This window comes from Vulpes lagopus, chromosome 5 (assembly GCF_018345385.1).
Source record: "Vulpes lagopus strain Blue_001 chromosome 5, ASM1834538v1, whole genome shotgun sequence".
Classification (NCBI taxonomy): Eukaryota; Metazoa; Chordata; class Mammalia; order Carnivora; family Canidae; genus Vulpes; species Vulpes lagopus.
The window spans coordinates 34,431,421-34,575,599 of NC_054828.1; the positions used below are offsets into that span (position 1 = coordinate 34,431,421).

At 40.9% G+C, this 144,179-nt stretch overlaps 1 protein-coding gene and 1 pseudogene across 1 annotated transcript; one reads left to right on the forward strand and one right to left on the reverse strand.

Moving 5' to 3' along the window:
• Nucleotides 1–7,045: 7,045 nt before the first annotated feature.
• LHCGR (luteinizing hormone/choriogonadotropin receptor) lies at nucleotides 7,046–64,272 on the reverse strand. Its single transcript, XM_041757185.1, has 11 exons — nucleotides 64,106–64,272; nucleotides 44,608–44,679; nucleotides 42,130–42,204; nucleotides 39,092–39,166; nucleotides 36,783–36,857; nucleotides 36,617–36,694; nucleotides 26,735–26,803; nucleotides 21,717–21,791; nucleotides 17,129–17,314; nucleotides 13,856–13,936; nucleotides 7,046–8,198 (listed from the first exon to the last, which is right to left on the reverse strand). The coding sequence occupies exons 1-11, from the start codon at nucleotides 64,270–64,272 to the stop codon at nucleotides 7,046–7,048; spliced, it is 2,106 nt and encodes a 701-aa protein (XP_041613119.1).
• A 15,597-nt stretch (nucleotides 64,273–79,869) lies between these two features.
• On the forward strand, nucleotides 79,870–80,659 carry LOC121491630 (annotated as a pseudogene).
• The last annotated feature ends 63,520 nt before the right edge of the window (nucleotides 80,660–144,179 follow it).

Genomic DNA, 144,179 nt, shown 5'->3' on the forward strand with positions numbered 1-144,179 from the left:
AGTTTTGTTTGTTTGTTTGTTTGTTTGTTTATTAAAGTAGGTTCCATGCCTGATGTGGGGCTTGAACTGATGATCCTGAGATCAGGAGTCACATGCTCTACTGACTCATCTAGCCAGGTGCCCTGAATTATTTCTTTTTCAGAGGCAACCCCATTTGGGGAATTTATTTTTTTCCATTACTGTTCTGTCCTACCCAAGGGACTCAGCACCTGGTAGATCTTTTCAAAATCTGGATTAATGTCTTCTGGGCATTGAACAGCATTTCTGGGATACTGTCTTTGGCCTAAAGTTGTCAGTTGCAAGAGGATACAATTAGTACTAGTGAATGTGCTATTCTCCTAACCAGATTCTCCAGCTATTCCCTCTTCATCCTCAGAGTAATTATTTTTTCTCTATGACCACTGCTGTCCCAGATCCTTGTCTGGTTTTTGAGAACTTCTGGGAGCTATGGGTTCTCTTCATGAATGTTGTCCTTCACGAAATGTCCATCTTTCCTATATGGAAGGCAAAAAGAGGGCACTTATTTGTGTTTATTCCTGAAATGTATCCCATCAAGGACTAAAGAGTATACTTTCTAGTGTTATCCTTGCTTTCTTCCTCTCAGCGTTGTCCAATCATTCTGTATTTATCCCAAGCAAATCTTATTGCAAATTAAGTGCTGAATTTATTGGCAAGGTGCATTCACTTGGGAATTGGGGTTTAATGTATTGATTCAAGTGTTTGAGAGAGACAAAAACAGTTGTTTCTAAAATTCCTTTCCTTTTTTCCACTGTGGATTTTAAAATCTCACTTTGCTTCAATGATTTATTTTTTATTTTTATTTTAATTTTTGCTTCAGTGATTTTTTTTTAAATGGCATATCACAAATACTATTATGTTGGTCCTCTTTGTTTTTTTATCATTAGAGGAAAAAGTCACACTTGTCCCATTTGTTTCTCTGCATACCCTCATGCCCCTGATCCTTTTAAATTGATTTTTTGCAATTTTAAACTAAGCTTACCTCAACCTAAAACAAAGCCAACAATAATCTTGGCATGCTAATACAAATGGTAGTATTGGCGGTGGCTGCAGAGAGAATTAAGAAATTCTCCAAATTATTTTGGATTGGGTGCTCTTTTATTATTAGAATAATGCTAGAAAAAAAAATCCTATTTCATGAAAAGTTGTCAAAACCAGTGGTTTTCGGGTGCCTGAGTGGCTCAGTCGGTTAAGCATCTGACTTCGGCTCAGGTCATGATTCCACTAGAATTGTACCCCACATTCCCCCACATCCCTCACATTGCATCAGCCTTCCTGCTCAGCAAAGAGTCTGCCTCTCCCTCTGCCCCTACCCCCGGCTCATGCTCTCTCTCTCTCAAATAAATAAATATTTTTAAAAATTTTGAAAAAAATAGTGCTTTTCAAAAGTTTTTGGCTACGATCTACACTAAGAAATTAACAACTGGTATATGTTTGTATGTACACACACATAATGCAAGTTAAATAGAAGATTCAGAAAATCATGCTTACATTTAGCACATGATGGCCTCCTATATTTTCTATTTGATTCTATTCGGTTGCCTTTAAATTGATGGTCTTGACCCACTAAATTGATATCACTACCTACTGATGGGTCATGACTCGGTAAAGTATTTTAAATTCATGCTAAAGAAAGCAAGACAAATCTTAGTGCATTTTAAAAGAAAAAGATTATAATCCCTATAACGTGGTGTTTGAGACTTGGCTTTGATATGGTATTACTTTTACTTTCAGAAACCCTTCATCATGTCCAAGCTGAGAATTTCTTGTATATTAGAACAAAATTCCATAGGTAGGTTGAGTTCTTGTAAATATGGTACCTTGGCAAATGTCATCTTGCACCCTTTTATAGGTAGAGAAAGTATCTGTATTATAAAGGTTACAATTTGCTGTGCTAAATGAAATTTGTAAAAGTATCATGTATCCTAATTCCTATTTCAAATTTTTTTTTTCACACTGGCATCCTACAGTGCTTTCTTATATACTTTCCACCTCTCCCTACAGTCTAAGATGATCTTGCAGAATTTGCACATTTAGTCTCTTAGGAACTGACTGAACTTGCCTGAAATACCTTCTTTACTTATTTTATTCCACGTGCTATAATATGTGTAAATAATCATCTGTACAGCTCAGACTCCACAGGGCAATGAGGTTCCAATTCTGGTTGAGGCACTCAGTTTCAGTAATTTTAGTTGTGTAGGAAAATGAATATTTTTAGAATGAATAGCAACAGTTAATAGGGGTGGTAAGCAAGGGAATTTAGTGGGGATTTTCTTTTGACTCCTGTTATTAGGTTAATATTATGTTGTTTTCATGTAAATATACTCTAATATGCCATGTGGGAACTTGGTGATTTATAACTAGAAAGCTAAATTATAAATAGGAAGGCTATGGTAATAACTCTTAAGAAGAAATTCAATATTAATAAAGAATATTGCACATTTCAAAGAAGAGATCATTTCTAATTAGGAACACATTTATTGAAATCTTTGTGACATAAAGATTCTTAATTTACATGTGGACTTAATACATTTTTGAGGAAATTAAAACCAGGCCCTTTATAGCACATGTTAGGAATGGAGGACAAAGTAACTTTTAAAAATATTTTGTATGTTCAGAGGAGTTATTCTGGACTAATTAACCCTTCTTTGTCATTTGGCAAACTGCCAGTGATAATACCAAACATGATAAAAACCCACAAAAAACTTACACAAACCCACAAGGTAGAATTAAAATATCCTGAGCATTTGATGTTTTTATCATTTATGTATAAAGGATTACACAGATTAAGAATACACATGAGACCATCTCACAAGGGGAAATACTTCATAAGGATTTGTCTTATATTTTAGATATAAAAGTGAATCAACTGAAAAAATTATTAATCATCTACCATATATAAGAGTCTAGGATAGATAGAGTAGGAGGAACAAGCAAAAGAGATGAGTTTATCACTAAAAAATTTATAAAATAAATGAAATAAGAGGTATATGTGTAAGGATAATAACACTCAGCATGTAGAATAAAAGATGAATGATAGGGATGACAGGTCCAAAAGAAATCCAAAGAGAAATTGTTGTAGTCACATATTTATTATTTATGCCTTACTTTATTTCAGGTAAAGGAAGTATCTTAAATTGGATTAGGGAGGAGGTGGATTAGGAGAGCTTGGTAACAAAGATAAACCTGTGGCTGGGGTCATAAGGGGTGCAGAAGGAGGATAGGTAAGAAGAATGTATTCTGATGGTAACAATGGTGGACATGTTGTGGGACATGCTAGGGAAAAGCAAGTGGAACAGTTTATTTCATGCAGAAGAACAGCAGGAGACCAAGTGAACAAATTTGAGAATGGAATATTAGTTTTTGAATATTAGTCTAGGAGCTAAAACTTTATAGGTACTGATGAGCTACTCGGGATTTTGGCAAATATGTAATAGAACGAAATAGGATTTTAGGAAGATTAATCAGAGGTGGGTATGAGAATGTGGACAAGGCATATATTGGATATGATAAAAATGAGGAAGATACGATAGCACTTCTGAGGTAAATGGGAATGGCCTGAAGTGTGGGTGGGGCAGCAAGAATGCAAAATACAGACTTGATGTAGAAGATATTCAATGACATTCAACAACTGGTAGGTCTTAGTGAATGATAGGATATGAGCATGAGGGAGAGAGTAAACTAACTCTATGTTGAAACTTAAATTATCATATAGAGAATAAAAATCAGTATTTGTGGAAAAGGCAACAAAAGTTATTTTCAGAGGATATATACAAGTACTTAGGCTCAAACAATATTTAAGAAGACATAATTTAAACAGTTTCTCCACAAGGATGTATTTTATTTTATATTTATTTGACTTTCTGCTTTTTTGCTTACTTAGTTGTTTTGCTTCTCCCTCTGCCTATGTCTCTGCCTCTCTCTCTCATGAAATAAATGAAATCTTAAAAAAAAATGTGAAAAACATAGAAGAGATACTTTGTAAAGCTTATGATCTTCTATAGGCTATTTTGAATCACTTTACACAGTGGCATAAAGGTTGAACGCAGATGAAATACATAGTCTAGTTGTGACGATACATTTATTTAATAAAATGTGAAAGGAGAGCTTAAAAACCGGAAATAGCCCAGATATCCATCATCAGTAGAATGGAAAACAGTGTTAGAGTCTTAAAACTCAGCAATGAAATGGAATGAACTACTAATTCAAGTGACAGCTTGGATGAATAGCAAAAACATTGAGTTGAATCACAGCAGGCTTACAGAACAGTGTATACTGTATGATTCCATTTATATGAAGTTCTAGAATAGGCAAAACTAATCTATGGGGAAAAAATCAGAACCATTGTTACCTTTGTGGAATGGGAGTGAGGGATTAACTAGGAAGGATGATGAGGGAACTTCCTGAGGGTGCTAGTGTTCTGTTTTCACAGAGGTTTGGGGTTACAGGGACTTAGGCATTTCTCAAACCTCATTAAATGGTATGCTTAGCATTTTTCCATTTTACCATATGTAAGTCTTGCCTAAAACGTAAAATACTGAGCCTTGGTTAGTGATAAGCACACTGAAGTGTCTAGGGCTGATGAATACTAATGTCTGCAACTTGCCTTATTTTTTTATTTCTAATTTTTTGCTTTCAAATTTTTAATTTTAACAGACTTTGACAGAGTATTTTACAGTAAGATTGAGTGGAATGTAGAGAGATTTCCCATATACCCACTCCCCCACCACACAACACACAGCCTTCCTCATTATCAATATCCCGTACGAGGGTGAAACATATGCTATGATGGATGAACCTATATTGACTCATCAGAATCCATAGTTTATGTTAGAGCTCACTCTTTGTGTATATTCTATGGATAGGATAAATATATAATGGCCTGTATCGACCATTATAGTGTCACATAGATTATTTTTAAATTTTTAAAAATTTTTAATTGAAGTATAGTTGACCCTATAACATTATATTAGTTTCAAGTGTAAAACAGTGATTTGACAGTTATATATATTGCAAAATGCTTACCACAATGAATGTAGTTACCGTCTGTCACCATACAGAGTTATTATTACAATGTTATTGACTATATTCTCTATGCTACACTTTTCATCCCTGTGACATATTTATTTTATAACTGGAAATTTATACCTTTTAATCCTCTTTACCTATATTGCCTATCTTCCCACCTTTCTCCCCTCTGTCAACAACCAATTTGTTCTTTGTACTTATGAAGACATTTCTTTTTTAAGTTATTTCACTAATACCCTCTAGGTCCATCCATTCGTGAGTGGCAAGATACCACTCTTTTTTTTTTTTTTTATGGCTGAGTAGTATTGCATTGTGTGTGTATGTGTATCTGTGTATGTATGTCTATATTTTCCAAACCTCCTTCATTTTAATCTGTCTATGAACCCTTGGGATGCTTCCATATATTGGTTCTTGTTAAATAATGCTGCAATAAACATAGGGTTCATATATCTTTTCAAATTAGTATTTCTTTTTTTTTTTTTTTAATTTTTTATTTATTTATGATAGTCACAGAGAGAGAGAGAGAGGCAGAGACATAGGCAGAGGGAGAAGCAGGCTCCATGCACCGGGAGCCTGATGTGGGATTCGATCCCCGGTCTCCAGGATCGCGCCCTGGGCCAAAGGCAAGCGCCAAACCACTGCGCCACCCAGGGATCCCTCTTTTGTTTTTGATAAATGCCCAGAAGTGGAATTACTGGGTTGTATATTTCTATTTTGATTTTTTTTTTTTTGAGGAACCTCCATACTGTTTTCCCCAGTGGCTGCACTAATTTACATTGTCACCAACTGTGCATAAGTGTTCCTTTTCTCCACATCCTTACCACCACTTGTTATTTCTTGTCTTTTTGAGTCTAGCCATTTTCACAGGTGTAAAGTGGTATCCCATTGGGGTTTTCATTAGCATTTTCCTGATGATTAGTAATGTTGAACATCTTTTCATGTGTCTGTTGGTTCTGTAGGTCGTCTTTGAAAAAATGTCTATTCAGGTCTTCTCCCCATTTTAAAATCAGATTATTTGATTATTTTTTTTTTTTTTGGTGTTGAGTTATATGAGTTCTTTATATTTGGATATTAACACCTTATCAGATATGTCATTTGCATATACTCCTATTCACCAGGTTGGTTGCATTTTTGTTTTGTTGTTAGTTTCCTTAGCTGTGCAAAAGCTTTTTATTTTGATATAGTCCCAATATTTATTTTTGCTTTTGCATTCCTTGCCTGAGGAGACTATCTAGAAAAATGTTGCTAAGGCTGATGTCAAATTACAGCCTCTATTTTCTTCTTGTAGTTTTATGGGAGAAACTACGTTTTAATTTTAATTTTCATTTAGCTGCCTATGGCTAGTGGCTACCACACTGTATAGTGCATCCCTGGAGAGTGTTTTTCCAAACTATCTGAGGAAAAGGACCAGTTATTTTAAATTTCAAATCTGTTATATACTAATATTTTAATAAAATGCAATATAAAAACACTACAAAGATGAAATGTGAAAAAAAAGCAAACCCAAAGATAGGTAAAATACCATCTCATTTAAAAATTTTTAGATTCAACATAAATTACTGTCAAAATTGCTAGAAATGTTTTTTTTTTTTTTTAAGATTATTTATTTCTTCATGAGAGACACAGAGAGAGAGGCATGAGACATAGGCAGAAGGAGAAGCAGCAGGGAGCCTGACGTGGGACTCGATCCTGGGTCTCCAGGATCAGGCCCTGGGCTTAAGGTAGCGCCAAACTGCTGAGCCACCTGGACTCCCCATTAGAAATGTTTTTAACACTCTCAGCTTCTGTGTTTTATGTCATCCTGTACCAATGGCAATTTTTAGACTGGCAATGGTCATGGATGACACTTTGAGTTAGGTAGATGGCTCTTTTTTGCCTAGTGTGTGCCTAAGAATAAATAATTTCCTAAAACCAACTCCTTATGTTAAAATTACTAGTACAGATCATTTTTTTTTACATTTTTAAGCACAATTCAGTAATGTGGTTACTGATAAAATAGTTAACACTCTGTACAGCAAGTCTTGTCTGGGACAGTCGTATATTGACACTGCAATGGAGACAACTTCAGGGTGGACTGAGAAGGCTTATTTGATCCGGTGAAGCCATTTTTGCAGTTGGAGGTATATGCCACAAAATCCTTCCTTCTATAAAGTTCAGCCCGACGTTTACAGCAGCCAAATTTGCTCAGCAACAGAAAGAAATCCCTTTGGAATGCCTTTGTGAAAATTGCATACAGAAATGGATTGGCACAAGAATTGACAGGATAAAAAAGAACCAGTAAAACTTTAGAGTTGGTTACTGTGATAAGGGGCATTTTGAAGGCAGCTGAGATGGCAAAAAAAGAGATCGGTGCCATGCAGGTGAAATCAGTGAAGATAAGGACTGCCATTTTCTTAGCAATCTTTGTATCTTTGTTGGTAGCCATCAGCTCTGGATTTTGAACTGCAAAATAAATTTTAATGTAACAAGCACAAATGATGATGAAGGCCACCACATTGAGTATCAGGATGGTTAATATGTATACTTGTGAGAGAGTGGTTTCTACATCCATGGGGAGGCAAATGCTGACTTTCATGTAATTGCTGACACCCACAAGGGGCAACATGGCGATAAGAGTGGAAAAGAGCCATCCTCCAAGCATAATTGGAATGGCATGTCTTAAACGCAGCTTTTGGTCCAGCTGAAGAGCATAGGTGATGGTGTGCCATCTTTCTAGTGTGATGACTGTGAGGGTGTAGACAGAAAGCTCACTTGAAAATACAGTGAAAAAGCCAGCTGCACTACACCCACTCCCTGTCTGCCAGTCTATGGCATGGTTATAATACTGGCCTTTGGTTTGGGAATCAACTGAGGCAATGAGCAGCAGATAGAGCCCCATGCAAAAGTCTGCAAAAGAGAGATTGCACATGAGAAAACGGGGCACTGTCAGTTTACAACGACTAGTCAGGAGAACAAAGAGAACAGTCACATTTCCCACGATGGCTAGGATATTAATCAGCCAAATCAGTACCCTAAGGAAGTTATAGCCCATGATATCTTCACAGGGATTAAAAGCATCTGGTTCAGGAGCACATCGTAGTATCTTGGGTGAGCAGAAACCATAGTCATAATCCCAGTCACTCAGTTCACTCTCAGCAAAGACGGCAGAATAACTGTAAGAAGAATGTTTTGTCTCAATGTAAACTCGAGAGATTTTCTATGATTCTATGTATCAAAAAATTGAAGAGTCATCCTTAGTATTTTTTCTTTTTAAATCCCAGGAAACAAAGCTACAACAGCCTTAGTCTTAGGTTTATTTGTTACATTATCTGAGAACTCTGAATTGATAAGGAATTCCTTAGGGGAATGAAGAACAATTTATATTGATCTTGTATTGATGCAAAGACTTAATGAAGCTGTTTACAGGGGATGATTTTCCTTTGAAAAAAAATTAGAGACACAGTATGTGCTTGCTATGTCTAAAAGAATCCTTTCTTGGCATTTTCTTAGGTATTTATCTCATTTAGTTGCCCGCCAAACTGCTCTCAAGCCGCGTGTCTGTAGCAAAACACAAATGGGTAGGGAAGGCTCACACTGCTACGGGGTGAGGGGTGTTAGCTACGGGTAGACTAGCTTGCACATTGGTCCCTGGCTAATCAAATAGTGCACTGAGAAGTGAAAAGCAAGGATAGACTACTAGAAACCTAGCGGGAGATGATAGACATGAACAATAGGAAGAAATGTTCCCCTTGGAGAAATAGGGACAATAGATACTCTTTAAGGGGTATGAATCAAATTCAGAGAGTGAATTGGAGAGGGACTCCATCTCTACTGATGGAACAGCCCCACCTCTCCACCCGCTTCCTCCCATGCCTACTGCAACTAACGGAGTTCAGGTTTTCATCCTTTCTTACAGGATAGTTACATTAGTTCCCCCCCGCCCCCCCCCCCCCCGCCCCCAGCATCCATCCCCAATTTTAGCCCTGTCCTAGTCCACTTGTACCTTCCTCCTGGAATAGTCTTTCTTAAGTACAAATGTGTTCAAATTTTTACTAGGTTCTGACTATGGGATAAAATCCAGACTCCTTGTGATGACCTTCAAGTCCTAAATGATCCGGGTTCTGCCTCCCCCTCCAGTCTCACTTCCAGGAAGCAGTAGTGCTGCACAATTCAGAACATGGGCTCTGGAGCAAGACTGATTGGGTCCTGGTCTTTACAGGCTATGTAAACCTGCGTGGGAGAGTTACCGTCTCTGTGCCTCAAGCTCTTCATTTGCCAAATAGGTATACAAATCATACTTCCCACATTAGGGTTGTGCTAAGGATTAACTGCATTAACACCTATAGAATGTTTAGAATAATGCATGACACATATTAAGTGCTCACTGAATGTTAGGGATTCTTATAATTATCTTTTGCAGATACCTCGAGCAGCCTTCCCTTCAGTTAGATGAAATGACTTGTGGCTCTCAGAATCTACTCTTTCATCCCTCTGTCTTTGTATGTGCTGTTTCTTCTTCCCTTCCTTTTTCCTCATCTCTGGCAAATTTCTCATCCTTAAAGGTAAGCTTCTCTATGAAGCCTTTCTTGATTCTACACCTCCAAGGAGTTTATCACCTCATCTCTCTGCCATGGCTGCATTTAAGGACTGTTGTAATTATCAAACTATACTGCCATTGTGTGATGATGTGTGTCTTCTTTAATAGTCTGTGAAGCTATTCTTTAATAGCTTTGAAGGCAGGGGACTAGGTCTTATTTATTTCTGAACTCCCAGTGCCTCACACAGTTTTGGCACAGACTATCCATTCAATAAATGCTTGTGGAATGAGTAAACCAGGGTGATCCTGGCTCTGAGAGGAATTGAAAGGATACAGGGACAACGAATGTGTACAGTATGATGCATGTAGGCTCAACAAATTTTCTCTTTGCTCATAGTCTGCTAATATAATCTTGGGAGCTAGAGAAATGGGCATAATTTTTCTGTCAAGGCTATTACAAATATGTATTTTACCTTAGGGTTTTTCACACGTTAAAAGAGTATTTTTCTCTACTCTAAAATTTTAGCTTCTCATGTTCTGAACAAGGAAGTGTGAACCTAATTCAGGGAGTGGATGAAATATTCGAGCAATACAATTACTGAAGGGAAATAACACAGATTAAAAAAATAATTAAAAAATCTATGATCTGCAACTCCAAAATGGTGCTAGAAATTCTTAGAAACCATTTTGGAACTAGTCAAGCATTGCTGCTATGCATAGGAGATTGCACAGGAACCTCACCTGCTTTATTACTAAATATAGGTACATTTGTCCTCATCTCATGCCTATTAAGAGAATTACCTATTTTTTTTAATTTTTAAAGGGATGTGGTGGTTAGAGAATGATGAAAGAAAGAATGATGAAAGAAAATAGGTTATTTATTTGCATTAGAAAGGTTCCTAAAGACCATCTCACTGAACCTCGCATTTTATTGTTGCGGAATCCAAGATTAAAGGCCACAGTAACTTCTTGCAAGATACATCCACAAAGGCAAAAGAAACAAAAGCAAAAATGAACTATTGGGACTTCATCAAGATAAGAAGCTTTTGCACAGCAAAGGATACAGTCAACAAAACTAAAAGACAACCTACAGAATGGGAGAAGATATTTGCAAATGACGTATCAGATAAAGGGCTAGTTTCCAAAATCTATAAAGAACTTATTAAACTCAACACCAAAGAAACAAACAATCCAATCATGAAATGGGCAAAAGACATGAAGAGAAATCTCACAGAGGAAGACATGGACATGGCCAACACGCACATGAGAAAATGCTCTGCATCACTTTCCATCAGGGAAATACAAATCAAAACCACAATGAGATACCACCTCACACCAGTGAGAATGGGGAAAATTAACAAGGCAGGAAACCACAAATGTTGGAGAGGATGCGGAGAAAAGGGAACCCTCTTACACTGTTGGTGGGAATGTGAACTGGTGCAGCCACTCTGGAAAACTGTGTGGAGGTTCCTCAAAGAGTTAAAAATAGACCTGCCCTACGACCCAGCAATTGCACTGTTGGGGATTTACCCCAAAGATTCAGATGCAATGAAACGTCGGGACACCTGCACCCCGATGTTTCTAGCAGCAATGTCCACAATAGCCAAACTGTGGAAGGAGCCTCGGTGTCCATCGAAAGATGAATGGATAAAGAAGATGTGGTTTATGTATACAATGGAATATTCCTCAGCCATTAGAAACGACAAATACCCACCATTTGCTTCAACGTGGATGGAACTGGAGGGTATTATGCTGAGTGAAATAAGTCAATCCGAGAAGGACAAACAGTGTATGTTCTCATTCATTTGGGGAATATAAATAATAGTGAAAGGGAATATAAAGGAAGGGAGAAGAAATGTTGGGAAATATCAGGAAGGGAGACAGAACATAAAGACTCCTAACTCTGGGAAACGAACTAGGGGTGGTGGAAGGGGAGGAGGGTGGGTGTTGGAGGGGAATGGGTGACGGGCACTGAGGCGGACACTTGATGGGATGAGCACTGGGTGTTTTTCTGTATGTTGGTAAATTGAACACCAATAAAAATTAATTAAAAAAAAAAAGGAGGTGAGTGATTAGCCTAAAATCCCTAAGGTGTAGTAGCAGCAGCGGTAGGTAGGTGTTCATATCCATAGAGTAAGGGCCTTTCCTCTACATCACTGTCTCTCAGTCAGTGCTTTTCAGTGTGGTCCTTGCACTATTTCCATCAGAATCACCAGAGTGTTTGTTAAAATGCAGATTCCTGGCTTTACCTCAAACCCAGAGTCAAATTCTCTAGGGACAGAGCCCAGGAATCTGTTTTTTAAGCAAGTTCCCTGGATAATTCCTACAAATAATAGCCTTTACTAAACCAGGTGAAACCTTTCCAACTATTGCTACCTTAATTTCCCTTGCTCCTTTCCCCTTATCAAAATGACTTGTAGCAGCTATTAATTAAATTGCATCAGAAGCACTAATTCAAAGCTTCTAAAAATTCTGCCATGATTTCTGAAAACATTTATATCAATAGGAGGTCAAACATGTTCCCTCTCTCGTTCCTCTGGTCCTTTGCTCTTTCTTTTTCTGCCCTACTGAGCATGTGTGTCTAGGAGTTTTTCTCCTTGGTGATTTGTCTTCAGACCAAATACCTACCTCCTGCCACTTACATTTGTGTCCTGGGACAGCTCCTAAGGGCAGCAGCACGCTTATTGACAAAACCCAGCAAGGAGCAGTCTTTAGTACAGAATGGTATGAATGGACCCCATAGGCCTACAACACTGAGTCAGAGGAAGGAGAGGCCACTCCCATCACAGTGAACAAAGACAGGAGGAAAGATGGAGACTGTAGGAGAACAATGGGGCCAGCCCTAACAGCAAGGACACTGAGATCCTGGGGAGAGTAGGTAAAACTTAGTGCCTGGCTCTAGAATTTCTGAACTCCAGGGACTTAGGAATAGCAAGGTAATGGGAAGGAGGGTGGGGGAGTATATTCTTTCTACCTAGATTATTACTAATTTCTCATAGTTTTGGGGATGCTGGAGCTTGGGGGATTTGTTTTAAAGCAGTGTTAGCGTAGCAAACTCAAGACTGTAGCCTTATTTGGGAAGGCTTGGGGTGGGACTGACAAAGGATTACTGAGAGTGGGCTAACGTCTCCTGTCCAGGAGTGTTTCCTATTGATGAGGAAAAAAGCCATAGGTTACAAAAGAGTTACAAGGAAGATGAGTGACAGACAAAATATCAAGACAAGAACAAAAATGATAAGGAAAAGGAACACTGGAATATACTTGGTGTCGGACCTAAATGAAAGAGAAAAGAAGGATTACAGAGTATGCTATTTCTAACGTACCCCAGACGCTGTCACATTCTTTAACGACTCCCTTCATTCTCATGGTCTGAAAGCCAAATGATATTCCTGCTGCCCCTCAAAGATGAGGAAAAATGTCTCCAAAAAAAGGTAAGTATTGCCCAGGGATTCCCAGTGTTACAGGAACATCACTGCCAAGAATTCATATCCAAAGCCGAGGGTCTTTCCATCATACCACCCTGCTGCCTCTATATAACTTGCAGATTGATGGGGGAAAAAGCAAGAGAAAAGAAAAGAAGATGAAGAGAGAATGGAGAATGACAAGGTGTCTTAGAAGGGCATCTGGTTTTGTAGCCTGAAAGACACATGGGGGGAATAATAAAACTTATAAATCATAGTAAATGTGGCACAGGGACACTGGGATTATCTTTTGAAGCATACTCTTTTACATTTGAAGATATGTGAAATGCCAAGGCAGCCAGGAAAAATGTTAAAAAAAATCAGTCAGTAGAATAGAAACAGAGCTCCCATCCAGTGTATGTTAGCGATAGCATTGAGGTTGAATAATTTTAAGCTCCAGAGCATAGTGGTCAAGGTGGCCTGAGTCTTTTTAAGGCAAGTGGCTACTTCTAGAAGCTATGTCTGCAATCAGTTACTTTATGGAATGCTGACCACTGACTAGTGAAAATTTCTACAAATTAAGCTATCATTTAAGCAAGTCTTAATGACCTCAGAATACCTACAAATAAAATTTTAATTTCTGAGAAGAATTTAATTGTAGAATGAACATGAAGATACATTTTTAGAAGAGTTTTTTTTTAACAGTTAAAAGAGATGTCTGATCAACTGCCGCTTACAAAGAAAAAAAATCCCATTTTTAATCTATTAAAAAGTGCTTTGCAAACATCCCCCCAGTGAAGACTTTTATCAGAAGAAAATCATTGGCACTGATAATAAGGTGCACAGAGAACGAGACATGGCTTCCTGAGTTTCTTTGCATGCAAATACTTACAGCATTTCATTATCTGGTCTCCTCGCTGTGCTTTCACATTGTTTGGAAAAGTTTTCAAAAATGGAAAATGAAAAATTCTGCCTGAAAGAAAAAAGGTTTAAAAAAAAAACAGTTGAGCTTTTGGTCTTTAAACATGATCATGTCTATTTATGCTTTGTTCATCCAAATTCTTTACCTATTGTACCAGTGATGTTCTGTACTATTGTCCTACCTGAAACATTTCCTGGGGAGAGAGTAAAGGCTTCAGAACTGTTATTAGAGTGCTTCCAGCTTAGATAAAATGCTCCGGAATGCTAAATGTTTTGTGTGGGCTCAAGAGATGAATAAACCTAAATCGGTCATGTTGAATCATGGGTTTTTCAATGCTTATTAAAAACTACCTTTATGGTATATCAGGGTTTGCTCCTTACCATTCTCTTTACCACATTGCTCTTGATGAAGAAATAGCCATTCAGAATTCATGGCTTTGAATCGTAACTGGGAAATCTGTTTTGTAAGGATTTGAAGATACTATACTTGATATTATGGTGTGAATTTTCTGCCTTTTTTCAGAAATCTATGTGGGTGCTCCCTACTCCTCCATCGTTCCAAGAAGTTTAACCTAATGAAAAGGGGAGGAGTATCAAGATATTAAAAGAGACCTGTACTTCTATTCCTAAGATGAAACCAAAAGGAGGTACCAAGGAAAACTGGATGGAGATACAGAGGGAAAGAGAGAAAGTGATGAGAAGCTCAACCTTTCTCGAGGAGGAAATAGAAATGAGGCAATTGAAACTAGAGATTTCTATATATTATTCTTCTCCAATATTAACCAGACAATTCCTTGTACAGATAACTTTGTATACAAGGCAGGAAAGTGGATAATATAGCAGAACTATTTGACCTACTGGACCTGCTTTCAAAAATTAATTTGGATCAAAGTGTGTGTGTGTGTGTGTGTGTGTGTGTGTGTGTGTGTGTTTGATTCTGGCTCTGTATCTGACACTTAGAGTGAACCAATCTTATGTGTGAACCAATCTATAGTTAACAGGAAATGTGGTTGTTCTTAGCCTTCAGTTGATAGCACTGGGTTCCATCTACTCTTTTTTGAAATTTTAATCATAGATACCAGGGAGGTCTTTGGGGCCATCTGCCTAGGCAGCTGTGTGTGTTATCCAGGCCCAGCAGCTGCAGGGCAGAGGGGTGGCTCAGAGTTTGCATAAACATTCCACTGTCTCAGCTTCAGGCTCTCTGGCCTCACTAGCATCCAAAGTTTCAAGCTTTAAGGATACAGAGGGAGTCCATTAAAGCTTGTAATCCCAATCAAGACAACTTCTATGTGACTATATTCCCATCTCACTTTGATACTGGCCTACAATTGCATACTCCTGTCCTCCCCTTTTTTACCCAGAGGTAGTCTCTTTCATCTACTGGAATAAATATCCCCTGAACTAATGTTTTCACATGCCAGTAATTTCAGAAGGGATGTGACCTCTTTGCCACAAAAGCTGAGGTGTCCAGAATCAGCTTTACCATAAACCAGTGTCTGTATTGTTCTTCAAATTGGTCTCTCACCAGTTTTGCTACCTCCAAGCCATCCTTCAGAGCTGCTGGAGTGTTATTTTACAGAAGCAAATCTGGGCAGTTTTGCTTTGAGTTCTTCAGTGGTTCCCCATCCTCTGAACAACCTGGCCCAGGCACTCAGAGCCCATCACAGCCCATTTCTCTCTGTTTTCTCTGTGTACCCATAAGTCACCTTGCTCCAGTTTTTCCAAAGGACTCGGTCTCTTGCCTTTGTGCCTTCACATGAACTACTTTGTCTTCTTGGTATGGTTTTGCCCACACCTGCCTAGCCAACTCCTACTCCTTTCTCCAAAGCTCAGCAGAAGTCACTTCTGCAGGAAGCCTTCCAGAAGTCCTGTTGCTGTTTAGAAACTCTTCCTCTGTGTTCCCAGAGTATTCTGTTCTGTTCTTAGCACTACTATTATATCTGCTGAATTGTACTTAAACATTGGTTTCTTGTGTGTTGCCCCCACACAGCTGTTTGTGACTCTGGGAGGGTGGGATGAGCTCTTAGTTATCTTTGTATCTTCAGATTTTTGCACAGTTTGGAACTAAGTGCTCAGTTAGTATTCTTTGAAGCTCAGTTAATGGTGCATGGCTCTCTGAGTGCTTTGTCTTCTTGGTTACCTCAAAACTTCAGATAGGGCTTCATGCACCTCTGCAAGGCACAAAGTAGATGCACAATAATACATGTTGGTTGATTTATTATAAATAGATTGATTCCAAACAAAGACAGCAGCATCTTCGTGTCACTCTTCTAGCATGTCATCTAATTAATTGAGAATATCTTCTTAGCCTGAATAATAGCCCTGTAGGGCAACTGTTTTCCCAACTATGAATTGTAACCCATTAGTGGGTCGTGGAAACAATAGAGTGCATCGGGACTAGTATTAAAAACACAAACACATGAAATAAAATGGAGTAAAATAGACAAGAAAAATACGTGTTTATCACACACGTAAAAAAGTACTGTTTTTTTTTTTTTTACCTATGTGACATGTATACTGGCTTGTGATGTGAAAAAAGGTATTAGTATGTATCTCAGTCGAAAAAAAGGTCTAGAAAACAATCTTTAAGGAAAGAATGAAATCCTGCACACTCTGTCATGCCGTTCTGGATTGTAGAGTATCAGTGAAATCAGTAAGATGTCCCCACTGGACACAAATCAGCCAGGAGCTCATGCCCTTTTTGTTCTGACACTAAGCTAATCCTTAGGGAGCTAGGATTCTGTTCTAAAATGAAAGATGGTCTTCTTGCTGGGAGAGAAATAGCTTAAAAAAAGAAAAAGCCTTCTGTAGAGTTTTGTGTCTTTTTTTTTTTTTTTAACTAAAGATTCAGATTTTACTAAGATTAGGTAAAATTTACTCTCTTGCGCCTATTTCCCTCCTTCTTTAAAAATGATGCTCTCTGATAAAGATTAGAGCTAATCTTTAAAAGGCCAGTTCTGTACTCCATTTTGCAACTGCAATTATGGCCTGATTTAAGGTTATAATTCAGTTAGCCCAGAATAGGCTACAAAGGTCTTGCGGCTGTAGGGTGAATCAACTGTTCAGAATCAGTTTTCAGAAGGAAACAGGATGGCTCATTTTCTTCTTGTCTCTCCGAAAGTGACCTCATGGCTATGGAGCTGATCTAGAGCAGGGAGTGAAGGGGCAGGAAGCTGCCAGAGTTGACTGTTTTGAAATGTTTTTACCACAGCTTGGTAGGCTCTACCTTTTGTTTTTTACTTACTCTCTTTTTGGCAAGTTTCTAAAAGCACAGCAGTGGCTGGGGTAAGTCAGTGTGGCATCCAGGAGGCTGGTAAATTTTTCCCTCGATGGCAGTTTTTTTAGAGCGTAGGATGATGTGGCAATGAGTGTCTGAATGGACCCCAATCCATAGGTAGGCAGGGCTTGCAATTTGGTGGAAGAAATATCCCTGAAAAATAGAAGGGAGCAAGCCTTTTTGCTTATTTTATACATTTGATTCACAGAATGAAACCTCCTCTCAATAATAGTATTGTTCTAGGTTCTGAGGAACCTAGAGATAGAGATAGAGGATAGAGAACTCTCTAGGTTCTAAGGAACCTAGAGATAGAGATAGAGGATAGGAAGATTTTCTCTATCTTGCCTTTCCCCTAAGGTTCTCCATTCAGTTACTCTCATTAAGATCTAAATTCAAAAAAAATTATGCTGTGCTTTTTTCCCTCATATGCACCCCATTATTCCTTTCAAGGTTGAGTGTAACTCCTTTTTTTTATTGTAACTCCTTATATCTGCCATATATTTATTAGCATTTCTCTCCCCTTCCCCCCATTCTTTTTTCCTCTCCTTCCCTCCCTCTCCCTCTTTCCACTTAGCAGACATGAAATAACTTTTGCTTTATGAGACAGCAGGCACATGCAGTGACATCAGCTTTTGTGCTGTCTCCCAGGGGGAGATATTCAGGGCTTCAGATGCCTCCATCTTTGACTGATCAAGCCCTGCAGGGTAGGTTTTCACTAAGCACAGGCCAGTTATACTAAAGAGCTGCTATATGGCCTTAGCTGTCATCTACCTGGGAAGCAGACTTTACATTCTCTAAAAGGCAAGCTGGATTCATCAGTCGAAAGCAAGCAAGTACTTGGCCATGCAAACAGAACTGTGTGGACAGCATAGGTTTTGTAAACAAGGTCCCAAACTCGTTGGTTTTTCTAGACAATGTCCAAGAAAAATCTAAGCAGGTTAAATGTGAGGAGGAAGATAAGTTAGTGGAAATTTTAAAATCCTGCCCACCTCCTCAGTGGTCACTGCTAATGTCCCATGAAACTTTTCCAGAAGCACAGTCACCTTCAGCAAGTTGTCCCAATGCTTAGTGGCCAGCACATGGAAAGGGATCAGTAGGTGACTGAGTGATGGTGACTCCTCAACATGGAGTGAGGACTAGTGTAGGTCACTGGTGAATAGTCAAGACAGCAGAATTTATCTCAGGGACTTCAGACTTCTGCTGCTTTTGTGTCCCTGTTGACTGAGGAAACCAGTGTTCTTATCCTGCTTTATAGTGTTATCTTGGATATGTTAGGGATAGAGCACATAGCTCTCTGCAGGCAGGTGTTTTGTGTGTGTGTGTGTGTTGCTCAGGAGATATATTTTAAATTAGGATCCTAGAAAAAGGCAAGGTCTCATTATAAAGGAGTAAATCTCTGATAATATATTTTCAGTCTCATGGAAGACCAGTGGGGAAAATATTTTTGGGTTGTGGGTGGAAGGAATGCTTCTAGCCACCACTTACACCCTAAGGGTATAATGAGAACAGCTGCTTGTGAAATAAGACTAGGTCTGTTCCGATTGTTCTGGACAACACAGTGTAGGTGTCTCTATTCTAAGTAAGTGGACCAAGCAGCTCTCCAGGCAGGATGTCTTGTGACCACATTAACTTCATCATATACTTTGATTCAGAGGCAACTCTCTTTGGCTGTCCAGTGGCTGGGTCATTAGCCAGCTTGCTGTAAGAGCTCTGCCTACAGGGTGTGCTAGACTGCGGAGTTGCAACCAACCTGCATGATTGTGAGTCTGGTGTACTTTGAATATGAGACATATAGACAAGGACCTATGGGATAGGGGGACAGAAGCTGAGACACAGCAGAGAAAGCAATGGGCATGAGTCATGAGGTAGTGGGAGCAAAGGTCATGAGGTTGAGTGGAGAGTAGAGAGAGAGTCAGAACTGAGAGTGACAGAAGTTAAGAAGTTGAGAAGATTAGGAGTTGTAGTGGTGGGAATTAGGAAGTAAACAGAGTCAAGGGTTGATGATTGCAGGAATTAAGAAGTGGAGTCAGAATGGATACTGGCAGGAGCTGGGGAGTAAAAGTCAGAAGTTGACAGTGTGGGGGCTAGGAAATGGACATAGTAGGGGTTGACAGTAATGGGGGCTAGGAACTGGACACAGTGGGGGTTGATAGAAGTAGGGGCTGGGAACTACATACAGTCAGAAGTTGACAGTGGCAGGGCTGGCAGTGGAGTAGAGTTGACAGCAGATGGAGTCAAGAAATAGATAGTCAGGAGTTGATATTGGCAAGAACTAAGACGTTGAGTTGGGATTTATAATGGTGGGAGATAGAAAGTAGACAGAATTATGAGTTGATACTGGTAGGAGCTGGAATGTAAAGAATTACTGGATTGGTTCATTCCTTCCCCTGACCCAAATCCTGAACCCTCATCTCATCTCATCTCATCTCATTTCATCTCATCTCATCTCATCTCATCTCATCTCATCTCATCTCATCTCATCTCATCTCATCTCATCGAACAGGTAAAATCCTTATAATGGCCACAAGGTCCTCTGACCTAGCTGTCTGCCACTTCTCTGTCCTTGTGTTCTAGAACTCTCCTCTTTGCTCAGTCTGCTACACTGGCCCCTTTTCTGTTCTTCTAATACACAAGGCAAGTTCCTGCCTCTCGGCCTTTGCTCTGGCCTTCCCTCTACTAGAATGCCCCTCCTGCTGATATCCACATCACTTGCTCCCTCACTTATTTCAGATGTTTGCCTAAATGATACTTCTCAGGATCATCTCCCTTGACCATCCTCTTTATTTTTTTTTTAAATTTTTATTTATTTATGATAGTCACACAGAGAGAGAGAGAGAGATGCAGAGACACAGGCAGAGGGAGAAGCAGGCTCCATGCACCGGGAGCCCGATGTGGGATTCGATCCCGGGTCTCCAGGATCGCGCCCTGGGCCAAAGGCAGGTGCCAAACCGCTGCGCCACCCAGGGATCCCGACCATCCTCTTTAAAAGTAACTTCCTCTCCCTAGAATTCCTTCTCACTGCCCTCCCAACTGAATTTTTCTGCCTCACAACCAACACCATCTGCATACTATATATTTTATTTCCTTATTTGATCCTTGTCTGTCTTTCCCCATTGTATGAAGGAAGGGAATAAGAAATATTTATCTTATTCTCTACGGTTTCTCTGATGCCTAATCTAGTGCCTCCATACAGTATGGACTTACAAAATAGGTACTGGATAAACGAATGGATGAATGAATAAACAAACAAATGAGTTAGATTACACTGCTCACTATCCTTTTAGCACTTTCCTTACTTGAAAATCACATGCTTGTCTGCTTTGCCTATTTATTGCTGTCTCCCCTAGGTGACTATAATCTCTTTAAATGCAGGAACCAGAGCTGTTTGGCTCACCAATCTCTCCAGCATGCTGCCTGATAAATGGGACATGTTCAATCACAGCTTGTTGAATGAATGAGTAACAGAATACTAGAGTAGGGAGTAATGGACTTGGCATCTCTGTGGAGGAAAGAGGTCACCCCACATTAGAGCTGCAGAGTGTCTGGAGCTCTGTTGCATTTCTCCTCAAAGTTGACTACAACTGCAGTTGTTTCCTGTGCAATATTCAGGCTTCCTAAGGCCTTGTCAGGAGATGAGTGATTCAATTTCCTGTTCCTTTATAATTTCCCCCATGTCCCCACACTAAACTCCCAATAGCCGAAAAACCTCAGTTCTGCTAGTTGTACCCTCAGGGAGCCTGACATAGCAGCTCAGCTCTGTCCAGACAAGGGCCAGGGACAAGTCAGATCTCTGGCCTTCGGATGTCTGTGAGTGGATGCCAGGTGGGCAACCACCCCTCCTCTGCCAGCATGTGACATGGCCCTCCATCCTTGGTATTATAGGCTAAATTGTGGCTCCTCCAAATTCATATGTGGAAGTCCTAACCCCCTAGTACCTCAGAATGTGACCTTATTTGGACACAAGGTCTTCACAGAGGCAATCATGTTAAAATGAGGTCACTTGGATGGACCCTGATCCAGTATGATTGGGGTTTTTATAAAAAGAGCGAGTGGCACCTAGGTGGCTCAGTTGGTTAAGCATCTGCCTTCAGCTCAGGTCTTGATCCCAGGATTTTGGGATTGATCCCCATGTCAGGCTCCCTGCTTAGTGGGGAGTCTGCTTCTCCTCTCCCTCTGCCCTTCCCCCTGCTTGCTGTGCGAGTGTGCTTTCTCTCTGTCAAATAAAGAAGTAAAATCTTTTAAAAAAAAAAAGAGGGAAATTCAGAGATAGGCAGTTACACACAGAGATTGCCATGTAAAGGCTAGAGTTATCCTCTCACAACCAGAAGGCACAAGCAGTAGCAAGGAGAGAGGCCTGGAACAGATCCCGTCTTCACAGCCCTCCTAGAATGGAAACGTTTTCCGTTATGTAAGCCCTCCAAGTTTGTGCTATTGGTTAATGGCAGTCCTTTCACAGTCCTTTCACATGATTCTCCATGGACCAGCCTGAGGACAGTGTGGCTGGACACCCTAAGAAGGCCTGGGTGGGGAAGGAAGGTAGCACCTCTGTACTCACAAGATGCTGGGTCCTGTGGCTCCCCAGAAGGCTCCATTGTGCATCTTCTCTAGGTGTGCATTTTCCTTGAGCTCCCTGTGGGGAAGGACAGGGTCCTTAGTGGAGTTTGCCCTTTATGTACTGCCAATCACCGCTGCACATACACATGTGTGGAGCAGCCTGCCTGCTTGGTGCTCAGCGTTAGAGGGAAAGGGAACTAGAGTGAAAGCAGAGAAGGACATGCCAGTGCTGGGCAAATGGTACAACTGCTGGAGTGTGTGTTTGGCACCCCACCCCCCGCAATGTCCCCCCTCACTTGGTAGGATGCTTTGTCCAACAACTTAAAGTGCTCACCCCGTCCTGTCCTGGAGTGAAGAAAACTTGCCACCACACATCTAGGCAAGGATGAAAATGCTGTTCCAGTGTTCAAGGCTGAAGGGTGGAGGTGCAGCCTCCTCTGTATCTGGCACTCAGCTGCTTTGACCTTGGAGGTCTCAGATTTGGCTAATATACTGAAGTTTGCAAAGACCTTACTTGAAAAAGTAGAGTCTGTTCAAAGTTATCCCTTTCATTATGTTAATTGTACTCTTTTCTTCTGGGTGTACATTCTCAGTGGGTAGGAAAGGGGAGGAAGAACAGCCGGTGTAGAAAATTGCCACACACCCTGCAGGCCCCACACGGGGTTCTGTGCTGAGTGTATGATTGTTGCCAGGTATGTGTGTTGTGGAAACAAAAGGGTTGAGGGCCACTGCTGTTAAAGCTATGGCAAAACCAAATACTGCTACACATTAGCTACCAGGGCCTTCTGTTCCCTTGAGTTCCAAACAGAGTGAACTATTCAGGAATAGCTCAGCCTGGCTCTGCTCCTGTCTGGGCCCTGAGGCTGGTGTCTCCCTCTCTGGGTGGATGAGGGAGCTGGGAGTGAGGTCCCTAGGCTCAGCTTTGCCAGTCTTCTTTTAAGTACTTTCTACAAAAGAAGAACGGTGACTCAAAGAACATTCTGGAACATGCATCCATTGTTGGTGTGATGATTTCAAGCACGGGAGCATGATTCTTCTGCATCACTGTTACAGTGTTACACGGCAAAACAAATAGACCAATACCCACTCTCCCTCCCCTCCCCTGCAGGATCCTTAGGCATCTTAGCTCATTTGATAGCAGTACATCCTTTTCATTGTCTTTCTGCATGTCTCCATGTCACGCCTGCCATTTAAAAACTGCAAAAGCCCCTGGATCTTGCTCCCTGGGTGGCTGTTTTCCACAAGCTTCTACTAAACGTTTTCCTTGGAAATCCTCAGCCCTTCCATCAGAATGCACCCGTCAGTCTCACACATTTCCATCCCCTGGGTGTATTTCCACTTTCAAAGAGATGAGGTTGTCAGAGTCAATTGCTGTTTAAAATCTAAATCAAAAGAAAATTTCCTTTCCAAACCTCCATGGCTCTTCTTCCTGATTTGGTTTGTTTTAATTATGTCCTGCTATGGTCATAAATCATTGAAATGGGGCTCTGTGAGCAAATAATCCTCATGTCAGCCAGGTCAAATTAATTGTTCAAATTTCATGACAGCATTTCACGTGTTTTATTAAAACTCTGGTCTTTCTGTGTACTGATAACTCTGCATTATGTAACTCAGTTAAAAATAAATTTGTCTACCACATTTTTCTGGGGGTCCCTCTCATGTTCCCAAGTGACACAGCCCTCCAGGTATGAGAAGTACAGGCAGGATAACCTCTTGAAGCACAGTGGGAGATCCCTCAAACTCCACCCAAAAATTTTTAAGTGGGGTGCTCTGGGAATGGTAGGGATTGCCCCTCAGAACCCTGGAGGTGTCTGAAGGCAACAACCTTCTGTTCTGCTTCTCTCCATCCTATCTTGCCTTGGTAAATAGGAAGTTTGAGAACTTTCTAGGGCTTTGGTGTCATCATTCTGAACAACTTTGGACAGGCCCATTTATGAGGAAGGTGCCAGAAATGGGTTGAATGGATAGTTTGAAAATTTTGCTTGATGGTTTTGAAACTTACTTCCACTTCTCTGCCTTGTCTTGCAGTGGGCCTCCTTGTTCTTAGAAAGACTCTTTTCCATTTTGCCTCTGAGTTCTGCATGATTTGTTCCTGCTCCATCTCCAGGTTTGTCTCATACTTATTTCTCCTTGTTGACTCTCCAGCCACACTGGCCTCCTCTCAGTTCCAGGAGCTTACAACTTCTTTTCTTTGCCACTGCAGGACCTTTGCCTATCTTGCTTCCTCTTTCTGTGATGTACTTCCCCTCCTTATTGCCACAGTGGGCTCTTTGTCATCTTCGAGGCTCAGCCTAAATTTCATGTCCATATAGGAGGCTATCCCTGGGCCCCTAAACCTAATCCCTTGTACTGTCGCAAATCTCAGCAATGGGTTATTTCCTTCACAGTGTATATCCCTATCTGCAATCACTTCACTTCTTTGTCCTTTTGTCTGTATCTTCTGTTAGAACAGAAGCTTCACGAGGGCAAGGATTCTTTCCACTCTGCTATTGCAGACCCAGCTCCTATCATGGTGCCTAATATATTGGTGATACTTAATAAATGTCTACTGAATGAATAAGAGAATGAAATTGATTTGTATTCTTGGCAAACTGATTTGCGTTCTTGGTTTCCTCTTTCTCGCAACAGTGAGATGTGGAGGATACAGAATCTTGACTAGTTGGACTTTAGGAAGTTCATACCCATTTTGGCATCACCAAGGCAACTGGAACACTGCTGACCAAGGCCCTCCCTCCTGAAGTCCTGTTGTCCCTGACCTCCCAAAGATGCACCCTGCTGGTGTCCCTCCCTCTCCATTTGCTTTTGCTCTGGCTTTTCTTCCTCCTTTCTTATTGTCCCCCCATTTTATATTCAGTTTTCTTATTTCCTTTCTCATCCAGGTGACCTGAGGCACAAAGGCCTTCAGTTGTCCCCTCTGTTCCGATAGCTGTTGTCTGTCCCTGGTCCTGTACCTCACACCCCAACCCCTGTCCTCCCTGCTAACAGATGAACCTTCATTACCCCTCTCACTTCACGTCCCAGAACTTTCAACAGCTTCTCATTTTCTACAGAAGAGAGTCCAAATTCTTTACTGTGGCATCTGAAGCCCTTCCTGCTTTGTCCCTAGAACTTTCTAAAAGGTATTGTTTGCTGTTCTGTGGACACATGCTTCCTCCTCTGGGCCATTCTCTTTGTTGTCCTCTGCTTGGAATGCATTTTCCTTCTCTCTTTGCCTGTCCAACTCAAAGTCTACATCTCTCGTGAGGCTTTCTGGAATTTTCTTCTCTTCTGCCTTTGAATCTTGGAGGACTTTACTTCTCTCAGGGGAAGCAGCATATTTTGCCTTCTGTTTTAGTTACTACTTAGTGTATGGTTTATATACTATTTGGCAATGCTTCTTCCTCGGCCGTAAACTCTGGTGGGGCAAATGCCAGGGCTTATTCATCTTCATTTCTACCCCAAATATAGCATTTTCCTTCAAACACAGCTGATGCTTGGCAAACACTTGTTGAGTGAATGAGGCATCTGAAAGTACTGTGCCAGGAGAGGATAGGATTTAAATTTGGCACAAACAGATTCAATTGGCTACAGCGAACTCTTCGTTGAATTCAAGTCAGCAAGAAAATGAAGGAAAATTTACTCCATGATAGGAAGCTACCATTTCTCGAGCACTTGGTATGTGTCAGACTCAGGCTAAGATCACAAAAATACAATCTGATTTATCATTCATTTGTTCATTTGTAGTTCATTAACTGTGCAAAGTAATAAATAATAAATGAGCACATATTCTGTGCTAGGCACTGTGTTAAGTACTGAGGATAGAAAACAGACCTTTCATTTTGGTGGGGTATCCTCAAAACAAGCTTATTAGTGGCTCTATTTTACGGATGAGAACGCTGTGTCTGGGATAGATTAAGTAACTTGCTTAAGGTCAAGATGATGAATGTTGGCATTGGAATTTGAAGCCCAGTCAGTGACTCAGATCTGTTCTTAGCCACCAAGCTCTGTAGCATGGCATCAATATAATAGAGTCTTTGGTTAATATGTATAATTAAAATAAATATTATATCGTATAGACTTATGCTACTCAGCTTGAGATTGGCATCATCAGCATCTCCTGGGAGCTCGTCATAATTACAAATTCTCAAGCCCTACCCTAGACCCACTGAAGCAAAGTCTCTGGGGGTGGGGCCTGGGAATCTGTGTTTTAACAGTCTCCATGTTATTCCATGTGTGTTAAAGTCTGAGAAGCACTGGTATAGACTGTGGTTTATATAACCTATTATAAAAGCCTTTTCATTTTTTCCCCCTTAATTTTGGCTTCAGTTGAACTTTTCACATGCTCTTAGTTTTTATTATACCTGACTGCTGGGTGAATGTCATCTCACTCTGTTATGGTTCAAATGGCCCCACCCCAGCAGGTTTTGTGAATGAGCCACTCTTTTTGAAAAGGAGCCACAGAAGGAAACAGAGGTGTGGAACAATGAAAGAAGCAGTTGATAGGGATGTACTCCTTGAGTTAAAGGCTGTTAGTGCTGGGGCCTAGGGTGGGATATGATGAAAGCACAAGGCCTCCTCCCCCCGTGAAAAATGTACTCGACAACCCCCCTGGCAGTAGGGGCAAGGGGCTGCAAGTGGGCCTGTTGTGGCTGATTAGCCTGGTAACTAGGGTCACCTGATTTCTCTGTAAGTGGGGCTGGGGGAAGAATTTCTTCCCTGAAATCAGGCTGCTTCTAAGGCACCATCAACCTGAGTGAGGGGGCTGGAGAGAGAGGCTGAGAGATGAGACTAAAGTAGGGTGTTGAATATTTTAGCAAACTGTCAACTTTAATGTCTCCAGGCTGCCTCTATCTTTGAAATCAGGGTGCTCTGGGGTTTCTAGCCAGCCAGTTGCCTAGTAACATGAGTGAAACACTGAGGACTAGCCACTTGAAAGTTTATTTTTGTCCTGAGTTAGTTGCTGAAGATTGAATGTGATCTGGTAGCTTGGAGTAATATTTCATTTTTATTCATGAGCTGGGGAAATAAGCACATACTTACAGGGAAATCAGTGTCGTCCCGTTGAAGGCATGACTTTGTATTTCTTCAAACCCATTTCTATATAGTTTGCTGAAGTGAGAGGAGAGAGAATTTAGCAGTGAAAGAAGCACATTTTGAAACCACACACTCTTCCTTCTGTGACACTCATTACTAAGATAATTACCGGCATTCACAATATCTAGCTCTGTTTCTCCAACATTTTGGATTCTAAGGAGCTGGTGAGATAGAACTGGTGTTTTTTTGTTTGTTTGTTTGTTTTTGTTTTTTAATTTTTTTTCTTCCTGCTCTAGTTTGGCTTAACTTCCATCAGCAGCAGCACCACCAATTTGTTTGTTTATTAAGTATTATTAGGTGCCAGATACTTGATCAGTCATTCTACATACATTTTATGACTTAATCCTCACTGTCATTTCCATGATACCAATGAGAAATCTAAGTTTCAGTGTTGTTGTGTAGTTGGCTCAAAGTTAAAGAAAGTAGGGGTAGAAGTAGAATTAGTGGCCAGAGCTATCTGCCTAGCATTCAAGTCTTGCCTCTGTTTCTACAGGCCTGTGTGGGTGTGTGGGCTTTCCAGCTGACTGAATGTAGGGAGCAGAGGAAGACTCCAGTACTGGGTTAGCTTTTCTTTTTCTTGCATGGGTATGTGTTTTTGCTGATGTCATATTTGGCTCCATAACCAAGAAGATTTCAATTCCTGTTAAAGGTTCTTTAACCAGTTATGGATAGTGAAATCAATTTAGTTGGGTGCAGTCAGCATTTAGCAAAATGAAATAGAACAGAATAGGACAAAATGGAAAATATTGGAGTGTGTTGCATGTAATTAGGGTAGTACTATTTATGGAATTTTGTTCCACCATTTTTCTATGTTATATATATATAAGTATACATATATGTATATAGATCTGTACATGTCTGCCTAGAATAAGATGAAAGAGGTTTCTCAAGACAGATGTTGGGTAATGTTGGATCCAGGAACAAGCTTAGAGAGGATCAAGTGGGTACACCTTCATTTGCAAAGAACAGAGGAGGCTCAGAAAGGAAAGTGACTTGTCTAAAGCCCACCACAGGCAGAAATGGGACTAGAATGCACTTGTCTGGGGCTAGCTACTTCCAGCCTATCAGTTTCACTGGGTGTTTTCACTTTTATTCCTGAGATACCCACTTGGCCCCTCTTCCTCCTCCTGCAGGGCTGTGCTTGATGTCATGTTTTTTTTTTTTTTTTTTAGATTTATTTATTTATTCATGAAAGACACAGGCTGAGAGAGAGGCAGACGCACAGGCAGAGGGTGAAGCAGGCCCCTCGCAGGGAGCCCAATGCGGGACTTGATCCCTGATCCTGGAATCATGACCTAAGCCGAAGGCAGATGCCCAAGCACTGAGCCACCCAGGCGTCCCTGTCATGTTCTTTTTGTGGCCTTCCCTGGCTGCCCATTTAAACTACACCCTCCCTTCCCCCTGCATTCCCACATTCCTATCCCCCCTCATGGATTTGCTTTTCCTCTGTGACTTTATCAGCATCTGACTTGTGATTATACCATACTCGTTTATCATCTGTCTTCCCCAGCAGAATGTAAGCTTCATGAGAGCAAGGATTTCAAACTGTTCTGTTTCTTGCAGGATCTCCTGCATCTAAAATAGTGCCAGGTACTTGGGACAATTACAATAAATATATGTTAAATGCATTGGATGAACAATGGGTATATGTAAGATTAATTTCTTACTGTAAATCATAGCCAACCAAGTAAGTTTGAAAGTCACATTCTTAGAAATATTTGTGCAAGTTCTTCATGAACAATGATGTAATGCTCCAGTGAGAGAGGGCTATGCTGTGGAATAGCATAAAATTAAGCTCCAGTATCTGGCAAGACCCTAGCTTCCCTTTCTAGGGTTGCTGGTAGTTGCATGGTCATGTCAGGGATGGCCTAGTGGGTTTGACTTAAGAAACAGTTTAGGGATGCCTGGGTGACTCAGCGCTTGAGTGTCTGCTTTTGGCTTAGGTAGTGATCCCCGGGTCCTGGGATCGGATCCCACATCAGGCTCCTTGCGAGGGACCTGCTTCTCCCTCTGCCTATGTCTCTACATCTCTTTCTCTGTGTCTCTCATGAATAAATAAATAAAATCTTTAAAAAAAAAATGAAACAGTTTAGACACAGTCCCCAGCTGTCCGTGTTCCAGGTGGCTGCTGTCTGCAAGGTTTCTCTGGCCTTTGTTAAATAAAACAAGCATGGAATTTCATCTTGTGGTGTATATGGATGTGTGTAGTGTGTATGTGTGTGGGGAGGGTCTCTTTCTACCAATACATAGTACACCTGAGATAAACCAGCATATAAATAAATCTAAGTAGGACTCTTGAAGCATGACATTTGCACTGGAATTCAGAAAATACAGAGATTACAAAATAATTCATAAAGCCTCCTTATTAATTTGAGTTCAGAGCAAAATCATTTTGTAAAACCCCCGGGTCTCTTGTCATGCTTGCTACATAGCAGGAGCTCAGTCACCAGGCTGCGTGGGGCAGTAGCTTTGCCCTTCCATCTGAGGAACAGGCTTCTCTGCTTCTTTTCTTGCTCTTCTGTGCTTTCTTCTGGAATTTTGAATTTACAACTTCACTTATGAGCTCTTAACTGTGTTCTGTAATGGATTATTGGTGCCATTTTTCAGTTGTTTTCTAGAATTTGAGGGGATAGGTACTTGGTTTATCTCCATTGTTTTGTGTAATTATATGCAACCTTGCCTCCTTAGCAGCTCAAAAAAAATAATTCTTTTTAAAAATTTATACTCAGAATATTATTTTTCGGCAGTCCCTTATCATTTGGGGGTTTGAATTCCTTTATAGCAACTTCTTGCAGATGAAGGAATCATGTTGGACTTTTCTCTGAACTTCTTTGAAATAGAATTTCTTAGCATCTCTGCCAGTGTTTGTCAAAGCATTCCCATTCATCTACTGACTCAGAATCAACTGGAGCTGCTTGCCAAAAATGCAGACTCAGACCTACTGACCAGGTGCACTGCAGAGATCTGGAATCAAAATCTTATAATGATATTCAGGAATATGTACTTTTATAACAAGCTCTCCCAGTGAGCCTTGAGCATGTCACATTGGGGCTCCTTGCTCTGGGGTACAGCATAGGATGATGATAAAAATCTCAGCATTTTCATATGCTAGAGAACTGAGTCCAGAGTCTGGTCCCCTTATTGCTCTTTCTACCTTCTAAGTGATGGAGCTACATGTAGAGTGAATTAAGAAAAAGTAGCTCCTACTCTATTTTGAGCAAAGCAAAGCTGCCAGCAGTTGTCTGGATGCCCCTTCCCCATATTGTTATATGCTAGTTTTGATACATATTAGGATTTTATAATTATTTTTTTTCGTGGTGTTTACAATGACATTGCTCTAAGTGCAGCTTTCTGGTTAAATTTGTAAATCTTCAACTCAACTGCCTGGGCTTGAATCCCAGCTTGCTACTCATTAGCTGAGTTCCTTTAAGCTGTTATTTAACCTCTTTGTGTCTTAATTTCCTAATCTGAAAATAGGGATGATAATCATGACTTCAAAAGGCTGTTGGGTGTATTAAAAGGCTAAACATGTGTTAAGCACTTAGAAATAAGTCCTGGAACACAGTAAAGGCTTAATGGGTTACTATTATTATTATTATTATTATTATTATCATTATATTGTGGTTGTTCCATCTCTCTGACCAAAATAGAGGGAAAGGGTCTTCCTTGCCATGCTCTGGAGAGGACTTCCATGAAATGCAGTAGTTGGTTTAATTGAACTTTCATCCAGTGGGGCAGGGGCCTTCCTATTCTCCATGGAGCAGGTCAGTTTAGTGGCCCAGACTGCCTCGCGTGGACTCACTCTCCAGAGGCCCTCAAACATCTTTGGTCTATGTTGGTATCATTGACATTTTTGTATTAGGACATTTTTCATGTCGTGTTTTTGTTTTTTGTTTTTTAATAGCCTGGGTCCTTATTGTCCCGACTTTCCAAAGAATGAGGCTGTTTCCTTTTCAGCTGCTGCTCCTCGGCTTTGTTCTTACCAGTTGTGCACAAGAGAAGGTGTTGCTTTGTTTTGATTACAACAGTGGCTTCCTTACTTTGGAGAAGTTATAAATATGAGTGGGAGGCCTCCTGCTGTCAGGCCTGCAGAATGCTTTAAAATGCCCCTTAAAACATCTGGAGAGTCACTTCAGATAACTTTTTCCCCCAAACATCATGGTGTCAGAATTAAATGAGAACGGCTCCCTTTGCCTTGAGGATGCTGTCACAAGTACAGAAGTGATTTCCCCCCCTCTCCTATATTACAATAGCTGCACCTTACTTTAAAGCATTGTCTATGTTCTCTATTCAAATGTCAGCAATTGTGATTCAAAAAGAGAGAATGTCACCTTTTTATTCAAAATAAGGTTCAGGCTTTAGAACTTAATCACAGATGATACTCTAATTCTGAATGCTGCCCTGAAACAAACTCCAAATATTCCTGGGGCTCTAAAAGCATTTCTGGGGTTATATTAACAGTATTAGATGGCATACTCTAGTTTGCTTTTGGATCATGTGACCACCTAGCTTTTGGATGATTTTAAAGCAGAAAGCTTAATTTGTGTTTGCAGATCTGCAGGGTCTCAAAAAGTGGCCTCAGGGTTTCTATTTTAGAAAATATGCCCATGGTGATATATCTATAAGCAAATTTTTATCAAATGACTATATAGATACCTACTAAAGAACAAGGATCCTAAATTCATCACTTTCTCCTCCCTGGGGTGTTTTGCTGGACTTCTTTTATACCTGAATAATTCCTCTGTGTAGAGTGTATGAAGACGCTTCTTTAGTGGATACCCTGGCAGTAGTTGTATGGATAACTTGTCACCAGTCACTGTCACCAAGCCGATCACTGTACACTGCCATGACCCTAGTTCTGAATGATCATCAGAATACCCCCATTTCTGTGGGGCTCACAGTCTCAATGGCAAGGGAACCCTCTCTCTGATGTGGGCATACCTCCTGCCTTTCAGCAGCACTGAATTGTTTTGTTTCCCTTCATTTCCCTCAACCAGGTTAATATCATCTTATAGGACTTTAACATATGTAATAACAAAAAGATAACAAGCATCCAAAAGAATGATGACAGCAATGGATTATAATATATTGAATAAAATTTTTGAAAAATCTACTTCCACAGTGATATTATAAAAAGAGATCGAAAGGAGAGGATTCTTCCTTTTTTTTTTTTTTTTACAGAAGTGTACTGATAACAAATGTAGAAGAATGATCAATGATCAAATTTCAAATTTCCATTTTGTAACTCGCTGCATAATAACCGAATAATCACTTGATGCTGAAACCATTAGATGAAGCAATGTTGGCCAATGGGCTAGTTGCACCCACTCAAAGTTCCCACTATGGTTTATTATTAATGACAAAGGGAAAAATGTGCCCTTACAATGAAGATGTCTGGCAGTCACATTTAACCAAATGGCCAAGGAATGTGGGATGATGTACCTTCTGGTTTGATGCACTGGGAGAGATACAGCATGTCTTTTGCAATGTTTTTGGAGAAATGTTGACCTGAATCTAATCCTGACAATACAGTCAGATGAATCCAGACAACTGACCTGGGCTCCTTCAAGGAATTCATGTCATTCAGAACAAAGGAAAGTGAGGGAGCACATCTTAGTGGGTGGATAGGAGGTGAGGTTGAGAGGACCAAGGGACATAATAGTGAAAATGCAATGTATAAAATTTTGATTGGATTCTGAGTTTTAAAAAAATCTATAAAAGACATTTTCATTGGAATGTGGACTGTAGGTTGGACAATGTCATTAAATTCATGGTTTTGTTTGTTTGTTTATTGTTTGTTCAGGTGTAATGGTGTAGATACATAAAATATCCCTGTTTAGGGGAGATACATGCTGAAGTATTTAAGGTATGAAGTGTCATAATATCTATAAACTTCTTTTGGATGGTTTGGTCCAAAGGAAATGCACTGTATGTAATTACATACATAGAGATGGGGTGGGTGTAGCAAGCTCCTAATAGTTGATAAATCTAGGTAAGATGTATAGGGGTGATGTTGGAAAGACAAATGGAAATTGACTCCACTTGTCCACTGAAAATTTTAAAATAAAAAATATTTAAAAAGAGACAATGAGACATGATGTTTTCAGGATTGTCTAAAACATCTGGCTTTCTGAATATTATTAGCTTTTAATTATGGTGGTGTTATGTAGTTGACACGATGTAATTGAATTTGCACGAGGAGGTATTAATAATCCCTTTGGATACACAGAGACAAGGCCATGCCTGGGTGGTGTAACTTGACTAAGATTCATTAAACACAGAGCCAGGACTAGAACCCAGGCTTTCTGTTTCAACCTTCAGCAGTCTCTTTAGTGTGGCTTATCAGAGGTGCAGCCTGGAATCCTGCCATCCTTTTTGCCAGGCATTCTTTCTTTGAGAATTAGTTGCCATGACCTTTCCTTCTCTTTGTAGAGTTCAGACATGAATCAAAGTTGCCTCTTTTTTGAGACTTGTATGACCAGTCATCTAGAATATTTTAAAGGTGGTGCAGCCAAATCCTGCTCGCTCAGGGGGTACATTTCAAGGTGGCCTCTTGAGGAGATTTAATGAAAAGCCAAAGTGGCTATAAAGGGACATAAGAGTATAATGCATAGTTTTAGCATTAGCCCCACTGAGCTTCTCCAGCATCAAGTGAAGTGTTTTGTTTTCATTAAATGAGCTCACAGTTGGTAAAAATTGAGGGGGGGGGGGAGGGCAGGAAAGTTTCCACAAAAAGCAAAATCTCAAATACTAATAATGAAGAGAGAAGGCCTACTTTCATTATTTTCTAATTAGGGAGTTGAACTTTATAGCCGAGAAAATAGGGCTTTCCTCTTTAAGTGTAATACCCTTTTTCCAGCAGGGTGCTCCACAGGATCCTTCACTGACAGAAGGGCCCATTCAGTTGAGAACAAGTGCCAAGCAAATGACTAATCACTCTGCTTCCAGATGAAGGGCTGAGAGTGAGAAGGGGGGGATAGAAGCACAATGCCCCCTGGGCCTGCTAGGAGAGATAGATCTGCAATCCTCATTAACTTCAGAGGTGGGGCAATTTTGCCCTGTTGGTAGGCACTGTTCTTTTTAAAATCATAACTAATATAAGTTAATGACTCCACAATAAAAATACTGTGCAGCTCTCATGTGCACATGCTGAAATGTAACATGTGAAAGGAACCTTTGGTTGTTCCTTGAGTTCGATGGGGTGGTCCAGTCTTGGGATCTCACAGAACCCTGTGGATCATCCCAACATTTGTGTTCTCGGCATCTTCTGTCCTTTCCTTCATTCCATTTCCACTTCATTTCTATGGCTGTACAGTTACCTGGGAGGAGTACCATTTGGGTCCTGGTTATTTTTAGATTTAGGTCAAAATCAAAGGATTTCTAGGATATTTGTGATCTTTCAATAAAGGCTTCTCTATTAGGTGGTTTCTTCTTATTACTTTTGTCAGAGTTACTTCTAAGGTTTTAATTCTTTATCCTAGCATTCAAGACTCAGCAATCCAGTTTCCCTTCCACCCCTGCCATTTATCTAAACCTATTTCCTGTTTCTTCAGCTGGGTATGTACTACCCAATAAGTAAGACATATCCTCTTGTCCTTGTTCTCATAGCCATGCCTTTGCTCACGATGTTCCTTCGCTTAGACTATTCGCTCCCCCTTTTTTGGTATGTAGTACCACATAATGGTTAAGACTGGAGCCACATGGGTTCTAAATCATGACCCTGGGAAAATTAGCCGTGTAGTGCCTTGGTTTCCTCATTTAAAAATGGGGTTGTTAGTTCCTACCTCATAGGGTTGCTGTGAGATGTAAATGAGTTTTTAAAAAAGTATTTAAAAACAGTGCAGCGTTTACTTAAGTGCTGTATAAATATTAGCTGCTATTATCACATTTATCCATACAAATGTTGCTGATACTACAAGGTCTAACTGAAGTCTCAGCTCCACTGTGCAGCCTCTTCTGACTTCTCTAGCCCAAGAGGACTTCTTCGAGACTTCTAATTTCTGCATAACACAAACTCTCACAGCGAATATCTACTGGTTTGTATTATTCTTTCATTATTTCATGTTTGGCCCCGTAATTTCTCCATTTTCCCGGTAAGTGAGATTCTGAGTTCCTCGGTGACATGGATTGTATGTCTTTTGTGTTCACAGTAGAGACATAGGAAGACCCCCCCATCCCAAGGTATGCAGTCACACCCCATGCAATCTTTGCTCTGTTCTGACAGGAGATGTGATAGATGAGTAGTTCTGGATACATGCAGCAGTGAGTTAGGAATACTTTATAAAGAGCTGGAAGGGCTATAGTGTGTGAGGGAAGTAGAAGAGCAGAAAGACTGTAGAGAAGATTTTCTAGGCTATCCTGTCTCCTTCCTGGTATTTAAGAGCTGCAAGTAGGGGCACCTGGGTGGCTCAGTGGTTGAGCGGCTGCCTTTGGCTCAGGTTGCGATCCTGGGTCCTAGAATCGAGTCCTGCAATGGTCTCCCTACAGGGAGCCTGCTTCTCCCTCTGCCTATGTCTCTGCCTCTCTTTCTGTGTCTCTCATGAATAAATAAGTAAAATCTTTAAAAAAAAGAAAAAGCTGCAGGTAAAAAATTTATCTTGAAATAAATTTTTTTTTGTTTTTTTTTGTTTTTTTTGTTTGCTACTCTGTATTCTTTTGATTGCAATACTCTTGTAACATGTAATTATATTGTGGAGTTACACCTACACAAAGTAAAAAAGTACTATACAATTGCAATGTATATTGATACCAATATTTAGAATCCATAATATAAAAGTGAATCCTCTGAGATGGTCTCTTCTCTTGCCTCACAACTACCTTCTCATTTTGGGGTCATCCAGTGCATGCTCTCCCTTTAAGGGCACGCTCATTTATTGACTCATTACAACCCTGTCAAGGGCTGTAACCAAAGCAGAAAGACAAAGAGGGATATAGATGTGGGGAAAAGAATTGAGTATGGGTACTGGACTTTGGATACAAGTGAGACATGGTGCCCAGAATGCTCTGTCTGAATGGTGGGGCAAAGGCAGGTACCCCATGTGCAGATGGCTGGGACCCCAGAGAGAAAGAAGTCAGGCAGATGAACAGTGAAGAGAATAGGTTGGGTTATCTGCGAACTTTATGTGCATGTGAATCACTCCGGTACTTGCAGATTCCAAGTCAGTAGTTCTGAGTCACAAGAGTCTGCATATCTAACCAGCTCTTAGAAGATGCAGTAGATGCTGGTCCGTGGACCATACTTTGAATAGCACACCTTAGTAAAGAACATAAAAGGGGTAGGAGCTATGAGCCTCATAACCTGATGAGTGATTGTCAAATAAAAAGACACTATTTTCAAGTTTTAAGTGATAGAAGGAATGAAAGCAAAGTAAAAAATCAGAGAGAGAGAGAGAGAGAGAGAGAGAGTAAACTAGTGAATGCAGGGTCTATTGATCAACTATCCTACCTACTTGGAGAATATTTTTCCAAACTTCTCATTTAAAACTTGAAATTTCTGTGCTCTTTGAACCAGGGCAGCCATTTCCCTCCAGGCTCCATCTTCCCAGCTTCAAAGCATTCCATTGATGCAGTGAACAATTTCATCAGTTGGAAATTTGGTCACTGTCAATCCTCAGGGCCCGTCTGATTAATTTTAAACTGAGTGGTTTGGTTGGTTGTGTGAACACATGGCCCAGCTGCAATCCACACAACTGCTCTCATCCTTAGCATTTTAGGTCATAAAGAACGTTACTGGTGAATGAGGAACGTGGCCAAAGATGAGAAAGAGCTCACCTCAAGCTAGAAGCGAGAATAGCAGGAGCCTGTATGTGAATCTGGGAGTTTACTCACAGTGTTATGGATTCGTTATTCATCCCTTGAAAAGCATTTCCTGGTATGGTGGTTATGTGTAAGTTATCACAAATTTCCCTGGAGGAATAAAATGGGAAATATTTACTTTCCAAATTTTAGCTGCAAATAGGAAACTGTTACGCATAGCAATCAGCCTGGTACTTACAGAATGAAATTAAATTCAGAGGAGAAGATCTTCGTAACATCTGGAAGCTTCCGGATGCCTGTGTTACAGATGCTCCTGTGATTTGGGGCAGGGTGGGGATGTGGGCAGAGAGTGAGTAAAAGTGATTGTTATTAAGGCATAAAGATAAAAGCAGCAGAAAGGCACTTTGCAAAGACTATTTTCACATTAAAAATATTGAGTTTGGCTTTCTTGGTAGCACTTTTGACTGTTGAAGATTGTCAGAATTTAAAAGCCCCTAACACAATGGAAAAAGTTGCTCTAAAGACTCCTGTTTAAAGATCTGGGAGCCGGGACTGAACTTCCAGGTCTTTTTCATCTATATTTATGTTTCCAGCCTGTCTTTTTCCTATTGCATCAATTGCATTTTTTCTGTTGTATTCTATCTTATTCTTTTATGGCAATTTGCTCTTGATAGTTCTAGAAAACATCCTCTACTTTGGAATAGTCTCTAACTCAAACACTTTAGGAATATTAATCTCTTATGAGAAATACATATCCCTTATTAAAAAAAATAGTTCTCTCTTTTGCTACCTTGTGGTTCAGGAAGTTCTTCTTCTTTATAACTTACTGGAATCACTGAACATTCTTTTGGCCATTGGAGCTGAGGCTCTTCTTCCTCTCACCTTTTATTTAAACTTCAAAACAGAGAGAAGCAGTGATAGGTTAAATTGAAGGGTATCTTATTTCACAAGAATGGGACTCTGTTAGAGGAGTCCAGGCATCTGGATTTTCCCTAACCAAGTTTTAAATTCACCTATGAGGGACTGCAGAAACTGATATGAACTTCCTTGCACTCTGGTGACAATGGAAGGAAGCCAGGTTCTCCTTTGGCTCTTTCTGATGCTCCTTCTTTCCTGTAACCCCAGATCGCACTGAATCCTTGCCCTCTCTGTGACTGATGATGGCATCGTAACTTAGCAATGTGTACTGGAGATGGAGGAATATCACTTTTTTGGGGGGTGAAAATGCTTTTTTTTTTTAATTTTTTAATTAATTAATTAATTAATTTATTTATTTATTAGTCACACACAGAGAGAGAGAGAGAGAGAGAGAGGCAGAGACACAGGCAGAGGGAGAAGCAGGCTCCATGCACCAGGAGCCCGATGTGGGATTCGATCCCGGGTATCCAGGATCGCGCCCTGGGCCAAAGGCAGGCGCTAAACCGCTGCGCCACCCAGGGATCCCTGAAAATGCTTTTTAATAAAGACCATGATTCTTAGATAACAAGGAATATAGAGGTCAAATTTGGTTCTGGGATTTTCTTGTATTTTTCTCTTTTTTTCCTTCTGTTTTTCTAAAGTGATTGATTTTGCAGATGCCTATGTGTCCTGCACAACCTCAGAGGCCTGGAAAAGTGGAACACCTGGTCTGGGAACCATCCAGTGTTAGAGCTGGCAAAAGAATTATGCTTGTGCCAGCAGCAGCTCCTCTAGGAGGCCCCAGGGCGAGGCTATACAGGTGACAAGAGAGATGTCCTCCCCTCCTTTCCAATTTTTTTTTTTTTTAAGGTGGTAGGTAGAGGTTGTGGGTTTCCACCCCTTGGAGATTTTATGAAATTTAATTTGTCAGGAAGAAGAGAGGACATCTGTGTTAGAAGGATTTAAATTTTTCTGTGTGAATATGTGACTGCTTGACATGTGAGAAGATCCATAGTGATCAGTTTAGAGACTGTATCAGGTTTCAGGAATTTTGGTTTTGCTGGCAAGGCAATGAATCTGCTGGGTTAGAGTGGTACTCAATGTATAATTCTAACTAGACTTAATAAGATTTAATGGGAAATAGAAAATAATGATTTAGTTTATAACAGTGCCTACCTCAAGGTAGTACTTAAAAGTTCTCACTTCAGAAATGAACAAATGAGATGAAGGAATCAGTAATTCTTAACCAGAGATGGACGTCAAATCAGAATTGCCTGTCCTCCTTTCATTTGTGGTCTGTCTGCATCACCACCTCACCGAAGAGATTCCAATTTACCCTTTTTAAAGTGTCATGACCTCTCCTCCCCATTCCCACAATCAGTTTAGAAAATCATTGCAAAGGAGATGATACTCTTCTCTTGTGTTTTTTGGAGAGTGAAAATGTTGGGAGCCACTTATATGGATTCTGAAAGCACCCAGCCTGGTGGCTGACAAGAAATGCTGATTAAATTTTAATCAGAAGGCTGAAGACAGACGTGCAAATAATGCTAAGTATATAGTTAAAAAATTCTTCCCAATCTTTTAATTATTTTGATTTTCATCAGATACCCAATGTCCCTCCTCAGTTACTCAAAAAGGAGAAATCCTTACAGGTATTTTAACCGGGGGAGATTTCTAAATGCTCCAGGCTCGATGTACACCAGGTTTTTGGTGTTCTGGATGAGTCTGTAAAGAGAGAAGGAGCAGTTTAAGAAATGTATATTGTTTGGAATGCACCAGACCATGGTCACCAGAGGATGCTGGCTGAAAATGGCATCAACAAAAATCAAGTGACTTTGATGTGCTTGAGAGGAGCTCCTGAGAGCCTGGAGATGAAAACTGCAAGGTGAGAGCCAGCTGGCTCTTGCCAGGAAGCTCTGTTCTCAACCTCTTGTTAAGGCAGGTGTAAACACAGCTGGGAGTCTGTTCCACCCCAACTTAGTGAGGTAGCACCAACTTCCAGAATTCCTGGCCAAGAAGATCCTGCCCCCCAATGGAGCCTACACACTGGGGGTGATGGAAGATTCCAGTCTCAAGTCAGATGAGCAAATTGGCTACTCTCCTTTATAGGCAAACTGGTCTTCTTCATACTGGCCTGGCAGCCCACTGATCAATTATCCAGATGGGCACTCATTCTTTGGATTAGTACAGGGGCTTGGATTTGGGGGAGATTTATGCCCATTGTATAGGTAATTTGTTATGTGATGATGCCCAGCCTCCTAGCTTCCATGGGCTAGTGTGCCCTTCTATAAAATTATAGTAATAATATGCACTCTTCCTACCTCATAGGTTGGTATGTAGTGAGTAATAGAATAGGTAGAGATAATGTCAGAGTCAGGGCTTTGTAAAGTATTAAAGTACAGCTATAACTAACTCCACAGTGGTATGATTGGCCTTCTCCTTATTTTTCCAGTGACTCTGACACTTTGAGAAATGGCCACAGTTGTGTGTCTACTTTGGATTCAATAAAAGGCCAGTAAATGCCTTTGACTTTCTTACCCCCTGCCACAACCACCTGAAGAAATGATAATTACTCTTGTTCTACAGAGAAAATATAGTGTATTGGCTAGTTAGAGGGGCTCTGGAGTCAGTTTGGTTTTACATCCTGGTGTTACTAATTATGTGACCTTGGATACATCACTTAAAGCTCAGTTTCCTCATAGGGTAGTTTTTGAGAAGTCAATCTGTGTTTCTGGTTCACCGTAAAGCTTAAACCAAAGTTAACAATTATAATAGTTAATGAAATCAGGATGTTGAATGATTTATCTCTAGTCACACAGTTGAGAAGTAGCACAACTTGGAAGTAAACTCCATTTTTCTGACCCTGAGTCTGGTGTTCATTCCCCCTTACTATGGTTACCTAATGTTTGTGCCTATTTCCATCTTTTATGTCCTTTTGATTCTTTAGAGGTGAGTGATTTGTTGTAATTATTTTTATAACAACTTAGTCAAGCAATCATGGACCATATAAGGCATTATATAGGTAGGATGGAAGGAAATTTTATCTCTTAAAGAGCTTTTGGGGTCTCACCTGAAACTACTCATCCATACATTCCCTCACTCAGCAAACATGTAGTAAGCACCTACACTTGTAAGTATTGGGGATACAGCTATTAACAAAGAAAGCCTCATGGGGCTAACATCCTAGTCTCAGGGCCTTCCTTTGGAAAAGTCCATAAACTTTCCCTTAGAGCATTTTGTTTTTCTTTCTGTTGCACCATGAGCAATTTATATATCTTAAGCTGTTCTGGTGGATCCCAGTATAAGCTGTGTTTCATTATCACTTGGGCAGATTTCTAGGTCTGGGACAGCACTGTCATCTGTAATAGTGATGACCTCCTCTCCCCACTCCTCTCCCTTCTACTTTCCTTCCCACCCTCCCACCCCCAAAATTCTACTTCACAGCCAAGTCCAGAGTATAAATCTGCATTTGAATACCCATTATTTTGGATTTTCCCATAATCAGCTGGTGAGGTAGTCTCATCTTCCTGACTATACTGTCATCTCCTGGGGAAGATTTATATTTTATCTCCTCTGTATTCCAGCAGCACTGGACCCCTGGTTGGACATGTGGCAGGTACCTCTCAAATACTTATCAATCAGTTATTCTCTTTAGATAATTGCTAATTGGACCATCCATACAGAGACCTTGTGGTGTGGTGGGGAATGCCCAAGCGTTGAAGAAAGACAGGCCAGGGTGGAATCACAGCCCTGCCATTCTCTACAGTGCCACACAGGTCAAGTTACTGACTTCTCTGAGCCTCCATTCCTTCCCCAGAACAAAAGGAGTAATTAACACACTTTTCAGGGAAGCTGTGAGGATAAACACAACCTGGAGTGGGAGTAGGGGGAATGCCAAGCACTAGTGCACAGAAAATGTTTGTTGCTAACTTCCTTCCCCTTCCCTTAACTTTCAAAAGGTGAAATTTTTAGAAGCTCAGGGTTGAGCCAAATGAGGCAGCAGTAAGAAGCCTGGTTTGAGAGTGACACGACTCAGTTTCTAGCCCCAATTCCAGCACTGACTTGCTGTGTGACATCAGACAAGTCAGTTAACCTCTTTGGGTCATGGGTTCATCATCTGAAAACTGAATTGAGCCAGTGTTCACCCATCTTTTTTTTTTGTAAATTTGAGGAAAATGATAATTTGGGAAAAACTGTTTTTAAGAATCAATTCTAAAACATCACAATAACAATAACAAACAGCATACACATGTCCATCACAGGGCTTTACATGGTAGGCTTCCAAGAATCATTTACTAAATAAATGAAGATGCCCAAACAGTCCCCAATAAACTAATTCATGATCTTTAAGCTCTTTTTCAAATTTTCTCACTATCCCAGATACCTCATACCCTCCCTTCCATAAGGTAAGAGCTACTTGGCAGGACTCCACAATGTCAATTTTAATTTCCAACTTTGTGTTGTGATGTTTCAGAGTTTATACAGCTCCCAGGGAGAAGCAGTTGTCACCATGGCAACCTTCAGGGCACTGCAGTGAGAGAAATTAGTGCCTGCCCAGACCTAGTAATTGCTATAGTCTTTTCCTCTTGGATTCCTAGCAGTGGATGCTTGAATACAAATACTGAGTGGGCTCCAGCCAGCGAGGGTAATAGTGTACAGCAATAAACTATCTGTTAGCTGATGCTTACATTTCAGACAAATTGAGGAGGTTGTCAAAGGCATTAGCTTCTATCTTTTCCAGAGAATCACTCTGAGAGATTTCACTAGGGGAGAGAGAGAGAGAGAGAGAAAAAAAAAAAAGAAAAAGAAACGTGAAAGAAATGACCATGCATGCATCACAATCAGCTGTGTGTGTGACTCAACAACTGGAGGCTCTAGGGTGTCTTTTTTTTTTTTTTTTTTTTTAGGGTGTCTTTTTAAAAAAGAACAGGGATGCCTTATGTTGTCCTCACATCATAAAGTGCTACCATCTCCCTTTAGGAGCATTGATGGGCATCTATAACCCAGGTGAAGTTGAAATGCAGGTTTCAGTAACCCCTGTTTGTGTGACAGGTTTTTTTTTTCTTGTTTATCTATGACTTGGAGTCACAGATTGTTACAAGTGGACAGGTCTTTTGAGAAAATCTAGTCAGATTCTCTTGTATTGCAGCTTTGGAAATTGAGATTCTTCAGAAGAGAGGCAAAAGTGTTTATGGGAAGGTTCACGACCAGGATCCAGATGTCTGAATTCTCAACTCCATCATTACAGTGAGGTTTTAAATTGGGTTGCATTTGTTGTTTCATAACTCTTTCCTTTTCCCAAAATCCGGCTCTGAGGCAATTGCAAGATGGTCAACTTCTGCACCTAGTGTCCTTTCTGGGTTATAACTGTTGATTTCTTTTCTTTTCTTTTTTTTTTAAATAAAGATTTTATTTATTTATCCATGAGAGACACAGGGAGAGAGAGGCAGAGACACAGGCAGAGGGAGAAGCAGGCTCCATGCAGGAAGCCTGACATGGGACTCCATCCCAGCTCTCCAGGATCACGCCCTGGGCTGAAGGCGGTGGTACTAAATCACCGAGCCACCTGGGCTGCCCCTAATTGTCTATATCTTTAACTATTTTTCTCTTTTAGCAAATTGAGGGCAAGCAGTATGTCCTGTTCACTTCTGAATCTGTGGTGGCTTCATATTGCCTGGTACATAGAGTATGAATGAATGAATGGAGTTTTTAAAAAAGATTTTACATGTTTATTTATTTTATAGAAAGAGAGTGAACAGGGAGAGGCACAGAGGGAGAGGCAGAGAATCCCAAGCAGACTACGCTGAGCATAGAGTCTGACATGGGGCTCCATCTCATGACCCTGAGATCCCAACCTTGGCTGAAACCAAGAGCTGGATGCCCAACCAACTGAGTCACCAAGGCCACCCCTGCATGGATTTTTTTTTTTAAAGACACAAATGTAAAGGAACCAGCTTTGCCATATATCATCCCAGGCATGCAAATAATGTCAATGTTACCCTAAAATCCCAACATAAGCTAACACTTGCTGCCAGCTAAGAAAAAAGTCTCATATTCATAAATTGTACATTTGAATGTTTCTAAGGTTAACATTTACTGAAGCTTTCAGACTTGAGAGCTTTAGCCCATAGAAAGACTGAGCCTAAGGCAGGTAATGTCTTTTATGAACAATACAGTAATGGATTATTCCTGAACTGATTCATTTTATTTGTACCTAATGGTTTGTTTCTTTAGCTGTTGTCGTTTTTCTCATGAGGAGGTCTAATGCATTAAAAGTTATCAAAACTCACCATTTAAATTTGAAAGCAGAAGAATAGGGTTAGGTTCAAGAAACTGACATTTCTGTAATTCTTGGGGAATTATTTTTAATATCCTCATTGCTTGCTGATACCCTACTAGCAGTCAGAGATTCCCCAAGGAGCTAGGATTGATGATGCAGCATCTTTAGAGATGTAAATTGGCTTGGAAAGCCCAGTGGATTGTTAAGATCAGAGATGCTCTCTAGGAACTAAATGACCTTTGAGGTCCTTTCATGTGGACTAACCTTAAGGAGGATGCTAGAATACTGGACTCCTGAGAAAGTTCTTTCATGTCTGGTGTCTTATGCCCTAGAGGCTGAGACCCAGGGAGAATGGATTAAAGTTACATCTGACACAAATGTGAAATCACCCTGTATTATCAGGTTGCTTAACACTTTTGATAAAGGCCTTTAACCAATACAACTATAAATACTCTGTTTTTGTCATACACTTATTATATTTTAGATATAAAGATTATCTTCTGATACACAATAAACCTCCAACACATTTTCTTTTATGTAGGTGTTATCTAAAAATGTGACACAAGGGAATAGTGCTCTAGCAGAAGCAGAAGTTTTATGATTGGAATCTATTTTCTTTTCTACTTGAGAAGTTTATTGTCACTTATCAAAATGCATTCAGTTCATTGAAGCAAGGTTAATTATCTGGAATTTAATGACTCTTGAAAAATCATACTTTTCTTCAAAAGTCTCTAGATATTATTTGTATTATAAAGATAAAAATACTGAGGTTTCTTTAACACACTTTCTCTCCTAGAAAAATTATCCCTTTTCAATTATGTTTTCTCTTGCAAAAATTTTATTATTCCAATTATGAATGTCTTTTGATATGCAGCATCTTACTTACATTTTTATGACCTCATTAAGTCCTCTGAAAGCTTGAGATGGGACTAGTTTGATAGGGAGATAGGTGAGTGATCTAGAAAAGAAGAAAGGAAAACCACGAGTTTAATATTTAAGACTGGGCATCTTTTAAGTTCATGAATAAAATGTGTGTGTGTGTGTGAGTGTGTGTGCGCGTGTGTGTGTGTGCACGTGCATGCATGTGTGACTACAGAGTTCCAACGATTGGATTCAGATGGAGAATTCTAAGTTATATCAATAAAGTGATGTGCCATGACTCACTCTTGGTCTATGTCAAAGAGTATGTTATTTTGTAAGTAAGATCCCAAACTTTGGGATCAGATAGACCTAGGTCCAAATCCCCACTCTCTCACTGGCCAGGTGATCCTGAGGATGTTATTTAAGCCCTCTATTTCTGTTTCCAGATCTGTAAAACTGGAATAATAATTTCTGCTTTACAGGTTGTTATGCTAACTAATCAGGGTAAGTAATGTAAAGAACAGAGCTTGGTACCAAGTAAATAGTTGATAAATAGTTCTAGGTGGCCCCATAGGCCTGGTTGGGAAGATGGAAAAGAAACTGTCTTGGGTAAAGTGGGAAGTGATTGGTGAAAATACAGTTGGAAACCAGGCTGGTGGGAGAAGGGAAGATTCACTAAGAACATGTTCTTATTTTGATCTATACCATCTTCCCCAGATAGCCGATTTCAGTATGTGCCCAACCAGATCACGTGGCTGCTATGGCTCAATCACATGGGCATCTCATGCCATTTTGGGGGAACATCTACAGAACATTTCCTTTAGGCACTCACCTATATTCAGAGGAACAATCTAAATGTTCTTGAACTGAGATAAAAGTTAGGCATTATGTAAAATTTGAGAAAAGAGCAGTTACTCAGCAATAGCAAAAGCAGAACGGGATGATGTACATGTGCTAAAGGAAACTGGGGTTAAGTTAACTCAGAATAAAGCATCTGCAAAGCAGGGATGAATGTTCAACCAACATTTATGAAGCATCTACAATGGTGCAGGGTTTTGGACCAAGCACTGGCAGAGAGGAGGAGCATGGACGAGGACACTTCAGGAGGAAAGTGAATATCGGAATATGAGAGTAGAGGTGGAAGATGCTGCCTTGCTTTTCGTGTGTCTATAAGCAGACTGTCTTAATTGCCTGGAAAGCACACCTTCTGCATCGGGGTCTATTTGAATCAGAGAGATGTCTTATGGTCTCGGAAGGGACTTGCTACTGGTGTAAGGTGCTATGTGAATTGAGCACACAACCTTATTTTATCCACTCAACAATGGTGTGAGGTGGGTGTTTCCCTTTGATAGCAGAAGAACTAGATCACAGAGAGATTCCGTAGCCTAAACAAAGCAACATGACCAAGCACACTGAGCCCAAATACTCCTTTACTGTTCTATATTGGACCAAAGTATTTGATTCCTAACCTGGTCTCTTTCTCCCCCACCCCAGATTTTATTGAGGAATAACTGACAATTATAATTGTATGTATTTAAAGTGTACAGTGTGGGGATTTGATATACACATACATTATGGCATCATTACCAAGATTAAGAAAATTAACACATCCGTCATCTCCCTAGTTAATTCCTTTTTTTAGGCCGGGGGTGTGTGTGAGTACATTTAAAATCTGCTTTCATTAGATCATAAGAACATAGTCTTATAACTCAAAATTTGTGCCCTTTGATCTATAGTTCCTCATTTTCTCCTCCCCTCAGCCCCTGGCAACCATGATTCTCTTCTCTGTTTCTAGGAAATTGGGTGTGTTTCATTTATTTATTTATTTATTTATTTATTTATTTAGATTTTAGATTCCACATATAAGTGATACTATACAGTATTTGTCTTTCTCTGTCTGGCTCATTTCACTTGGCATGATGCCCTCCAGGTTCATCTATGCTATCACGGATGGCAGGATTTCCTTCTTTTTTATGGCTGAAAAATATTCCTCTGCGTGTATGTGCATGCATGTGTATGTGGGTGTATTTACTACATTTTAAAAATCCATTAATCAGTTGAAGGACCCTTTAGTTGTTTCTATATTTTGGCTGTTATGAATGCTACTAGAATGAACAGGAGATGCAGATATCTCTTAGAGTGATTTCATTTCCTTCAGGTCTGTTTTTCTATCTATCTATCTATCTATCTATCTATCTATCATCTATCCATCTCCAGGTAACCTAGTCTTTCTCAAGTGAGCAAGGTGGAGGGAGAGCTTTGTAACCTTGTTTCTCTTGAAAGGAGAAATGCTATACTCTGGCAATTTCTCCTGCAAAGCAGCTTACCAAGAGTTCCTCTCTGGGGGCTAATGCAAAGAAATTTCATTTCAGGAAAATGCTTTTACTCAACAGTCTCTTAGAGATGGTACAACCTAGGGGAAGTTATCCAAACTTGGTCCTCTGATCTTATTCCTGCAGATAGTCCCACCAAGCACATTGTTCAATACCCGAACTTATTTAACAGGGCATCCAAGAAGAACAGGGACAGTGGGGGGAGAAATATTCTTACGGTGGCATGTTTGCTTCCTATATTTCTTCTGGAATCATGTCCGCTTGGCTTACTGATTAAAAACACAGTTTTATTGCTCTCTGCACTGCCAAGTCAATAAATTTCCAGAAGAGAAAGCTGTATTCTACTGTACCCCATGCAACATCAATAAAACTGACAGCCAAATTCTGATTCCAGAATCTTTATTGCTGGGGATAATGCAGTGCAGAACATATTTTGGAGAGTGTTTACATAAAAGCTTAAAATGAACTCTTCAGAGCTGTTTATTCATGCAAATGGACCCCAGAAGCTGGAGCCTCTCAAGCAAGCAGCTTCCTCCTCCAAAAGGGAGCATAGTGTTGCTCCCAGGAGAGCAGTTTGGTTTAGGTTGGACCAGGGAGGTTGCCTGAGCTTTTTGATTGATGTAGGGATGAGGGATGAGGAGCAAAGGTTGGACAGAAGTGAGAGAGGCTGTAGATCATGCACTGGCTGTCCCCAATGACTACGGAACAGCCCTAGTGCAAGATGAAATTTTGCAGTTGATGTTGATGCTGCAGATCAGAAAAGGCAGCAGTAATGAGAATAAAAATAAAGTTCCTACCATAAAGGAACTTAGCAAACAGCAGGTAGCTTTGTGGATGTGGCTGGGGCAAGAAGAGCCTGTGGGCTGGAGAATGGGGAGACAGGTGGGTGAGGCAGGGGTACTGAGTTTTTGACACTAGATGTATTCTCATGAAGTGGGTGCAGAATGTAGTTTTCTGAATCCAAAGCTATTTTACCCGCTGACTTACATTTTTATTTTAGAGATGTCATGTCTTCATTCCTGATTCATCTTTAACGGGCAGCAGTTTCTAAGCATTCATGTGTCTGTCTCCTGTATTTAAACAATTGTTCATTTAGCCCGTGATTTGCCAATAACCATTAGAATATACTCCCTTTGAAGGTGCTCCCTGCTCTGGTGTATTTTTTTTTTTTTACAGGTTTTATTTATTTATTTGGCAAAGAGAGAGAGAGAGTCCAAGCAGGGGGAGCAGCAGGCAGTGAGAGAGGGAGAGGCAGACTCCCCAGTGAGTAGAGAGCCCAATACGGGGCTCTATCTGAGGACCCTGGGATCATGACCTGAGCCAAAGGCAGATGCTTAACTGAGTGACCCAGGTGACCTGCTGATGGGTGCTTTTATGAGGCCAAAACTTGTAGCAAACATGAACTACTGTCTCCATAATAACCCTGTAATTCTACTCCTGTGTACATCCCAGAGAAATTCTGACATTGATACCTAAGGGAACCTGTATAAGGATTTTCTTCACAGCATTGTGGCATCAGGGGGTTGGATACAAACCAGGTGTCCATTACTGAGTGAGAGAATCATAGTGTGGACAGTATATATCTAACTAATAGGTAAGCAGCTAGAAGCAAGAGTCTAAAGGCACACAGAGCAGCCTATGTGGATCTTAGAATCATTGTGCTCAGAGCAACAAGTAAGAAATTAATGATATAAAATTCTACTTGCAGAATTAAAATTACATGTGCACAAAACATTAGATTTTTAAAAAAGATTTATTTATTCATGAGAGACACAGAGAGAGTGGCAGAGACACAGGCAGAAGGAGAAGCAGGCTCCTCGCAGGGAGCCCGATGCGGGACTCAATCCCAGATTCTGGGATCATGACCTGAGCCGAAGGCAGGCACCCAACCGCTGAGCCACCCAGGCGTCCCAAAACATTAGATATTTTAAGAGAAAACACCTGAGCACCTATTAGGATTGTTGCCTATGGCAAGTTGAAAGGAAGCGAGAGAAGGGGATAAAATAAAAGCAGAGTGACTTTGAATGGACCAGCGATGATGTTGCTTGGATGAAGAAATGTGATCAACTTAACCCTCTGTATCTGAGAGATGAAAAAGAATAACAGTTTTGTTTTGATGTATAGAGTGCTCCCATGCTTTCCTTTTCCCTTCTTTCTTTTCTTCTTCTCTTGAAGTTAGGCCTCTGTGTATTCCAAGAATTTTGTGAACTTCAGAAACTTGTGGAAAAGCCTAGGCAATATCATTTGCTATAGAGCAGCAGCCAAGGAGAGCTGAGGACAGAAGACCAAGGGCAAGGACAGTTCAGCAACTCCGCTGTCCAGGGTCAAAAGAGGAAATGAAAGCTATGCATAAAGCAAAGACCAATAAAAGAGGGGCAGAGCCTATTTTGTCAGACAAAAAGCGTGACAGACCCAAAATATGCAGCTCAGAGAGTGATAAAGAGCCAGGCTACTGGGCAAACTTGAGGCTGAACTCACAGGGTGGAGAGTTCTCTCTGCCTCCTAAATAGTGAGATGAGTAAGGAAGTCCATGGTAGGGGACACTCCAGCTACTTATTTTTATTATGTTTCATAGCTCTTTTTCTTTTCCTTCCTTTCCCTTTCCTCTCTTTCTTTACCATTTGACACTTTGGTTTTTAAATGAATGCATGGTACAACACAGGTGACACCTGGATTATGGCCAAATCTCACTGTGCTCAAGTGTCTGTGTCACAGTTATTGAAACAAATACTTAGACAGAATGACAGTCTGCCTTAGTTTCATCAAGTATGAAAACTCCATTTATTCATGAATCCCATCCGCAAGTCCCCAGCCTTCCCAGGTAGGTGTTAAAGTTGATGTAGCACCATCCTTTGCCCTTTTAGGATTGGAACTAAGCACTCACTCTAGTTCTGGGATCCTGTGATTGCTCATGCCTCTGGTGGAGTCCTGTGTCTTTCTGCATTGTCTACATTAAACCTAACAATATTTGGAAGGCAGAAGTACACCTGCAATGTCTTGAATTATACTTGCTTCCCCCAAGGCCATGTTGGTGGTTGTTCTGCCTTGATTCCTTATCCTGTAGCCTCCCTGGTCTCCTCAGAGTCCATCTAGGAGTGGAGCTTTTTCCCTGGCTCCCATCTTCCTCTGGCCCTGCTCAGCCCATGTGCTTCAGAAAGTGGTCCTGCCCTGGAAACCCTTATGCAATCCAAGCTCTTAAAGACCAAGGAGAGGTGGGGAACCTACAGTTGTAACTGACTTTTTCCCTGGCTTCTCAGTCACTAGATCCTGATTCCTGTGTCTCTGCTTCTTAAAAAACACAACTGATCTGAAATAGTTCCTACTTGCTGTCTGGTTAGGTTCAACCTAGTATCTCTCACTGGTGGGTTCTGATTTTCAAACTGGGCCCGTGGCACAGATGGAGACTCTTTGCTGGGGCTACCCAGTACAACTGAGTTCCCATAGAGGATGCTGTGATGGGCTACCAAGCTCACCCTTCAGGACTGAGCACTCGTTCCTCCAAAGGCCAGGAGACAGGTCTGCTGAAGCTCCTAAATAGTTGTTCTCCTGGAATTACCCTCAGCCTAAGATTGCCACCTTACCCAAGATCACATCTTCTGTCCTGGGCAGCATGCATCCAATGACTGGTCAATGCAGGGTGAAGGCCTGGCCCCTTTGCCTCAAGGTGGGACTAGTAAGAAGGGCTGTCCCACCTTTAGAGCTCCTTCCCATCCACTCTTTCACCTGGACCCCGGATTTACTCCCCTTCCCAGCCAACTCCAACTGCCAAGACACCAGTGCACTGTGTGTTAGAACTCATTACCAGGGGATAATTTGCAGATAAGCAAATAGCATTTACATAAACTCAATCACCTTAAAGAGGATGATGCCATATTATCGGGTCCTCCATAATTGTTCCTACTGTCTCCTGAATACTAAAAGTGGGCTTGAACCCCTCATATTTTTTTTCAGAGTTTAATAATACAGATGACCTTAGAAGGGGTCAGTTTCTCCAGTTCACTGGCTTGCTAATGAACCTTCAAATAATGTTAGCTGGAGAATTTCAGTGTCAAGAGGGCTGTGTCCCCCCTGTGAAACCCAGGATTTAGAAATCCCTGTTTATAAAAACCTATCAATTGAGATACATTTGCATTATCAAAGGTTCTTTGTTCTACAAAAGGATACCATGGAAGTTTCCTTTATTTTTTAAATTTTTATTTATTTATTTTTTAGGAAGGTTCCTCCTTTAAATAGCAAACTCCCTAGGTGAATGGAAAATACAGTTCCACTTGACACGCTGTCTTCTTTTAAAGACAGGTATTGCATGAAGTCAGTTACAACTGTAGGTTCCCCACCTCTCCTTGGTCTTTAAGAGCTTGGATTGCATAAGGGTTTCCAGGGCAGGACCACTTTCTGAAGCACATGGGCTGAGCAGGGCCAGAAGAAGAGGAGAGCCAGGTAAAAAGTTTTGTACCAATCTAGAGTCCCCAAAGACTGGGTGAAATCCTAGGTATCTTGTTGAGCCTTTACCTGTCCTTCTGCCCAGCACAGCAGAAATGAAATATTTTTATTCACTTCCCTCTAATTATTTAGAAAAGCCATCTATATTATCGATTTAAGAAAGCTACAAACATCCATCCATCTTTCACAGACAATTAGTTTATTGCTAGACCTATACGCTCTGAATTTTAAAATGCTACAAAATCAGAGGGAGGAAAAAAAGACAGAAATCAGAGAGACTCAAAGCCTTTTTGACTAATGACCTCATTGAAATGGGAGGGGGAAGCATTACTTTATTTAAAAGAACGTTAATATTTTTGTATTTATTGCATAAGACCTTGATCTAAATTCAACAGAGACTGAAGAATTTCTGTGTTCTTTTCAAAGCTGCTCAGTAATTATAATAAACTTACTTTCATCTTGGAATGAAATAAAAATGGCTTCCCCCTTTCCAGATGGTTTTAAATCATTGTGTTTTCAAATGTGTTGGTCTACTTGGTAACTTCATTACTGGGTATGTCTTCATTTATTGGCCTCTTGTCTTTGTAGCATTTACCTACAGGGAGCTGAGATGTCAATGTTACCTGAAATATGAAGTCAATGTAGATGGACATGCAATTTGTTAAGTTTTACATCAGAAAATTTGGAATGCAGGATGCTTGGGTGGCTCAGCAGTTGAATGTCTGCCTTTGGCTCAGGGCGTGATCTTGGGTCTTGGGATCGATTCCCGCATCAGGCTCCCTGAGAGGAGCCTGCTTCTCCCACTACCTATGTCTCTGCCTCTCTGTCTCTCATGAATAAATAAATAACATCTTTTTTTAAAAAAAAGAAAATTTGGAAACCTCCTTAAAAATACATCCAGATGGTTTTGATTGACTACTCTTTTTTTTTTTTTAATTGACTACTCTTTTAAATATTTACTGTATTTGACTCAAGGAATCAGAGAAAAGGGATACTTGCAAGTGATTTGGTCCAACCCCTTACTTTATAGACAGGAATCTTCAGCTAGGAAAGTGAAATGATTTCCCCGAAACCATGTGGCAATTCAGGGGCAGATCTAGACTAGAACATAGTTCACTTCGTTCCTGGTCCAGTGCTGTGTCCTTCACTAATCAAAGCACATCAGTGCTGTTCCTTTGGGGGTTTTGTTGATACACTCTGCTACACAGTCCTCTGGTTCTCTGGTGAAAACCTAGGCTCTGACAGCTTCAGGAGGACTTGTGCTCAGTCTTAAACTTCAAAGATGCTACTCAAATTCCTCTTCCTCCATAAGCCTACCAGAGTGGGTTGTCTTTCTTTCCCCTATCTTCCTCCGCAAGAATAACTACTCATTTTCTTCCCCCTGTACTATTATTTGAGAATTTACCAGGTACCCTGTAAGAATGTTTCCTCTGAAAAAAAAAAAAAAAAAAAAAAAAGAATGTTTCCTCTGTTCCACCATTGAACACCCATTCCCTGGTGACTCGACCTTCACAATGGTCTCTTGCTTCCACCCCTTTTATTATTTTCCCACTGCCAAATTTTTTGGGCATTCTTTTCTCCACCCTTGACTGGTCTTTGAATTGGTTTCCCCTCATCCCACCCTGGGTTTCCCCTAACAGATCTAGATTAATCTTCCAGATAACTTCCACCTCGTTACTATTATGCTCAATTATCCTCTGTGCCTCCCCTTAGCCTGCCTACTATTGACACATGTCTCAGCCCCGCATTCAGGCCCTCCAAATAAAAGCTCAAACTTTATTTGCTGGTCCTGTCACCCACTATTCCTCTTATATAGCCCATACACTACATTTGTGCTGTCCAATCAGGCAGCCGCCAGCCACACATGGCCACTGAGCACTTGAGACACGCCAGTCTGAATCAAGATCCACTGTAAAGTGTATCAAACACACCGGATGTCAGAGACTCGGCAAGAAAAAGGAATATAAAGTATTTTGTGAATAACTTTTATACTGATTACATGTTGAAATGATAATATTTTGTACACTTGGATTAAATGAAATATTTCACTGAAATTAGTTTCACTTTTTTTTGTTTTGTTTTTGGTTTCACTTTTTAAAAGCTTTTTAAATATGGCTATTAGAAAGTGAAGATTACACACGTGACTGATACTACATTTTTGCTGGACTGTGCCACCCTGGACAAATCAGGCTATTGTATTTCCTGAACTCACTTCACCCTTTTCTGCCTTCATTCCCACTGTCTCCACTAGCTGGCACATTCACCCTTCTCTGGTGAATGTGCCAGCTTCTACTCTTGGTTAGAGGTCTCTCTTAGGTGCTATGTACTATCAAGACTATGCCTTCATCACCAACTGTACATGCTTTCTCTCTGAAAGCAGCATCACGGGGCAGTGGAGAGTCAGAATGCCTGTGTTCAAATCCCAGCTTCACTGCACATTAATAAAATAATGATTATATGAACTACCACAGGGATTTCTGAGATTAAATAGGAAATGTTTATATAATACTAATACAGCATCTAACACAAGATAAGAGCACAGTAAATACTCATAATTCATAGCTGTTTACTGTGGAGGATTCACAGATACCCCAGCTACTTCAAGAGACAACTTTAACTTCCTTGTCAAGGGTAGGGGATTAATGGGGGTGGGGGGCTGGTGAGTTCAGTACCTTGGAATGGACTCTTCTGTTTGTCGTGGGTCATGCTTTAATCTATAAAATATCTGTGACTTGTTCCTGACTCTTAACTCTCTGCTGATTATGGGACAACTGAGGGGGAGGGTAAATACTCCTACTCAGTAGGTACCTTTCTTTTGGGCTCAGTTACCTCTTACAGGTGTCACCTGATAGCCCTTTTTAAAAAATGATAAAGAACAACCTTCCATTAAATGTTGCAACCGTAGAGAGCCACTCTGCAGAGCTTTCATTTACTCACTGGTTTTAAAAAGTTCAGTCAGTTGGAGCCCTCCCATTGGGAAGTTCCATTTGGGTGATTCTCCTCCAAGACAAACTCTATAGAGCACCTAAGAAGCTGTGAGGAGCTTATGAATTAAACTGTGAACCAAAATTTTCAAGAAGATTCCCTGGATAATGGATTTTCCAAGTCATTTGTGCAACAACTAAATTAAAAAATATAAAGCCTTAGAGGAAAATGGTAAACACATTTAAGCCCTTACTCAAAACCCATTTAAAGTTTTCTAAAGACACAAAGCAAAAGAACCCAATCTTTACCCCCTAAACTGAATAGCAATAATATAACATGACAAGAATAACTCTGGTAAATAAAACTACATGTTGAATTCTCCCCAGGGAATGTCTGTATCATCTGTAATCATTTTTCAAAAGTATTTTTTAGAAGCAGAGAATATTATGTTGTCAGGACAGTGACATTGCAGATATGCTTCAGGAAACTCTTTCATTACAAGCTCCTGTTCCAGGCACTTAAAAACTTTTTTTTTTTCTTAAGTAAGTCTGTAAAAGCTGGTTGCAACTGATATACCACGTACTTTTAATTAATCCGAGGATGGATTTGAAGTGCCTAAAATTACTAGCATGTGTGCCTTCACTTTTCACTAACTCCCCGGCTCTGGTGGACACCAATTTGTGTGGTTGTATGCTTCTTCAGAAGCATCTCATTGTTGGTTGTGTCTGGGTGGAGTATCTCGTTGACTGTGCTCCTCTGCTCTTGCCTAGGGGGTGCAGGCTGAGGCAGTCAGATTCTCTCTTGGAGGAATTTCAAACTTGTAATAGACAGGATCTGTGGAGCTGACTTATTGTAAAGGAGGAATCTAGAGAAATGCTAAGTGACCTCTTGCTGCTAAAATGCCAAATTCTGGATCTTGCCCACATCCATCTACCTACCTCCTTATTCTTCTATCAAGTTAACCTCTTATGATTAAATTTGCCTGAGTTGATTTCTGGTGCCCACAAATAAGAAAAGCCTTAATCAGAGCCCCCCTGGCCTTTCCTGGGGGAAGTAATCCTCTGCTCCACGGAGGATCCATAATACAAGGTATTTGCTGGTGGTGAGAGTGCAGAAGGCTCTCAGTAGTGATTCCCCAGTGGCCTTTCTAAGCTGGTGTCAGAGCAGGACTGAGCTTTTGGGATAACCACACTGGCTGCTCCAGAGAGAGGGAGGCTCAAAGAACTACAGCTCATGTGATGCCTCCACTGAGGTTTCTTCATTACTCAGACCAGAAGGGATGGCCCTTTTTCCTGAACTCCTAAGAGCTTTGGTTTATAACCTTCTTCTGACTTTTATCACCATGTACATTTCTTTCCAGTCATCTGAGAACTAGACCTTTCTGTCCTATAGCTGAAGACTAGATGCTCTTAGAGCACAGGGGGAGTGGCTACGGGTTCTGTACATTGTCCTGTACTTTTCAGTATGTAGTTCCCAAATGGTCTACAGGATTGCCCTGAAGGTCTTCTACGTGTCAGCCTGAGGTTTGGGATGGGGAATGGGGGATTGAAAGGACCCAGAAGAGACTCTGATGCTCTAGCTGGATACAGGGACTAATCCAGTGGAACAACAGTAGGCAGCCCAGAATCAGGTGTTAGGTGGCATGTTTGAAAGGCAGCTCAGCCTGGGCTGAAAAGACTAGCATATCAGACTCCGGGCAATAATGAGTGCTGCTATTTTGGGATTCTAACTTATTCACCTTCCAGGTTTGAGAAGACCTAGTGGGTCATTTTCTCTAATTAACACCTCACAGGAACAAAAGTATTCCATCAGGCTTGCCCCTGGGATGATAGGTATTTTCTGCTCAACCACATACACCAGCTGTGGGTTTGCACTCTTCTCTGTATCATCAGATTGTTACCATCACGCTTTGTAGTTACGTGGAGCCTTTATTTCCCAGTACTTTTGGCTCTGCTGGCTCGTTTATCTTCACCACAGTCAGCCCCGCTTAGGGGCAGGAACCATCACGCCCCTTTTATAGACAGCACAGAGGTTTTCTCACTAGCCCGAACCCACAGTGCAAATTAGGGCAAGGAGACCTTGTGCTAGAACTCAGGTCTGCCCTGTTTTTGTCCTGTTGATCAATTCAGATAATTGGAGGGCTGTGTTGGATACTACCTTGTCATACCCGAGCAGCCCTACTCCTGCGGGCTCAGAAATGCTGCTGCTGCTGCTGCTCCTGAGGTAGAATTAGGAACCCAGGAGTCACCTCATTTCATCAGAGGCAAGGACAAATGTCACAGCTGCAGGGGAAAAAAAATCCAAAACCCCTTCATTCTGAAAGTTATTTTGCTTAGAAATTGGGCTTTTCTGAATTTGGCTCAGTTGGCATTAAAGAGCTGTGGTTCAGGACCACACAGAGGGCAGCTGTGAATGGTTTGCTGGTGGTGGGGAAGGGTGTCATCTCCCTGTGAGGCAGAAGCTAGGAGGAAATGAGGACCATGAAGAGAAGCTGCTAGAAGCTGCCCACCAAGTCAGGGAGCCCACCTGCTGGGTGGGTGGGATTATTTTAATTTTCCTCTTAAAAAAATAGCTGGTGAGAAAGTTGCTAAAATCTGCATTAAATATGATTTTTTGCATGCCAAGGGATGGTGCCAGAACAGAATTCATATGCTTCCATGGAGCCAGCCCCCTTGGGCCTGGAAGTGAGCAGCAGGGTCTCCCTCCACCACCATGACTCACCTGACTTTAAAATTCCATGTGTAAGATTATAGTTACACGCAGCCAAGACACCGTCTGGTGCAGCCACTCTGACAGATTACATTTTGGAAGAAAAGCTTTTGCGTCTCATTTCAAGACATGAAGAGAAGCCAAACTGAGAGGCTTGGGAGGAAGATAGAGGGGGCGAAGGAGCAGAACTGGAGCCCTGAATTAATCTGACTTACTGCTTTGGAAATAAAAAAGAATAAGGCAGGAAAACAAACCCAAGGAATTGTTGCTGTGTGAGGTGGGGGGAGCTGGGTCCAATACCAAAGGAATTGGTGTGTGAACCTTTTTGGTTCTACACTTCCACTGAGATTTTGGGAACTCTGTTGCTTGCTTTTTAAGAGTCCTGCTAGGGGCCATCATTTACTGCCCCCAAAAGGATGATCTTTAAACTAATAAAATCTGGTCCTTGCAAAGCTTCCCCCTGGAGTCTGTTTATAGGCACAGCCAGGTTAAGAATTGCCTTTAAGGTGCTGCTGAGAGACTTGAGTCAGAATTGAGGTTCAAGATCAACCTCTACCTTTGGCCTTTGCTTTTGTTGGGTGTGTGGGGGCAGTGGTGCTGGGAGGTAGGAAATGAGTTTTATGAATTCTGGTTTTTTTTTTTTTTTTTTTTTTTTTTTGTCAGTCCCAGCTGTAGGAAAGCTGAGGGCAGGGCCAAGCTGTTGTACTTGCAAGAACTTGGTAGGTTTCTCCATATCCTATAACAGTTATACAACATAACTGGGAACCCGCTGGTCTCAATCCAGGCTCCTCAGTGGTTGTTTTGGTTTGTTTTAATGGATCCTGGGCTGAGGATTGGTTTTTCTCTAATAAGTGAATTAAAATAAATAACAAAAAATAAATCAATTTGGATGGGATATACTATAGGTAAGCTTCCAGTCTTGCTTCTTTGAAGCTGATACTATACCCGTTCAAAGACAGAGTGTCTGCAAGATCTGAAACCTAGATGTTGACATAAAAGAACTCTCTCCACTACCCATAGCACCTCCTGGCTTCCCCATCCTGTAGGACAGAGTTATTATTTATTTATTTATTTATTTATTTTTATTGGAGTTCAATTTGCCAACATATAGCATAACACCCAGTGCTCATCCGATTTTTTAAAAAAGATTTTATTTATTCATCAATGAGAGACAGAGAAAGACAGAGAGAGACAGAGAGAGACAGAGAGAGGCAGAGACACAGGCAGAGGGAGAAGCAGGCTCCATGCAGGGAGCCTGATGCAGGACTTGATCCCAGGACTCGATCCTGGGACTCCAGGATCACACCCTGGGCCAAAGGCAGGTGCTAAACCGCTGAGCCACCCAGGGATCCCCAGGACGGAGATTTTAAAATGACATTTAGATGCAGTACATGTTAACTAATACACATTTTTTTTTTTTTTGGCGTTAGTTCATTGTTCCTATTCAGCTATCTATTCCATTTGATAATCATAGTAGTTCAATAAATCCTTTAATCACAATACTCATGAAATTCTGGGATTCCTAAGTTGAATAGGATCTCTCTTCAAGTGGTTGTGGTTCTTTAGCACAATGATTCAAAACCAAGGGTGGGTGTGGATTTTGCCCCCCATGGAGCATTTGGCAAATGTCTAGAGACATATTTGGTTGTCATAATTTGGGAAGGCAGTGCTACTGGCATCTAGTGGGTGGAGGCTGGAGATGCTGCTAAATATCCTGTAGTGTACAAAATAGCCCTCTATAACAGATGATCATTTGGCCTCAAATGTCAATTGCACGGAGGTTGGGAAACCCTGCTCTAGCAGAAGAGGCTTATTTTGAATAAATGGTTACATTATGGCAGGTTATGTGCAAAAATACAGGTAAGTACAGGGTATCAAAGGATGCATGTCTGGGAGGGAGGAGGCACTAGGGAAAGTGACTCCAAATCATGATTTTTACTTAATGCTTTTGTAATCAGTTGTCCAAGAATGACTCTGATTGAGAATTTATTAGTAAAGCACTATGTATTGGGATTTTTTTTCTTTGTGCACAAATCCTCTGGGTAATGTAAGCAAATATTTCTAATGATTTTATCTTTTCCTTTAAAAAATTCCCCAAAGAGCCTAGGAGAGGCCTAAAAAGTTCAAACCCATCCAACTTTATTCTCTGCTTCCCAGCAAAGAATCTGAATCTACTTGAACCTGTGGTTCTCCCACCAGGACTCTTCTTCCTTTCTTTCCTTCAAGGTTCAGCCTTATACCCCTTCACCTGTGAAGCCTTCCCTTGGAGTTTCCAGTCCATAGTACTTGCTTTGTTCTCTGAATTCCTAGACCCTTGTTGCCTCTCTCCCTGCCCACAGTGGTCTCTTGCATGTGTTTCTATCTAGACTGTGGGCCCCCTAAGGACTGGGACCATGCCCTCCACCCGTACATCCCTCTATAGCATTGAACACCATTCTGGACTATGATTTCCATTGAAGGTATGATGAAAAGAAGAAAGACAGTCAGGAAAGATGTCAGGAGAATAACATCTTCCTGTAACATTGGATTAATAGATACAGCACGTTTTATCCTTCCAAAGTCTCTGGATTGTGTCTTATAATAAAGTTTAAAGTTTAAACTGTTCAGTAGGCACGACATGCAAAAAATAAATTGCCATTATTATTATTAGCATTTTCTTACTAACAGATTTTTCAGAAGCTGTTTCCATATCAAGAAGATCAACCTTTCTGTTGTCATAGAGACAAAGATCTTTATATATCCATGGGCAAGGTGAGAATATTTTTTTCTCTCTTCTTCCAGTTGTCTGGAACTAATAAGAAAGGAGAAGGAAATGTTTTAAATCAGTTTTCTTCTTTTACTTCCCCCTTCCCCAATGAAAATGAATGAACATGCAGGAGGCTACTTTTTATATCACATTTTAGATTTTAAATACCTAAGTTTTTAATAAAACATGCAAGAGGTAGAAAGATATGAATGATTGAACAGTGCCATTTTCAAAATTTGCAAACAGTGGGCTTGTCAATAACAATTATAATCCATGTTCCTTTTTTCCCCCTTTTTAAACCAAATAGTGGTCTTGAGATGGAAGTCTTACAGGACAGACTTCCAAGGCCTGGAAGATTAAAATACAAACTAGCATCTATTGAGAGGCTGATGGTGAATTCTCAAATGTTGTGCAATACTTGCCTCCTCTGACCCCCCAAAAATGAGAGTGCTCCCCCTCTTTCTGCAGAGTCAGACCCTGTGCATGATGTTTAAGACCATATCTCTCTTCTTCTGGACTGCCTTATTTCCTAATTTCAGCTTTCTTTTTTACTAACTCCTGATAATTTGTTATTCATAACATTTTTTCCCTATCTTGTAATTACTGTTTACCATTTCATTCATTCATCGTCAAGAAAAGAGGATTTCAGTAGGAAGCTGTTCACTTTTCCTGTATTTCATCTCAATGTGAAGTTATACCTTTATCCATCCCCCAGGACTCAGAAGTACCTCTCTTTCTAAGCCTAACTCTCCCCCTATGATCTGATACTGCCACTTTTCTCCCATCAGCACAGAGATCTTTCTCCATCAAATATCTTCTCCGCCATCCCTCCTATCTTCAGGCTGTCCTCCAGGGATTCCTTCCCTTATTCCTCTTTTTTTTTTTTTAAGGTTTTATTTATTTATTTGAGAGAATGAGTGAGAGCATAAGCAGGGTGGGGAGGGGCAGAGGGAGAGGGAGAAGCAGACTCACTGCTGAGCAGGGAGTGGGATGTGATGCGGGACTCATCCCAGGACCCCAGAATCATGACCTGAGCCAAAGGTAGACACTTAACCCACTGAGCCATCCAGGCACACCCTCCCCCCCATCTTGCTCCTCTTTGAAGGCAAAACCGAACAAAACCTTTTCTCAATCCTGTATATTTTCAATATGCATCAGAGTTTGGGCTTTTAATTTGATCACAGCTGCCTTTTGTATATTGTATATGTGTGTGTGTGGAGGGGTGCACGAGGAAGAAAAGTACATGGCATAGGAAGTTGAAAACATACTCTTACTTTCCACAAGATTGTATTCTTTATAGAAAGTATAAGATCTTGGTTCTCAAACTTTAGCATGCATTAGAACCACTTGGGGAGCTTGTTAAAACACCAGCTTTGCACCGCATCCTCAGAGTTTCTGATTCAGTAGATTGGGGGTGGGGCTCGAGTGTGCATTGCTAACTTTTCCCAGGTGATGCTAACCACACTTTGAGTAAATTTCCTTAAAGTAACTACCCTCCTATCCCTTCTTATATATTTCCCTTGGCATATGGATGGATGTTGAGGTCACCTTATCGTGCCCATAGGGTTCCCACCTAAAGGATGAGGTCACGTCTCAATTATCTGATCCTCAGAAAGCCTGGCCTTGTGTGGGGTAGCACGTTTGCTAACCTAGGGTGTCTGAATGTCTATAAGATGTGCTTAGTGTGGATACCAAGATAGTGTATGTGAAGGGAGGAAGTTGAGGATCCTCCAGAAACTCACAGGGATGACAAAGGGTGTCAGAGCCTGGACAGCTTGCTCCTCTTTGGGAGTGGGATGAGCCAGCTTCAGCATGCTAGTGGTGCTCATACTGTGCTTGCCTCTCGCCTCTACCCACAAACCTAGTCAGCCTGTACAATCTTTTCTGAGGGGTTCTAGGCTCCTCTAAACTGTGTTATGGGGCAGTGGGAGAACTGTTTTGGTCTTTTCACTTCAGCTTTCTCCAGGGAAGAGGTACTCTTCTGAGGCCAACATGGTGTGGTGTGGCAGTAGGAATTGTTGAGAGAGCTAGGTGAAAAGCTGAAACTGAAAGGAGCTGGGAATGTGTTTGTATTTAGGAAAGGGTAATTTTCTCACAAAGATAAGCAAATATAAAAACACATTTAATGGTCTTTGCTACTCAATAGCAAAAGGAGACCTTGGTCAGGCTATTCCATCTCTTTGGGTCTCAGTTTCCGGAAGCCTGTATAAAAGTGCTGGGTGTGAGAAAGGCTGTTAGTGGCACAATCATTCCTAAGAGCAAGAATGGGAGGTTTGTCACAGAAGGACAAGGGCTAGGACTCGAAAGGCAAGTTCTATGAATTTGTTGATTGATTGAAACCAATTCCATCAGCATGGTCCTCAGCTTCAGGGAATTGAGCTGACAAGATAATTAATGGAAACTAATTAATATAAACCCCTCAACCTTTAAACTGTATCTCTCAACTGCAAACACTCCCTGAAGGCCAGTAACTTTATTTATTTTTGGTTTATTTATTTATTTATGAGAGCACTCTGATAGGAGAGGGGATAGGGGCAGAGAGAGAGGGAGAGAGAGACTCTTTAGCAGGCATCACACCCCATCCTAGAGCCTAGCGCTGGGCTGGATCTCCTGACCCTGAATCATGACTTGGGTGGAAATCAAGAGTGAGACGCTTAACCCACTGAGCCACTCAGGTGCCCAATGAAGGCTACTAACTTTTTCAGAGGAGAGGCTTAGCCCCTCAGGAGGGAGGAGGAGTTCCCTCTAGGAAGTGGGCTCCTGGCAGGCTCCTGGGACCCAAGGAAATGGTGGGGAGTTGCCTCTTTCCTCCCCAAGAATGGAATTCTATTGCCAATGGTTAGAATATAACCCAGAGTTCCACCAGGCTAGTGCCTTTTGGATATTTTTATAGCACTCTTCTTTCCTTTTTTCTTTTAATAACTTTATTGAGCTATAATTCATATACCATATTCACCCATTTAAAGTGTACAGTGTGGGCAGCCCGGGTGGCTCAGCAGTTTAGCGCTGCCTTCAACCCAGGGCGTGATCTTGGGGCCCCAGGATCGAGTCCCACGTCAGGCTCCCTACATGGCGCCTATTTCTCCCTCTGTGTCTCTGCCTCTCTTTCTCTCTCTGTGTGTATCTCTCATGAATAAATAAAATCTTTTTAAAAAAGTGTACAGTGCAATGGTTTCTAGTATGTCTATGGAGTTGTGCAGTCATCACCACAATCTAATTTTAAGTAATTTTTGTTACCCCTAGAAGCCACAGCCATTAGCAGTCACTGGGCCTTTACCCCTACCTGGCAGCTACTAATCTCCTTTCAATCTGGACATAAAAATAGAATCATATAACCTGTGGTACCTTTTTCTTTTTTCTTTTCTTTTCTTTTCTTTTGTTAAAGATTTTATTTATTCACTTGAGGGAGAGAGAGAAAGAGATCCGAAACAAGCAGAAGGTAAGGGCAGAGCGAGAGGGAGAAACAACACCGCCCCAACAGGGGAGCAGGATGGGGGCTCCATCCCAGGACCCTGAGATCATGACCTGAAACTGAAGGCAGATGCTCGACTGAGCCACCGGGGGCCCCCATTGTGTGGTACCTTTTTCTAAATCGAAGAAAGGACACCAGGTGACACTCTGATCTGCTAGCGCTACAGGCCCCTCTTCTTCTCTTTACCCCATCACTTCAGTGAGCAGCTTCTTCCACCTGCTTGCTGACGTATGCAATTCTTCTAATCACTTTTGTAAACGGGAGGCCTGGGTGGTGTGTGGGAGGCGTGACACAAGGCACACCTTGATCAGACAACCGGATTGGAACGCGAGTGCATCCGGGAAGGGCTAGAGAGAGCAGCGGCGCGAATGCACGCGTTGGGCGAGGCTGCGGGGCAGCAATCCCGGCTGGTGACTAGGTCACCCCCTTCTTACCACAGGGCCCGCCTCCCCACGCCCAGAGGAGCGCAGGGGGCCGGAGGACACAGAACCCTGCACCGGCCTGGCCGGCGCCAGGGCCAAAGACAGCTTCGGGCTCGTGTAGCGGGGACGGCTGCTGATGGGAGGCATGGAGCGGGCCCCTTCCAGCAGCGGCGGGGAGCAGGCCTGCCCTGCGGCTTCCGGGCGGTTCCACGCCCCTTGCGGGAGCCCCAGCCGGGGGCGGGGATGGGATGGGGAAATCGCGGGCCTGGGGCGGCCGGGGGCTGCAGGGTGCGCCAGCAGGTGAGGCCCCCAGGCGAGGCCAGCAGGGGAGGCCGGGGCCTTCTCAGCACTTTGAAAAGTGGAGTCTGCTCGGGCGAAGCCTTTCTCCGCGGGCCTCCCGGCGAGGGGGCGGGGGAGCGGGAGCCGACGGCCGGGCGGGAGGCCGGGCGGGGCCGGGCGGGGCGCCGCGTACTCACAGTCGGGCGAGGCCGGCCCGCGGGCCGGGGCAGCGCAGGGCGCCGGCGGGCGGGCAGCGGCAGGGCTCGGGGCAGGGCGGCCCGGGGCGCGCCCGCGGCGGCAGCGGCAGCAGCAGCAGCAGCGGCAGCACCGGCAGCACCGGCAGCGCCGGCCCCCGCGGCCCCATGGCTGGCGAGCTGAGCGCGGCTCTGGCGGCTGCGCGGGGCCCCGGCCGGCCCGTGCGCCCGCTCCCCGCCCCTTGGTCCCCCCCACCCCGCCCTGGCGCCTGGCGGCGGCGACCCCTTCATCACCCCCTCTGGCCTCTCCCCGCCGGCCCGCCCTCGGCACAAGGTCAGGAGGACGTGGGGACCCCGAGCGCCTCGACGGGGGCAGGGAGCTCTGACCTCTAACGGGTCTGCTGTCACCGAGCGGGAAGCGGAGGGAGCTTTGTCACCTCCGGGCATCCTCTGTCCCGCCCAGATGCGCTTCCTCTCCCGGGCTCCCAGCCCCAGACCTTTCTCCTTCTCCCCCGCCAACCCCTCTGCACAAGTGATCTCTGTCCTCGCAACTTCCCAAGTAGTTTCTCTCTCTCTCTCTCTGTGTGTTCCTTTTTAAAAAATTTTATTTATTTAGGGCAGCCCGGGTGGCTCAGCGGTTTGGCACCTGCCTTTGGCCCAAGGTGTGATCCTGGAGACCCGGGATCGAGTCCCACATCGGGCTCCCCGCATGGAGCCTGCTTCTCCCTCTGCCTCTGCCTCTCTCTCTCTCTCTCTCTGTGTGTCTCTCATGAATAAATAAAAACAATCTTTTTTTCTTTTAACCAGGCATCCCCCTCTCTGTGTTTTTCTTGCTCATCACCACTTTTTTCCTTATAGTATAGCTATTTGAATCTGATCTGTTCTATATCTCCACCATAGACTGTGACCATCCTGGAGAACAAAATCCAGTTCAGATATATTTTTCTATTCCCGGCTTCTCCATGTTGAGTCTCTAGTAAAGATTTGTTGAGTGAATGAAAGTGCTATGATAACCTACAGCAACTGCCCCAGGGAGAGGCCCCTTACAGGCTAGGCCCTGTGACAGGTGCTCTCCCTCCGGTTATGTCTAAGCTTCATAACAAACTGGCCGGATGTTTGCAACAAGAAAAATGATGTTCAGAGAGGTTTTGTGACTTCCCCAAAGTCACATAGTTCTTAAGAAGTGGAAACCTGTTTTTTTTTAAATTTATTTTTATTTTTTTTAATTTATGATAGTCATACAGAGAGAGAGAGAGGCAGAGACACAGGCAGAGGGAGAAGCAGGCTCCATGCACTGGGAGCCTGACGTGGCATTCGATTCCGGGTCTCCAGGATCGCACCCTGGGCCAAAGGCAGGCGCCAAACCGCTGCGCCACCCAGGGATCCCTGGAAACCTGTTTGAGCTCACTTCTATCACCCACTTTATCTTACCCGTGTAAAATTCTACATGATCTGCATACAAAGAATGTAGAAGGAGACAATTTTATGGTTACCTATGGGAATGCATAATTTGCCCTACTCAGTTTCATCATCAAAACATTTTTCCTTCCTCCTCTTACAATGACTCTGTTTGGACTCTGGAAATCCTGGAATCTTGCAGGAAGAGGTGGACTTTGAGAGTCTGGAAGGTGTCTAAGACTCTACAGACAAGAAGTGAAGGAACAGATTTCTTTCTTATTTGAAGCCAACTCTCAGGGTCAGACTGGCTCAGTCACAAGTATGTAGTCCATTGTGAGTTTTTTGCCCAAGGAGATTTTTAAAAATTATTATTTTTTTAAAAAAAATAGGCTTTCCCCTCATTGTGCTAGATGGCATGAAAAACAAAGCTTACTAGATTTTCTCACCCTTTCATACCTCTGCATATGCTATTCATTTACCTGGAACGATCCTCTCTTCCTTTCCCATATCCCATTAGTTAAACTCCTGGTTGTCCTTGAAGACTCAGCTCAATGTCATTTTCACCGTAACACCTTCTCTGACACAACCTAGCTGCGTCTGTGCCCATGACACCTGATTCTATAGTCTGTAATGTAACACATTGTAATTTTGGCTTTAGTTTTCCTTCTTCTGTTTATTGATCTTAATATTGCTTGAACATGTCACAGCTTCTAGCTCCTCATAGGTGGTCAGTCTATATCTATTGAATAACAGAATGAATAAGTGAAACCCAAGTGCAGACCTATAGCATATGTTTAGCAAACCATCTGAGAAGAGCTTAACAGCTTTGCTTGATTTATTCTCAACCACACTGGATCAATCTGGACAGGTATCAGGTAATTACTCATGACTACTTTGGGGTCAGATATTCTCTCCTATTTTAATATGGCAGATTTTGGTAGAGAAGTTGGAGTAGCACTGGGGTTTTCAAATCTTTTCACCATGTAGCTTGAGTTGTAGGAGAGAAGGACTGAATAACTCAAGATGGCTGAGTGGTATTTATTTCAAATCTTAAATTTCATGTGGCCTTTTCTTTTTACTTCATAGCATATTTGTTATGGAAAAAGAATGGTTGCTTCTACCTGCGCCTGAAGAACCATTTGATTCCCTGCTTGGATATCCTTGCGGGGGTTGCTTATGCTTCAATAGGAGAAGGACCAGGCCACCTGGGCATCTGGATTTTTTTTTTTTTTTTTCTGTTCTGTCATCAACAGTGTGACTTGGTCTTTGGTTTCTTCATCTAAGAGGAGGGTTGGTGGTCACAATCCCTAAGACTCTTCTAGCTCTAAAATGCAAAGACTTTGTAGACAACTCTTACTATATTAGTGGTGGAAGGAGTCAGATTGTGGACATTGACTTCTTATTGCTTGTCTTGGATTAAAAATAAAATCCTGTTTATGAAATGGGTGAGTTCATTTTGAAGAAAACTCAAAACTGTAATGAGTTTTCATAAAATTTTTCTGTGATTAATTTCAGTTGGATTTTAATTATCATATCAGTTCTTGCAATGTACCTATTTTAACAAAATTACATTGAATTGTTTGTTATAACCACAAACATTTGTTACAATGGAATTTACCTATCCTACTCATTAATATGTGACCTATTTAGAGGAGATATTTTTAAATCTGAAAGAATTCTGTGTACTATAACTATGCTTATAGTTACTTTTGTTACAGAACTTCAAAAGAGCATGACCCATGGGGATTGCTATTATATTTTACTGACAAACTAAAGTTCATGGAATTCACAAGAAGTTTATCCTGCCTTAGAGATATAGAAATATCTGACACCACAGCTCAGAAATCCTAATAAAACTCTCCAAAATTCTAGAGCAGGACTTCTTATATTTTAGGATGCAAAGTATAATTTGGGAAATTTTAAAGACAAAGACTCCTCAAAGACACCCTCCCCAGAAAGATTCTGATTCAGTTCGTATGGAGTGGGGCCCAGGAGTCTGAATTTTTTAAGAGGGGGGAGGGACAGAGGGAGAGGGAGATAGAACCTGAAGCAGCCTCCAACACTCATCGAGGAGCCCAAGGTGGGGCTCAATCTCACAACCCTGAGATCATGACCTGAGCTGAAATCCAGAGTTGGTCGTTTAACTGACTGAGCCACACAGGCACCGCTGGCAGTCTGCATTTTATTTTATTTTTTAAAGATTTATTTATTTATTTGAGAGAGAGAGAGAGAGTGTGTGTGTGTGTGTGGGGGGGTGTGGCAGTGGTGGAGGGGCGGCAGAGGGAAAGAGAGAAGCAGACTCTGCGTAGACTCCCTGCTGAGTGGTGAGCTGGATGATGGGTTTGATCCCATGACCCATGAGATCATGACCGGAGCTGAAGTCAAGAGTCAGACTCTTAACCAACTGAGCCATTCAGGTGCCCCTAGGAGTCTGTATTTTAATAAGCTCCCATGTAGTTCTGATTCATGGGTTACCCAGAGCATAACTGATGAAACACTAAATGGGAAATTTTAGAATTCAATATGCCTTAGGAAGACAAAGCTTGAGAATCCGTACTAAGGACTCTGAATAAAGCCTAAGAATTTTGATGCATTGTTAAAGAAACCTGGCATATGTAAGCATATGCATACACATAGTAGTGTGTATATGTGTAAAATTGCACAATTGATTGTAATCTTGAGGCATTTTTTAAAAAGTAGCAGTTTATTTTAATTTTTAAATTTAATTTGTTGGGAGGGGGAGTGAACAATTTCACATGATCATGTATTCTATTTTTCTTTTCTTTTCTTTCTTTCTTTCTTTTTTTTAGAAGGGAATCTTATTTTTCTTTATGCCTGACTAGATCAGAACTCAATAGCCCTTGATGTCATGCTAAAACCTTAGAGTTGGAGGAAATTAGCAAAATAATAAAAAAAAAAAACCTCAAGTAGAATAGGCAAAACTTTCTGATTCTTGAACATATGTCTTGTTAGTACCATAACAGATATTTGTTCCCCTTAAAAGCAGTAGTTTTACCTTTCCTTCAGAAGAAAAGGTGAATGTAGGGCAGAGGAAAAAAAAATGTGTAAGAAAAGAAAAATACAGTTACACCTATGAGCTTCTCACCTTGCCACCTGGAACAAAACCAAAAACAAAACAAAAAAGGTTATCCCTAAAAGTTACAGTGAGAAGTTTTGTGCATCCTCTCTAGTAGCTTGCTTAGAAATTTTATCCTCCATTTCACTGTGTAGATGGTGTGAGATCAGAGATATGATCAGCTGTGTCCACCTCCAGTGCTGCTCTGGGGCTTCTGTGGCCTTAGGAGGAACCAACGAGAAACTGCAGGCTGATGAGAGCCTGGGCCCTGGCCCCAGGGTAGGTCTGGGAGTGGAGAGTGAGGACGTTCTGAGACCTGAGAGATATTCTCTAAGGCTGACACACAGAGAGAGCTAGAGAAGGGGCTTGGCCTTTCTGGTCATTATGTTGCTGAAGAATGTGAATGCATTGGGGGTTGTTGTCCTTATCTCATGAAAAAAGCCTATCTGCCCTGATAGTGACTAAAGCTACAAAGAGAAAATCAGAACTGAGAGACGGATGGGGGCAAACAGTCAGGCCAGCACCTCCCTTGGACTTCCCCAGTGATGAGCCAATAGGTTGCCTCTTTTGCTTAATTAAGGTCATTGGAGTTGAGTCTCTCTCACTTGACACCAAAATTTCTGATCTCTACTATCTCTACTGTCTGTGATCTTTCTTTGACCTTCTACTTTTTCCACCTACTCTCAGATAAGAAAGATATAGGGCTTTTCTATTTTTACCTCCATCATAGGACTCATCACAAACACAGTGAGTTTTTCTCCTTTGCATCGGGAGTATTTATCATTGTGCTTCTGGGAATAAACTGGTGGAGGGGTGAATGAACAAATGAATGAATGACGAATGAGTGAACAAAGAGGTAGTGGCATAGAGCCACATTATTCTTCTTTTTAGAGAAGCTGCACTTTGCTAAATAATTCACCAACCATTTTCTTTCCATTTTAGAGAAGGCCTCCTAGTAAACTTGTGACCTTGGTGTAGAAATCAAATTTCAAGCTAAAATATTAGGTAGAGCCAACAGGAGGGAAGAGAGAAAACCCTCTGGAATGATGAAATAAATCAACAAAGAAACAGGATTTGATTTAAAAAAAAAATGGATGTAGAATTTATTGAAGTGTATACCACAGGATACTGGTTGCCTGCCATGCTAATTGGCAGCATTTAGGGAAAAGGTGTCAAAGCTGAAGAAATTTGGGAAAAATCGGGTTAAAAAAATTAAGCACAGTTTTGTACCAGACAGTTTCTTGGGACTTTTAACATGTATTCTGAATCTTTAAGAGGGCTACAGAGTATATGTGGAGGACAGATGTTTCTTCAGGACATACTCTGAGAATACTGATTTGGGAATACACCTTGAGAAAGCGGATTTATTCACAAATTTTCAGGTGTCTGACTTTTATGGCAAAGAACTCTTCACTGAACTGGAAGCCAGAGCTAACCTTTGAATGGATATAATGTGTGGATTAGGTGGTGAGAGGAGAGGCACCCGGTCCGTCTTTTCCCTCCATTCTTTCATGTGGTGCTCAAGGTCTGTAAATCCCAAAGTTATTAATATACTTCTGTAGTTTGCATATTGCTCTATTTTATTTTATTTTATTTTATTTTATTTTATTTTATTTATTTATTTATTTTAAAGATTTTATTTATTTATTCATGAGAGACACAGAGAGATCGAGGCAGAGACACAGACAGAGGGAGAAGCAGGCTCCCTATGGGGAGCCTGATGTGGGACTCAATCCCTGGACCCTGGGATCATGACTTGAGTGGAAGACAGATGCTCAACTGCTGAGTCACCCAGGCCGCCCCTGCTCTCTCCATTTAAAAAATGAAAATACAGCACAGGGAGGGAGCACATTGATTTGATGGTATCTTCATCAGAATTATTCACTTTCAGAGTAATTTCTGAAGGCCCACTGTGGTGTGAAGACCCAGGATGTGTAGAGTTTGGGAGGTAGATACTTCTGGCTGATGGGGAGGGAGTTTCCGCAGGAAGCTTCTTCCCATCAGAGCTATGCCAGGATCAGTCCCTAGGCTTTGCCCCCAGATGCATGCAGAACACAGAGATTGGGGCCTGGCGTGTGAAGAAAACCTCCTGGCTTCTTTGAGTGGAGTTTTCAGCCCTCTTCTCGTTCCTTCCTGCATACATCCTGCCCCAGGGGGCTGGCGTGGGGCTCTTGGGTTTGCTGAGACTTGGTAGGGCTCCATTAGAGATGCACGTCTGCCAGACTGCAGCTGCTAATATCTGGCTGATAATATCTGTCACGTTGAATTAGGCTTTATGGCCATCAAGTGGCATGCAGACAAACAGAGAGGTCAGTCATTACCCTAGGGCCTGCAAGGCCTGTTTCCAAAAAGGGAATCTCCTTCAAAGACTAGTTTGGAAGTAGTTCTCAGTACTGAATCATGCATGTGTGGCTGACAGCCTGGAAGAATGGATTTCAGCAAAAGGGGATCAGCAGGCATGGGGAGTGCCTGCGAAAGGCAGGGAGCTCTGGAAGATGACATGTGGAGTTTGAGGGACATCTGGCTGGAGGGATCCAGGAGACAGCTTAACTGTACTGGTGCTGAGCAAGGGAAATGGTGATGGTGAAAATGTCTACATCAGTAGTTGTAAACTTTCTCATTCTTTCTTTTTTTAAGATTTTATTCATTTATTCATGACAGACACACAGAGAGAGAGAGAGAGGTAGAGACACAGGCAGAGGGAGAAGCAGGCTCCATGCAGGGAGCCCGATGCGGGACTGGATCCCAGGACCCCAGGATCACGCCCAAGCCAAAGGCAGGCACTCAACCGCTGAGCCACCCAGGGATCCCTCTCATTCTTTCTTTAAGATTTATTTCAGGGGGAGAGGGAGAGAGACTCTTAAGCAGACTCCACGCTGAGCTCAGAGCCCGATGTGGGACTTGAACTCAGAACTCTGAGATCACAACTTGAGCAGAAGCCAACATTTGGACACTTAGCTGACTGCACCATCCAGGTGCTCCAGGGGTTGTCAAACTCTTTGACTTTTGAGAATCTGCTTAAGAAGCTGATTTTGGAGGTACACTGGGAGATTCTGCTCTTGTATATTTGGTGTCACCATAGGAAATTTTCAAAGTGCCTCAAATGATTTTTTATTTTTTTGAGAAAAGACCCCAATCTACCTTCTGAGAAACACTGCTCCAGATGAAATCCAGGGAGAGAATGTTGGAAGAGAAGTAGGACAACTTGGCATATCCACCACAGGGAGGAGGAGGTGGGATCAGAGGAGCCATCAGATAGGTTCTAGGACACCAGGCAGGAAGCAAAATGGAAGGAATAGACCATCCATGCCAGCAACAAGACAAATGATAGGCCAACACAAAGGAAAAGTTTATTCTTCCTTGAAGTTAAAGATATGAAAGTTAAAATCCTACATAGGACTTGACTTCTACTAAATTAGCCAAGAGAAAAGTCACTTAAAGGAAACACCAAATGTTAGAGAAACAATTATAAAACAAATATGCTCATGCATTTAAAATGATTTAAGCCTTTTGGGAAGCAATACAGTTTTTCCCATCTAGATCTGGGCATATGTGTATACATACCCCTCAATCCAGTGATTCTAGAACTCAGAGTTTTCCAAAGGTACTTGAACGGGATAAAAATGCTGTGAGAATGAAGGAGTATTTCTATGAGACAGCCTGAACATTCAGTGAAATTACAGTGACATAAAGAAATTCTGATTCACATAATCAATGGAATATGCTGTAATTTTTAACAATTTGACTAATTTAGAGCCATAGTAAAGTTGGATAGGTCAAATAAAAAAGTGAGAATATAAAATAATATTTACATTGTAAGCCCAATAACATAAACATACTCCTGTGAGGAGAGAAAAACGGACGCATTTTCTGTCCCAGTCTCCCGTCTCTAAATGAGCGCCGTGCTCCATGTACCCGGTGGTATCTAAAGCAAGGTATTGGATACCAGTTGGTGTTCTGAGCAGTGATATGGTTCTCAGGTGGCCAAGGTAGCTCTGTAAACCCCCTAAACCCCTCCTCGCTGGTTTGGTTTCCAGGTCTTCCAACCCTTGCCTCTTTATGGAGCTTTGGATGCCACCTGGGACCCTCTGCATCTAATATCAGCCTCTGGTCTGTCTCACTCCGGCTTTCACCTTCTCCTCAGACTCTGCTGTGACTGGCTTTCCCAGTTTCAGACAATCTCAGGTAGTAACATCTACTTCAACAGTCATAAAATGTCCTTTTTTTTTTTTTTGCATCAAAACCTGCTGAAACTATCCAAATGTAAAGCTGTACCTAATATTGAAAAATATAATACTTTTCATATTCCTCCCTCATCTAAAATTCTGGCATTTGCTTCATTTCTAAATAATATACTTCTATAGCAATCTCTTTTAATTCTCTATTGCTGTATAATAAATTAAACCACAAACCAAGCAGACTAAAGCAGCACATATTTGTTATTGCACAGTTTCTGTGGGTCAGGAGTTTGGGTGTAGCTTAGCTGGTGGAGGGTGGACAAGGTCAGGGGGAGGATCTGGTGGCCTGATCTCTCTGGATATAGACTTCCCATGAATAAAGCTGTTTTTAGCTCCACAGGGTACCTCCCACCCCCACCCCTCAACATCTGCAGTAAGTTGCATCTCCAAGTGCTGAGATTTCCTAGATCTGCTAGTGGAATTGGCTTAATGCTTATCAGCATTCCTTTCTGCTTGGCTTTCGGGTCACACTGCTTGCATCAGCTACTGCTGTGGATTTTAGGTGGGTGTCAGAGCCCAATAGCCCGGCCCTTGGTCAATTACATCCCTATAGATGGAGGTCTGAGCAGTCTCATGGCTGCTGCAAACAATTTCTTCTCTCATTCCCTTTATCTTTTGGATGATTCCTTTTTTAGGGGGCAGGGTGGAGAGAGTGTATTTTTTTTTAATCCTTCCTTTATTTTAGTGGCATCTAGAGAAGGAAAGGAAATAGATGGATGTAGTTCTGTGTTCATTTTTTTCAATCATTTGAGATGATTCTCTCCACAACTTACAAAATGTGTTTATACTTTTAAGGAAAGTTTAAAGAAGACGAAAAAGGTGATCTGAAGGGCTATATGCAGAAAGCTGGAAGATGATAGAGTTTGAAAAAGCTGTGGGACTTGCTAACTAGGGAGTCAGTGAATTTATTCCTGGTTCCACAGTTTTGGGTGTGACAGCCGGCATGGAAGAGACTGAAGACAAATAGGTGAAGACAAGTCTGTCAAGAAGTCAGGTGGCAAAAAGAAGAAGAGGAAGAGAGCGTTACTCTAGGGGTGAGCTGGGTAAAGGGAAGGGAAACCTTAACAGGTTCTTAGTAAACATAAAAAAGAGCTAGAATGGAAGGAGAGACAGAGGACGCAAATAAGAAAGGACATTATGAGCATGGTCTACGAAGAGGCAGTGTAGGGGATGGGATCAAGAATGCACATGGAGGGCTAGTTCCAATGGCAAGAGGGATACCTCTCTCTCAGAGATATGAGCAATGGAAGGAGGGAGGTACGCACATAAAGAGAGGTTTCAGTGGTCTATCAGTTAGGATTGCTTTTAGCTGCAAGAAGCAGAAACTTCACTACTGTGGCTTAAATAAGTAGGAGTTTAGGTGATAGGCAGCCCAGAACCAGCATGACGGCAATAAGACACTGCCAAGGACTCAAGATCTTTCCATCTTGCTCTATGAATGAATGAATGCATGCATGCATGCATGAATGAACGAATGGGCAAAATATTGGGAGGTAACTATGATATTCTCGTTAGGACTTTTCTCTCTCAATGAAAAACAATGTGAATGACCAAACCGTGGTACTTAGTTTAAATAATCTGGTATGTTAAACTGAATATCATGTGGCTTTTTAAAAATATGTAAATGAGGTGGGAATGCAAAACAAAAACAAAAACAAAAACAAAAACAAAAACAAAATCTAGATTCTGTAGTGGTAACTAAAATAAAACCTTAAAATAATATGAGTACATTCAATGCAGTTCTGAAAAGTTGTATCTTACAATATTAAAGCAAGGAGAGACCATTGTATCTTGACACTAGTTTAGGTTTTATGGTGAAAAGGGCTGGGGTTTTCCTTTCTTGATGATTCTGCTTATATTTCACCATAAAGGCATTGATATATAATTTAAAAATTAAAAAGCCCATTTAGAACATTCCTTGAGCAGCTCTACAAGAAAGGCACTCCAAAAATGAAAGCATGATCATCAAAATATGATCATATCGTAAACACACACAAGGATGGTCATTAAATTCTGATAATGAGGTTCCAGTTGGAATGTTGGTGTGATGAAGTCCCCGTGAATCTGCTTGCTGTGGTCAGCCAGCACTGAGCACTAACCTAGATTTTGGGGGCTGCTCGAGGGGTGGACTATGTAGCATCATCTCTGTGGTTCATGAACGCCTTTTCCCCAAATCTCTCTCTACCTCCTGCACAGGTCTGCAGTTCTTCGGGGGGAGCAATGCTTTCTTCCGTTCAAGGAGAGGCACTGTGACCTTCACACTGCGTGTAAATGATGGTGTTTTTCCAAAGGAAAGGTTTTAATATCTGTGAAGGGAAAAGAAGTGGGGGAGGACACAGGGACATCTAGCCCCTTCCTGAATGTGCTATTAGGCATGAATCCAAAATCTCACATCAAATGGCCTTCGGTCCCTCACTCCTGAATTATCTCCTCTTATTGTGCATAGACTCACAGGGCTGGAGGGGCTGGGCACCGCCCTCTGATTTATCCTCCTGCCTCTGGCAGGAGCTTCAAGTCATCCCAGTGAAGTGAGTTCGTCCTATTTTTAAGCAGCAGAAGAGGATGTTCTTCAACATCCTTCAGTCATACATTCTTTGTCTGATAAGACTCACCTCAGAAATGTTTCCCTAAGCTAAACTTTCTAAACTACATCCCTCACCTGCATTTTTTAAAAAGATTTTATTTATTTATTCATGAGAGACACGGGGGCGGGGGGGGGGGCGGAGAGAGAGAGAGAGGGAAAAGCAGGCTCCATGCAGGAAGCCTGACGTGGGACTCGATCTCAGGTCTCCAAGATCACACCTTGGGCTGAAGGTGGCGCTAAACCGCTGAGCTACCCGGGCTGCCCTCTCACCCGCATTTTACAGCCTGTTACTTGTTGGATTGCCATTAGAGATTGAGAATCCTTAATCATAGTCCTTCAGAATTTTTATCTGGCAGCTCTAACTAGGTGAGGGGTTACCTGACTGTCCTTTGCTGACACTATGCTCAGTGACCTAGGAGCTCAGAGGCTGCTGGACAGTCTTTCTAGGTCTAGAATGTGAGGAGAGCAATATCCACCTCTCTCCTCCTTGCACACACCTTGTAATGATCCATGAGATAATATGCATAAAAGTACTCAGGGAAATATAAACAAGCTCAAGTTTAATATTTACATCCTTCTCACTTTTCCCTTGAGTCTTTGCTATTGTCGGAGCCTTCTCTGTCGTCCAGCACTGACTGGGGCATTCATGGCATTCCCAGCAGGAGCCTCACAGGCTCCAGCTGCACCTGCTCCTGCCTGCTAGCTTGCAGCTCTGTGCAGTTCACTGTACTGATGGCTCAGTCCAAAAGGATTCCCTGGGGATGGTCTCTTTCCTTACCTCCTTTGCAACTTGCTGAATTCTTGGAGACATGTGTTCTCAACTGGGAGTGTTTCTCCCTTTTCCTCCCTTCCCAGCAGAGGACATTTGGCAATGTCTGGAGTCATTTCTGGTTATCATAGTAGTAGGTAGAAGCCAGGGACGCTGCCAAACAGCAGGCGATGTATGACAGTCCCCTAACAAAGAATTACCTGGCCCAAAATGTCAGTAGTGCAGAGGTTGAGAAATTTTGTTATAGATTAAAACTCACATATTCTTTTTTTTTTTTTAAAGAGGCTTAGCATGGTCTAATTGATATATAAATAATTTGATGTGTTTGACATCACCACATGTGAAACTATCACTACGATCAAGAGCATGAACATATCCATTACCACCAAAAGTTTCCCCCATTGTTTTGTAATTTAGACCTCTGCTTTCCCATCCATACCACCCTCTCATCCCCAGCCAATCACTGATTTGCTTTCTATCACTATAGATTGGTTTGCATATTCTAGAATTTTATATAAATGGAATCAATCATATGGCATATACTCTTTTTTTTTTTTTTTTTTTTGGTCTGGCTTCTTTCACTCGGCATAATTATTCTGAGATTTATCCATGTCATTGCTGAATGACTTATTCTTTTTTTTTTTTTAATTTAAATTCAATTAGCCAATATTAGTACATCATTAGTTTCAGATATAGTGTCCAGTAATTTATCAGTTGTGTATAACACCCAGTGCTCATCACATCATGTGCCCTCCTTAATGCCTACCACCCAATTACATATCCCCCCACCTCCCTCCCCTCCAGCAACTGTCAGTTTGTTTCCTAGACTTAAGAGTCTCTCATGGTTTGTCTCCCTCTCTGATGACTTCCCATTCAGTTTTCTTTCTTTTCCCCTCTGATCCTCTGCACTGTTTCTTATATTCCACGTATCAGTGAAACCATATGATAATTGTGAATGATTTATTCTTTTTGTTGTTGTTGTTAAAGATTTTATTTATTTATTCACGAGAGACACACACACACACACAGAGGCAGAGACACAGGCAGAGGGAGAAGTAGGCTCCATGCAGGGAGCCTGATGTAGGACTTGATCCCAGGACTCCAGGATCATGCCCTGGGCAGAAGGCAGGCACTAAACCACTGAGCCACCCAGGCATCCCATGAAGGACTTATTCTTGAAAAGGAAAAAAAGCTTATGGTTGAGAATAAAGAGATACGACCTCTAGGTCCTGGGCCACTACTTGATGATTTACTTCCCAGATGGGATACCTCACTCAGCTTTTCTATAGCTTTTGTTTCTGTTTTGCTTTCATGGTCACTTCTTATCATGGTCCTCAGTACCTGGTCAATGAGCTACCTTAGTGGTCTCCTAATAGGAGACTTCTAGTTTCTAGTTTCTGTTTTTTTAATTAAAATCTCATTCTTTTCTTTTCCTCAGGAACATCTCAGAGAGCTGATGTGTCAGATATTAGCCTGAGAAATACTGCCCTGACATAGCATTTTTGTTTTCAAAATTCTACATTTCAGTTTTTATGCATGCACAGTGCATATACAGAGAAATAAATCTTGAGACATCATTTCTAAGTGCCAATACTTACCTGGTTTTGTCCACTTTAGTGTTCAGAATCTTCCCTGGAATGATATCCAGTCATGGTATCAATGTTTAGTAACAACAGGATGGATTCTTTAACTAGGGATTTTGTGAAGACCATAAAGAAATTAGTTGACAATAGTTGAACTCACATGTAATTGAGAATTATATGTCTTTTCCTATATAGGTAGCCTAGACATTATTACACAGCGATGACGTATGTTTTTGGAGTGGTATTCTCGAATAACTCTTAAGTTACTTCTTTCAAGATAACTGATAAAATATTTATTCTTAAGAAAATAGTCCTCTTTTTGGTCTGGTCTATAGTTTTCTTTTCCAGCTGTTTCCAAGTAGCCGGATTCAATAGGGTGTGGCCGATAATATTTTCTCTTACCACCTAGTCTTCTCTGGGGTGATTATTTTCTTATATTAATATTTGTACTATTTTTCTCCAGCCTGCTCTTGGTTTTTGCGTCTGCAATTGTCCCAAGTTCATTTTAAGTATCAGATGTCATTACTAGGGTGAGGATGTTTTTCTCTCCACATACACATATGCCCCTGGTGCCTTGTTACCTGGAAAGGCTCTCTTCTGTCTATGATGGTCACTGTTCATCTTGTCAATTTAGTATTCCCTTCATTTGGTAGCAGCACTCTGCTTTCCTTTTAGGGGAACTCTCTGTCCCCTCTTTAACCTATTGATCTGAGTACTCCTTGACCTTCAAGTGTCTTATCCAAGAGGTGGCAAGCCCATGACTAGGGTTGGGCCCATCAGACTCTCGCCTGGGTTTCATCTCCAGTGGCGGCTGGAGCTGAGCCATTTTCTTTCATCTGAGAGATACTGACTGAAATTCTTGGAACTCTTCTTTTCTTGTCCTTCTTGAGGACTGCACGTTCAGATCTTTCTTCAGTTCTAGGACGTTACCCAATGTTTTTTTGTCCCAACAAATTATTATTATTTTGTCTATATATATATTTTTTAGTCAGTTTTAATGCTTACAACCAAAGAACCCAATGGTATACAAAGTCTCTCTTTGCTTTTCTTTCCGTATATGGTCTTTTCTGTTCTATGCTCCATTGACCCAAAGTAGAACGGAGTGCTTCCTCCTTTTATTTTTTTTTTAAAGATTTTATTTATTTATTCATGAGAGACACAAAGAGAGTCAGAGACAGAGGCAGAGGGAGAAGCAGGCTCCCTGCGGGGAACTGAGTCCTGGACTTGGATTTGATCCCAGGACTCCCGGGATCACACCCTGAGCTGAAGGCAGACGCTTAAGCACTGAGCTACCCAGGTGCCCCAAGTGCTTCTTCCTTTTAGCAAGCAGATTAGCTTCCTAACTGTGGAATGAGTAGGAGACTGCCCTGATTGGCCTTGGTGGCCATGGAAGAGCCTAAGGAATGCCTGGAAGAACAACAAGGGGAGGGGGAGGCGGAGAGTGATTTCCTTGGGATTCCAATAAGACACCAGAACTGAAGGGAGGCAGGGAGAAAGCCCAGTGAGGACTTAGGCTCAGTAATGTGAGAGCCCCTTGCCTAAAGCAGCGGCAAGATTTTAGGGGAGGGCGAATGATGCATCTAGGGAGCCTGACCTTAGGCCCCCATGCTATCAATGGCAAAAATTCCTTTTCTGTATGCTGGTCATGGAAGCAGAGACACACCAGACTTTACAGGTTCACTGTGGGTTGGGACTATGAGGATATCAGCAGTGACCACGATGGACAGAAGGGTGGAGACCCTCACCCTGTTTTTCTGAGCCCCATGGAAGTCTACTGGATTCTGGAAAGACCCTGAGGAAGAAGGAGATCCCAGTAATGCCTGAGATTGAAGTTCTTGCAAGGAATTGGGATTCTAGGAGGATGAGATGTCAAAATGGAAATTGATTTAATAAAAATAGAGATGTAGATTTTTTGGTATGTCTTAGTTCGTAGACTTGAGATTCATCATGGCTGTAAGCCCTTAAAAAATTCCTTCATCCATAGATGAATGAGTGTACTGAGTGCCAATTCTATCCCAAACATTAGGAAGACTGTGGGTAATGCAAAGACTGGCTGAGTAGGCCACGCTCCTGAAGCCGCCACCTCTGCCGGAGTCCGTAGCGGGACCGCGCCGGAACCATGTTTCGCAACCAGTATGACAATGACATCACTGTTTGGAGCCCTCAGGGCAGGATTCATCAAATTGAATATGCAATGGAAGCTGTCAAACAAGGTTCAGCCACAGTTGGTCTGAAATCAAAAACCCATGCAGTGTTGGTTGCATTGAAGAGAGCACAGTCAGAGCTTGCAGCTCATCAGAAGAAAATTCTTCAGGTTGATAACCATATTGGTATCTCAGTTGTGGGACTTACTGCTGATGCTAGACTGTTATGTAATTTTATGCGCCAGGAGTGTTTGGATTCCAGATTTGTATTTGACAGACCTCTTCCTGTCTCGTCTTGTATCTCTAATTAGAAGCAAGACCCAGATACCAACCCAACAGTATGGCCGGAGACCATATGGTGTTGGACTGCTTATTGCTGGTTATGATGATATGGGCCCTCGCATTTTCCAAACCTGTCCATCTGCCAACTATTTTGACTGTAGAGCCATGTCCATTGGAGCCCGTTCTCAATCAGCTCGTACTTACTTAGAGAGACATATGTTTGGGTTTATGGAGTGCAATTTGAATGAACTGGTTAAACATGGTCTACGTGCCTTACCAGAGACACTTCCTGCAGAACAGGACCTAACTACAAAGAATGTTTCCATTGGAATTGTTGGTAAAGACTTGGAGTTTACAATTTATGATGGTGATGATGTATCTCTGTTCCTGGAAGGTCTTGAAGAAAGACCACAGAGAAAGGCACAGCCTGCTCAACCTGCGGATGAACCTGCAGAAAAGGCTGATGAACCAATGGAGCATTAAGTCACAAACCAGTCTATATGTGTATTATCAAATATGTAAGAATGCAGGAGCCCTTACTGATGACACTAATCTATACTTTGAACCAAAAGATGCAGCGTGGTCTTCTGGTATGTTTTAGGAATCGGTCCAGATGTGTTTTTCCCAAGTAACTTGTCTGAACCATATAATGTGTGCATTTTTCTTTGAGAGGGTCTATATAATCATTTTCTAGAACGTATAGTTATCTGTACTAATGTTTTTATATGAAGAAAATAGTGTCTTTGTGGTTTTAAAGACAACTGTGAAATAAAATTGTTTCACCTGCCTATGGAAAAAAAAAAAAAGACTCTGGCTGAGTCTTCCAACAGCACACAGCCTAATGGGAAAGAGAAGACTCAAATATCTTGGAGAAAGTCAGATACCCTTAAGAGAGATAATCTTCAGCATCTGACAACATTTTAAGAGCTGCTACATTGTACTTAATTGGCAAATGAGTGGTCTGGTCAATAAGCAGTATGAATTCCGTGGCTATAACATTAAAGGAAAGTGGGAGAAAAAAAATAATTAAATGCTTTTTGTTCCAGTAAGGGTGAGTTTGCAGGGTTGCCTGTTCTGAGAAAAGGAATAGTTTGTTGCTGCATCTCAAGACTTCCCAGGGAGGGAGGCCATGCTTTGCCAGCCTGTGGTCTCAAGGGTCTCCCTTCCAGAGAAGGGGGTCAGGCAGTTTGTAGAAATCAAGCAGGCTGATAATGCGCTTAAAGATGTTTTCTGCTTGTCCTTTTTCCCTGTCTTCTCAAATATACAGCACTTGTCCAGGGCAGTGTCAGAGGAGCTTATGTTCCTTTTAAGCAATGAGACCCAGCAGGCAGGGGATTGCTTGGGGATTAGGGGAACTCAGAGTGGCTTTGTGTGTCAGGGACGTGGGCCTATTCTTACATGCTAGTATATAGCACAAGGTTGTTGGAAAGCCTTGCTTAAAAAAAAAAATCTCAAGTTATGGCCAACTTGGAGCTCTGGGCTCTGATGTAGACAAGGTGAAGAGATCAGATGAAGTTCCTTGGAGAGCCAGGCTGTGGTGTTGGGTGGATGACAAAGGGATTTGAGAGTCATGTTAGTGCAGAGTTTCTTCCAGGATATTCTCGGAGTAACTCCTCCATTTTGGAGTTTGGCTTTACTGTCTGTAAAATGACCACAAGGATATATAGATAGAACTTGAATCAAAACCAATAATAAAAAAAAAACCAATCAAAATATCCTACATTAACATATTAAGGAGCGGTCAGTTATTCAATTTATAACAAACATTGTCCCTTTTTTTAATAGATTTTATTCATCTATTCATGAGAGACACAGAGAAAGAGAGAGAGACAGACAGACAGACAGACAGACACAAGAAGAGGGAGAAGTAGGCTCCATGCAGGAAGCCCAACATGGGACTCAATCCCAGATTTCCAGGATCACGCCCTGGGCTGAAGGTGGCGCGAAACCACTGAGCCACCTGGGCTGCCCACATTGTCCCCTTTTTAAGAATTTATAGTAAAATCCATTTACAGGGCATTTGCTTTTCATTTAAAAAGTGGAACTTGATTTGCGAAATGTCTTTTTTTTTTTAAATTTTTTTTAAAATTTATTTATGATAGTCACAGAGAGAGAGAGAGAGAGGCAGAGACACAGGCAGAAGGAGAAGCAGGCTCCATGCACTGGAAGCCCGACGTGGGATTCGATCCCGGGTCTCCAGGATCACGCCCTGGGCCAAAGGCAGGCGCCAAACTGCTGCGCCACCCAGGGATCCCCGCGAAATGTCTTTAACAGAAAACTTGAGGTGAAAAATCCAAACGAACTGGGGTTCCTCCTCCAGTGGGTTCTGGGAATAGGTCTGGATTCTGGTCCACGCTTTGCCTACAAATAGCTGGGTTCCTTTGAGAGGAGTCTTAGAATTGTAGAGCCTTTGTGTTGGGACAGAATTAGAGGTCATCTAGTACAGCCTTCTTCTGACAAAGATATTTCACTGATTAATATTTAGTCTCCTTATTTCCTGGGCCTTTGTGGGTCCATCTGGATGATAAGATAAGTTGACCCTCAGTTTGAATCAGAGACCAGGGTAGGAAGGGAAGGGTTGAGAAAGTAGAGGCCAGGATTCCCAAAAGACTAAATGGAATGACATCACAATCTAGCAAAGACCAGGCTGTCTAAGTAAGAATGCTTAGGGAGTGAAAGTCTGTGCATTCATTTGTTCTTCACAGGGATACCTCCCCTGGTCAAATGTGAGGAAAAATTCTGAGACCTTGAGACACTTGAAATTTACCCTGGAACTTCCTGCAGTTCTACCTCAACATTTTTAAATGCTAAATATTATTCCAAGGTTGAGTAGCCTCGGCTGGCTGTTTCTCCTTTGCTTTAGGTCCCCCTGCCTTCATCTCTTTACAACATGTAAACCTCAAGGGCATGTGGTTGGGTCTGGCTGAAATCAGCTGAATGTTTATCCAGGGTTTATCCAAGGAAGAACCCTTGGGTCATTGTCATGGCAATTTTGATAATCCTGACAGGGTGCAGATGTGGCTGTCCAGGGCAATCCGAGAGTGCCTGCCACTCTTCAGCCTCAGACACTGCTTGGGGCAAGTGGGGCTTACTAACCCTTTCTCTGCCGTCTCTGTGCAAAAAAACAGTTCTCAAAATTTTAGTTATAAAAACCTTGGACCAAAAAAGAAAAAAAAAATCAAATACCTCATTTGGAGTGAGGGAAAAACAACAACAACAACAACAACAACAACAACAACTCTGTAAAGGCTGGATATGTCACTGGGAGAACTGGACAAATAGGCCATTTCTGCTTAGCTACATTGCTTCTTTATTGTGTATTCACATGTCTATTCACCCTCTCCAACCAACCATCTTCTTTCTCACTTGACTCAAATCTGCAGAGGGACTCCACAAGGCCGAGTATCTTTTATAGTTCAACTCCTGATGTCTCCAATGCCTAGCATTATGTCTAGTCACTTAACAAAAATTCAGTAATGTTTGCTGGAGGAATGAAGAGCTGGACGTAAGATGGCAGAGAGATGTGCTAGGAGACTCCTGATGGGCAGAGAACGGATGAAGGTAGGAGTAAGTGGTGCAAAGAGGCAGGGGCTCCTGGTGCAGATGCTGAAACAAAGTATAGAAGGGAGTGAAGCTGGTGGGGCAGGGTGAGGATGCCATACCTTCAGTGGCAAAGCCATAGCCACGGCTTTTAAGCATAGAATCGGGGATCCCTGGGTGGCTCAGCAGTTTGGCACCTGCCTTTGGTCCGGGGCGTGATCCTGGAGTCCCGGGATTGAGACCCTTGTTGGGCTCCCGGCATGGAGCCTGCTTCTCCCTCTGCCTGTCTCTGCCTCTCTCTCTCTCTCTCTCTCTTTCTCTCTCTCTGTCTATCATGAATAAATAAATAAAATCTTTAAAAAAATGTTAAAAAAGCATGGAATCAATACCATGAAGATCAATGCCAAGAAAAGTGAAACTTGATATCAAAATATGTGGAGACCTAGATAGAGTTGGAAAGAGCTTGGGGGCAGAGAGACCAGCAAGGAGGGTGAACTTGTCTTTTTGAAAAAGTATAGAGTGAAGAAGACAGTGCTAGGGGACCCTGAGACCTGTTATAGTTCTATTCAGCTGGCCAGGAGCATAGCCAGGAGATAGATTCAAATGCCCAAAGAGTTGGGTACCAACTGGTACATGAATGTTCATAGCAGCATTATTCATACTAGCTGAAAAGTGGAAATAACTCAAATTTCTATGAACTGTTGAATGGATATGCAGAATGTGGTATATCCATATAATGGAATATCATGTAGCAATATAAAGTAACAAAGCATCAAACCATGCTGAGGCACAGATGAGCCTCAGAAATACTATGCAAAGTGAGAGAAATCAGGCACAGAAGGCCCTATGTTGAATTATTCTCTTTATATGAAGTGGTTAGAGTAGGCAAATCATAAGGACACAAAGTAGGTTAGTAATTGCTAGGGGCTGAGGGATGAGGAATGGGAAGTGATTGCTAAATGCACATAGTTTTTTTTTTTTTTTTTTCTTTCAGGGAGTGATGAAAACATTCTAAAATTAGATTGTGGTGATGGTAATATAACTCCACGAATATACTAAACCCCATCAAATTATATACTTTAAAAGGGCAAATTGTATGGTATGTGAATCCTGTCCTAATAAAGCTGTCATTACAAAATAAGAGTCCACCACCTTGCATAAGGGCTTAAGAGTCTCTTGGGCTTTGGAGAAGAGGTTGCAGGGGTTCCAGAGAATAAGAATGGCCAATAGATCCTTAAAACAAGTTGTTCATGTTAGTAAATAATATTTATGTTCAAACGACTTTACAAGTCTGCAAATGATCATCTTTTTCTTTCTATTTATTACAAATGTGGGCTGGTACAAATGCAGCTTGGATGGGGCCCAATCGTGCTGAGTGCTCCATGAGTCCCCCCAACTCCTGCTAGCTGCATGCCAGTGAAGGAACCCCAGGAGTACCTGGGCTCTTGCTCCAAGTGTCTCAGGGAGCTTTAGGAAGCGTCTCTTTCAGGTTTCACCTGCTTTTATCATTACCCTCTTTCTCCCAGGACTTAATCTCTGCCGAGGGACAGTTTGAATGATAGACACTGTCTTCAAAATGACCCCTCCCTTAGGCTCTGATCCATGATCTTTAAATCAGGTTGCGAGCTTTGATACCATTAAAATAAGAGGCTTCTCTGGAAGCTGCCAATACTGTGTTGGTAAATCAGTTCTCCAGAAAAGAGTTTAAGTAAGTAGCAAATGGCAGAGCCAGGACTGGAGTCTCTGCCTTCTGACTCCAAAGCAGGTGCTTTTAATCACTGGTCTACCCAACTCACTCCTAAAATACATTAGTTCACAAGATCTCTAACTGTAAGGTCTTCAGAGAGGAAATGGCCCAAACCAAGAGGCATTGGACTAAGTTAAGTCAAGAAGATGGATATTCTAAACCCTCTAAAACTACGACTGATTTCAAACAAACAATGATATATGTAATGTCATTGAACATAGAGCAGGGAAGGTTAGGAATAAAAATGGCTCTTGAGAGGTGGAATGAGCCTGCTCCGGCACGCCATCGCACTTGGGTCTTTAGGGCAAGTACATCCTGGTGGCTCTTTCACCAACTCTGCAGTCCCATTTAGATGGGTTTATCCTAGAGTATTCAGAACACATGAAACATTTCCACTTTTCCCCCCATATGCATTTATTTAACACTTGTGTAGGCACACAGGACTGAGATTAATTATTATTATTATTTTATTTATTTATTTATTTTATTTATTTATTTTTTTATTTATGATAGTCACACAGAGAGAGAGAGAGAGAGAGAGAGAGGCAGAAACATAGGCAGAGGGAGAAGCAGGCTCCATGCACCAGGAGCCTGACGTGGGATTCGATCCCGGGTCTCCAGGATCGCACCCTGGGCCAAAGGCAGGCGCCAAACTGCTGCGCCACCCAGGGATGCCGAGATTAATTATTCATGAAGAAGTGATACACACAGCTTTTGATGTGAACAAATTCCACAGCAAACTACTGATAGAGATGATTTTAGATCCTAGATTCCTCATGGACCCAAGTTGGTTTGCTATCCTGCCAATTGTGGAAAGCATATGAGTATGTAGTATAGATCATATAAATTTATATAGGGCTTAAATGTAAACTAGTGGAATTCTTTTTGCATATTCTACCTAGATCCTAGTCTCCAATCTGGTAGAGAAACCTAAACTTTAGCATGTCATTAATCATTTTTCTTAGGTGTCCATCCTCACCTTTGCATTTTTTTTTTAATCAAAAGCTTTTAAACAACCATCATCACAATCTAATTTTAAAACATTACCAACAACCACCAGAAGAAACTCCATACATGTCGACAGTCACTATTTTTTTTTTAAAGATTTTATTTATTTATTCATGAAAGACACAGAGACAGAGAGGCAGAGACATAGGCAGAGAGAAGCAGGCTCCACACAGGAGCCTGATGTGGGACTCGATCCTGGGACTCCAGGACCACACCCTGGGCTGAAGGCAGGCACTATACCGCAGAGCCACCCAGGGATCCTTGACAGTCACTCTTTATTCTTGCTTCCTTCCACGACTGTCCTAACCTGTATCCAGCCACTAATTTACCTTCTGTTTCTGTGGATTTGTGTATCTGGACATCGCATGTGAATGGAATCATACAATATGTGGTTTTATTGTGTTTGGATTCTCTCATTTAGTATAATGTTTTCAAGGTTCCTCTGTGTCATAGTATGTCTCAGCACTTTATTCTTTTTTAAACAAGATTTGTTATTATTATTATTGTTGTTGTTGTTATTATTATTATTATTTGAGAGAGGGAGAGAGAGAGAGAGCAGGTGTGGGAGGGGCAGAGGGAGAGAGACTCCTAAGCAGATTCTGTGCTGAGTGTGGAGCCCAGGGCAGGGCTCCTTCTCACGATTCTGAGATCATGATGAGCCAAAACCAAGAGTTGAATGCTTAGCTGATTGTGCCACTTGGGTGTCCCCACTTTGTTCTTTTTCTATTGCTAAATCATATTACGTTATATGGATATGTCACATTTTGTTTATCATTTGATGGCATTTGGGTTGTTTCCATTTTTTGACAATTATGAATAACTAGTATAAATTATGAACAATTGTGTATATGTTTTTGTGTGGACATTAGTTTTTATTTCTTTTGGATATATACCTAGGAGTGGACTTGCTGGGTTATGTGGTAATTCTATGCTTGACCTTTTGAGGAATTCCCAAACTATTTTCCAGCATGAGTGTATTATTTCATAGTCCCACCAATAGTATATGAGTTTTGATTTCTCCACATCTTCACCAGCACTTGTTATTTCCCCTCTTTTTGATTATAGCCATCCTAATATTTGTGAGGTGTCATCTCATTGTGGTTTTGATTTGCACTTCACTAATGATTGAGATGTTAAATGTCTTTTTATATGCTTATTGACTATTTGTCTTCTTTGGAGAAGTATCTATTCAAATTCTTTGCTCATATTAAAATTGAGTTGTCTTTTTACTGAGGAGTTGTAAGGCTTCTAGATACAAGTATCTGGTCAGATATATTTCTTGCAAATATTATCTCTCATTCTCTGGGTTGTCTTTTCACTTTCTTGGTGGTATCATATGATTTGATGAACACAGTTTTTAATTTTGATGAAGCCCAATCTACCTGTATTTTCTTTTGTTACTTGTATTTTTGATGTGATGTCTAAGAAGTCACATAACTTAAGGTTATGATTGATTCCTATATTCTGTTCCGGGAGTTTTGAAATTTTAACTCTCACATTTAGGTTTGTGATCCATTTTGAGTTAATTTTTGTGGGTAGTGTGAAGTAGTGGCCCAACTTGGATATCCAGTTATCTTTGCGCCATTTCTTGTAAAATTGTTTTCTTCAATGAATTGTCTTGACATGCTTATCTAAAATCATCTGACCAGGAATGTCTGGCTGGCTAGCTTGGTAGAGCATGTGATTCTTGATCTTGGGGTTGTGAGTTCAAGTCCCATGTTGGGTATAGAGATTACTTCAAAATAAAATCTTAAAAAAAAACAATCACTTGACCATAAAGGTGTTAGTTTATTTTTAGATTCTCATTTCTATTCCATTGTCTGTACATCTACACCTCTGCCAGCACCACTGTCTTGATTACTTTGTAATAAGTTTTATCATGAAAAACTTAAAGGATTTTATCAAATACTTTTCCTAATCTATTGAGATGATCATGTGGCTTTTATACTTTATTCTATTAATATGGATGTTAAACCAACTTTGTAAATCCCTTTTGTTTTTAACTAAGACCATGAAAATTTTGGAAAAGCCTGGCTGCTGTTTTCTGTTGCTTTTTGAAGTTTTGCTTTTGAATTAGGATCAGTCTAAAGGTGACTGTATTGAAATATTTTGTGAAGCTTAGCCATGGGATTCACTCCCAGGATAAACTGGGATCTGACAGCCATGTATCCTTTGGAGGTGTTATGAACTGAATATTTGTATCCCCTCTCCCCATTATGTTGAAATCCTAGCCCCCAGTGCAATAGTATTAGGAAGTGAGGCCTCTGGGAGGTGACTAGATCATGAAGGTGGAGCCCTCATGAATGAATAAGGAGTTAGTACCCGTATAAAAGAGACCCCAGAGACCTCTCTCACCATTTTTTTATCATGTGTGAACACAAGGAGAAGATGACCATCTATGAACCTCACCTGAAACTGAATCTGCAGTGCCTTGATCTTAAAATTCCCAGCTTCTAGAACTATGAGAAATAAAGCTTTGTTGTGTAAGCCACCCAGTCTATGGTATTCTTGTGAGAGTAGTACAAAGTGACTAATACAGGGGACAATAAGATGGATGATTGTCTTGTCCAGGGGATCAGGAGTGGAGCTAGTGGGGCTAGATCAGGTACAGTCAAAGGTATTAGGACTGGGAAATCATAAATGGCCTGATGCTCATGAGTGGGGTTCATAGGCGGGTAGACAGAGCTGTGTTGGGTAGGAGCCAGAGTGGAAGGGAGAAGAGGCAGGCTGAAGTGGCAAGTATTTGACGAGGTAAGGATAGGTAGAAACAATGCTTTTTAGAGCTTATATACCATTTATCTCGGACTGATCACCCCGGCTAGGCTTTCAACATATTGTGATTGCAATCTCTCATCTAGAGAGATACTGAACTTCTCTCAGTACCCTGTTCTTAGCCACTAGGGCTTTTCAACTCATGAATATTCCCTGATACTATCTTTTGAGACTGGGTTGGTTTGTGGCAGTGGTGAAGAACTGGGCGGGTGGAGGCTACCTCTTCTAAGGCTCAGGTTGTTGATGGTCAGAGCCCTGTGGGTTCCAGAAGCTGGTCCTTCCCACTTGGTGCCCAACTGACTATGGATGGATTTAGGATGGCATTCACTTTCTTGACTTAATTTAGTCTAAGGTACCTCTTAGCCTGGGACATTTTCTTTTTTTTTTTTTTTTTTAAATTTTTATTTATTTATGATAGTCACAGAGAGAGAGAGAGAGAGGCAGAGACACAGGCAGAGGGAGAAGCAGGCTCCATGAACCGGGAGCCTGACGTGGGATTCGATCCCGGGTCTCCAGGATCGCGCCCTGGGCCAAAGGCAGGCGCCAAACCGCTGCGCCACCCAGGGATCCCTGGGACATTTTCTTTCTGAAGGGCTTACAGCTATGTGAGTGGTTTATGAGTGAGTGGGGGCAGTCCAGTGATTAAGAGCATCATCTTTGCTGTCAGAGAGACAAGAGCTTTGCCATTTGCTACTTACTTAACCTCTCTAAGTCTCAATTTCCTTATCTGCCAAATGGAAAGATTTTGAGTACCTATTTCTTAGATTTTATCTGAGATGTATATGGAGTTTGTAAACAGTGCCAGCTCACAAATGTTCAACAGTAGCTGTTGCTATAATTAATGATGATTATGATGGTGCAAATGCTCCAGCCCTTTACTCTCCCTGATGATTGTCTGATGTAGCATCCAGTGCATTTTGGAGAGCATGGTACATGGCTTTTGACCCTGGAGATAAAATTGGAAGACCAAGAAAAGAATAGAAAAATTTATTGGGAAGTTTGTGTGGACGTGCATGGAAAAATGAGCTCTTGCATTTGCATTTGATTTAGTTTCTCCAGCGGAAAAAAAAATGCTAATGAATATGATTAAATGGCTGTGCTTAATCCTGCAATTTAAGAGGGAAAAGAAGTCATTAGCAAGTTGATTCTTATTATTAATACTCAAGGTAATCAGCCTCACTTGTAGAGACTGATTAAAAGTAAATGTCCAAATGAAAACACTGGGTTTAAATTAATGGAAGTTGGAGCCCCAAATATTTAAGATAGTAATCTGTGGTTCCACAATAAGATCAAAGCGATTAAATTATTGGCCATATTTGAACAGGAACATGTGTATATTTTGTCTTTGATTCTCTAAATAAGAACAGGGAGTGAAAATTTCTAAGTCTGATGCTTTAATAAAAACTTTTAATTTTTCTTGCTTAGGTATTTGTTGTTTCATTCAACTTTTGTTCTTTATCTGATAGTCACATGGCTTTAAAAAATTCTGACAAGTCTTGATAGAAATGCCTCAGTGAAGACTCATTTGAATCGGTTCACCATCAGTCATTATTTATTGGCCTGCACTTTTACATGAGCTAAAACATTCAGTACTAACTTACACATTAGCAAGCAGATAGTGATAGTGGATCCCGGCAGAACAGTAAGGCTTTTGACAGAAGAAGATTGCCTAATTTTGGGCCACGCTGCCCTTCTGTCATCAGCTAAGATAGCAAACTGTTTAGTGCTCATATACCTTGGTTTACCAGAAATAATGTTTTACAGAAAATGAAATATTTGCAAATTAAATTCTATTTTAAGCGATGTAAGGTAGCTTTCCCCTTAAATTATCTGGCAAATCATTTGGAAAGAGCTACCAAGTGCCCTCTCTTTCTCATACCTTCAGTTGTTCCCCCTCTGCTGTCTTTTCTTTTCTGCATTGGAAGGTACTCAGGTGACTCCAGGATCCCTTCCTTGGCCCCTGGCCACCACCAATCTAATCTGTTTTTATGAATTTAGTTTTTCTTAGATTCCATATTTAAGTGAGATCATGCAGTATTTGTCTTTGTCCATATGACTTAACCTCACTTAGCATAATGCTTTCAAGGTCCATCCATGCTGTTGCAAATGGTAGGATTTCCTCATTTTTTATGGCTGACTAATATTCCATTGCATATATATAAATCACAATTTTTTTATCCTTTTGTTCATTGATGGACACTTAGGTTGTTTCCATGTCTTGGCTATTATAAATAATGCTGTTATGAACATGGGAGTGTAGGTATCTTTTTGACTTAGTGTTTTTGTTTCTCTTATCTTTAAAAATAGCCATTTTAACAGGTGTGATGTGGTAACTCATTGTAATTTAAATTTGCATTTCCTAATGATTAATGATGTTGAGCATCTTGTCATGTACCCGCTGGCCATTTGATTGTTTTTGGATTCAGTTCCTTGTCCATCTTCAAGTCAGATTATTATCATTTGCTATGAGTCATAGGAATTCCTTATATATTATGAATATTAACCCCTTCTCAGATATATGATTTGCAATTGTTTTCTCCCATTCGGTAGTTTGTCTTTTCACTTTGTTGCTTGTTTCTTTTGCTGTACAGAAGCTTTCAGTGTATGTAACCCCACTTATTATTTTTTGCTTTTGTTGCTTTTGCTTTTGGTGTCATATCCGAAAAAATCATTGCTGAGAACCATATCGAGGAGCTTTTTCTTATTTTTTTTCCCAGGAGTTTTGGGTTTTTTATTTAACTCTTTAATTTACTTGGAGTTAATTTTTGTGAGTGGTACAAGATAAGGCCCCAGCCCATCATCCTTTTCAGTGTTTCCTTGTGACCCTTTATTCAGCTTTTCTACCAACTTTGTAGACAAATCATGGAAACTCTCTGTCTCATTCCAAATGTAAAATAGGTATTATATCAATGATCTTCTGGGTAATTGTGAGGATTAAACATATTAATCCTACATAAACATATGTGTAACAAGCCTAGCATAGCACTAAACATACAGTACACACTCCATAATTGTTGTTTATTTTCTTCCCATTTTTTCCTCTTTAAAATTTTGCTTTCACAATAAGGCATTAAAGACTTAACAAGAATGTTTAAAGAGTTATTATTCTTTGTGGTATTTGCATTTTATTCTAGGTAATTAGCTCAATCAATCATACTTTCATTCCATATCAATGAATATATTTTATGGGCCCCTGTATTCCAGAAACGGTGTTAACTTTAGCCGTTAAAAATTAAGCAACAAAATATTAGGTGTCCAATGTTCCTGCAATTTTACTTAGTGGGTTTGAACCTGAACACACAGAGCTGGTAAGATACTTGAATTATCCTAGTAGTATTAGCAGGGTCTCTTTCCTGTATAAAAATTTCAGTATTGGTGGAATGCTTAAAAATGGTCACCAGAATTGAGAAATTTATTATCTCTGAAGGCAAGGACAGAAAGAAACAGACTCAGGAAAGGCAGCACACCAAACATTGAAGGCTTCCCCAATATTGCTGTTTTGTCTTAATAGGCCTGTGTTTTTGTCGCAAACCTATCTGATAGAAGTGCGTTTGGCATCATTCTCTAAGGATCCTGAACTTCATGATAAATGATTCAGAATATCTTCTGATGAAAGCACTTGGAGGGGTCAGAGATTTCCTTGGGACAGCTTAGCCATAACAGAGATAGGACCATATGCAGAACTAGGAGAATTCAGGAGATAACATTTTGAAGGCTGAGTTTGCAGGAAGGGTATGGATGATTGCTGCAGGGACACAATCCTGGATTTCTTAGCATTTTTTAACCCAAAGAGCTAAAGAGCCTCTCACTTGCTTATGAAGAGAAGAATTGGCATAAGTTCTACCCACTTTACAGATGAGAAAGTGAGAAGCACAGATTCAAGGCCTTTTTTTTTTTTTTTAAAGATTTTATTTATTTATTCATGAGAGACAGGGGGAGAGAGAGAGAGAGGAGAGAAAGAGAGAGAGAGAGAGGCAGAGACACAGGCTGAGGGAGAAGCAGGCTCCATGCAGGGAGCCTGACGTGGAACTCAATCCTAGGTCTCGGGGATCACACCCTGGGCTGAAGGCAGCGCTAAACAGCTGAGCCACCCGGGCTGCCCTCAAGGCCTTTCTTATGTGGCTCCAGCTTACCTGTTCTTCTTTATCTTCAATATCTAATATCAGCTTCAACAGCAATCACCCCACCCTTTTTAATCATTCCCCAATTAGACTAGGTTTTCTTCCCACCTCTGGTGTAGAAGAGGGAGATAGACTAATCCCAATTTATGCATGAGAAAACTGCAGCTCAGGAAGCTCAAGTGACTTGCTCAAGCTCACCTGCTTAGTCATGGCAAGGCTGGGACAAATTGAGGCTTCCAGACTGCCAATCCATTTCCTGACCTCCTATCCTTCAAGACTTAGGGAAACGGAGGTCTTGGGAAGCCCCTCAGTGCATGCTGAACCTCCACATCCAGGTCAGCACACGGTGCAGGTGGAAGAAGAGAGGAAGCACTGCCTATCCATCAGTCTCCAATTAGTCCTTACCGGAAGATCCTCCTTCTAGCAACTTAACCACTTTCTAGAGTCAGCATTTAGTGATGGTTGTAAAAAACACAAACAATTTAGCACACGACACTCTGAACTGTAAACTCTGGTAAATAGGATCGGGGGAAGATTTAAGTGGAAGGGACAACTGCTATAAAGACTTAGCAGGAATTCATTAGGCTCCACAGATAGAGCAGATAAAAGATCCATAACCACATGCAGGAAGTGAAAGGAAAATCCTAAATCATCATGATGCAATGAGGTCCTGCCACAACTCATTCATCAGGTCATCCTCAGGGGCCCTGGCTGGAGTAGTCAAAGGGACCGAGAGAAGGAAGGCTCCGGTGCCCACCCTTTCCCATGAGAGCAGGGGCTTGCTGGCATGTGTGGTTGTGTCAGAGATTTGGTGGCATCTGCCCTCTTTTATTTATCGTTTCTTCTCTGATTATTTCTTTCTGTTTCCATGTACTATTATTTGCTTCCTTGCTCTTCCACCCTTTGTCCCTTCTCTTTCTCCTCTTTGCTTTCCCCTTTCCTTCCCTTTACAAAACCCTGATCTTTTTCTTTCTCCACCCACCTCTGCCTTTACCAGCCTTACGCAACCTCCTCTCCTTCCCTTCGTGTTTTCCGCTCTGCTCAGACTTTGCAAGGACTTGCCTTCCTCCTTTGTCTCCCACCACCCTGTTTCCTGTGGGATTTACTCATCCCCTCGCCCCAGCTGTGTGCAGACTAGGGGTAGGGGCCCATGCACACAGGATTGGCTCTTTTTTTTTTTTTTTTTAACATTTCTTCCAGCACTTTTGTTTGACAGGAGCGGAGGGGTAGAGCATAACATGACCAGTTAATTTGGTCCTAAATTGTTTGCTTTTTATCATTAAATCAGATGTCCTTGGACTTCTATATTAAAACCAAACATAAGTAGGCTGAGAAATATCTCATTGTTTCTTTGGAAATTTAAAGGGATACAAGTGAAAAGAATAGTAACTGTTACAACTTGTGAGGTGCCTGTTTCTCACCTCATGCTGTTTAGCATAGATTTTTCTCAAGAGAGTGCCAGTATGGTTTTCCATTCTCCTATTCTCTGACCTTCCCTCAGAAGAGATGTAACAGATTCTCAAGAATTGAGCAATATTTTATTGCAATTTTTCTAGTTTTTGAAATAATTACTTGTAAGTGGAAATAAAAAACTCAAGAACTTTGGAGCAATGCTGTGTCACTTTCAATAAATCAAAAAGGAAGGAGAGTGGGTGTTGTTAAGTGACAGGGGAAACTGCTTAGAGGAAAATGTGTGTGTGTATGTGTGTGTGTGTGTGTGTGTGTGTGTATGTGTAGTGTGTAGTGTGTGGCATGTGTGTGTACATGTGTATTGTTTCTGTAGGATTTTGAAGATCCATTCCAGTCTCATGAATTTTCTAAAATTGCTGGCGAGATTGTGGTATGATGAATATCTACTCCCTTTTCAGAGTAAGGCTCTGGATGCACCCTTCACACATTCAGCCACAGTAAAAAAGCAATTTTCCATACACCAGGGGGCTACAATTTGAGCACTGTAATGATTAGTGATTTCATCCAGTTGTGGTTGACCCCCTGCTCATTTTTATATATTAAATGTTAAAAAGGAAAGGGAGAAAACTTGAGAGTGCTGGTTGATTGAAATTCCAAGAGGAACTTCCGTGGAGACAAAACATATTGAGAAAAGCCAGGGTGCTGGGAAATTCAGGGTGAAAAAGAGAGAGAAATAGAGAAAGAAAAAGAAAATAATCACAACAGAAAGGTCCCCTGAAGTCTTTCTGATTGTGAAAGATGTTTGTATAGTTCTTAGGCTGTTTGTTGTGTCAGTTCGTATTTTATGGGTTTTCATGACCTCCCTGGTGCCATATCCCTCCTCTCTTTTCCCTCATTCTCTCCTCCTGCTTCTCCTTCTCCTTTCCTCTCCACTCTCTCTCTTCTTTTCCTCCAGAAGGGAGCTGTAAAATGCTTTCCAAAGAGGCAGGCTCTATTAGGGTGGCTGGTTGCCATGGAAACTCGGATTTCCAAGTCCTGCCAGAGTGATCGGGGTCAGACCCCACTTGGGTCAGAGCCACTGCTGCCCCTGAGATTTCTGGGGAAGGGGAGGCCAGGAGATAAAAGGTCATTTGAGGTGTAGGTCAGTGTCCATAAGAAAGGCTAGAAAAATGGCATCTAAATAGTTACTTCACGCTAAACAGTTTCATACTATCCACAATTATATTTGCTGTTAGTAATATCGATGAGTGTGGCTGTGAATGTGAGAGGTTGAAAAATAAGAATAATTGCAGTATTTCTCTACTGTTTTCTTAACTATTCTTTATTTACGAAATGGTATGGGTTCATGTGTCTGAGGAAGGGTCACAGTTTGAAGAAATTTTTTTGCCAACTATCTCATATCAAACCTGGCACAAAGAGTTGCTATTTTTGTAAAATAAAAAAGTTTTGTAATGCCTAAGTTGCCTTTGTTTTCCCAAATCGACAGCATCACATTTTACAAAGTACATCAACATTTATTGAGATTATTTTATTTGGGCCTAGTATTTCAACCTAGGTCACAGAGGCCTCGCCTCTGTCCGAGACCAGGTTTCCAGAAAGCTCAGTTTTCCTCTCTTGAATATGGGGATGGGGGCTTTCTCTCCACTGCACCATACTATGTTGAGGGTCACCTGTCTTGGAGGTTATGTACCACTGTGGATGGGGTCAGAGGTAGTGGGCTGATTAGATGAGGAGGGAGCAAAATTCACTAATGCCTGGCCTTTATTTAGCTTGGGGAAAATCATTTCTCTTTTAATTTTTCTCAGAGATAATCCTCCCTCCTTTTCTTACTCTAACTTCTTGACCCCCAAACCAGTTATTCTGCTGTTCATTCACAATAGACCCCGGAAGCCCAGAACCCAAATCCTTCAAAACTTGTCTTTTGTCCCTGATGGCAAGAGAGTTTGCTCTTCCAACCATCCTAGATGATGAGGGAAGTATTTATGTTCCACCCTTTAGAAAAACAGCAACAAAAAATGCAGCCACATTTGCAGTGAAAACATATTCCAATATTGTGGCCATAAAGTCTGTATGAAAATACTCTTTCCTCTAACTTGTTCACTAAGCAGATTGATTGGTAAACGCATATATGGTAGGCAATTGGTGAATGCTCTGGTCAGTTGACACATTTTATTCAGTAGGAATTTTTGAGGCATGTATGATTTTGTAAGGCCCTCAGGGATGGAAGGGAGTCCTCCATTCCAGTTTGTGACATCAGCAAGAGCTTACCCAAACTGTCTTTGATACATCCACTGCAGGCAAGCATCGATTGCCCAGCTCATATATCTCCTTCTTTAGCAGACACACCTCTCTCCCAGTCATCCTTCCTTCAACTTTATCAAACCCCAAATCTACACTGTTTTCATTTATCTCATCTTTTCATTCTTTTCTATTTTTTAAAAAAGGACAGGAAAAAAAGAAAAAGAAAGAAAGCAATCAAGCATCATGTCTACCTTTAATCTATCATTCCCTCTTTCTTTCCCTTCCTGGCCAATCTTTTTTTCAATGGTATTTATTTATTTATTGTGGTGAAATATGCATAACATAAAATTTACCATTTTAGCCATTTTCAAGCATGTTGTTAGTGGCATTCAATATACTTCCATGGTTGTGCAACAATTACCACCCTCCGTCTCTGGAACTTTTTCATCTTCCCAAATGGAAACTCCGCACTCATTAAACAGTAACTCTCTGTCTTCACCCCTACCCCACCTTCTGGTAACCACTATTCTACTTCTAGGTACCTCATAAGCAGAGTCATATACTATTTGTCCTTTTATATCTGGCTATTTCATTTAGCATAATGTCTTCAAGTTTCATCCATGTGTTATAGCATATGTCAGAATTTCATTCTTTTTAAAGGCTGAATAATATTCCATTGTATGTATATTTCATATTTTTTATTTATCCATTCATCTGCTGGTGGACAGTTGAGTTGTTTCCACTTTTGGCTATTATGAATAATGCTGCTGTGAACGTTGGTGTATCTGTTTACATTCCTGCTCTTGATTCTTCTGGTGTATATCTGAAAGTGGAATTGCTGGTATCGCCAAACTTTTTACTTTTGTTTTGCTTTTTTAAAGTAATCACATAGACATAGTTTTCAAAGGCAAACAGTATTATATAACTTAAACAAGAACAGCAGTTGCCTGTTCTGCCTTTCTTCCTCTGAAGAAAACCACTTTAAACTCATCAGCCATTTGTTCTAAATTATACACTGATTGGCTGATTTTTCCACATTAGACATTATATTGATTTTCCACTATAGAAGATAAAGACTTAATTCTTACATACCATTGTAGAAGAATGTGTGCACAACAAATTCTCTCATCCTTCTCTACGCACCCCCTTAGCATTGTACCTTGTATCTCCTCCTGTTAAGAGGTAAAATCTCTTTGCTCACCCTTTGAATCTGGACTGGCCATATGACTTATTTGACCAACAGTCACGCTGGCAGTGATGTTATGGTATTTATAGACCTAGACCTAGACCTCGAGATGCCTTGTGCCTTTGCTTTCACCCTCTCAGAGCACTGCCCTGGGGTTCTTAGCAAACAAACCTGACCTAACCTACTGGAATGTGACAGATCACATGAAACACAGAGGAGGTGTCTCAGCTGAGGTCCCTAGGCCCACCAGCAGCAGATAGCCGGCACCAGTCCCAAGTGTGAGTGTGAAGCTATCCTGGATATTCTTTGCTAGTTGAGTCCACAGATAACAGCAGTTAAATGAGTGAAGAACTGCTCATTTGAGCCAGGTCCAAATTGTTAATCTACAGACTCATAAGCAAATAAAATTGCAGTTGTTTTTACTTGCTAAGTGTTGGGGTGGTTTACTGCACAGGAGTAGATATCTGATATAATCATCCATGACTCATACATATTTCATCTCTCTGTATGTTTCCAATATAATTTTACCATAATTTGATACCATCCATATTCATTATTTTCATATTTGATAACTATGTTAACATTGTTCAGTTTTTGAGCCAAGAACTATGTTATGAATGTTGTTCCTTTCTTGTTCAACTTTTGGTTTTCCTGTAGTTCTTTTTATCTTTTAGAAAAAATTTTACTTAGCTTTCTTCCATCCTTTGCTAAGTCTTCTTATATCCTCCAATAGCTCTGTAAAAGTGACTCTTAATCCAATTTTCCACACCATAAAACTGTCAGAAGATCTAGAAGTTTTATTTTTTCCTGGAAACCTCCCTCTCAGAGCCTTTTATGCCTCTGCTTTAATCTGGATTTGTTGCCCTTTAAAATGGCCGCTCAGCTCTTGTCATGGGACTTACCCTCTTGTCATAGTAGGGCTTCTATTTACTTCTCTTGCCCTGGGTCCCCAGTTCTTTGGCTCCATATCTTCTTTCTTGTTTTATAGTAACTTTTCTATTTTTCTGGAACTTATCCTCTAGAAGTTTTTTGAGAAGTGCATAGGAGGTATATTTTTTCGAGCCCTTGAATATAAAGAAACATCTCTATCTTTATTCTTGATTCATAGTTTGGTTGGGTATAGAATTAGAAATTGGGCATGATTTTCTTTGAGTATTTTGAGTTATGTTTTCAAACTAGCTTACAGATTGCTCTTGAGAAATCTGATGCCACTCTTATTCTCAGTTCTTCATATGTTGTTTGCTCTTCTTCCTGGGATCTTTTCTTTATCCCCTGGATTCTAAAGTTTCACAATTATGTCCTTGATGTGAATCCTTTTCTTCAATATATTGGGCCTTTGCACCTTTTAATGTGGAAACTAATTTTTTTCTATAATGCATATTATATATTCTTGTATTATATTCTTTGAAAAATTACCCCCTCCCCCAGTATTTTCTCTGTTACTCTTCACAATTCCTAGTTTGAGATGTTAGACTTCTTAGATCTCTTAGTTTTCATTGATTTGTCTTTTTCATTTGTATTTTATGAAATACGCTATGGACTGAATGTTTATATCTTTCCCAAATCATAGGTTGAAATCCTAATACCCAGAGTGATAGAATTTGGAAGGTGGTATCTTTGGGAGGTAATTTGGGTTAGATTAGGTCAGGGAGCAGGCCCTCACGATGGGATTAATGCCCCCATAAAAAGAGGAAGATAGATGAGAACTCTCTCTGTCCACATATGCATACCAAGGAAAGGCCATGTGAGGACATAATTAGAATATGGCTGCCTATAAACCAATAAGCAGGCTTTCATCAGACACAGAATCTACTGGCACCTTCATCTTAGAAATCCAGAACTGTGAGAAATAAGTATTTATTGTTTAAACCACACAGTTTATGATAGTAGCCCAAACAGACTAGGACAAGATATTCTTAACTTTCCTTTTTAGCTCCTTTCTTCTTTTCTTCTTCTTCTTCTTCTTCTTCTTCTTCTTCTTCTTCTTCTTCTTCTTCTTCTTCTTCTTCTTCTTCTTCTTTTCCTTCTTCTTCTTCTTCTTCTTCTTCTTCTTCTTCTTCTTCTTCTTCTTCTTCTTCTTTTTGCTGTTCACTAACTTTATTTATCAATGTCATGCACCTTATGAAGATTCTCAGAATAATCATAAGTCAATTTCTAAGCATATAGTAGATGAACAGTGTTACTTAAAATTTTCATTCAGAAAGGAGATTTATCAGTCAGATAAATGGATATAATCCTCCAATATGAGTCACCAGCAAAGAAGATTCATTTCACAAATTCGTTTTGCCAGTCACTTGACATGTTTTGCATTATGGCATAATTTAACCATTATAAATGATGATATTATCCCACTTTTTTGAGATAAAAGGAAAAAAATTAATAGAGGAAACACAGTGTACATTCCCAGACCTCAGATTTACTCAGAGGCACAAGGGTTTTGTTGAAAGGCTATATAATTTATGTCCCTTTTTGGAAATGTCAATACAGTCTAGCCTAGATCACTAGGAGCACAGCAGGAGCACACCTTGAATAAGTTGCAGTAAAGGTGAACACATACCTTGGGGAAACCACTGGCTGGCCTTGTAAGAGAGCATTAGAAAGAATCTATTATAGGATATGCACTTAAGCTGGGTGATTTGAGGGATGGTCTAAGGAAGTGGAGTTTGCTCCACTTCCTTCCACATGGATGGTATCAGGAAGTGATGGAAATTGTATGATAGAGTATCTCAATAAATTGCATTTATAGGGATGACTGATTGGAGAGATAATAAATCTGTCACTCATTTTAGCTAAGAGAGAGGTATGTGCAGTATTCTAGCTCCTTTCTTGATTTGAAGTCTAGACCACATGTTCGGCTACCTCTTGATATCTGCATGTCGTTGTGTTTTATATCTACTCTCAAATTCAACCAGTTCAGGACTGACTTCATTTTCAGTAAAACTGCTTGTTGTCTGTTTTCTGTCTTGGGGAAAGGTATTATCAACTTTCAAGGAAACCAGCTGTCTGTCACACTCTTCTTCATCATCTAGCAAAGTCCTATTTATTCTACTTCCTTAATGACTCTTAAATCTACTCACTGTTTTTTATCCCTATGACTTCTTCCCTAGCTCTGATCATTGCCATATCTTTCCTGCATTGCCCTCTCTACCTGTAGTTCTGATTTTTGGGTGAACACATTCTAATTGATTTTCCATTTTGGAGCCAACCCTTGAGATTAAACTCAGGTGTTGCTCCTGCTACCTTTCATTCCCCAGGCTTCTTCTCTACATTTTTCTTATCTCTATTATACAAATTTTTGAATATTATAGTTGAATATTATAGTTGCCTATTTCCTTGCTTGGTTTCCACTCTAGACCTTGAATGATATAAAGGCAGGACAATGGTTATTACATAACAGGTTCACCATAAATGTATTGTGAAAATCTCTGCAATATTCTCCTGTGGTAGAATATTTTATTTTTTGATAAGTCTGTCAAAAATTTTTTCTTTGGGGGTGCATGGGTGCCTCAGTTGGTTAAGCATCTGACTCTTGATTGCAGCTCAGGTTGTGATCTCAGGGTTGTGAGACTGAGATCCATATCAAGCTCCATACTGGGCTTGAAGGCTGCTTAAGATTCTCTCTTTCCATCTCCCTCTGCCCCCTGCCCCCCTAAAAGTCAAATAAATAAATAATTTTTTTCCCTTCATACTGAGCTGAAATTGACCATCCTAGAATTTATGCTCATTAATTGTAATTATTTCTGCAGCTATAAGCCGGGGGTTTTCTAGATTATAATTTCCAATTTCAAATATGTACTGCCTTTATACAACATCATAAGGTCTCAGATATTTTCAACTTGCAGTATTCAAACCACATGCTCTAGAATGCCTCTCACACTTGGAAGTGGCACAAAGACTCTTCATCGTGTAATGTGTTCTTATTTTTGGTTTAGAAAGTTTAGGAACTGCACAGTATGAAACCAGTCTAATGCCTCGATTTGATGCAACCCTTCAGTTACTTGAAGTCAACAATTATGTCTCACTTTTCCCTAGGCTGATATCTTTCAGGTTGGCTCTCACAGATGGTTCTTGTACTCACTTCTGGATCTCTGTACCCCCATTTAAAGTGTGTGGTGACACTAGGTAATGCTACCTGTGTGAAATGGATCAGACAATCCCCTACCTGCTGTAGACACTGACTGGCTATTACCACAGCCTAAGTTTGCTTTTGCTTTCTTTGGGGGTAGCCACATTACATTTGTGACTCCTAATTTCTTTTTTTTTTTTTTTAATTTTTATTTATTTATGATAGTCACAGAGAGACAGAGACAGAGGCAGAGACATAGGCAGAGGGAGAAACAGGCTCCATGCACCGGGAGCCTGATGTGGGATTCGATCCCGGGTCTCCAGGATCACGCCCTAGGCCAAAGGCAAGCGCCAAACCACTGCGCCACCCAGGGATCCGGACTCCTAATTTCTACTGTTATTTATCAAGCCATATCCTCTACATCTTACACTTGAAAGTTGGGTTTATTTCTGTTGAAATGTATATGGTTATGTTGGGGCTGTGGTGCGATCTTATGATCTTATCATACAATCTTATATTTTACTTTGAATTCCAGTTCTGCCACCCCATGTATTCTCTGGCCATCCCTGACTTGTGACATCAAAATAATGTTAGTTTGAGTTGTTGACCTGTACTCAATGTGACAGCAGCTTTGAAGGACATTTGTTGCATTAAAATTCTCCTTGTAAGTTGTTTTTCCTGTAATTCAATTTGCCTTGTGAATACCTGGTTTTGTGTTTGAATTTCACCCAGACTTGTATTTCACAGCAGGAACTTGTGGCAGAGAAGTATATTCTGAGCTAACACGTAATTAAGGAATATAGTTTCTCTAAGAAATAATTTTCCTCTATAATAGACTGTCAAGATATAGTCCTATTCAAATACCTATTCAAATATTTGCTCATTGTTTTTCTACCACATAAGCATTTGCAGGTGCATTTTAGTAATAAGACAACTAGTTAAAAATCCTTTTTCTCTGTCTCTAATCTGAATATTAAAAAATCTATGGACTTCAATGTCCTTGGAGACAGGGACAATCCTTTATACTTTTCTATCAGCCTATAACTCCAAAAACCTTCCCAGATAACCAGATTTTCTTTTTCCTGTGTCTACACTCCCCTTGTACTAGCTCATCTTTCTAGAATACCTACCCTCCCCCACACCCCATGTACTAAGAGTCCTATCATTTCTCAAAGCTTAATTTGTTTTTTAAGATTTTACTTATTTACTCATGAGAGACGCAGAGAGAGGCAGAGACATAGGCAGGGGGAGGAGAAGCAGCCTCCATCCAGGAGCCTGATGTAGGACTTGATCCCGGAACTCCGGGACCATGTCCTGAGTGGAAGGCAGACGCTCAACTGCTGAGCCACCCAGGCATCCCTCTCAAAGCTTGATTTAAATTTCACATCCTTTGAGAAGTCTTTCTCAAGAAACAGTTGAACATCAATTTTTCTGCACCTTGAATACCTAAGGTACTACTCATTATGTTATCTATTCTTTTTGATATGGGATTTATATATGTTGGTATTATTTGTTGAGCTGAATTAGAAACTCCCTAAGGGCAGAGACCAGGTCTTCTTTCCTAGGTGATTCCCAACTATTCTTTTCATAGTGCTAGGAGCATCATATAAATTTATTTAAATTGAGATTTTGGAAAACTCAAAGGAAAATGTGCCTAGGAAAGCAGTGCTAGGGGATCATTACTTTTCTTTAACAACAAATAAGAAAGAAAATGCTCTTGAAATCACTGAAGTGGTACTCCTCAGTGCTGCTGCTCCATTGTTTTTAATAGTCTAATTTGAGTATCTATCATGACAAAAATTTTCACATCCTTCCGTAGGATGATCAGACAGGGAAAGGACTGGGGAGGAGAGGCTGTGATGGGTGGTCCAGGCACAGGGCAAAACTAGACACCTGCAGTTTCCAAGACCAGGCTGTGCACATTTGGAATCTCTCCTGATCTTCAGCACAAGGAGCACATAATTTTATTTTTCATATTTCACTTTTTTTTTTGCCAGAAAAAAAAAGAGAAAATCCTTGAATATTTTAGGAGACATTTATCAGTTTTAGTTAAGACCATCCATTTGGTTTCAAGGCAACAACACATGTTTTTTTCACTGCCCTCATCCTTCCTAGCTAATCTGAGAGGTTAGTGCTGAAGAATTAGGCTTGACTCTCTTTTTAAAAAGCCCAATATAGAGTCAGTCAATGCAGGTCATTTTCCCTTCCCAAAACTCTACGTAGGCAATAGAGCCATCTACCTTTTCAATGGTTGTTTGACATTTATCAGAATCCTAAACTGTGTTATGCAATTGAGCTTTCCATCTGCTATCAGTGACTTGTACCTTTTTAACACATTCCAGACCTGTTTTCAGAGGGCATTATTACATAGCAAAGAATTAAATTTACCCAAAGAGAGGTCTGATCTTTGTTCCTCCTCCTGGGAGATGACCTCTAAATCCTTGGAATTTCCAGAATGATAGGAGAGTCTGCTATTCATGTTGGACCCCTAATAATTCGTGCTGACAAGATGATTCAGGGAAGAGATCTTTGGCTACACCAGAAAGAGCAAACATGGTATTAAGGTTTGGGATTTGAGGCAGGTAACTTCAGTTTGACCTCCAGGGAGGAGAGTCGAGCTAGAAATTGAGTTCAACCAAGAGGATAATGATCTAATCAATCATGCCTATATAATGAAACCTCAATAAAAAACTCTGGACACTGAAGCTTCAGTGAACTTCCCTACCTGGGAATACTCTATGTGAATTGCCACACATTAGTACCAGCCCTGAGGATGACAGACTTCCTCCCAGAATCTCATTCTCTGCTCTTCTTCCTTTAGTGGGTTCTAACTTATATTATTTTGCTGTAATAAAACTGCAACCATAATATGTACAGCATTTTTATGAGTTCTGTGAGTCATTCTAGCAAATTATCAAACCTGAGAGTGGTTGTGGCAATCCCTTGAATTTGTAGTCAACTGGTGTGAAGTGAAGGTGGCCTTGGGGACCTCCAAACTGGTGCCTGGAGTCTGAAGTGAGGACAGTCTTGTGAGGACTGTATCCTCAGACTGTGTGGTTTGTTTCACTCATTATAGTAGTCTATCAAGAAACAGAAAATAAAATAAAAGGGTAACAGGAAGAAGAATAGAAAACAAAGATATTTATGTCAGTGAACCCAGGTGATGGCCACCAAAGAATGAAAAGTTTACATGGGCTCAAGATACTTTGGAAGCCCAAATATGCTATTGTGTCCTGGGCATTTTATTTGCAGATAATTTGGGGATAAAAGGAAAGGAGCTATCCAGGAATATCAGATGTGATGCCTTTTGATGATGAGGGCCATGGAAGAAGCAGAAAGTGAGAGTGCAAGCAATTGGTGAGGGGAAAAAACAACCACCCTGAGCCAGTCCTCATTTTTCCTCCTCATTCTGTTGTTGCTACACATATGACTTCACTTGTTATGAGTGAGGTGAGAAGAATGGGACATTATTCCTTTATTATTTTTAAGAGTGCTTATTATAACAGCACTTTCTAGCCAGTAAGTCCATGTCCAGGTGGGTACTCTAAAAATCTAGGAACAAGATGATCTTTATCTATCTTCAAAGTTCTCTTTTCTCCTCTTGTGACCTCTCTCATGAATGGTGAGTGCTCCCCTGGAAGCAAATAACACCTTCCAATTAATAGCAAGCACACAAACTCCAGATCTTTTGAAGTTGGCCTCAGGTGGAAGAAAATCTACTAAGGGAGGGAGGGAGGAAGGAGCCAGGAGGGTTGGCCTGTTCTTAGATTCATCTTCCTTTATAGATTTCTTGAACAAGACCAACATGGCTGGCCTCAAGGGTGCTGCTTCCTCTCAGCACTCTGACTCAAACAAAATACAAGTGTCCCTTCCCTGGCTTCTCAGTAGTGGAGCCAAGACAAGACAACATATTCAGGCAGATCTTATCATGAGCAGAACTGGAGTACAGCTAACTCTGTGTGCACAATAGTAACACAGTACTTCTTTAATCTGGTATCTTTTTCAAGTGTTGTGTTTGGGAAGAAGAAAGACTTGTGATAGTAGAGTGTAGCCTTTCTTTGATCCCTGAGGAATTTAGCCACTAACTCAGATTTTCATTCAACGGATCAAAAGTTTGATAATTAACTGGTTTCACCATCCTTGGAAGATCTGACCCTCAGCGATCTCTCCCCATCCTTCTAGCCCAAGCCATTTATCAATCAATATTCTTTATCCTTGAGAGGAACTTCAGAAAATACAATCTCCTCTTTGCTGCATATCCAGTGGTGTTTTAGCTCCTTCTAGAGGGGGCACTCCAGGCAATGGCCCAACTGACTTGATCTCTACCATACACTGAGGGTCAGTAACTACCATAGAGAGAGTCGTGTGAAACTAGGTAATACATCTATTGGAACTGAGGCTGTTCCTATCTCATTCCTCCATGTTGAGGGACCCTTGAGAAAAGATCCAGTCCAGCATCTTTCATTCTCAGCTCCTGGTGTCCCTTTTAGTGCTGCTGAAGTGAGCACCCTGGTGTCCCTTGATAGGGAGGAAACCATCTTTATACACACTACCCAGTGATGCCCTTCCAGGCATCCAGACCTTATGTCTAACCCTTTCAGCTTTTTTTTTTCTTTTTTGAGGACTAGCCTGTACCCCTAGTACTGGACACCATTAATGACCCTTCATGAGACCATGAAGTTCCAGGGGTGGCCTTCATCCTTGCTGCTCTTTATAGAATAACCATAAGAGAACATTTTATTATAACCCCAGTAGTCATATCACATTAACAGTAAAAGGAAGCTTTTTTCTATTCATCTTTCTCTCTTGGCTGCCTTGAGTTTTACATTCAAGATGCCTGCACTGCTGCTGTTAAAAATCTCTTTCTTCCTCTTCTCCACTCAGATGTGAACCCAAACACTTTTTTCAATAAGCTGCCTATTATAAAAGAACTGATAAGCTAAATTGTCAGAAGGTGCTCCTGGCTGAAAACAGCTCAATGGGTAATTCAACTTTGGAGTAACAGTGCTTTCAACTCAAATGAGCCAAGCTCTAAAGGTGGACTTCTGTCATTGTTGCAGAGCACTGAGAAGATATTTTGGGTCAAGAAAGACCTCCTTGTTCTACTTTAATCACATACAGAAGTAGCAGCTTATTTCAGTTATGCCTTCCTGATGCCTGTCTCATGGCTGGTTGCTTGGGCTGTTCTGTAACAGAGTGAGAGGAGAGTTAGAAGAAGAAGGTTCCTACTTTGAAGCCTCATGTTCCCCCATTATTGAGCTTCTTATAGTTTGTGGCAGGGGGAACAGTAGGTGGTGAGTGTGCTGTGGTTCGCCAGGAGATATTCAGAGCCCTAGGGTAAGCATGACAGTTCTTTTGGGGCATAAATTTGTTCTTGAATATTTGGGGGAAAATAATTGTAGTGGAATTACTTATTGAAACATTAATTTGTATTTTGCTTTTGAGGCAGTTGAAACATCAGAAGGAATGAGAACTATCTGTATATTTTTCTGAATTTGCAGAAGGACATTGTATTATTCCCTTGTTACAGTAGCAGCTTGAAGATAATTTATTTTCTAAGGTTTTAAGAAACCCCCTAACCTCTGGAATTATGCTGACAGTATATTTGTGTATACGTGGGGATGGAGGGCTATGAAGAGAGTGGAAATGGTAAGAGATGGGAGATTTTCAGAAGCCTGGAAAGGGATGGAGGTCTGAGAGGGGCCTGGTTGGGAGCTGACAGGACTGCAGAAGTGCAACTGGGGTGTTAGGTGCTGGGTACTGGCTCCAGCCTCAGCAGAAGTGGCCCAGTGGGGCCAAGCCGAGGCTTAGCAGAAAAGCAGAAAAGAGCTTCCTTACCCTCTAATTCTAAGGGCCATGGACAGTTGAGCAATGAGCTCATTGACGGTGACCACTACATGCCATGAACAAGAGGCCCTTCCCCAAATATTCTGTCCTGCATACCCTGTGCCTTTGCCAAGACCCTTGAGGAGTAGAAGTGGGTATAGAGTTATAGGCCTGAAAAAGATAATTTCCTGATCATCTGGCAGGGGAAGGAGGAGGTCTATATTAGATTTAATGTCTTTTATAGAGAAAAATTCTGATATTTGTTGAAAAATTGGTATATTAGGTATCTATTGCTGTGTAACAAATTACTCGAAGCTTTAGCATCTTAGAACAACAAACTCGATGCTTGGCTGGGTGCTTCTGGCTCAGAGTCTTTCTCAAGGCTTCAGTCAAAGTGTCAGCTGGGGTTAGAGTTATCTCAGGGCTTGACAGGGACAGGGTCTACTTATAAGTGCATTCACATGGCTGTCAGCAGGCCTCGGGTCTTCTCTGGATTTTGGCTGGAGATGTCATTTCCTTTCCTGTGGAGCCTTCCAGAGGGCTGCTACTCCTAATGTGACAACTGATTGCCTCAGAGCAAAGGGAAAGAAAGAATATGAGTAAGTGAGAGAGAGAGAAAGAAGGAAAAATAAAAGGTAAGACAAGCTGGGGGGAGAGAAAGAAAGTAAGCCTCAGAGAGAAAGAGTCTTCTCTCAATCTAATTTCAGAAGTGATATTCCATGGCTTTGTTAAGTTCTGTTAATTAGAGGTGAGTTCCTACACAAGGGGAAGGAATTATGCAGAGACATGGATAGGAAGTGGGATCACTGGGAGCGATTTTTGAGGCTGTCTACCACACCTTATTTTGAGACTGCAATTTTATTCTGTCTACTCTTAACCAAATATAATTATGCTATGGCACAAAGGTGCAGTTCTGAGATTGTTCATTCATGGTCCTTTAGTGCAAAATATTCGAGAAGCTTTGTATTCATATGGCTCCTAAGTTTAAGGAATTATCCTAAATTGGGCTTCAGCTTGCTGGTCCCTGGGTACCATCTGAGGGACCATGAAAACACTAGGTAGGTGAAAAGGAAAAGAAAATGTGTTTTGCTGAACACTGTGGAAGAGATAGAGGAAGAATAAGGCATGGGTATGACATGATTAAGTTGGAGCAGCACTAGGAGACAGAACAGAAAACAGACTGCAAAGGATGCCTTGGTGGTTCAGTGGGTGAGCATCTTCCTTCGGCCCAGGGTGTAATCCCAGGGTCCTGGGGTCGAGTCCCACGTTGGGCTCCCTGCAGGGAGCCTGCTTCTCCCTCTGCTTTGTCTCTCTCTCTTTCTCTCTCTCTCTCATGAATAAATAAATAAGAATCTTACAAAACAAAACAAAACAAAACAGATTGCATTTAAGACAGTGTTGACAACACATTTTCTTTATACCCAATACTGTTGGTAGACATAGGGTGGGACAAGGCAAAATGTTAATGGGCTTAACTTAGTGTTGGGAAGATATTGAAGAAGAGGAGAAAACTGAGCTGCTTCTGAAACTGTGCGGGTATAGGTGGGCTTTTTCTGTCATTGTCTTGCTCCTCATCTTCAGTACGTCTCTTTGGGGGTGTCTCCTGCCTGCTTAGCTCTGTCATGGGTGGAGAGCACAGCCCTCCTTCAGGGAGCTTCCAATGGGGCCTGGGATGCCTGGAGATACCCATTCTGAACAAGGAAGTCCCCCCCCTTTTTTTTCCTGAAAGGGATAGTCTTTGGGGGTAAAGTAAAGGGCTAATTGGCTAGGATAAAACCAAATAGGTTCGCCTGAAAAAAAAAAAAAGATGTTTAATCAAGGATTTCAAGAAAATAACTAACCAGCTGTTTGGAACTAATTAAATGTAATTGTTTATCTGTTATAAAGAGTTAATGCACCACAAGGAACGCAATCATTCCTTGAATTCTAATGAAGCAGAGATTTGTTCGAAGCTCTAGAATGAAGATAGATCCAGGGTTCTGTGAAGTGATAAGTAAAAGTTTTCTGAACTCTGAATTCATGTAATTCGTAAGGGAAGGGATACTAATTTCATTCGTTTTATTCCCAGGAATGGCTTGTCAGAGCTTACAAGTCACAATTTGGGGATTTAATGAGTTGACATTTTGAGGCTAACTTTTAAGGTAGTCTTGGCTCTTACCAGGGCCAGTGTGGGCTCATCCTTCCTTCTTGATCCAGAGCCAGGAGTATGAGGTTTGAGTCCTGACTATCTAACCTTCCTAGGGTCTGGTACTGGGCTTTGAAGTAGGTGCCCACAGGCTGGCTCACCAAAGCAGTGGTTGGGTGATGGTGAGTTTAGCAGAGCCTGGTTGGCCTCATTAAATTTAGAAGTTGTGATCTTGTGTCTTTGCCCAAACAGACCTTGAAGTTACTTTGTTCTTTCCTCCTCTGACAGTAAAAAGCTGGTTAAATTAGGGAATTATAAAAAAGAAAATGCAAATATACATTAACATTTATTTATCTACCACTTACTTACTTACTCATTTACTTAGGGTAATTATCTTTATTTTAACCTGAACTTTCAGGTAAACACCAGTCTGTTGGTATAGGGCCAAGACTCCTCTTTGAGGATATTGCTGATCAAAATTCTGTGTTGTCTTTCTTATACAAACCATTCCCTGCAATGCATCATCTCTGACATCTAATTTTAGTATTTTTTAAGAAGTGGAGTGAAAGTTGTATTCACTTGCAAAGTAGAATCTTAAAATTTCACATTTTCTCTCTAGTCTTTTGTAATTGTCTTACATCTAACTCAGTAAGTTTTTATTAGCATGCTATGACTGAGATTTTTTAAAGCATTCCATTTTATTTTTTTTTATAGAAACTGCTCTTCCTTTTAACACTCATATTTTATCAGTATATACAATATTTTGTTGAATTAGATATTTATATTAATATATAAATTACATTTAATGTTACATGTTAAATACATTAACACAATAAATTGCAAGCCACTTTTGGGAACAAACAATTTACTCTTGGAAAATATAGAACTCAATTGGTGGGAGGAAAAGAGGGTATTACTTATTGCTTACTAGATTTGAGCTCAGAGTGCTGTATGTTTTAGAGAATAGAGGATGTCAGTTAATCTAGAACAGGGGTTAGCATTCTTGGTCTGTAGAGGGCCACAGAGTAAATGTTTTTGGCTTTGCAGACCATTTAGTTTCTTTCGCCAACAACTCAACTCTGCCACTGTAGCACAAAAGCAGCCATAGACAATGTGTAAATGGATAGGTGTGGTAATATTTCAATAAAACTTTATTTACAAAAACAGGCAGTGGGTGGGATTTAGCCTGAGGGTGGTTGTTTGCCAACCCCGATCTAGAATACTGCTGTATTCACGTAGATTAAGAGAGTTTTTACTTATCATGATTCAATTCACCAAATATTTATTGAGTGCCAACCTTGTCCCCAGCCTTTTAGATCTGTGATAGACAAGGTAACAATGTGCCTTATTTTTCCAATTTGTAATATGATCCATGCCTTTGTACCCACTCTTCTGTGGCCTAGATTATTTTCTATGCCTCTTTTATAAACCTGGCAAATTTCTGCCTGTATTTCAAACTACATCTCAAAAAACCACCTCCTTAGGGAAGCCTTCCCTTGTCTGCCAGCTGACAGAAACAGCCCTGCTTTGGGTTTCTGAGGGATTCCCTAGTGCATTCTCACATTAGAGTGTTTATTATGTTGTATAGTAAAAAAATGGTTTCCATCCCTCTCTCTTTCTAAACTGTGACCTTTTGAAGGCATGGACTGAGACTCCATCATGTCCACGGTCCTTTGTACATAGCAGGTGTTCATCAAATGTTAGTTGAATGAATGACAAAGTCAATCTGGCAAAGCATGAAATGCAGAGACCATTTGAGTAGGCTTTGCTATTACTTATGTGTATATATTTTGACCTTATAACTTTTTCTTTCTTTGTATTTCTTCACCACAAAGATGTAGGGAGTTATGGCAGCTGTTATTGACAAGTTTTCCTATCATTCATTTTCTCACAGAAATGTAAATTTATTATTTATATACATTAAAAAATTGGATATATATGTATGTTTTAAGGTCAAATTGTACTACAAGATTTATAAGGCAGACTCTGTTGATTGACTAGTCACAGCCTTTCTCAACAACTTTCTCCTTTGTTCACTTCCCACCTTTGAGAATAAAAATCCATACCTTGCCTTTAGTAGGTCTCTCTCATCTGCAGGGGCCATGTGACCCAGTTCTAGCCAATGACATGTAAGGAGGACTTTGCTGTAGATCTTTTGGGAAAGATTTTCCCTTTCTAATTGTAGTGGAGATAACCAGGTGTTCATCATTTTGTTCTTCCCTTTTTAGAACTTCCATTTTTTTTTTTTGCCATGCATGTGGCTGTCAGGAATAAATATTATATTCTTCAGCCTCTCTTGTAGCTACTTGTGGCTTTGTGACTAAATTTTGGCCAACAGGCTAAAGCAGAAGTGTTCTTGAAAGGCAGCTTTCAAGAAATTTCCCAAAAGAGAAGTCTTCTGTGATGACCTTGTATTAATATTTCCTTCTTGCTGGCTGTAAGTTGATATGATATGTTGATATGATGACTGAAACTGGAGTAATATCTGGAACCATAAGGTGACATTGGAAATGGAGGCTAAGTCTAGTAGAGCAAAAGAGAGAAGGAGCCTTGTTCTCTAAGGGGATAATGAGCAGAACCTCCAAAGCAGCCCTGGACCACCCACCTCCAGACTCTTACATGAAACAATGTTCTGCCTTTGTCTAGCCCCTCTTTTTTTGAGTCTCTGTTTCTCATTACCAAGTTAATCCTAATGGATACAGTAATGAGAGAAGAGAGTTACAAGAAGGACAAGTCTCTCTCAGTCATTGGCTGTTCTGTTCTCTATGTCTTGTCTGTGAAAACTAGATGTTTGGAGCTGTAGCAGTCGTCTTGTGACCCTGAGTGAACAAAGATAAATGACAACTGAGGAAGGTGGAGGTAGAGGTTGGAAAGAAATGAGCACTCGGTGATATCCCTGAGCTTCCAAATCAATCTGGGGACCATCTATTTGTGCACATTACTTTTAGGTAAACAACAAATGTCCTTTTGTGATAAGCCACTGTTTAGTTCAGTTTTAGTGTCTTTATTAATTTACCTTAAACTAAAGCAGTAGTCCCATGTCTCATGCCTGCTCACCCTTATTCTGCCTCTTAAAGAAAACCACTTTGAACTTGTGATTCTTTTCCTCTGCCATTGAATTAAATATCTAACATTAAAAAAAATGAGGATTTTGGTTTCCTAAATCACTCTTTTTACCTACCTCTCTACTGTCTCATCTTCTGTTTCTCAATATAGCTAATCCCACTAGTTTTGCTCATCATGACTTTGTCAGTATCACTCACAGCTGAGTCATGTAGTGTTCTAAAATTTCATTTCCTCTGTTTGCAACATTTTTTCTTGGCATAGTTAATTGACTTGCTTTTTCATTTGCTTCATTTCCTATGTGTCTATCAATAACTCATTTCCATATATTTCACTAGAGCTGTAAAACTCTTTTTTTTTTCCATTTAAACACACAAAGTCACTAGATATTCCTTTCTCTTCTGGGAGCCATTTCCCCTGGAGCCTTCCATCTAACCACCCCATCTGGATTGGTTGCTGTCTCTCTTTGCTGGCCAGCTTGCAATCTCATAGACTATCCTGGGGTTCTTTTGGCCCTGGCTCCTAGATCCCATGTCTCTTTATTCCCTGGTTTTCTCAGTTGTTTGGCAGCAATGCATCTTCCTGAGTTTTTCTAAGAAAGAACACATTTAAAAAAAAATCTACATGTCTGGAAATGTCTTTATTTGACCTCCCCACTTGATTCATAGTTTGGCTGGTATAGAGTTCTTGGCTATAGATTTCCCTCAGAATTTTATAGACATTGCTTTATTGTCTTCTAGCTTCTGCTCCTTTTGAGGAATCAGATACAATTCTTCTTACCTATTTGTTTGTTTTTTGTTTTCCTATTTGGAAGCTTTTAGAATCATCCTTAATCCCCGGTGTTCTGAAATTTCATGAGGATGGTTTATATTTCTCGTTTTTGTTTATTAGTTGGGATATTTACTAGATTCTTTCAATTTGGAAACTCAGGTATTATGTATTTCTTTGATTATTATTTTTTTCTTCTGAACTTCCTGTGGTTGATTTCTGGAATTTACATATATCTGATGTTGGATCTTCTGGATTGGTTCACTCTTTTCTCTTTTCTCTCCTATTTTCCATCTCTTTGTCATTTTGTTCTAATAACAAATATTTCCTCAACTTTGTCTTCTACTCTATTGAATTTTTAAAATTGTGTCTTTACATTCCATGGCATTTCATTCTTTATTCATGGATACCTTATTTGGATTTCTTTTAGCTTTAATTTTTTATTAAGCTGATGATCACTTAAGTACAGGGTAAAGAATAATCCTATATAAAAACAATATATTACACCTAATCTTAACATACATCCATACAAATGTGGAGGAAATGAAAGATAAATATAAATATCTCTACCTTTGATTCCACCTTTCCGCAGTTGTTCTTGTTTTTTTCTGGGCACTATAAGAACACTTGTATCAGTGTTTTAGAGATAGTGTTTTTGAATGTTTGAAATTTTCTTCTGCTCCCTGCATTGTTTCTTTTCTTTAAGTTCCTTTTCTTTTGTTTGTTTTGATCTCACTTTTATGTTGGAGGTTTCTCTACAATGGCTTCCCATTTTATTTAAGAGAAAAGTGCAGAAGAGATGATTGGAAGGTGTGTATGAGGAAAGGAGAGTTGTACCAAGTGATGGGTAGGCACCTGGGAACTTAGCTATTTCACTGGAGGAACCCCAGGTGTTGCCATCTGTAGTTCTTTGTTCTCGGGCAGGTCAGTTTCTGCAAAGTAATCCTCTATGTTTTCTGGCTGGAGGTATATACTTGGCTGTCAGAGTTCTAGGAACTGGGGGTAGTGTGTTGTCTTAACCATTTAGGATGCCAATTTCCACTTAATCCCCCTTTTGTGGATAGGGTTTTTTTTTTCTTCTTTTTTCATTTAGCAGATTTACTGAGGTGTAGTGGACATAGCCTCTTGAATTTAGTGCAGTCACACCCATCCTCTGCTGTGCAAGCCTCTCTTCTGCCTTGGAAGAGTTTTCAGGGGTCCCTGGTGACTCCAGCTGTTTTCTGGGGTCTGCAGCACCAACCAACTTGCCTTTTAGTTTAGGTTTCACCTTTTCTGGTCTGCTAAATCACTTACCACTGCCTCTCCTCTCCAGCATCCAGATTGAGGTATTGCCATCATCTAAATGGGATTGAAAAGTGAAGAAAAATGCACATGTATAATCTGTCATGTTTAACCAGAAGCCCTATCAGTTGTACTTTACCAGCATTAATATAATCAATTTTTATAACTCAGATGTGAACTGTTCGGGGGCTAAGGGTCAGGAATAAAGGGTATCTATGTATGTGTGCCTGTTTATATCTGTTTGCATATGTGCAAGGCTATGTGTGAGATTGCGTGTGTGTGTGTGTGTGTGTGTGTGTGTGTGTTGGTTAAAATGAGAATAAGTATGTTTGATAAAGGAGCTAAATGGGCCTGGAGTGGTGAGTGTGAGAAATTAGGAGGATGGGGAGAAGAGCAGGAAAGAGGCAGACCTACAAGTTTTGGAGTAATATTCTACCTCAATGGAATATTTTCTTCCTATTCTTAACAGGACCCTTCAGATCACCCTTTAAACCAGAAACTCTAAAAAAAAATAAATAAATAAAAATAAAAATAAAAAAATAAATAAATAAATAAACCAGAAACTCTGAGAACAGGGTTGAACACAGGCCAAATGTGAAATTCACTCAATTACTTTGGACTTCCTTAGAGCTCTCTGTTTGCCCAATTTTCTACTTTGTTTTTACCTCCCATGTGGCGCTCTTTGCTTCTGCTCCCTCCTTGCACAGAATCTAAAGATATAAAATATCTTTATGTAAAGATGTAAAATGTCTTCTTCTTTATATGCATCTGGTATCGCACTTAATTTCTAGACCACTTTAGAAGGTAGGTCTGGTTTTTCCTATGTGATAGATGAAGAAACTAATACTTTGAGAGATGTAGTCTCTTTCTCCAAGTTTAACAGGTAGCAAGAAGAACCATGGCTTGAATTTAGGTGCTTGGTTTGAAAGTCATGCTTTAACCAATACACTACACTGCCTCGGTGTATTTGATTGCATGAATATTCATTCTTAATTCTGAATGAAAGTTTTGTATACAATGAGGAAGCTTCAAAATTAATTTGAGGGGTGTTGGAGTGGCTCAGTCAGTTAAGTGTCCAGCTCTTGGTTTTGGCTCAGGTCATGAACTCATGGGTGGTATGATCAAGCCCAGTGTCCAGGCTATGGGCTTAGGGGGGAGTCTGCTTGAAGATTTTTCTCCTTCTGCTCCTCTCCCCACTCATGCATGTGCGTGCACTCTCTCTCTCTTAAAAAAAAAACAAACGAACTAGGGGTGGTGGAAGGGGAGGAGGGCGGGTGTTGGAGGGGAATGGGTGACGGGCACTGAGGTGGACACTTGACGGGATGAGCACTGGGTGTTTTTCTGTATGTTGGTAAATTGAACACCAATAAAAGTTAATTAAAAAAAAAAACAAACCTAAAATTAATTTGAAAAGCACTATGGCATTTGATAGCATAGATCCTTGCTGAGGTAGGTAGGAGTATAGCTCTTAAGAAAAATGGCATAGTCTGCTTTCAAAGAATTTACCCTTTAAAATAACGCTACTTTTCAATGTCAAAAATCCCGGCATCAGGGAAGGCAAGACTTTGACTCCTGGGATACTGTAGAATCTTGGTTTAAATAATAGCTGGCTTAGCATGAGCCAAACATTTTTTGGCTTCAAAGGTGTAAAGATCAAGATGGGTAGTGGAGAAAAAGGGTTTACTACAACCTTCTGACATAAATAATGCAGGTATCACTATCTGTATGTTAAGCACAAGGAAAAAGAGAACTGTGATGCTAAGAGGCTTGATCCAAGGTCACATAGCTCAATATTCAGTCTTCTGAAGGTCAGCGCAGAGGTTTCTCCTTTCTCACTGACATTCTTTTCAGTCCTGTGTGTTTTTCCAAGATGTCACAGCACTCTTACTAGGTAGGTAGGGTAGTTAATATTTCCACTTTATAGGTGGAGAAACTATAATGTGAAGGGCTACATTCAAGGATGCCTTTTATTTTTTTTTTTAATTTTTATTTATTTATGATAGTCACACAGAGAGAGAGAGAGAGGCAGAGACATAGGCAGAGGGAGAAGCAGGCTCCATGCACCGGGAGCCGGATGTGGGATTCGATCCCGGGTCTCCAGGATCGCGCCCTGGGCCAAAGGCAGGCGCTAAACCGCTGTGCCACCCAGGGTTCCCTCAAGGATGCCTTTTAATAAGTGATATTTTGGGATGGGTATGAATGAAGCCCTAATTTCTGAGCAGTTTGGGCTTTATTAGATGGAAGGAGGGGTGGGTATGAAGATATAAGGAAGAACACCCAACATTAATTGAGCTTCTGCTTTCTAGCCAAAAAGCCAGAGATTGTTCTAGGGATTACATATGATATTGTCTGATCCTCTAGCCAGTATTATACGGTTGGCTTTTTTTTTTTTTTTTTGCAGAATTGTTTTACATAATCCCCCCCCCCCTTTTTAAAGATTTTATTTATTTATTCATGAGAGACACAGAGAGAGAGAGAGAGAGAGAGAGAGGCAGAGACACAGGCAGAGGGAGAAGCAGGCTCCATGCAGGGAACCTGACGTGGGGCTCGATCCCCGGGTCTCCAGGATCACACCCTGGGCCAAAGGGTGCCCATAAGGTTGGTCTTTTTATCTTCATTGTCCAGATAAAGCTCAGAGAAGCTATGAAACTTTCCTGTTGTCACACAGGTCATTCAGCTATGATTAGATGGAGCTATTTCCTTCAGCACCTGACAAAGTTGATATTCCACCCCAGGACTGTACAATTTTAGAGTCCACATGAGTATATGTTGTTAACCTTTTTCTCAGTGTTTGCAACTAATCATTGAAATTTCTGTAGCTTTTTAGGGCTGAAACCAAAGATAAGCTTCTCTGCAAGCACTTCACAGAGATTTCTCTAATTTAAAAAGCATGCTCATGTCTTTTTCTTCCTGTTTCGGGAGAAGGATAAATTACGTGTTTGAGGACATGTTTCTTCAGTGGTTACTTTAATAAAAGCTTTTCCCCCCCTTGCTTCTGAGTCCATAGACAATATTTTTAATTGCCCTGCTTTCTCCCCTGAGTTATAAAAGCCATGCTATGAAAGTTCTAAATGTTAAAAATTTTATTATTTGTTAAAATCTCTGCCTCTGAGTGTATTCTGTTGGTTTGGATTTACACAAAAGTATTATAAATAAAAGATTTAAATAGAAAATGTGCTTGATATGGAAATTCAATAGTTAAGAGGCTCACAAAACTTGCCAGATGTTTGTTTGAGAAGCTAGCAGTTCAGGTGGGTATTTATTGCTTCCTATAGGGTAATATGAGCTGCTGGGGAGCCATGAAGTAAAAGAAAGAGACCCTTGTCTGTACTGGGGAAAGAGCATAGTGGCACTGACTTCATAATTAGGGAAAAAACTAAATGTGAGGGTACACCAACCTGCAGCTCTCCTGTTTCAAAATATCTTTTTATTCTAAGGATAATGACTTTTTTCTTTTGCTTATGATGCTATCCTTTTTTTCCTAGGAGTTCAAACTTTGTGTTTAGAGGGTGACCTCAAGGGATGTTTACTGGACATGAACTTTGGAGTATGTGAATTCCAAGCCCATTTGTGGAAGCACATATTGGCTGTTATCATAGATGAGGTGAACAAGTTGTCGCCCATATCCAAGCTCAGCCTGAGCCATGCAGCTGCCTCAGGACTAGTAACTCTTTGTGACGTCCAAGTGGAAATTAGTTTTGCTCCCTTCTCATACTTTACAAAGCCATCTGATGCATTCCTCACTTTAGCATATTACAAACACTTTCCAATGGCTCATTTTCTCTTTGGGCTCATTTTATCCCCCTTCTCTCTCTCCTCCCTCTGCCCCTCTTGCACCCTTCTTTCCTTCCTTCCTTCCTTCCTTCCTTCCTTCCTTCCTTCCTTCCTTCCTTCCTTCCTTCCTTCCCTCCTTCCTCCCTCCCTCCTTCCCTCCCTCCCTCCCTCCCTTCCTTTCTTCTTTTCTCTCTTTCTCTAAAAAAAGTATTTTCAAAGTGCCTGTGTGGCACAGCTGGTTAAGTGTCTGACTCCTGGTTTCAGCTCAGGTCATGATCTCAGTCAGCACTCAGCTTAGAGTCTGCTTGAGATTCTCTCCCTCTCCCTCTGCCCCTCCTGCACCCTCTCTTGTTCTCAAATAGATAAAGAAATCTTAAAAAAAATATATTATCATTGTTCTAAGTTTTCTAACTGGGTTGAAACAATAGCTTGTTCTGGATTTTTCTAAGTGGTTTCGTGTCTTATTTTTTTGGAACACACGAAGCATATTTTAACATATGGGCACTAATTGATGCTATGTCAGAAATTGGTTTTATGCTGTGAGAAATAGTAAAGAAGTGAAACAATCATCTGTTTTAGAGTGATGGGATGGATATACTTCAACAATCAGAGGGAAAACAAGGAATAAGTACAATGGACACCCATGCCTGCGGTTAGCTCAGAAGTGTTTGTTGGTTGACTAATTGAGTGAAGACAATGTTCCAGAGGTCTGAAATAAAAGTTTCAGGGAGGAGGCAGGATATGATAAGTAGCCAAATTTGATGATACGTCTCCAAATAGTCACATGCCTAAATGCATTTAGATAGATAAGAGGGACATCGTGCCTACTACGGGGGGACATTGTACAAAACGAAGAGGTGAGCAGTGGCTTGATTTATAAGGGGACAAGTGAGATCTACCTGAATTAGTTAAAGAGTATCATCTTGAGGAGAGATGAGGAATGATTCTATAAGATCCATAAATTCTTCTTTTCTCCCTATAAATCACCCTGCCCCTTATTAGTCATTATTATCTCCTGTCTGTTGTCGCCCCTGGGCTGTGGGAAACTTTTTACTGGGCTTCATCTATCCTGTATGTGGCAGGGTCAGAGACACACTTGTTTAGAAAAGTAATAATATATAAATAGAGGAAGTGTCTTTGGGTCCTATAGTGTGTGTGTGTGTGTGTGTGTGTGTGTGTGTGTGTGTGTGTGTGTGTGTGTGTGTACTAATGAAGAGAGGACGAAGAGAGTCCTTAAATCCCTGCACCAAACATTGGATAGCCTGTGTCAGCATTTCCTTGGTGTGAATTTCCTCCTTGCAGAGTCTTGCATTGTATTTCAAAATTATGCAAAGAGGTTTTTAGCAGCATAACAGGAATGCTTAGTTATCCCTTTATTGGGGAGTAAATTAGATGGTTATAAAGTTAAATAAAACCTAGAAAGTTCCTACTGCGTTTTCTTAAAATCCTTTGTCAAAACAAATAGCCTTGAAATGAACATAAAAATTTAAATGGCATTGAGTCTAATGAAACAACATGAGCCTAATGAAGTTGGAGTGCTGTGAGAGTACTGGGAAAGCAGGGCTGCTTTTATCTTTTTGGAATGTTTATGTCCTTGCCTGTCTCCTAATCACACAGTAGTAACGTCATCTGGAGAAAATGCTTTAGGAAAGATTGCAAATAAAAAACAGAAATGATACAGCCTCAGGTTAACAATGTGCAGAGTCCCCCCAAGAAGTCAGACCAAATCAGTTGTCTAGGTTAGAGGGCACTGGGCTGGAAGATACTTCCAATCTTCCTTTTGGGTATGTAAATAAGTGGTGCCATTGATAAAGGGTCTCTGCAGTTACTGGGAACACCTCAAACTCCACCTGTTGGAAATCAAAGTCTTTACCATTCTCTTGGAAATCAGCTTTTTTTTTAAACCACTGTTCCTTATTTCAGTGAATGAGTCTTTATTCTTCCAGATATCCAGGCTTGGGGCTTTGAGTCATCCTTGGTTCTTTCCTCTCTCCTCTCATATCCCCAAATTACTAAATTTTATCAGTTCTTCTCTCAGTGCCTCCAGAATCCCTCTCATCCATTCCATGGCTTTGGTCACCAGTTCAACTCATTTTCTTGATCTTCATCTCTCATCCCTCTGGCTTGAGCCTCACCAACTTCCACCTCATCCTGCCCCAGGTGGTCAATTAATCATCCTAAACCCAGTGTCACTGTGTCATTCACCTGAGCACTACCCATAGCATAATCCTGATAGTCAAGGCCCTTTATCCCCCGTTCTTTTTTTTTTTTTTTTAAGATTTTATTTATTTATTCATGAGAGACACAGAGAGAGAAAGAGGAAGAGACACAGGCAGAGGGATAAGCAGGCTCCATGCAGGGAGCCCGATGTGGGACTTGATCCTGGGACTCCAGGACCATGCCCTGGGCTAAAGACAGGCGCTAAACCGCTGAGCCACCCAGGGATCCCCTTTACCCCCTGTTCTAACCTGCTTTCCCAGCTCCACCTCTTGACATTGCCTTGGATGGACATGGGAACAGTACTACCACTTGACTGGCCTTCCTCATGTTCCACTTGAGTATGGCTTGGTTGTTCCCTCACGATGCCTTTGTTTACTTGTTCCCCTATATAGGATGATGCTTTTCTTCCTTACTACTACATAAACAATTTCTTTTTTTTTTTTAAAGATTTTATTTATCAATGAGAGACACAGAGAGACACAGAGAGAGAAACAGAGGAAGAAGCAGGCTCCGTGCAGGGAACCCAATGTGGGACTCGATCCTGGGACTCCAGAATCACGACCTGGGCCAAAGGCAGGTGCTAAACCGCTGAGCCACCCAGGGATTCCTACATTAACAATTTCTTACAAGGTAATGGTTTGTAACTTTTTCAGTCTCTTTGAGAATCTGATGAAGGCCATCCTTCATCCCAGAAAGTGTATAGCCAAAGAGTTCATTGGCCCCTGAAGCTCCATTCATATACTACTTAAGAGAACATTAATCTTAGATTAAGAATCATTGCTTAAGGTCAAGTTGAAATTCCCAATTCTCTCTAAGGCCATACTAACCACTCTGGGTAATGATGAGATTCCCTCTACCCCTTCTTTTCTCACCTGAACGGCACTGAAATTGGTGTCTCTTCCATTGATTTGGTACTTACTAAAGACCATTGTATATTGTTTGTTTTCTTTCTATGCACATGCTCTACTTACCCACATAAACTAAAACTCCTTGAAAGTAAGGTCCTGCCACATACTTCTTAGAATTGTACTTAATTCAGTATATGTTGCTTTGATTGGTCAAAGAATACATTCAGTTATATACAGGAGTCAAACAGGCAGTTTTTTTCTTTCACTCTGGTTGCTATGGAACATGTTCTGGAGAGACTTCTGAGGTCCAGTGGATCAGTTAGAATCCGATGACTCTGGATGGCCTCTTGATCTGTGAGTAAGTTTCTGAATAGTTGCCAGAATGGCCCCTGCCTCTGAAATTGCTGATCTAGAAGAAATGAAGAGAAGTGGCCATGTTTCATTTTAAGCTCATTCTGGGATGGATTAGTACAAGATCTTGACAAATTGTAAGGATGATGAATGCATCTGGGTGTGCTCTGGTCTACTTTCCAGGCTCCTTCTTCCTTGACATTATGTACCTCAGATATCCCTCTCCTAATTTGAATCTGTACTCAGGAAACTTTACTGTGAATTATTTAGATCTTAGTCTGAATGGCAGTCTCTTTATTCCAGGATTATTTAAAATCTTATTTCTAATTATAGCATGAAAAACTTAGTTTTTTAGTAAAGATAGTCCATGCATCAGATAATATGAAAGGAATTTAGGGGGGCAGTGGCTTAAACCTGAAGTAATACTTTGTAATTGAATATCTATACCCTCTTTTTCAACCCCCTAATACACACACCCACACAAAGACACACATGCATGCATGGCTGGAACTGGCTTCTGTTTAATAGATATATACAGTCTTAGTAGCATTAATCATTAATTGAGAAAACCTTCGTTTTCCAAGCTCCCCAAATAATCTGAGTCACAAGGGCTTTACCAACACTCTTATTAAGTTCTGCAGTAGAGAAGTAATATGGAATGGCTGGGCAGAGGTGACAAGATGTTGGATGAGCAACATACTATAGGCTCAAGATTAAGAGTTGATATAGGACTAACAGCTGTAAGAGTGTTTGAGTTACAAAGCCCAATAGCAGCAGAGACTATATATTTATTACAGGCAGTGAAGAGCAGTGCCCCCTCAAAATAGTCTAGGTGACAGAGCCCCTGGACAAACTGGTGCTCTTTACTTACATCATCCTCTTTATGGAGCACTATGAAGTGTTGATATATTTCACCCCAGCAAGCAAACCAGGAGCATGTTGCTGGCAGAAACCATGCCTATATTATATGTATGCAATAAAATCTTACTATCAAAAGAGCCCTTCTACAAATACAAAATGAAGCACAGACCTCAGTGGGGAGGAGAGGGAAGAGGATTTCTCTGTCTTGCTGACACACAGAGAGAATGTCTTCAGATTGCATGCATGCCTGCAACCCTCCCAGAGTGGTGACCCTGAGTAGAAAGCCTGATGATAAAGTCAGCAGCAGCCATGACCAATTGAGTTAGCCCTTTCTTGAGTTTTGTAAAATTCCCTAGGCTTCTTGGTCCTGATTCAATAAAAGAAAGAAGGGGGCGGAGGATCTTCTAGAGAACTGCAGTTAGATTTTCTACTCAGCAGGAGGTTGAACAAGATTTAATTTGATATAGGACCATTAAAAAGTAATGTTTCTTGTACCGGATTTGCCACAGAGCAATTCATATCATTGTAGGATTTTGTTTCTTACTTCACAGTTGGGACTAGTCATTCTCCACAATGCCTTTATGAAGTTTTGAGTTTAAGAATTCCTTCCATCACTGCATTGGAATCTGGCTTAGATGCACACCCTATTGTTAAGCTTCTGGTGATCATATAAACTGCCCTCTGCTTGGGTATGCTAAATAGCACATGGGAACATGGGAATAGGCCCCAGAGGCTAGAAAATGTTGAAGAGACACATATGTCAGTTTTTTTCAGTGAACTGAGGAAATCATAAATCAAGGTCAGATGAGGAATATCTGGATTTAACTTCCGACACTATGGTCAAGACCTATAAAGAGAGCAATGCTTCTCAAACTTTAATGTGCATGTGAATCACCCTGAGAACTTGTTATAAGTTCTGATTCAGTAGGTCTAGGATGGTGCCTGAGAACCTGCATTTCCCAAGTGATGAGGTGCTGTGGGTTCATAGACCACACTTTGGGAAGAATTTGTCTTAATTTCAGTTCTATCTCTTCGTCAAACTTCCTCTTTAGAAATTATTTAACCTTTAAAAGTTATTTAACCTCCTAGATTGTAGCTTCCTTAACTGTAAAAGAAGAGAATTGGCTTTAACATTTTGAGATGGACATTTTTACTGTTTTCTGCCCAGCATGCATTGCCCCTTCCCAACAGCAGTTTGATTTCCCTCTAGAGAATTTTCGTCCCTTCTTTGTATGCAGTTGTGATAGGTAGGTATGACTTAAGACTTTCTGTCCCATTATGACAGCCAATGGAGACACTCCAGGCTCAGTTCTCTGATGTTCCTCTTATAGTCTAGGTACAGCAAGAGTCAGGATAGGACTTAAGGTTGATCTACTGGTTTCTCTATCTTCTAGGACTTTGAGTCCTGAATAGAGTGAACCTAGGGCAGAAGAACCATTGAACTTCATCATTCTAGCTGTGGGACCAGCACTCAACTGGCAGCAAAACCTTCTGGAGCCTCCTTAAACCTGTCTATTCTAAGCTTTGTTCTCTTGTCTTCCCTTCAATCTTGTAAGCAGCACTATAGCCTTCCAGAATATTCTCTTTTTACTTAAGGTATACCAGATCCATGTCTGTAGCTTGAAACCAGAAACCAATCTAGTTCTCCAAGCTCCTTCTGGCTAGAACTTTGCAGGATTCAAGTCCTTAACTGCTTGTTGATGTGTCTGATCACTGATCACTATAAGTAAAGGGAAAGATACAAGAATATTTTTCTTAGAGAAGGTCAATTCCATTGAAGTCTTGGGCAGGGGGTTGGGTGTAGATTCCTGGTGCTGGTGAGGGGCTTAGACTATTTTTCAGCAAACTGGTAAATGTGATAATGTAATCAGGTTATTTTCCTTGAGAGTCAAGTGGAGACTGAGATGTGACCTGTGCTTCAGAAGTAAGCCAGCCACAAGGTGAGCTACTTGCGGCTCTTGGACCTATGAGGCCTCTTGGACCTATTTATAGTTGGAAATGCCAGGAAGTTTTATACTTTGCTTTCTTTGACCCTATCCATCAGTGCATGGAGTTTTCTGAGGAGCTCTCAAGTTTCCTGTCCAAAGTTGAGAATAGAAGCTAAAAGCAGGCAGAGAAGATTCTGGTGAGTAAGAACATTGCTAACAGTTACAGAGCTTATAGCTCACTCACCTTGAATTGCAGTTTGAAGAATGGGGAATGAAGACACCAGACACCTTGCCCTCATTACCAAGATTGTAATAAGGACAGGAAATGCCATATACATATGTCCCTCCTTCCTAACGTGTGCCAGGGTGGCCAGCAGCTAATTTAAGCCACTCTCTTCCTGGTCTAGGGCTTCAGCCACTGTAACCATTTCCTGTTGTCTGTCAGAGCCTGCTAGGAATGAACTTGCAGTCTGGCAGTTCATTCTTCACCTTTCTTATCCTCATCCTACATGAGATAATACTCTTCTATTCTCACCCAGTTCTGAGAGGTCATAGATGAAGTTCACATGCCAGCTTTATTGATAAAAACCCATTGAAGGTATACAGCTTAGACTAGTGGCCAGTAGGCTTTCCAGAGCTTCATTTCTGGTCCCAGCCTGGCTTTAGGTCCCTGCTAACAATGGGCAGCACCTGCTGTGCTTAAGCTTCCTCTTAGAGAAGGTCAGAATGTGTGTATAGTCTACAGAGATAAGGGGAAACACAGTCGATGTGATTATGGGCTGAATTATGTTAGGGTTTTCTGTTCTACAGTGTTCAGTGACAAATAAATCCTTTCCCCCCTTTCAATCATCTTTTCAATATTAAATTGACCTGTTTACTTCCTAGACAGACTCTTCCTGTTTCCATTAGCTTCAGTCTTCCTTGCTGTTCCTACTTGTTTAGGGCCCAAAGGACACAAAACCAAGTATCCACCCTGACTGAAACATTACTAGAATTGTTGACTACAATGAAACATGGCCCATCTGAAAACTGAGGTCTTATCAGCCTTTTATTTTGTGCAATAGGGCTTTCTGCATATGCTGAGAAAGGACCTTGTTTCTACCCAGCTGGTGCTTCCTTGCCAGGGGAGAAGCAAGGAAGAAGCACCCTCTTTTCAGATACAGTCCTTCTAAGGTTCTTTAGTTTTAATAAGAGAATGAAAAAGACATAGGAAGAGAATGCTCCCCATGGTAGATTGTTAGAGGATATAGAGGATATAGCATAAGCTATAGTACTCCAGGTTCCTGCCAGAGACAATAGCTTGAACTCTGCTATTCAGTTCTTATTGAAAGCTCAATTGCAAGAAATAAAAGTCTTAGAGGATTATTAGCAATTCCTCTAGCAGGCCAAAATTTATCCCCAAATCAAGCCAGACCATCAAAGAACCGTGTACTTGGACAACATTTTTTTGGATCTCTTGTAAATTGCTTTCACTGACGGACTTTGGGGTGAATCAATGATGCTATAAGAAGAAGCCGTATGAAAGCTGGCTGTTGTCCTTCTTGAAGGAGCATTGGTGAAGCCGTGGTCAACTATATTATATCATGCCCCTTATTGAGGACCCAGAGAAGAATTTTTTTCAAATCTAAATACTAGGTAAACCTACCTTTCTCTTAAACAAATTGAATTTGAAGAATTTTATGTTTGGTGTCATTTTTATAATCAATAATGACCTCCTTTTGGATTTGGCTATTATGACACTTAGAAGTGAACTTGGGATATTTAACCTTTGTATATGACATTGTGACATCTCCTTTTTGGGTATATTTCATTTGCTTATAATTTCAAGTACTATTCTACCCTTGTTTTCTTCTTTGTTCTGAACTTTATATCTACTTTCTTTCTTTACCAAATTGTCTTATATTTTGTAAGCTATTTCAAACTCTTAGTAAGGATGAGTTAGAGTATCAGTAAATTAGCTAATTAAAAAAAGTAAGTATGGAGTTATATTTCCTTCACAGAGAAGAGTGTTCTCACCACTTGTCCACACAGTAATTTCTTGCCTTATTATCTGGGATCCATTCCTGCCCATGACTCTCATGCCTCTGGCTTGGTCTGCTTTCAAGCTTATTTGCCTCACTCAAAGATCAGAACTTCTTCTGATGCTTTTACTACATACCAGCAGAGTTATCAGTTATTTGGTGGGATGATCCTCTTCTGTTTGTGAACTGTGAGGAATAGTTAGTATGAAGGTAGGGGTGGGGAGGCATGTAATGGAGGAAGATCAAGCTAGCCATCAGCATTGCATCAGAGATAATGGGGTGATGGGAAGCCACATGTCTATGCAGAATATCTTTCAATTTAATATGGTTTCAAAACATTTGTGTAATAAATGTTTTACTATGCCTTAGAGAGGCATTGATTATCAAGGTGGGAGAAAGTCATCTTTAAGAAAAGTAGGATATATCAGGATTATGTGTTAATTTACAAATACCATTTGAACTTATGACCTCACAAAGAAATATCTTTTCTAGCTCTGTCATGTCCAAAAGTGGCCCAGCAGCAGGAGCAGCTCTTTTGGCCACTACTGATTCTCATATACACTCCTGGCTTCCCAAGTATTGGCCCCTAGCAGGAGCCAAAGCTTCCTGGAGGGAAAGTGATTACATTTCTCTATATAGGAAAACTTGAGAATATTCTATGGTTGCTGGAAAAAAAAATGCTTTCGGATATGTCAGATGGCACTGAAATGACAAAGGAACCAGGTTATAGAATCACATTGTAACAATTTGAACATCAGGAAATCAGGGGGACCTTAATGTGTGTGTTTGTTTCTTCTGTTAAGGGTATATATATTCTTACAGCATCTTAGAAATGTTTTTAAAAATGCATTCTCAAACAGTCCAGGGAAATACAGTAGAAACTACAAAAAACAGGAATAATTGGTCAGTATCTGCTCTCTCACATGTAAATAACATAGAAAGAGGGTCCAAGATTTAATTGGCACAATGAGAACCTACAGTAACTAAATTGAGAGAGAGGTTAACAGTATGGGGGCAAGATTTTCAATTGTCCTGATGTCCTAAGGAGGAGAGGTAATTGCATAGACTCAATCTGTCATCTCCTAGGAAACAGAACCCTTGGATGGCCTTACTAATCATAATAATATAGTAATTAGGAATATAAGCTTTTCTAATAATGCTAACTAGCCAGGTCTCCATAGTGTAATGATAGGACAAAGGTTCATGCTGACCAAGTGAAATTCAAAGAGCACAATACATTATTTCAAGGGGAGATACTAAAACCTGTCTGAAAAGTGATCTTAGAGTCTTAGTGACAATAAAAAGGAAGTCGAATTCCTAAAATAGCTTAACCAGATTCCATGTCAGACAGGAAACAGAGAACACAACAAAACACAACTCTCCCCAACACAAAAAAACCCCAAAAGACCAATTATGCAGAACTTGCAAACTCAGCTGACTAGTATGAGTTTTTTTTTTTTTTTTTTTTGAGAGGGAAGGAGAGTGAATTTTGTATCATTTACTCACTGCAAGGCTAGGAAGATATAGAATTTAATGTATTAGCACTAAAAGTAGTTTAAATTTAATAACAAGTTCTATAACACCTATGCTATTTTGTCAGGGTTTTGCCTATTTCTCATATGTTTAAAACATTTATGAGAATATGACATTTTAGATTTGTGATTGTAATTCAATGTTTAGGAGAGTTTGAGCAAAAAAAATGTATATTCAATGTTTGAATGCTTAGGAAAATTTAATGCGTTAAATTATAGGCATTTATGTACTATGTATGTACGTATGTAGGCTCCACACCCAACACGGGGCTTGAATTCACAACCCTGAGATCAAGACCTGAGATCAAGAGTTGGATGCTCTGCCAACTGAGCCACCTAGGCACCCCGGGCATTTATTTATTATTTGTGTAACCAGTTTGTAAATTTGGACTATTAATTCCTTAATATTTAAAAGAATGTTATTTTATAGATTTATAAATGATAGTATATATTGTACATGAAACAATAGTTGAAGTGGGTTCATCTCCACTGAACCAAAAGTATGAAAAGAAGTCCCTTTAATGAAGGTCTATGACATAGTTACTGCTCTCAGGTTTCTGTCAAATTTATTAGGGGTTGTAAGAGTGGTCTGCAAGTTATTATGTTGAATTTAGCTGTGGTGACAAAAGGTGGAATTTGAGGCTCAAGACAGTTGAGATTGACATTAATAGGAGGCAAATTTGTGCTGGCTGCTTTTTTAGGCAACTGGACTTGTGGTTACAGAAACCTGTGTTTGTAGAGATACCTCCAAATCCAACTCCAGGAATTGATTGAGAGGATTACGTGAGGACACTGACATTAGAGAGACTTTGAGATTTGACCAAATCTCCAGCTTGTTGGGCAGAAATGGGACTTGAGTTTAGGCTTTCCTGTCTGAGAGTTCAAGGCTCTGTTCTTTCAGCCAGCTCTGCGTGAATCTGTGCCAGGGGACACGGGCCCATATATGACATGTGCATAGTAGGTGGACAATAAAAAATATTAGCAATGATAAAAATAGAAATAATATAGCAGCAATATTATATCTACTCATGAGGGGCACCTGGGTGGTTCAGTGGTTGAGCGTCTGTCTCCGGCTCAGGTTGTGATCCCAGGATCCCAGGATCGAGTCCTGCATCAGGCTCCCCACAGGGAGCCTGTTTCTCCCTCTGCCTCTGCCTCTGCCTCTCTCTGTGTCTCTCATGGATAAATAAACAAAATCTTTAAAAATATATATATATCTACTCATGAGAAGCTTATAGTTATATTGGGCAGATGAATGAAGGAGGACTAATCAAGAAGAAAAAGGTCATTGTGAAAACAAAGTTCTAATGTATATAGGGAAGAGGGAGCATTAAAGAAAGAGAGCATGTCTGCTCTTTCAAATTACTCAAAAAAAGACAATCTAACCAAAAAGGGGACAAAGAATAGAAGCAGACAAGTCACAAAATAAGATAGCCAAATGGACAGTAAACATATGAAAAGATATTCAGCCCCACTAGTAATCATGGGAATAAAAATAAAACAAACCATCATGTCCATTTATCAAATTGATAAATATTTAAACGATTGTGTTATTCATTGTGGGCAATGATGGAGAAAAATAAGTCTTGTAATTTGGGTTGGAATAGGCCATGGTAAAGACTTTTGAGGGAGTTGATTTCTTAATATCATTCACAATTTATTATTTTTTAAAAGATTTATTTATTTATTTATTTATTTATTTATTTATTTATTTATTTATGATAGACATAGAGAGAGAGAGAGAGAGAGAGAGAGGCAGAGACACAGGAGGAGGGAGAAGCAGGCTCCATGCCAGGAGCCCGACGTGGGACTTGATGCCGGGATTCCAGGATCGCGCCCTGGGCCAAAGGCAGGCGCTAAACCGCTGAGCCACCCAGGGATCCCCAATATCATTCACAATTTAAATTGTGTTCATGGTTGACACAGACTTTTAATTCTAGAAATTCTAAAGAAATTCTTATTCATGACTACAAAAATGTAGATACCAGGGTGTTTAGAGTCATATTATGTTATAGTACTGTAAAATTGACATTATCTGAAGATCGAGATTAAATGAAACGTGGTGCATCCACACTATGGGATACCGTGTGGCAATTAAAAATTAAAATTTAAAAATGTCTCCAAGGATAAGATATCCAAATGGGCAGATCACTGAGGCATTTTGTTAAGTTGCATGAAAAATATGTGTAATGATCCTACCAGTGCAAAAAAAAATGTGCATATGTTTACATATGATTGTAAATGTGCAGATAAATAACTTGAAAGAAATCCTTGTCATCTCTCCTTACCTGTGGAAAGAAGAATGTGTTTGGAAGTGGGGAAGTAGATAAGGGACAATGTTTCATTTCACACTATGTATCTATATCTGTATTTATAACTGTATCTGTCTATGTCTATGCTTACTGATGTCTATGTTGATATGATATCAGTGTTTGTATTGTTTCAGTCTTTGAGTTCATATAGTACTCATCTAATACAAATTATCTTTTTTTTTTTAATAAACCATTTTTAAGGCCTTGAGATTCCAGCCCACTCTTGGTTCCACTCTAAGAAAATAATCACTCATGGTAGAATGAAAGGAATGACATAAAAAGGCTTGAAAGAAACAAATGGCCACTTCTTGGTCCTGGTTCCCTTTCCTCTTTGCCTATCTTTCCAATGGAACATGTGGAGGCAAGTTGCATTTTGCTGCACTTATATGTGTTCATTGAACGATTTTCTGACTTCTAGGGTGAAAATACGCTTGAGATTATAACTCTAAAGTAGATGATGCCAATTTGAAATGATTTTTCCAGTGTCTAGTTTTCCCTGCTTGGCTGACGTTCTTAGCACTGCCCAGTGTGCTTGCTTGCTCTCTCCGGGTGGAATAGCAGTTTGTCTTAGGCTCTGCTTTGTACTTACTTAGAGGAACCACAAAAAGGACCTGGCCTCGTGCTGGGGACAGAACAGCAGACCATTAACTCAAAGCCCGTACTCTGTTTATCAAATGCAACAGTTCTGTCAAAGGAATCTGCTGGGGATGTTGGCCTTATTTCCCAGGAAAAAAGATGAATCGTTTGCTTTGAGCCTTTGCAGCAATCTATCTTGGCTGATGGTAATCAGAAGTTGGCGCTGGCATGGCACCTGTATCTCTTGGGATGGGAGTTGCAGCTCCTACACAGGAAGGTTGTCCAGTGGAAGATCCAGAAAGGCGCCAACCACCAGGTGCTTAGGACTGTCCCCCAGCTTTCCCATTGATTATTCATTTATTCAGCAAACATTGGCTTTCTTACTCTGTTCTGCCTATACAATTCATCACCAAGCACACATCAAAGCCTACCATTTCTGTGATTTTCTCACACTGCCCTCTCTCTGGCCTGTTTTGACTTGTTGTCCTGGCTTTCTTTCATTTTTTCCTGGCTCTCTGCTCCCTTGGGCCTGTACCTTTGTTCCTGATAGTGATTGTTCCAGGACCTACTTGCTTTGAGAGACTGCCTAGACATAATTAGCCTGCCCTGACCCACAGCTTTCCCTGGATTGTGATGTGCCTTTGGTTTTCTGGCTTTGTCTTGGCTCATAGAAATGAAATGGGCTTGGCTAACCTTTCAGGATTTTCTAGGCAGTGGAAAACACCAGATAACTTCACGGCCTGGCACACCGTGCAGAGGACTGGGTTGTAGGTGGAAGAGCTAGGGCTATAAAGAGTCACTCATTCATTCACGAGAAAGAAAATTTAAAAATATATGAAATATATGAGCTATCAGAAGCACTTTAAAGAAAAGAAGAATAAAGGGTATTAGGGTAAGAGTAGGGGTTACAATTTAATAGGGAGTTCAGAGAAGGCCTCACTCACCACTGAGTCAACCCTGTGAATTGCTGGGGAGGGAGATACTCTTAGACAAAGGACAGAGCAAGAACAAAGGCTCTGAGGTAAGAGCCTGTCTGGAATGTTGGAGAGGAGCAAGAAGGGCAGGTAGGGAATTGAAAGGGGAAGAGCGCAGAGGCCCTTAGCTGATTCTAAGCTCAGTGCTGTAACACATATCCAGAGATATGAAGCACTGTGTGGTCCTTTGTGAGGGCTTTGGCTGTCACTGCGTGTCAGCTACTAGTGGGGAAGTTTCATAAATAGAGGTGGACACTCACTCAGTGCACTACATGTAGACCGTCTCATTTGGAGGTGATGGCAAGGCTGACTGGAAACAGCCAACTCGCCTGAGGGCATTGAGGAAGAGCTGAGTCTGCAAGTGTGAGGGGTTTTCCAGGCAGAGGGAGTAGCAGGGGCAATGACGAGAATGTGCGACATTGTGACATCTTCAGAGAAAGGAGAACAATTTGCTTTGGCTGGAGATGGCGGTGCAAGAGTAGACAGGCAGGAGGGGGCTGCGAGGAGACTGGTGAGGCAGGGAATACCAGCCTGGAAAGGCCTTATGTAATGCAATAATGTGGTTTGATTTACTTTGACAATCATGGAAAGCCACAGCAGATTTTCAAAGAGGGACATGGGACATGTGTTGTGAAAATGAAAATAATTTTCACTCTAATGCCTCAGTTCCCATGTCATCTAACAAGGAGAAGGCTCAGGATCTAAAGAAAGTGAAGAGAAATGGGCTTTATTTACCTCCTCAGGCTCCTATGAGGAATAAATGAGATAATGTGTATGAAAGAGCATTGCAGTCTGCAGAGTGTCCATTATTGCCATTGACCCAAGAATGGGATGGATGGAGTTGCAAAGGGAGTGGGCAGCATGCTCAAGTAGAAGGATGCATGGGTCTGCAGTTGGATATCAGTTGGAATCTTGGCCTCACCACATACTGGCCATGTAATCTTGGACCAGGTGCTAGACCACTTAGAGCGTCAGTTTTCCCAATAGCAAAATGGGTTGATTTTTTACTTCCCAGCATTGATGTGCAGACTGGATAAACAAGGTATATGAAATGCGTAGCACTGTGAATGGTCCAGAGGGGAAGCTCAATAACCGACAGCTGTTATTTTATGAGAGTGATCATGGTGGACACGTGATCAGATGGATACTTATGACAGCCCTTGTGCCTAATGCTGTTAAGGCAGCACTGCTGATGCTGGTAGGATGTGCCATTTGAATCTGAGCTGCTTCTTTAGTAGGGAGGATGGATTTGTGTTAATCCTTCACCTTTCCTGGATCAGTTCCTGCCCATGGCATGCTATCCATCTGTGGTTGGGGTCATGATCTGGACACATGAAGGAAGTACAGCTAATGGGCCCCCAGGAGCACCAGGCTCATGGCCAACACGATATATACTCTAGGCTCTGTCCAGCTAAGCTAACTGACTGCAGCCTGGCTTAAGGCCATTGATTCAGACAGGCCAAAAGGAAATGGAAGCTCGAACATGGATTCATATAACTAGCTCATAATTTTCTGCTACTGAGGAGGAAAAGGCTTATTTTGTCTGAATTTAGCAGAACAATTGTCCACGTTGATTGAATTCTTCAAATAACTTCTCATCTCTCCACTCTGTTTTGTTCAGAGCACACAGCTTCACATTTAAAAGAGAGAAAGGAAAAAAAAAATACTGTCCAGCTGCAATTTCTCATTTGGCAGGCGCCCAGCCATTTTCTCAAGATTTGACAGAATGTGATCTCTCATTTAACTTACTTCCTAATATTGCCCCTGAGCAAGACTGAATTGAATGAGACCCTGGCGCAATCATTATCTTGGCTGAAGATTCACACCTACAGTTCTTCCTATAGATTGTTCAGTGCAACCACAGTAGACTCTGAGAAAAACAATCAGAAAACAATACACTTGCTAAGCTGATGCCAGGCTCACTGCTGTTTCCAACTGGGCTGCCTCACTCCTGCCTTTTAATGATTTTAACAATTCTCCACAGTCATTAGTCATTCATTCATTCAATAAATAATTAAGCACCTCGCATGGTGCAAATGCAAATAGTATAATCTATGATCTCTTCCCTCAGGGAACTTACAATTTAGTGGAGAAGATAAGATGTACATAAATAACTAGCCTCTAATATAGGAACACATAAGAGGATGACAAATAGTAAGGGTAGGATTGAGAGTAGGGGAAGATAATATGTACCAGGAAGGATTTCATGGAGTGAGTGGAAAGGTTTCGGCCATGAGTCAAAGGAGTGGGGTTTGCAGAGATGGAGATGAGGAGGGTAGGTGAGTACTCCAAGTTTGAATGGTGGGAGAAATAAGAATGGTGTGTTCTTTAATTACTTTTTGAATTGAATTGAAATAAACATCATTTGGAGTAATGCAATAGCAATCCAACAGCTTGAAATGTTTGAAGAGGCCAGATAGGAAGGCCAGATAGGAAGCTGGTGCAATAATCCAGGTGAGGGAGGAGAAGATAAGGTGGTAGGGAGGAAGGTAGTGAGAAAGGGTGGGGATTCTAGATATATTTTAGACTTTCTGACCTCAGTCTCCATATGTGTTCCTTCCTAGATGATCCCTGTCCTTCAGTTTTGAAAAAAGATGTTACTAAAGGAAGTAGCTCTCAGCGTGTGATCAGAATATCTTTCCTCACCTTGGCCATGACACAGTACCTTTTGAGGTATGGCTCTGCTCCATTTGTAGCTGTCATATGCAGGGTCATAGACCTATAGAACAAGAGAAATGGGGCCTAGGGATCCTCTATCCCAACCCCTCAGTTACAAATGAGAAAACAAAGGCTCAGGGAAAGGTGAACTGACTTGTCCTAAATAGGACAAGTCCTAAAGTCCTAAGGAGTAGTCAGTAGTGGGACTAAAGTAGGGTGTCCTGACTCTGAGTCCATGGGTCTTCCCAGATCACCACTCCTTTCTCCAGATAAAAGCCAAGGTGTACTTTTCCCTTGTGACAGAAACTGGCCTCCTTTCCTTTTGCTTAAGCTAGGCTACGTTTCCCAGTTTCTCTTGCAGTTAGGTGTGACCATGGACTGAGTTCTGGCCAGGGGAGTGTGGGTAGAATTATGTATGCTTACTTTCAGAGCTGGCTCTTTCAAATCCTCCCTACACAAGCCTCAACTTCTTCCCTTATGTGCTAACAACTTTTTGATACCCAGAGCAACTTTGCAAGCAACGTGTTGAAGATGGCAGAGTCTCCATTATCTTGGGACCTTTGATGACTTCATGGAGCAGCTATTCCTCCCACTCTGGTTATACATACATATATGGTGGTAAGCCACTGAGATTTAGGGATTTATTTGCTAAGGTAGCTAATATTGTCTTAACTAATTATATCTTGTCACCTTAAGTCTAGAGAGAGGGACTTCAGTAAGACTACTTGAAGAGCTTCATATATGCTCCCTGTAATTCATGGATACCATGGACATGGGTTTGATTCTTGTCCTAGAAATCGAGAGGACCATACTTTCTGGCAGCAGAACAAGGATGGATGGGTTGAGATTGATCTGCACTCCCAAAATTTGTCACAGTAAAAGGAATGTGGACCAGATGTTGGTCATACAGTAGAGAAAAACTGCCTGGAGTTATTTCAACTGGTTGAAGTACACTACATACATCAATGTTGGAGAGAATGTCTGGGTGGTGGGGACAGCCAAAAAGCCTGAGATAGAGGGAGAAGCAGCAGGAGAACTGACGACACTGTCCCTATCATTGATTTTACGAGTTAGAGGATCCCAGCTGGGCAACCTCCAAAGAACCCTGAAGTCACTCATATAGAATCAAATTTAAACGTTAGCTCAGTAAAAGCAAAACATCAATAAGACTATAGTAGTCGGGAAGCCCGGGTGGCTCAGTGGTTTAGCACTGACTTCAGTCCAGGGTGTGATCCTGGAGACCTGGGATCGAGTCCCACGTCGGGCTCCCTGCATGGAGCCTGCTTCTCCCTCTGCCTGTGTCTCTGTCTCTCTCTCTCTCTCTGTGTCTCTCATGAATGAATAAATAAAATCTTAAAAAAAAAAAAGACTGTAGTAGTCAAATAAGAATATTCTAAATCCATTCCCATTCTCTCTCCTTGATGTTCCTACCACAGAGAGGGAAAGGGAGATAAAGCCAACCATATGCCCTTTCACTAAGGCAGGAGCCTTAGCATAGGTTTTTAGCAGGTGAAGAAATGGGAAGGAGTCTTAACTATGAATGAAGATAGATATGGATTAATATGTTGGAGTATAAATTCCACTTTATCAACTGGAGTTGTATTTTATCACTTAAAATGACCAAATTACATCTTATTTTCTGAGAGTAATGAAAAAAATCAGAGATCCCATTGGAGTTTTTATTGTGGAAGGGGCAAAACTTCCTATGATAAACTTCTCAGTAACGGTGGGAAACAAAGAATAAAGATGATTCATTCATCAGGTTGGTGCTTATTCAAGGTGACATGAATGGTTCCAAGCACCATGATATGCTCCTGGATGGAAACAAAGCCTGGGTGCTAAGGAGGTCCATGGGAGGGCCAGCAGACTCAGACCTGCTGGAAATGACACCAGAAGTGGAACCTAAAGGAGAAAGAAGACTATGAGGTGGAGAAGTAGTATTTCAGGTAGATAGAACAGTGATCAAGCTGGGGCGGGGGTGGGGGAGGGGGGAGCAGAAAACACTGAAAACTGAAAAAATGACTGGAACACAAGAAATATGATGGTATAGAAGCCAGATGGTAGTAAATGTGTTGAGAAATTTGGATTAACCTGAAGGACTCTGGGAACTCTTGGAAGTTTTTTTGTTTTTGTTTTTTTGTTTTTTTGTTTGTTTTTAACATAGGAGTGACATGATCTGATTTGTGTTTTAGAAAAATCACTCTATGCTTTGTGATCCAGCTATAGGATCTTACCCTGACTTTCTAAGACTTAGTGTATGGACATTCCCCCTCAGTCTCTGAACTTTAGCTACATAGTTCTACTTTTGGTTTGGCAAATGTACCAAGCTCTCTCCAACCTCAAGGCTTTTGCACATGCCCTTCCCTCTGTCTGGCACACCTTTCTCCAACTCATGGCCTTTACTCACTTTGGGGGTCTATTTTAAATGCCATTTCCTTAGAAAGGCTGTTTCTATCTGTTATATCTATATTAATTTTCCGTTGTTGCCATAACCAATCACCACAAATTAGAGTTTTAAATAATGCAGGTTTATTATATTACAGTTCTCAAGGTCAGAAGTCTAAAATTAACGGTTTGGCCGGGCTGAGTTTCTTCTGGAGAATGCATTTATTTTCCTTCTCTGACTTATATAGGCCACCTGAATTTCCTTGGCTCATAGCCTCTTCTTCCATTTTTAAAACTAGAAATGGTGGATTGTGGATCAGGTCCTCCTCACACTGACATTCTTTGGTTATCCTAATTTCCCCTTCTACCTTTAAAAACTGTTGTACTTATGGTAGGATAATCTCCACATTTTAAGGTCAAATGATTAGCAATATTAGTTCCACCTGTAATCTTAATTCCTTTTAGACCTATAACTTAACATACTCATAGGTTCCAGAAATTAAGACATAGACATTTTGGCGGAACCATAATTCTGCCTACCACACTATTTAAAGTAGGTGTTCCTGATTTTCTCTTGCTTAGCTCTTGTTTGCTTTCATGCCACTAATCACAAGTTTGAATTTATTTATTTTTTTGCTGCTTTTCTTTTTCCTTCTCTTGTTACAATGTATTCTGTATTAGGGCAGGAACTATATGTCTTGTTTGCCTCTGTGTGCCCAACAAATAGTAGTTGCTCAAGAAACACTGATTGAAAGAACTGACGAATGAAGAGTTCTTATAGGAATGGATGATGAAATTTAGGTTTGAAGAGGATTAAAATCAAATTTTTAAGGAGATGATAGACTGAGCCATCAGAGGAGTAGCTAAGGAAAGCAGATGGAAAGATGGGAGGCTATGGACTGAGAGTAAGACACTAGAATGTATGATTCCACATGTGACAAACACTAAGGGCAATTTTAATATCTAGGGAAGTTATTCTTAACTATCTTCGGTGGCATAGAGGGGTGGTGGTTTATGGGGTCCCCTGAAAATAAAATAAAAAGTATAGGCTTTCTCTTAAGGAAAATATATAACTAACATATGTACAGTGTCTTGCATCCATTTCAGAAGGCCTGCAATTATCTAAATCTTTTGGATGATCAGGAGCCTATTAGACATAGTAGAGCATGGCGATATCCATCATAGCAGCTATGGAATGCCCTACTAACCGTGGGCCACCTAGCTGGGTCATTACATGAGAACAATATGCTCCTGTCTTGCTTAAGCCATTGATATTTGAGGTTTTGTTACTCTTATCTGCCTAATTTTCATCCTTCATTATTGTTCACCCAGTGAGCGAGGAAAATCTCACGATTTTATTTATAACCTGCTTTTGAGTTTTGGTCTCCATTTCTGAGAATCTGGCATCTGCCGTTTACAGGTCTTGGTAACCAAATGTAAGTTTCTTTCATCAGGGGACAACAATGGGTCCACTGAATTGGGAGTTGAGACTGCCACCAGACCATGTTAGGCCCCTCACACCATTTGGAAACAGGAAAAGGTAGTGATAGGGTTGGCTGGAGTGATTCACTTTGATTATCAAGGAGAAGTCAGATGGCTACTGCATAAAATAGGTCTAATGTAAGGAAGCCTTATTGTGCCATTTTAAGTGGTCAAGGTTAATGTGTGATAGCTGTAGGAAAGACCACTGAAGGCTCAGATCCCTTCGAAGATCTATTCCTTTTGCCATAACAGAACCTCAGCTGGTATTGTCAGAGGTTCTGGTCAAAGGATAGAGGAACAGGAAGCGGATAGGGGAGGCGATGGTGAGCCATAAACACCAGCTGTAGTTTTAAGGCCAGTTGGGGAGATGTCTCTACTTGCATCTTCTTGCCTACTGTTTAATCTATTAACAAGCTTTCTTTTATTTTCTCTCTTCCTCTTAGGTTATTTGGGATTGTCTGTCACTTAATATATAAGGATGGACAACAGAGATATGGTCATGATGGAATATCCTAGAGTCCTGGACCTATGTGTGCATGTGTGTGTATTTGTGTCCTGGGCAGCTACCAAGCAGTGGACCAAGGTAGCAGTTTGTTTTTAGCTGCATATTATGCTTTCTTGACCTCCTTGTTATCCCTTCTTATGATGACAGTTGCTGTATCCCTGACACTGTTCCAGGCTGGGCCTTAAATGGTGTCTCATAACCCTGGCTCCAGGAATAAATTAGGCCAATTGAATTTTGTCTCCTAGAACTTCTCAATTTGAGCCAAAGTACAGGAGGATGGAAGGCTGTCAGAGTGAATCACTTCATGCATGGTAATGCCCTTGAGTGAAGGTCTGAAAATTCTGTGGTTGGGATTTCCAGCACTTCTTTGGTTTGTCTTTGTTCACTTTGTTCACTTCTTTCTGCAATTTTGTAAATGATCCCAGGCTCCTTTCAATTTTTTATTCACATTAGCCAAGTAATTTTGCTTGCAACCAAAGAACGTTAACACAGGATCCATAAATTCCAAAGTGATCATGGGCTTCACACTTGTCCTGTGAAGTTACACTCACTTTATAAAAAAGAGAAAACATGTGAGTATCTAAGACAGTTCAGAAAACTGGGGGAGACTGCCCTGGAACCAGATCATTTGACTCTTTGTTTAGTACTCCTTGAACCTGATGATATTATGCTCAATCTGTTTCCTCTAATAAACACACAAACGATTTTTCTTTTTCTTCAAAGCAAAGTGAATATAAACACAGTGGTACAGGTTTTGAAACAAGGGAAAATGTGAAGCAATTTTTGCCACATTGGGCTTGAAAGCAAATGAACAAGAAATTTTTCAAAAAGAGAAAGAAAGAAAACAAAACTTTGAAGTGTTGATTAAAGATAGAACAAATCGTCCCCAAAGTTTACAATGTAAAACAAGACAAATCTTGAAAATTAAGTTGACAAGCATTACAGCAGTGTAATTTTTTCTTAATTAAACTGACAAATATCCCCAGTTCCACATAAATCAGGGAAAAACAACAAACCCACAGTGCTCAAAGGAAGGACATTGTGAAAAGGAGAATGAAAGGGGGAAAAAAAAACCGTAATGAAATAATCCATGCTTGGCTGACTTGCTTTCCTTGGGGTAGTTGATTGGTTGGAGATAGGGAGGGGAAGCAAGGAGGGAGAAATATAACAGGTTCTACAAGTTAATTTCTAGGGTTGTCCCTAGTGGAAGTTACATCATGCAGGCATAATGGCTATCCTTCTACCTTTTTTAAAAATATATTTTATTTATTCATGAGAGACACACAGAGAGAGGCAGAGACACAGGCAGAGGGAGAAGGGGCTCCATGCAGGGAGCCTGATGCGGGACTTGATCCTAGGACTCCAGGATCACACCCTGAGCCGAAGGCAGACGCCCAACCGGTGAGCCACCCAGGCGTCCCCTTCTTCCACCATTTGAATACAAGAAGCATAAAATTAAATATTAGAAGAAGTATTGATTCTTCATTCTTGAGAGGTCCTCCTGATGGGTTCTCTTCATGGCCCTGGGCCATGATATACTATACTAGATAGATGTGCCCCTTTACTTTTGTAAGAGTGAATTTTTACAAATGGACCAATTTTTTTTTTCATTTTGTTTTCTTATGTATAAGAAATGGCTTAATTTCTAGTAAGTGGATACAAAATACACAAACTTCTGTGCTCATAGAGGCCATTGGCAAGCAATAATGGCACTTTTTCCAATGAACTAGTTATGGCATCCCAATCCCATAGCTTCTAGGTTGCCATACCAGCCAAGAAGAGTGGGCCCTGCAGTAAAATCTGTTTGTCATCTCTGGACTAGTTAGGAGATAGGTTTTGGAGGTAGGTGAATGAGGATTTATAGCATCCTTGCCTGCTGTGTATCTTTGGGCAAATAATTGCTCTGAGCCTCATTAGTAAAAAGTGGGCATATGTTGTCTTATGGTTTAGAAACACATATGTGTAGCTGGATCATATTTTGAGCTCTTTTCCTACCTAGATTTCTCCCTCTACCTTCTTACCACTAACTAATTGAAGCAAAGTACAATGTCTAAGAGGAGCTGGGTGCTGGGAAGGGAAGGAGTAGGAAGGACTCTCCAGGTTTTGAAACAAGCCCATCAGAGAATACAGATGTTCCAGAGAAGGTAGAAGAGAGAGGAGGAATTGTGGAAGAAACAAAATGGTTTAAAAAAAGCAAGAGGGAGGGAGGCTTTCCTCTGACTAAAAGGAGATTTTCCAAATTTCTTGAGAGGTTCTGTATATCTCTGGGCAGGAGAGACCCAGGTTCCACTTCCTGGCAAGGCTCTCAAGAATAATGGCTTTAGGTGGGTAAGGCTCTAGTTGGGGTCCTCATTTTGGCAGAGGGCCTAGGCCTACCCAGTGTGCCTCTGAAGATGGAGTGAGCCACTGATGATTCTCTAACGCTACATCAACTGGAACAGTGGACGTTCTGGAGGGATCCCGTGTGTACAGGTGACCCAGGCCAGAGGGCCCTAGTACCTTCACACCTACCACCATGGCTTCCTAGGTTGGCAAAACCCAAAAGAAGACGGAGTGAAGTTTCCTATCCTGATAGGATAATAGCTCAAAATAAAATTTAATAAATTAAATTAGTTTCTAATTAGAAAATAAAAAAACCATAATATTTCCTGCACCCTTGAGCCTGAACTGAGATTCATACCACACCTCTATAAAACACCTAGCAGTGAACACCTTAAGCCACAGTTATTGTTATTAGGAAAGATGTTTAAAGAAATCCTTTTTGAAAAGTGAAGAATTCCTTTACTGTGTGCATAATCATCCTAGTAAAACTACATTTTTCTTTTCACGTGGATTGTTTTCCACTTCTCCACACCCCCACCCAGACCATTCAGTTCCTTCTCTGCTGTATTCTATACCCCAGGAGGCTGATCTTTATGGGCTGCATTGATCCAGGCTCTTTTCCTGTTTGGCTTGGTTTGGGTCTGACCAGAGGGAGGCACTAGCTGGGAGTGTGGGAGAGGGAGAAGTTGGGCTTTCTTACCAGCTCCCCACTCTGCTAGGTACCAAAGGCCTGGGCATGGTTGTGTCCCTGGTGACCACAGCCCCACTGGTGGCTATGCTTCACCAGGCTACAATTATACCTCTCTATTTTCCCCTTCAGGCCTCAGGGTAGAAATGGCTTCCTCCTTTTATTTGTTCCTGGAAGCCTGACATCCCAGTGGTACTCTCACCCATTGCATTCGTCTGAGGGCAGACCTTTCATTAAATTCTCTTCATTTTAAACATCTGGGTAGAATGGTTTTCTCCTAGGACCTTGACTGATAACAGAAGCAAGATTATTTTGGGAGTTGTTTTCCTAATAGTAGGAATGGTTATAGTGATCTGGTCACTTTATCCAACTTGGAATCTATTGGGACCCACCCCTCCTATCAGTCAGCATGAAGGCTAATTGGGTCAGCCAGTGGCTGGCACTGTGGGGCAGTGTTCAATTAAGGATTGGATGTTGGTATCACTCTGACCTTGGTTCAAGTTTTATTTGTACCTATGCTTTACTTGCATTTGGATAATTTAAATGATCTCTCCAGGTATTCATTTCTTTATCTGTAATGTATGCTTGACATGAGTATTCACTGATACATATTATTGGAGTGTGTGAATGTGGTCAGAGGTGTTGCTCTTTGCCATGAGCAATTAATTTCTGTAAGATCAAGCCATTGTTTTAGCTGCCTTAGCATTCTGTTTTAAGCTAAAAAGGTTGCAGGCTTTCCCATCCTGGGAACCCCTACTGTAGGGTGAAACTGGCAGTTCAAAGCCCTTGTCTCATCTACCCAGGATAGAAACTTCCAGAAACAGAGAATGGGTTGGATTCTAGGTGGTTACTTCCTGGGTGTGATTTCTGAGGCAAAATAGGAAGCCCTCCAGATATGATGGCCTCATTAATCTTGATATTTTAAAAACCCTTTTATAAATTGCATTGTGAGATCTCAGGCCTAAAATGACCAATGGTTGTAGAAATAACCCAGCTGCTAATTTCCACTATTATGCGAATGACCTACAACCTGGCTTTTCCTGAGATGGGGGTGGGGGTAGGGATTATGATGGGTGCCTTGGGGAGAGGGTTAAGTACTAGGGGCTTAGAGGGATGCGGAATCATATAGGTGATGGGGAGCTTCTCTAGAAGTAAAATCTTTGAGGAAAGCTAACTTTAGGTTCACTTAAGACAATAATGTAGCTTCCTGGCAAAGTCTTTACTGTGCAGGAATAAGAATCTAGGCTGTGATTATTAATCTTAGCTGCTCATTGGAATCATCTTGGGAGTTATAAAAAAAATGCTTATGCCTGGGCTTGCCTCTAAAGATTCTGGTTTAATTCATTTGGAGTAGGGAATCCAGTCTGGGGAACTGGCTTTTTCAGGGCTTCCCAAATGATTCCAATTGGAAT

Excerpts from the sequence above, each read along its gene's own strand:
- LHCGR (XM_041757185.1), bottom strand. The coding sequence starts at position 64,272 with ATGGGGCCGCGGGGGCCGGCGCTGCCGGTGCTGCCGGTGCTGCCGCTG. Across the intron at positions 26,804-36,616 it reads AATAACGAATCCATAACACT|CAAACTATATAGAAATGGGT; the intron begins GTGAGTAAACTC and ends CTCTCACTTCAG. Across the intron at positions 8,199-13,855 it reads AGACCAGATAATGAAATGCT|TTATTCTGCCGTCTTTGCTG; the intron begins GTAAGTATTTGC and ends TTCTTCTTACAG.